Raw genomic sequence first — 144,179 nt, 5'->3', positions numbered from 1 at the left:
GTACCTAGAAGAATTGACGCTGTTTTGAAGGCAAAGGGTGGTCACACCAAATATTTATTTGATTTAGATTTTTCTTCTGTTTATTCACTTTGCATTTTGTTAATAAAAAAAAAAACTAAAAAATTGTATTAACACTTCTTTTTTTTAAAAAGCATTCTTACTTTGAAGCATTTTTCCACAACTGCCTAAAGTCAATAGAGATGTCTGCTACATGAATGCACAAATCTGCAATGATATCTAACAGAGATAACAAATCGATACGGTATTAGTCATGTTATTTAATACACAAAAACACACAAATTAAATCCTCCGTCTTCTGAAGGTGTTAAGTCTTAGCCGTGATCTGTCATCAAATTCATTGTATGAGACGCCTTCATCAAAAGACAACATAATAGCAGAGTACATAATAAAAGAGAATGTGTTATGTGGTGTGTATGAGGTAACACGGTTTATCCATTATTATTATTATAGCACTACATTTTTCTCATTGGTAAACAAGTAGAAATTAAAAGTGCGAATTGGCAAACAGCAAAGAATTTTTGGGTGCTACATTGGCATAACGGACATCAGACCACACCCAAAAGATTTGGCGTGTTGTATGGCAGCATTGATAGAGACACTTCACGCATATTATATATAATACATGTTTGTGCGGAGTCCCCCAGAGTGGGAGCCGCTCTCTCTATGCATCACATGGAAAGGAGATGTCCTGGTGTGTTATATGTTAAAGTGAATCTGTCAAATTAATATTCTGCTCTATGTAAGGGCAGCTTATTACAGAGACAGGTCTGTACTTCTATTAGCCAAAACGGCACAAAAAAAGTTTGTGCCATTTGGCTAATGGTAGTTTTAAAAGAATACACCAGACTCATAGTTATGAAACTGGCATATTTATGAGGGGGATCACTCCCCCCCCCCCCTTCAGGCCAGTAATTGACTGGCGCCTGTATATACATGTATGCACAGCAGCCTGTCAGTCAATGCAAAGAGGGGCAGGAGGGGACGGGGAGAGCTCCCTGAATACACTGGACTAATAACTAGGAGTCTGGTTTATTCTTTCAGTGCCTCTAATATCCAAAGGGCTCAACATTTTTTTGTGCCATTTTGGCTAATAGGAGTATGGACCCGAGATGTAATATGCTGCCCTTACACGGAGCAGCATATTAAGCAGACGGAGCCGCTTTAATGCTATTATATATCCTGGGTGGAAGCAACATGTCGGTCATGGGCCTCTTTCATGCGGCTCCTTGCTGCCCAATCCATTCCAAAACAGTGTCCAGGATTCAGTAAGACAGTTCTGGATTCCTGGCACGGTCCTGGATACAATATACTGTATGTGTGATGCTTCTGTCCGCCTTGTCTTCTCTAGTGCTGATCTCTGACTGTAGAGATTGGCACATGGAAATAGGACTACATTCAATGGCTATTGACTGGTTAACTGGTAATTTCCTCATAGGGGAGTAGACAGCAGTGCAGGACCATGTGAAGAAAGACGTGTGTTGTTTTATAGAGGCACTGTAGTTGGCGCATATGTACGGGCACTTTTCTGGCGAGGATATTTGTATCAATAATGCTCTGACTGGCATATCTGTAAGGGCTATTTTGTGGTAGTAATAAATCGATGGGTATTGCTATGCGACGAACTATTTTAATGACACTGCGTTGTGCCTGAAAACAATTCATTGGCAATTCTCTGCCTTTTTCGCTGCTTACCTCCACAGCTGTGTGTATGTGTGTGTGTATGTGTGTGTATAAGTAACATATAAAAACATGACCACCCACCAGCACCAGAGAAATGACCAGAGGTAAGTGCAGTAGACAGGACCGGTTTTAGACAAAGTGTGGCCCTTGGCAAAGTAAAAAGTGGGGCCTGAAATGCTGAATTATTGTATCAATAATGCAGTCCATTCAGAAGGCGGTGTGCATTGTATTACATCGCTGATTTCTAGCGCGTTCAGGAGTGTTGCAAGCCCCAAAGCTAATGTCACCCCTCACACAAAATCATACCAATATACCAGATGAAATATTACCTGCATACTGTTACTGAACACAACTCACTATTATAAGACTGATATTACCAATAATAATACAATATAAGGTCCAAATAATACCGCCACACCATAACCACATAGTGACTGAATAATACCGCCACACCATAACCATAAAGTGACTGAATAATACCCCCATACTGTTACTGAATAATACCGCCACACCATTACCACATAGTGACTGAATAATACCCCCATACTGTTACTGAATACGGCCACACCATAACTAGTGACTAAATAATACCACCACACCATAATACCCCAATACTGTTGCTGAATAATACCGCCACACCATAACCACAGTGACTGAACACCCCCATACTATTACTGAATAATACTGCCACACTATAACCACATAGTGACTGAATAATACCCCCACACTGTTACTGAATAATACCACCACACCATGACCACAGTCACCTAATAATACGGCCATACTGTTACTGAATAATACCGCCACACTATAACCACATAGTGACTGAATAATACAGCCATACTGTTACTGAATAATACCGCCACACCATAACCACATAGTGACTGACTAATACCACCATACAGTGAATGAATAATACCCCCATTCTGTTACTGAATAAAAACCACTATAAAAAGGTCAATATTACCACAATATAGTGACCATATAGTGGTAGATGCGAACTATACAAAAAGAGCTCTGCAGACCATATAAGGGATTACAGCACATTTAAATCCAGTGACTCACAGGTGATGTTTTCTTTGATTAGTCATTCACTTTCCGTTTTTTCTCCATCCGGCCCAGACCACTGTGATGACTTATTCCAGTCACAACTCATCTCTGCAGAATTTGACACACAGACATGTGGGTTTCTTGCTTTTCCATCACCCTCCCCACCTATACCCGATTCTCTAAACAAACTCGTAATCCACAGTTCCCCAGATGGAAATAATGAACCTTCAGTGCTCGACAATAAAAGTGCCCCCCAGTACCCAAGCACCCTTTGTGCCCCCACAGTAATAGAGCCACTTTTATGTAAATAGCACCACGCGACCCGCTGTAGATAGCGCCACACAGCCCTCACCCTTGTATATAGTGCCATACAGCCCCCGTAGTAGATGGTTCCACACAGCCCCCCTTTGTAGGTGCCAAACAGCCCCCATTGTATATAGTGCCACATAGCCCTCCCCCTTGTATATAGTGCCATACAGCGTCCTTAGTAGATAGTCCGACACAGCCCCTCTTAGTGGATAGAGCCACACAGCCCCCATTGTATATAGTGCCACACAGCCCCCCCTTGTATATAGTGCCACACAGGGCCCCTTGTATATAGTGCCACACAGTCCTCTCAATTGTATATAGTGCCACACAGTCCTCTCAATTGTATATAGTACCACAGCCCCCCTTGTATATACTGCCACACAGCCCCCCGTTTGTATATAGTGCCACACAGCCCCCCTCCCTTATATTACCACAGTTCACCTTTGTATATGGTGCCACACAGCCCCCCTCCATTGTATATAGTGCTACACAGCCCTCTTTGTATATAGTGCCACAGCCCACTTTTATATAGTGCCACAGCCCACTTGTATATAGTGCCACACAGCTCCCCCTCCCCTTGTATATAGGGCAACACAGCCCCTCCTATGGTGAAAGTAAACTTCTGCAGGGGTTTCTTTAAATCTGTATGCAGTTTATCTCCTTTCTATAGATTTTTTTCATGTGACGTAAGGCTCTGGTCTGTTTTTTATACTGATGACCTATATTCAGTATATGATCTTCAGTATACGATAGTGGGGGTCCGACACCTGGACCTCGCACAGATCAACTGTTTCGGGCTTCCTCCGGGCGCCGGAATCTATGCAGTGGTTGGTGCCAGAAGCAGAAGGCTACAAAGAGCTTTGATCATTCAATGTTTTTCCAAGCACATTGGCGTGTCCGTACACATTGATGGTCTATCTTAAAGAAGATTTAAAAAAAAAAAAAAAAAAGGGGAACAATCTAAAGTTGTGCTTGATCTATAACGTTAGCTGTAGTTTTGAAATAGAAAGTGTTTGCCACAGCAAATTGTCTTCTGGGCCAACACACCCATTATTAAGGATGGTTTATATATAGATCCAGTGCATACAAAAAGGACCACACCACAAAAAGCTATCGTTTGATTCATCGGGACTAATATACTTTGTAAATAAGGAAGTTTTGATTTGGTTTTACAATGTGTTGTTTTCATTGTAACTATTACATAATTGAGCAAAGGATCACTAGTGTTTTTAGGCATTATAGTTTTCTTATTGCAAGTAATCAATTTTTTTCATTAAAAAAAGATTTCCTGACAGAAATAGGTAACATAGTAAATATCAGAACGGGCCAACCATAATGCTGCCTAGTTTTGTAACCCAGGACAGGTATTGGTTTTCCCCTCCACGCCCTTTTCATTGTCCTTGGACCAATTCCCCACAACTTGTTTGTTAATAATGCAATTCCTCTAGAGAGGGGAGTCCTACAACCAACACTAAAGGTGATGAGACCAACCAGGACATGGTCCCCTCTCTAAGGGGTACCCAAAAGCACAGCCATATTTTCACCTTTGAATACGTCTCATGGCTGCTGTTTATAACAGAGACACGACTGCGATGCCGGATCAATTGTATGACGGATCGTAACAGTGACCAGTGATCTGCTGTAATGTATGAGGCAACAAGTGTTCATTTTCCCTGCAGCGCCACCCCAAGGGTAAATTTCACAGTGTCCGTTGAAAGCATTGGGTTATCTGTGTATTGAATTGATGTTCTGGGTCCTCCAGAGTGCAAGGATACTAGATGAGGGTCCTGAATTTGAGACTCCCCTCTCTAACTCAGAATTCCCTAGTAAGGTATTTGAAAATGGGTTTGGATCCCATATTAATCCAACCGAAATAAAGCACTTTGCCATCGGGCACTAATAGAGCAATACTTAGGCCTTAGGGCCGGTTCACATCAGCGCTGGCTTTTCGTTGAGGGGTTCCGTCGGAGGTTTCCATCGTGAAACCCCAAAATGGAAAGGCAAAGGGAAACCTTAACTTCCGTTTGCATCACCATTGATATCAATGGTGACGGAAACATTGCTAATGGTTTCCGTTTGTCACCATTTCGGCAGGTTTCGATTGAATCAATAGCGCAGTCGTGTTTCACGATTATGCAGCAAAATCCATAACATACAAATTTTAATGCAGATTTTAAGGCTTGCTCCGCAGCGTATTTTATATGCTGTGTGTCATATAATAAAAGATTTCGACATACACGTTTATGGTGAAGTCCAGAGGAATAGCTGTCGGCCAAATGAGTGTTTTGCAAACAGTAGAAATGTCTGACCAGCTTAAGAATGATATGACTCTACAAGACCCATTAGCATGCTCTTTCGGATCAAACATAACAAAATAAGTTCACATATAATGACACCATAGGGACAACAAATTAAAATAAACACCTTACTGCTTGGCAGTGGCAACTAAGAACATTTAGCAATCTAGCGGACACGCCAACATAATCTCTTTCACCCAGACAAAAATGCCTTCTTCCCACCTAATGACTACATCACTAACATCCACATGTGCCAGATTAATGAATAAATTTGAAATATTTTCATATTAAATAGTTTAGGCTGGAGCTATATATAAGATATATATAAACTTTTCTTGTCAATTTTACGTACAATCTAAGGGTAAGAACACACAGGACGGCAGCCGCACATGGTTGAAAATATGCCCCCGTATGTTCTTTGCCTCAGGGTTTATTTACATCCATCAAATTTCTTTTTGTGGTCTTTGTAACGACTTTTGCCATAATTTAATAGTAATAGTAATAGCATCAAAAACAAACATGGTGCAAAAAAAATGGACTCCTGTAAATATACCCTATGGATCTGTGCCTTACATCAGGTGTACCGGTATTCATAGAGCTGTCTTCTTCCAAGATCAGTATATATATATATATATATATATATATATATATATATACACATACATACATACTAGTATATGCCCAACCTGGACTGCAGATCTTTAATTCATAACAACTTTTATGCTGCCGCATTAAGGTGCAGTGCTGCCAACATGAACCCATTATTATCCTTTCACTGTTTCATCATGATAATCATATATCTTCCTGACATCTATTTATATATCATGTGTAAGTGTCTTCCTCCTCCGCCTTACGCACACTACAGACTTCCCTGCCCAGTTTCATGATCTGTCCAGAGCCATAACACATTTGATCTGCCAAGACTGTACTTGTCTGGGAATCTCTGTACCAGGTATAACTCAACTGTCAGGATTTTATCTTCCCAAGGTGAATCGTAAAATGCGGTCTTCAGCAGTCAGATATAAATTAAAGGGCTTGTCTAGGTTCTAGTAAAGAACATGTAATATAGAGCAAACAGTGATAAAAGACTGATGAACATTGTCCTCTGGATCTTCACCAATTCTTCACTCTGGGGCTACTTCTGAACGCAGTGTTGTCTGGTATCCGATAAAGATGTCAATGCCTGTCTATGGCCATAGAGGGTGGGCTGCCACCTTCTATAGATCTCTTCACCCCCTGCTCCTGGCACTGCTGCGTAAACAGAGAAAAATATGCCTTTTATTTCTCCTCTTTTTGTGCCTCCAGTCCAACATTTGGGGAAAAAAATATGCGTGAACAAAGCCTACAACATCCTTTTTTTACATGCACTCCCAGACTTTGCTAGGGTCTTTAAAAATTAGGTCACAATACCCAAAAAATACCGCTATGCCAGGAATAAATATTACCATGATGCAGTGATTAAATATTACCTCCAAACTTTTAATGAAATGAACGCATTATACAAATACTAATATTACCAATTATTCAACTATACAGGGCCCAAATAATACCGCCACATCATGACCACATACTGCTACCACAGTGACTGAATAATACCACTATTTTGTTACTGAATAAAAACCACTGTACAAAGACCAATATAACCACCATACAGTGACCGTATACTGATAGTAAAACAGGGGCTCTGTAGTGCATATAATATTGCCACCATATAGTGACCATATTGTGGTAGATACCAGTTCTACACAGACACTGTGCAGACCATATAAGTGAGTACAATTATATCTAGTGACTTACAGGTGACATCTTCTCTGATTTTAGTTGTTCACTTTTCCATCTACCACAGACGACCATAAAGACTTCTTCCAGCCACTACTTGTCTGCAGAGTTTGCTGCCCAGATATCTTTGGCTCCTCGCTCCCTACCTACCTTATCATAACCTAGACAAACTCCTCATCCTGCTGCTGGCACCAACTCTGTGCCTTTTGCTGACGTATTTGCCTCTTCTGTGTTGCATATTTCCCCCAAATAATGTACTTCAGAAATAATGATGTTATAAGTATAATTACCACCAAAAAATAATGGCACACAGACAAGACCCCTGAAAACAATATTACCACAAAGCTAGTGCTCCCAAAAATAATAGTGACAAACAGATATTGTCTCATATTATACCCCGGACAGTAGTGATGCCCCACGCAGTAAATATACCATCTTTTGTATCCCGCACAGTAATAGTGAACCCCCAGTAATAATGATCTTCTCAGTGTCCCACACAGTAGGGTACACACTTGGCTTAAATACTGAAGATTTTCCACAACGGATTTAGTTGCCGAAAATCCGCTGGATAATACAGTCCGTGTAATACAGGTGTGCGGAAGACTGCACACCTGTAATCGATAATTAAGTTATGAACTTAGATGTATGTTCACACACAGTGTTTTCAGGCGTATTTCGGGGTATTTACGCCTCGAAAAATGCCTGAAAAAACGGAAGCTGAACGCCTATAAACATCTGCCCATTGAAATTAATTGGAAAAATAGCATTTAGTTCATATGGGGCGTCTTTTTACGCCTCTGTTTTAAAAAACGGAGCGTAAAAAGACGCTCCGTAAAAAGAAGTAGCATGTCACTTGTTTAGGCGTTTTTTGGAGCTGATTTTCCATTGAGCACTGTGAAAAACGCCTCAAAAGAAGCTCCAAATTCAATTTCAGCTTCAAAAACGCCTGAAAATCAGGGACGTTTTTGAGTTTGCATGTGAACATACCTGGCTTTGCAAAATACGTCGGAAATTACCGAGCTGTTTACAGGTGAAAACAGCTCCTGAATTTCAGAAGTTTTTGCAAGTACTCGCGTTTTTCACGGCATATTTTACGGACGTTATTGGAGCTGTTTTCCAATGGAGTCAATAAAAAACGGCCCAAAAACGGCCCAAGAAGTGTCTTGCAATTCTTTGACGCGGGCGTCTTTTTACGCGCCATCTTTTGACAGCGACGCATAAAATTACACCTCGTAGGAACAGAACATCGTAAAACCCATTGCAAGCAATGGGCAGATGTTTGTAGGCGTAATGGAGCCGTTTCTTCAGGCGTAATTCGAGGCGTAAAAAGCCCGAATTACATCTGAAAACACTGCGTGTGAATATACCCTAACAGTTTGATACTGTGTGACAGAGACATGCCTGACCCGCTGACACTGAACCCATCAGTGCCGCTGACCTGAAGGATACAGGTTTCAGCGCTAGATGCAGCTGCTCTGTATATAGGAAACAAAGCAGTTGTATCTCAAAAAGTAAAAATAATTTATAAAAAAAATATATTTAAAAAGTTGCACCAAACACACTGATAGGCATTTTGATAAAATAAAAACAGCAAAAAAACGATTTCAAAAGGTATAAATAACCTTTAAGACAGCGTCTTATAAAGCAGGAGGAGATGAATAGATTGATATATAGTTTTGTAGGAAAAGATTCTGTAGAACTTCTAATTTATTGATTTAAATGTCTGCTAACACTTGGCTTAAAGGGAACCTTTCACTAGATATTAGGACATTAAACCACCAGTATGTCATCATTCTGCTGGGGTTTAGTGTCCTAAACATGACAAAACTGTCCATTTTATAATCTGGTCTAAAAATAAGTTACAGTACAGCGTGCGCTATATGTAAATTACCAGAGAAGAGTCTTGATGAGTCCACATGCTTCCTGCACATGCTCAGAGGAAGCGGAGGCCGGTACACCTGGACTCATCTCCGGACTCTTCTCTGGTCATTTATATATAGTGCACGCTGGTTTATAACTTAAAGGGGTATTCCCATGAGGGACATTTATGACATATCCACAGGATATGTCATAAATGTCAGATAGATGCAGGTCCCACCTCTGGGACCTGCACTTATCTCTAGAACGGGGTCCCCTAAACCCCGTTCTAGCTTTTTCTGCTCACGCTGACTCCCGGCCACTTCCGGATTACATGGTCGGGACATGGTCGGGAGTTACAGAAACAGGGTAGCAGAATTCTCAGTCTCTGTTTTGTCCAATAGCTGAGAAATAGGGACAAAAAAAATAATATATATATATATATATATATATATATATTTCTTTGTAGCATTATCAAATAGAAGACTTTTTATTATATTGGAACACATCAAATGGACACGTGCAAGTGTGTGCCTAGGTGTACATGGTTACTGCTTATGTGCTAGTCTGTCTGACCATGCGTACATTGTAAATAACAGTCAGGGCAAGGCCACACGGAGCGGAACTGACCAGGCCGCAATGCGGCAAACAACTACAACGGCACCATGTTTGGCGCGACTGTCAAGTAGTCTATTAATGGCAACGCCTATTAATGGCCCTTTATCTGAAAAATTGAGTGCTCATTAATTGCACACTTTATGGCCGCACAATTTTTCAGATCAAGGGCCGTTTTACAATGGGCGGCCGTTAACAGGCTATTTGACAGCACAGCCGCGCCGAAAATGGTGCCGGCGCAGTTGTTGGCCGAATCTCGGCCAGGTCAGTTCTGCTCCATGTGGCCTTGTCCTTACATAGTTAGTAGACACATGTCCATCAAATTCAATTAGGAGAAGGGAGCAAATGCGGATGAAGGAAATGGTTCAATTATAGGCAATTAAATTAGATATTATGCATATTAAATACAGGAAGGGAAATATTAACAAGCAAAGTCCTATTATGCAAATTTAAATAGCAACTAGTTGGCAAATTGTTGTGCTTAAAGCAGTGCCAGACAGTCAAGTGTTTGTTATCACAGATTTACACCAAGTGCGACACCAGAGAGAGTTATCTTTCCAGAAATCTCTTCTGCCATTATAAGCACATATGTTTAGTTGTTACTCTGTATTTAAAGGGGTTGTCCACTCCCGGACAACTGATGACCTATCCACAGTATATCATTGGTCCGACACCCAAACCCCTCTCCGATCAGCTGCTCCGGTGGCCTGTGGGCACCGGATGTTATGGCACATTATGCAATGTACGGAGACGGAAGCAGTTGGCTCCGTACAATGCATATCGGCCGTGCTGCCGAGCTGCAGTTCTGGTAGTGAACAACCCCTTGAAGAACCAATATTTAGGAAAATGGTTCTATATGTACTTCCAGTGATCCACTTAAAAACCCTCGATGCTGTGCCCGTGTGTAGATTTACATTTCTAAAAAATTAGTTTGCTATGCTGTTTATTAGCTTCATTCCCAAAATGCACACTCCATTTATTTCAATATGGGGCAGAGTAGGAGAAGAATTGAATAACTGCAGTCCTTTACTTCCTCCCTGCTTAGAGAGATATAGAAAGTGATTGCTCTGCAGCAGGCCAAACACCATATTTATCAAAGGTGTTTTCTGGCAAATATTGTTGCGTGCATTTTCCATTTGTAAGTCATTGCTACTTTACATATAGCTCAATGCTCTGGCAGTCAGATGCTCCGGTCCGCCCCGTTCCACCGTTCTCCTCCTCAGTCACATGCTTAGCTTAGTAGTCAGTCACATTGGTAGTCAGTGGTAACAACCACCTGTCCTCCACGGCTCAGTCATAGACACGCCCCGAGTGGTCGGCACATCTTAACACCATGTGACAAAATCTCCCTGCTTGCGACTCCTTTCAGTCTCCCCGTTATCGGCACATGCCCTGTTACTTGTCTGTACAGGACGGCTTCATGTAGAGAAAGGAGTTTTGGCGTCACGTTGGAGAGGAGAAGAGGAAGGGTTTCGGGCTGGGTGTGTGTTTTATGGCCTACCCATTTCAGTCTACTCAAATAGAGAACTGGCACTTAGTGGTCACGTGACTGAAGAGGACGACGGTGGAATGGGATAAAAAGGCTTACATGCACTGACTACATATTAAGGGCACCCAAACTATATTTGCCAAGAAAACCCTTTTAAGCCCCTGTGCCACTTTTTACATCTGAATGGATCAGTTAAAATGGGTGGGGCTTCAGAATCGCACACCATGTGACTCAATTATAAAAAAAATTCCGCTGAAAATGCATCCCATTGATTTCAATGGGAGGCGGAGAAGCTTTTTCCCGCGAGCGGAAAAACAGTCTCGCGGGAAAAAGAAGGGACATGCCCTATCTTCGGGCGTTTACGCCTCTGACCTCTCCTTGACATCAATGGGAGGCAGAGAAAGCGTATTTCGCTGCGTTTTTTTGCCCGCGGCGCTCAATGCCTGCGGGTGAAAACCGCAGCGAAAATCGGCGTGCAGGCAGAGCAAAATCTGCCTCAAAATTCAAAACTGAATTTTGAGGCAGATTTTCCTCCTGCAAAAATCTCTGTGTGCATTATCGGCCGTTTTTTGGCACGTTTTCCAGCGCGGTTTCCGCGTAAAAAAAACTCCTTGCGAATTAGATCTTGTGTTTGTCATACTTCATGTTGTTGAATATGGCACATGTTGCAATGGGGGAGAGACTGTCACCTCACACGATGTGCTAGTACTAATAAATCTCCCCCAATGTATTTGGAGACCAAACTGCTTGTCTGGTAGAGGCGTCATCCGGTTTGGTTTTCTGTACACACGTTTGTTGTGACTGGTGACATTTTCTTGTTCGTCACCTGTCCAGTAACTTCCACAGGTAAGTGCTGCCCCATGTCAATCCTGTCATAGTCCTCTTCTTCTGTTGATGGGCTCTATTGCTGCTGATCTAACTGCACCGTGTCTTATGCTTTTGCAATTTTATGTAAATGCCTAATTTTCCTCAATATTTGATATATTTTCCATTATTTGTTTTGACCACATAAGATCGAGGTGACATTAGTCAAAGCACTTGTGCTTTTTCGTGCCAGGTTGATCCATTCCAAATTTTGACTTCATCTCCGACTATTAGGCCTCATGCAGACGACCGTAGCCATGTGCACGGCCATGATTTTCAGGTCGGCCGGCCGCAAAGTGTCACCCGCGAGCCGCCCGCAAATTGCGGGCTGTGCACATGGCGGCGTCCATTATTTTCTATGAGTCTGGACCGCAGAACATGGCCATAATAAGACATGTCCGTTCTTTCTGCGGTCCAGGCTCCTGGGCCATGCACGAACCGTGGAAACCACGGTCGTGTGCATGGGCCCATAGAAATGAATGGGGCCGCAATTCTCCCGTGGATTTTCTGGGGAATTGCGGCCGCAAAAGCACGTTCGTGCCCATGAGGCCTTAAGGGTTTAATGTTTTTGTGTATTTGTCATAGTTTCTCTTTTGTCTCCCACGTATGTTTTGTTTCTTTTGTATGTATTGTTTCCACAAGGCATCAGAATTGTGATAACACTTAAAGTGTAGCTAAACGCTCTACAAACTTCTGACAGGTCATAGTGACATGTCAGAAGTTTGTATTGGTGGGATCCGAGCACTGAGACCCCCACCAATCGCTAGAACGAAGCAGCTGAAGCGTTCGTGTGAGAGCTCAGCTGCTTCGTGTCGGTTCGGCTTTTTCCAGAAATAAATGTATTGTGTACGGACTCAACAGAAAGTCTATAAGCCCGCACTCCGATACATTGGCTTTCCGGAAAAAGCCGAACAGAAACGTAGCAGCTGAGCGATCACACAAACGCTTCAGCTGCTTCGTTCTAGCGATTGCTGGGAGTCTTTCAACAATTGTTTACTAATTTTTACACCACATTCTGTAAGTCTATTACCCTGTGGAAATCTAGGACTTGATGTCACATGTTTAAATCCAAACTCTTCTGTGAATTTAATAAATTCTCTTCCAGTAAATTGAGGACCATTGTTAGTTCTCACTTCTGCTGGTATTCCAGATCTGTAAAAATGTCTCTTAAAGAGGATCTGTCACTAGTTTAGTAATGCCCAATCTCATAGCTACTCTAATATGCGCGTCACGCTGATAATTCTAGTGAAAATGATGTCCCAAAACGTTTATTTTTTTAAAAGTTATGAGCTTATTTATAAATATGCAAATGAGACTATACTAGACAAGTGGGTGTCAACACCAGTGATTCTCCGGAGGTGGAGCTACCTCACAGCCTACGACGCCGTCCTATCAGCATGAAGCTGCTTCACACAGTGTAAGAGACTGAGGCTGGAGGGAAGTGGGATCACTTCAAATGCCTATATCTCCGGCTGTGGACCACCTAGAACAGCGGTTCTGGTGGCATGTGAAAGATAATTTTCTACTCTTTCACATGACACCAAGATCTAGCTGTGAAACAACCAGAGATATCACCAGTTGAAAACACAGTTGGGAATGGAAGCTGTATAAGGGAAAATGCTCATAACTTTGCAAATAATAAATGCTTTTTGAAAACAAATCATACTGTAGTTATCCGTATCGTAGCGCCTATTAGATTAGTTAGGCGATAGGGCATTAATAAACTGGTGACAGATCCTCTTTAAGTACCTTGCACATCTTAAATGATGTGTCGTATTTCAGTACTTCTCAATAATTGGAATATGCATCAAGTATTGTATTGCTAGATGTTCTTTTCCACTCAAATTGAATATATCCACCCCAATTATATCCCAGGGTCCACATGGCATTTCTCTTTGTATTAAGGGCTCCTTAGGCAGTGCTGGAGCATATGTTTGACACATTGTGCAAGTCGCTACGATTTGCTCAATATCCCCATTCATAGATGGCCGAAACAGGGATTCTTTGACTCTTCTTTTGCATATTTGAATACCAAGATGGCCTCCATGTATGATGGCTAGCATGTCCTTTCATGGGGAGGAAGGTACTACAATTTGAGATCTTTTAAGCAGTATACCATCCCATACAGACAGTTCATCGCAACATTGACAATATGATTTGGGAAGATACTTTTTTGGTAAACTGCAATGTGGATATTACTACGTGTAAATGACCATCAAAGGCCATGTTTATTTGAAACTTCTTCCCCGTTTCCTCAGACAATGCTTTCCTGGTTATTATATTGTTAATGTGGATTTCCACACTTGTATCCTTTCCACTTTGAGGGGCCACATTTTCTTCATTCCATGTCCTGGAAAAGGCATCAGCAAGTTTTATGAATCGGCCTGGTATAAACTCTGTAAGTTCTGTCATTTCAGTAGCAGACGTTGAATACGTGGCGGTGCTTTCCACAGCTCCTTCTGTGTGATAGTGAGCAATGGCTTGTGATCTGTTTCAATAATACATTTTGTTCCATACAAAAAGTTGTACAAATATTCACATCCAAAAGGCGATGCCCAGAGTAGTTTTTTCTACCCGTGTCTATTTACGTTCAGTATGTGTGACTGGGCATTTAGCATATGCCACTGTCTTCCATTCTCTGCCATGCTGTTGCAGTAGAACTGCACTTATACCATCTTTGACATACAATGACCTTCAAAAATAGTATTGAAGGTGTCTTTTAGCACGTTGAACTCCTTCAACCCCTTCTAAAAGTTATATTGTTCTAAGAAAAATCGCAGAACATAATCCAAAAGGGAGACGCTTAAACTGGTATCTTAAAAATGGGGTAATAAAGGCACGTAGCTTTCTTAGTAATGGGAATTTGCTAAACCCCATTTGATGCATCTAGGATTGTAAACATATTTTTATTTGCCTTTTCACCTAGGATTTCATTTTGGGTAGGAATAGGATCATGTTCTCTCCTTATATTTTCATTTAATTCCATGTGATCCAAGCACAATCTGAGAGAACCATCCTTCTTCTCCACAATAACCAAGGAATGTACCAAAGGTGGGGGTTCAATGACATCTAATTCTGTAAGACGCTGTAGTTCCCCTTTAAAGGGGTTTTCCACTACCGGACAACCAATGACCTATCCACTGGATAAGGCATCAGAATATGATCGGTGCGGGTCCACCGGACCCAGCACCAATCGGCTGCCCCACCGGACCCAGCACCAATCGGCTGCCCCAGTGGCCTGTGGGCACTAGATGTTATTGCCCATTATGCAATGTACAGAGATGAAGCAGTTGCCTCTGTACATAGCATAGCGGCCGAGCTGCAGCTCTGCTCCTATTCACTTGAATTGTACAGCAGCTCGGCCGCTATTCTGTGTCCGGAGCCAACTGCTTCCGGCATGTACCAGGAAGCAGCCGGAGCGGTTTAACGGTACAGGGTCAGGGTGTTGGACCCCCACAGATCATGTACTGATGACCTATCCAGTGGATTGGTAATTAGTTGTCCGGTAGTGGACAACCCCTTTAAGTCTCTCTCTCAAGGCCACTGGTACATGTCTTTTAGCTTGGCTAACTGGTTTTGCATCTTCTTGCAAAGAAATATCATAAGTGACTGGTAACTTTCCCAGTCCAGTGTGTACAGCTTTAAATTCATTCAGTAGCACATCAACATCGGATAATTGTAATTCCTCTACTATAAATAATTTATTTACCAGTCCCAGGTTTTCCCATGTTTGGACACCTAAAAGAGGAGTGAAATGTCCATACACCACTGTTAATTCATGTTGGCTCGCCTTCCCCTTGTAGGTTAGAGTCGGGGTACATTTCCCCATAGATGGGATCTCAGACGCATTGTATGCCTTTAGCACAGAGGTTTTACTTTTAAGCCTTGGTTTAACCCCCAGATTTCTCCATATCTTCTCGGTGATAATATTTGTTCCTGCTCCAGTATCTATTTTATATGTAATAAGGGTCCCATTAGTGTCAATGTTAATAGTCCAGCTTTTTACAGGTGTATTTCTATTTCTGCCTGACATATTCTCATATCTTTCTATAATATTAGGTCCTGCTCCCTTAACAGTCTTTACTGGACCTCCAGATTATTGTATCCCATCACAAGTCTGTCTCTATATAATGAATTTCTTAGCTGAGCAAACTTACATGTTTTACTCTTCAGCTTGAGATCTGTTATGTTCTCCGCTACGCTTTCATATGGAGACTGTATTTTGGAGTTAAACAGAACTCTTTCATATGTCTCATTTAACTTTGGGGTACTGTATTCCTCAAATTTTCTCATCACTATTTCAAAATTGTTACTGTCCTCCTCATCTAGTTGGAATGAGTGATATATTTGTAAGGCCTCCTCCCCTGCTATAGTTAAAGGGTAACTAAACGTTCAACAAAATTCTGACATGTCATAGTGACATGTCAGAAGTTTTGATCACTGGGGGTCTGAGCACTGAGACACCCACAGATCGCTAAAACGAAGCGGCTGAGCTGCTTCGTTTCTGATCGGCTTTTTCCGGAAAGCCAATGTAGCGGTATATGGGCTCACAGACTTTCTATTGAACCTGTACACCGCTATGTTGATTTCCGGAACAAGCCGAACATAAACGAAGCGGCTTAGTGCTCCCACGAGCGCTTCTGCCTCTTCGTTTTAGCGATTGGTGGGGGGGGTCTCAGTGCTCAGACCCCCAGCGATCAAAGCTTCTGACATGTCACTATGTTTAGCAGACAAAAAATGGCGACAGCACACTGTGAACACCAATGCAAACTAAATCACTAAATATAAATAAATATGCATTACTGCTAAATCTACAGGGAGGTTCTTAGTGCACATTTCGATCAAAAAGTGTTTGCCCACCTGGCAGGACGAGGCGACATGTCACAATATTTAGTTACCTTTAATAACAGTGCTACCTTCTGTTCACTGGGTAGTGTAATAGTATTGGTAGCCTTCATGTATAATAACAGTATCTGTTTAACACCTTCCCGATGTATACTTATATCAGGTCACAGCCGGGTAGGGGAAGTATGGATCGGGCTGACGGGCTAAACACGCTCCATACAACGTGGGTGTCAGATGTATGTTATAAAGTATGGGAGCACGGTCCGTAAAAAGCAAAAGATAGAACATGTCCTATCTTTTGCGGAGGCTTTCTACAGCCCGGACACCTTCCTGCAAATATACAGGAAGGCGTCCGTGGTCAATAGAAATGAACATGTGCCGTAATTACAGACAAATTCTGCGGTGGTGTGCATAGGGCCTTAGACCCTGTGTGCCTGCCAATCTCCTAGTAATAGACTTAAAATTAACAATCATCAACACGGGCAATGCCTTCTGTTTTGTAGGTATTCTCCACTGTGTGGCATTCAGTTGTAGGAGATAGAAAGGGATGCACTTGTATTATCTTTTGACTTGGGTTAGAGGCTCCTTACATGACATATAGAGCTGAACTTTTAGGGCGCTCTCCTCATAGATGGTGAGATCTAATAGAACATTGGATAAAAAGATACAACTAGCTTCCTTATGGTAATAGAATTATCAATCAAAGGCCAAAGGTCTCTTTACGTCATAAAAATGCCATCTACGTTTTACCAGGAAATACTGCCATGACCTTCTATGCGGAGCGGAGAGTTCTGACCTGTGACCTTTCTGAATTCTGCAAGGGATTTATTGAACATATTTGCATTTAAATGAGATGACTTGGGCTCTGTTAATTAAAACTGCCACAGCTGTTCCCGCAGAGTTAACCCTTTAGATTCACCCTTTACTGTGATGGAGCAGTGCCAAGAAAGGTTTTGTATGTAGGGTGTTGTGAGGTGAAATAGGAGAAACTCACGATTAAGATGGAATTAACCGTACATAAATCTCTTTATAAACTTGTAACCAAGATATGGAATCCCAACGTCACTGGCCAACTATTCAAATACATTACTTAATGAAGGGATGTAGTGGAGGAGAATGTAGACTAAGATTTTTTTCCCCCCTGTTTTTCAGGTCTGCCTAATGAAAGATGGGCACCTCAGCATCTGCCCAACAAGAATTGGAAGCGCCCCCTATTAGCCAAAACCTGGAAATAAACGTTCCTCACACAACTCATGAAGATTCAGTATCTCTTCCTCCAGCAGATGCTACAACTTTGGCCAGTTCAGTGGTCCAGGTGGATATGCCTGCCCATAATCAGATCCAAGGTAACCATGAAGTTCACTTAGATGTCTGGAAGAAGGGAGGTCGCTTGTTGTCTGCCCTGCTGGCCATTAATGTTGGTCTGATTGCCTGTGTTCTTGTGAGCAGTGGTACCTTAGAAGAAGTCTCTGTTAAGGACACTGAAGTTCTTGCGTTCTTGGTTTTTCTGATGCTGCTCTCCACCTTCTGGATGATATTCCAATTTTATTTCTCGTGCCGGAAAAATGCAGTACTCTACAAAGACTCACATGCAGGACCGGTGTGGCTGAGAGGTAATACAGCAACAACATGCTAAAATGATTTACAGTAATTGTATAAGAGGGTTAAACAACTTTTCCCATTGTAATAGTACAACTTGAACTGCATGCTTTTTATATTTTCCAATTCCTTAGGCCTCATGCACACGACCGTAAAAACTCCCGTTATTACGGGTCGTAATCACGACCCGTAATAACGGGCTCATAGACTTCTATTGGCGACGGGTGCCTTCCCGTTTTCTCACGGGAAGGTGCCCGTGCCGTTGAAAAAGATAGAACATGTCCTATTTCAGGCCGTAATAACGGCACGGACAGTCCATAGAAGTCTATGGAGCTCTCGTAATGACGGGTGGCTACATGTGTGCACCCGTCATTACGGCAGCATTGCTAAGCGACGTCAGTAAATAGTCACTGTCCAGGGAGCTCAAAGAGTTAACTGATCGGCAGTAACTCTTTCAGCACCCTGGACAGTGACTACCGATCAGTATAAACCTGTAAAAAATAAAAATAAAAGACTTTCATACTTACCGACAACTTCCTGCTTCCTCCAGTCCGGTCTCCCGCCCGTTGCCTTGGTGACGCGTCCCTCTCGACATCCTGGATGACGTTTCAGGCCATGTGACCGCTGCAGCCAATCACAGGTCAATCACAGGCTGCAGCGGTCACATGGACTGCCGCGTCATCCAGGGATGTCGGGCTGGATGTGAAGAGAGGGACGCGTCACCAAGACAACGGCCGGGTAAGTATGAATTTCTTTAACTTTTATTACAGAAAAGGCTGTCCCTTCTCTCTATCCTGCACTGATAGAGAGAAGGGGCTGCCGATTAGTGCAGCGCTATTTTGCCGCCAAAAACGTGCCCGTAAATACGGGTGGAATACGGGTGACACCGGACCCATATTTACGGGCACGGGTTCGTAAATACTGGTGCAAAACGGGTGGAATACGTGTGACACCGGACCCGTATTTACGCCAGTATTTACGGGTGGGAAAAAATACGGTCGTGTGCATGAGGACTTACTGTGTAAAATAGGTCAATGATCAGACGTCTCAAAACGTTTCCTAAAATGTATATCAGTGAGACGTTACTAAGGAAGACTATAGGAACAAATGATTAATATAGAGGATTTCCACTTTGGACAATGGGTTAGAAGGGTCTTATCACAATGAGATGATCACAAAGTGTTCCACTGCTGGGAACCCCAGCGATCAGTTCTAATCTACGGATGAACCTGGCAGCAAGTGTTTAATTCCCCTGCAGCATCACCTATGGGGAAATTAGGCATTACACAGCGCCCATTGAAATCAGTGGGCTTCCTGTGAAATAGCCTTTCTTTGTAGGCCCTCTGCACTCGGACTAATGGATGAGGGTCCTGAATAGTGAATTCCAATGTATTAACTCAGAATTAAACATCTGTTTTCTAAACCTCTAATCAAAATTTAGATATTTGGGTTTAGAATAACAACCCAATACAAGGAAATAGACTAAAGCTGCAACAAATCACTGTAGTAGTTCTTATTATATTTGGTTTAGCTAGGAAGGAATTTTAAGGTCTACTCACTCCCACTAAAATTTGCTGCATGTTAAGTACTTGAGAGAGAAGCTAAGATTAGACAGCATTATGCTTTACCTGAAAGCAAGGCCCCACCTGAAAACAAAAAAAAGTTAATTCCGACTGTAGATTAGGCCTTCTAAGACCTCCCCAAAGTATTTTTCCGGTGCCCCCCTTTTTATATCAAGGGTGATTTGGTCCAGTCCATGGGGTAAACCATTATTACACCTCCTGCACTGTGCATCAAGAAAATACCCAGGTCAAGATTACAAATTGTTTGTTTTAATTTTTTATTTTGTTGATAATTTTTCAAGATCACACAAAAGAGGTAAATTGTCGTGTGTTTGTGTGTGTGTGGGAAGGGGGGGGGGGGGGTTAGCTTGTAAAAAGTTAAGAAAACATGAAACCAATGTGGTTTTGATCTAGAAAGAGCGCCTCTTTTGTTTATGGACAAGGTCTGGTATTGCAACTCACACCCATTCAAGTGAATGAGGCGAACCTGCAATACCCTACACAGCCCATATATAATTAACTACAACTCTGGGATGACCTTTGGAACATAGGCCTCTAGTGAATTATGCAATACTAGTGGGAGGTCACAGACCATGCCACACAACGTGAATTTTCAATTTTCTCAACACAGTGCATGTGTACATTAGAAATCTTTGATTAAACTAGAAGGCCATCCTTGTACATAGTTGTTTTACATTTGCTATAAGTGTAGTCTTAAAGGGACTATCCCAGAATAGTTAATGATCACCTGGTGATAATTGTCTGATCGCTTGGGTCCTGAACCCCTAGATATTCCTCACTGCATCCCCCGCAGTGAGGAGGACCTTGAATGGAACAGCGGTCGAGCATGTGCCGGCCCCTCCATTAAATATCTATAGGACTGACATTAACAGCAGAGCGCTGTACCCGGCTGTTTCCATCATTCCCATTGACTTTGAATGAAGTGGCAGCGTGCATGCTCGACCACCGCTTCATTAAATACCCTGCTCACTGCGGGGGATGCAGTGAGGAGGAACAGGGAGTTCGGGACTTGCGATTGGTGGGGCCCCCAGCGATCAGACAAGATAATTTGCAGAATTTCTGTGCGGAAAATTTGCTGGGGATTACAGCCCCACCCATGTAGATCAGATTTCAACAAATCTAATATACATGCTACTGAACATTTTCCGGACAGAAGTTTTTAAATATACAGCATGCTCATTCTATTCTAGATGTTGACTGCGGATTTGATCCTTTTTAATGTAGAAAGGGTTAAATCCGCAGCCTTTCCGTCCAGCCTAAGGCCTCATACGCACGACGATATTATGGATGTGTTTGATTATGGCATGTTCCCCCGCATGCCTTATTAGAGCGGTATTCTTCATTATGTGGCAGCTTAGGCGGTGTAAGTGCGGTTTTTAGATCAGGTACTTTAAGATTATTATCCATATTGTCTCTTTGTTATAATGGTTGACATAGGAAGGTTCGTTCACTGATAACAATGTGCTAAAGTTTCTATAGCGGTTTAATATAGCTAAATTAATTTGTACAATTGTTGACTCCTTTAGAGAAAATGTTAATAGATTTACTTGCTGTTCAGTAAAGGTTTGTTCCTCTTCCGGCAGGTGGCCTGGTGTTCTTTGGGATCTGCAGTCTGGTTCTGGATGTATTTAAGATTGGATATTACATTAGTTATATTGATTGTGAGTCTCCGATCAAGCTTATCCACCCCATGGTTCAGAGCGCATTCATTATCCTGCAGGTAAAAGTTCAATCTAGATGCGGATGGTACCCCCTCTATAAGGGCTCATTCAGACGAGCGTCTATCTCGTCCGTGTGACGGCCGTTAAAACAACGGCCATCACACGGACTCATGTATTTCAATGGTGCCGTTCACACAACCGTTATTTCAATGGAGCGTGTGAAGGGTCTGTGAAAAAATAGGACATGTCCTATTTTACTGCGTGTCAAGCATCCCTCCATAGGCTCTAGTCTATATGGGATCTGTGACAACGCGTTCCGCACAGGTGCACCTCGGACATGAAAAAGTGCAGTTTTTCACATCCGAGGTTGGCCACGTTCGTGTGAATGTCGCCTAACAGTTCAGGGCCTTGCCATTTTATGTTATTAATCAATAGTACTTGCTTCTACATTTCAGACATATTTTCTCTGGGTCTCCAGTAAACACTGCGTACAGATTCATACCAATGTTTCCAGGTAAGATGAATTGACAAAATGCAACAAAATGTATATTTTCTTTTTATGACTGAGGGTGTTGTTCTGAATGTTCGTATGATTTTTCTTAGAAGGCAGTTCCACCCAAAATACATAATCCATCTACTGCCTTCCTAGATTACGCCTGGCTTACCTGTATAGCCTTAGTAAACCTTTATGAGATATACCATGCCCACACAGTCTCTCTTACTTAAAATGAGACTGGGCTATTATCATGGCACTTCCTCTGGTATAAGCATCACAGAACATGCCATCTGTCTAAAAGTCTTGACGTAAGAGACAAGTATATTCTTTATTGACAGCAAGGTTTATATCATATCCTTTTTTCAAATATATGGTGGGTCCGCTATTTACTGTATCGCCGGTAATGACTTTCTCCACTAGTATATAGCATTCAAGGCGCAGCTAACCGGCTATTATGGTAAATAAATTGTCAACCCTCTAGTTATATATTTATCTAAAGAGACTCTCCAGCAGACACATGAAACCATGCTCACCACTTCTCAACCTACCCACATTTAGACCCCATGCACACAAACGTAATTTTGATCCGCAATTACGGAACGTAATTGAGGATCAAAATACTGATCCATTCATTTTTATGGCCCACAGACACCTCCTCTTATATTTACGGGAAGGTGTCCGGGCCGTAAAAATTATCCACAAAAAATAGGACATGTCCTATTTTTTTATTTTATGGACCGTGCTCCCATACTTTATAATGGGAGCACAGCCCGCACATGCAGGTGACTGTCCGCGGCCGGCTCTGCACGGACCGTGATTACAGCTACGGCCGTGTGCAGGGGGCCTACAAGTTTTCTTATATTTCTCCCTATGAAAGCTCTTACCTTTTTATTTAGAGGAGAATATAAATCTAGTTTTTGTCTGAAATCTTGATTATAAAAATTACAGTTAGTAGATGCAGAATCAATATGTCCCATGGCACCTTTCCAAGTATCCCATAGGGAGAAGTGGTCATCGTGAAGGGAGAAGTGGATCAGAAGCTACATAGAACATTCCGAATTGCAAGCAGGTCTGAGGTAGAGGAAAAGGCAGCGAAAAGGCTGCGCATGCTGCTGCGTTGTGCAGCAGCATGCTTGTCACAGGCAGAAAGCGAGAGAGATGACTGGTTGACAATAACTCAGAACATTTCAATATTATATCACATCTTCTAAAAATGCCCATCTATATTTTAATATTATGACTTTTCAGGTATGGTCTTATGTTGGTACTGATAACAAATCTCAGTATATGGATGGCTGCAGTGACTGATGAATCTGTCCATCAGACGCGAGACATGGAGGAAGATTTCAAGGAGCTGACCAGCACAACTGGCTACCATGATCACAGAGGTACAAGGCATAAGAAATGTTTGAGAAAAAGATTCAGAAAAAGTCTTGAACTTCACCTTAACTTTTATACTTTTTCTTTGTAGATGCGGGTGGAGCGCATGGCCACACTTGCCGCTGCAGTAATCACTTGTGCCACATCTTCCAGACCGGATATTATTACCTCTATCCATTTAATATAGAATATAGCCTCTTTGCTTCAGCTATGACATATGTTATGTGGAAAAACGTTGGCCGTGTGATGGATGACAACATGCCATGCCACCATCGTCTTAGCCCTTGTTTCTGCTTTCATAGTATCTTTGTTGGACTTATGCTCGGAGGAATAGTTCTTCTTGGTGGTATTGTGGCTCTTGTTACATACAAAGTACAAGTCAACATTCGAGACAAAAGCCACCAGGCCCATGTCATGTTCTATTCATTCAATGTCGTTGTCCTCAGCATTATGTCCATGGGCTCACTCACTGGCTCCATCATTTACCGGTTTGATAAGAGGGACATGGATGGTCATAAGAATCCAACTCGTACTTTAGATGTGACTTTGCTCTTGGGAGCAGCACTCGGTCAATACTGTATTTCATATTACTCCATAGTTGCAATGGTAGCTACAACTCCAGGGGAGCTGCTCAATGCTTTGAATCTCGTGTACTCATTACTCATGATTGTACAACTTACATTGCAGAACACCTTCATCATTGAAGGCCTGCATAGAGAACCTTTCAGAGATTCCCCTCTGGATCTACATAAAGAACTTGTTTACACAAATGAATCTGTTGCCCCCAACCTTCCGGAGGAACCTCCTCAAGAACCAACAGTACCTGATGGAGCAAATACAGTAAACAATCAAATGCAAATGGATCATATTTGTCCATGGAATTTAAAAAGAAGACTTGTTCAGGAGATTTCCCTTTTTCTGCTGCTTTGTAACATTATAGTAAGTACCGAGGAAGACGCCTTTAGGCTACATTCACATGAACGTGGCCAAACTCGGATGTGAAAAACTGTAGTTTTTCACGTTCGGTGGGCACCCATGCTGCACCTGTGCCGGATGCGTGATCACGCATCCCCCATACACTAGAGTCTATGGAGGGATGCGAGAAGCTCCAAAAAATAGAACATGTCCTATTTTTTCACGGACCCTTCACACGCTCCGTTGAAGGAACGGTCTTGGGAACGGTCTTGGGAACGGTCTTGGGAACGGTCTTGGGAACGGTCTTGGGAACGGTCTTGGGAACGGTCTTGGGAACGGTCTTGGGAACGGTCTTGGGAACGGTCTTGGGAACGGTCTTGGGAACGGTCTTGGGAACGGTCTTGGGAACGGTCTTGGGAACGGTCTTGGGAACGGTCTTGGGAACGGTCTTGGGAACGGTCTTCTCAGGCGTACATAGAAACGAGAAAGCTCCATATTAAAGATAAAAATGGTCCCCCGTGATGGTGCTGTTTTTGGACAACCAGGAAAGAAGGGTCACATGTTTGTTTCCCCCTTTGCACCCTTTCGATAGACAGGTTTTGTACCCCCAGCAGCAAGCGGTCTGCCTTTATAGTGCATGCATTTGCTCAGTACAATTGTCGCTTTTTTCCCCCACAATGTTGAGAGGAAAGGGATCTGGGTGGAAGACCGTTGAATGTGGCCAAACAGCATCTGGATGGCAATATCTATTAAGATACATTTTTACATAAATAAATAATATATAAATATATTATAGGTGAACGTGCTGTTTAAAGTTCTGTTAGTGCTCATACTATTGTCTAATGTCTCCAATTTTCTTTTGACAGCTTTGGTTAATGCCCGCCTTTGGGGCACGACCCCAGTTAAAGAACAACTTAGAGATGAAATTCTATGGAGCTACGGTATGGACAATAATCACCAACATCAGCCTACCGTTTGGCATTTTTTATCGTATGCATGGAGCCGCCAGCCTTTTGGAAGTGTTTCGAATGTCATAGGATGTGCTGTATAAGGAGTCTTGAAAGACAGTACAACGAGAAAAGTTATTATACAGTGGAAGACGGAACAAACCGAGACGGGGGAAACACTTATTCCCCGGATTGTGATCTAATAACGAACTGAAATAATTACAAGACTGTTTTATTTTTGTAACTATTTATAGAAAATAATGAATGAAACAATATTGTGTAGCGGTTGATATGTGTCTATGCTCTGATTTGTGACTTTATATAACTATAGGTAGGGAGCAGGGTTGCCACAAGGTGCAGACCATAATAATAGGGGACACTTGTCCAGTGTCCATAAAAAAAAAAATCTACGTGTTATTTTTTTTGTTTTTTAAGCTGGAGTGCTTGCGCAGGTTATTGGCAAAGAAAAAGCAAGCACTATAGTAAGTATAATAATATACAAATAATTCATTTCAATTTTTAAATAGAAAACAAATATTCAGATCACAATTTGTGTGCCTTATACTTTCTAACACATATGCCTCTGATTATATTATCCTACACCAGGGGTGACAGATTGCGCCCAAATCCGCAACCATTATTTTAAAAAATTCTTTCAAATGCCATAGAACCAATGATGCTCAGGGTACATGGTGACAGTAAATTTCAGGGGAACAGTTTCAAGTGATCCTAATTTTAACACGATTAGGGTGCATTCACACATGCAGGTTTTGTTCAGGTTTTTTTTATGCAGTTCTTGAAGTCAAAGCCAGGAGTGGATTCAAATAATAGGAGAAGTAGCATCTGTTCTTTATACCTTTTCAGTCTTTATGATCAACACCGGGTTTTGGCTTCAAAAACGGAATAAAAAAAACTTGACTAAAACCTGCACGTGTGAATACATCCTTGCCCATGCCATAATGATTATGTAAAGCACCTGCCGCAGGACTCCCATAACAAACACATCCACAGGATCCCTATTAACAATGACAGCCACAGACGCGTCCTCAGGAAGGGGAGCATCCTACATATGGGACTGTGTGGCACCATCTACAAAGGGGGGGGGGGTGGAACTATCTACAAGGGTGGGTGTAACAAAATCTACAGGGGTGTGTGGTACTATGTACAAGGGGGTGTGACACTATCTACACGAGGGGGGGTGTGACACTATCTACACGAGGGGGGGTGTGACACTATCTACACGAAGGGGGGGGGGTGACACTATCTAAACGAGGGGGGGGGGTGACACTATCTAAACGAGGGGGGGGTGACACTATCTACACGAGGGGGGGGGTGACACTATCTACACGAGGGGGGGGTGACACTATCTACACGAGGGGGGGGTGACACTATCCACACGAGGGGGGGGGGTGACACTATCCACACGAGGGGGGGGGGGGTGACACTATCTACACGAGGGGGGGGTGACACTATCTACACGAGGGGGGGGTGACACTATCTACACGAGGGGGGGGTGACACTCTACACGAGGGGGGGGGTGACACTCTACACGAGGGGGGGGGTGACACTCTACACGAGGGGGGGGTGACACTCTACACGAGGGGGGGGTGACACTCTACACGAGGGGGGGGGGGTGACACGCTCTACACGAGGGGGGGGGTGACACGCTCTACACGAGGGGGGGGGGGTGACACGCTCTACACGAGGGGGGGGGGGTGACACGCTCTACACGAGGGGGGGGGTGACACGCTCTACACGAGGGGGGGGGGTGACACGCTCTACACGAGGGGGGGGGTGACACGCTCTACACGAGGGGGGGGGTGACACGCTCTACACGAGGGGGGGGGGTGACACGCTCTACACGAGGGGGGGGGTGACACGCTCTACACGAGGGGGGGGGGTGACACGCTCTACACGAGGGGGGGGGTGACACGCTCTACACGAGGGGGGGGGTGACACGCTCTACACGAGGGGGGGGGTGACACGCTCTACACGAGGGGGGGGTGACACGCTCTACACGAGGGGGGGGTGACACGCTCTACACGAGGGGGGGGGGGTGACACGCTCTACACGAGGGGGGGGGGTGACACGCTCTACACGAGGGGGGGGGTGACACGCTCTACACGAGGGGGGGGGTGACACGCTCTACACGAGGGGGGTGACACGCTCTACACGAGGGGGGGGTGACACGCTCTACACGAGGGGGGGGGTGACACGCTCTACACAGGGGGGGGTGACACGCTCTACACAGGGGGGGGTGACACGCTCTACACAGGGGGGGGGTGACACGCTCTACATAGGGGGGGGTGACACGCTCTACACAGGGGGGGGGTGACACGCTCTACACAGGGGGGGGGTGACACGCTCTACACAGGGGGGGGTGACACGCTCTACACAGGGGGGGGTGACACGCTCTACACAGGGGGGGGTGACACGCTCTACACGAGGGGGGGGGGGTGACACGCTCTACACGAGGGGGGGGGGGGTGACACGCTCTACACGAGGGGGGGGGGTGACACGCTCTACACGAGGGGGGGGTGACACGCTCTACACAGGGGGGGGGTGACACGCTCTACACAGGGGGGGGGGTGACGCTCTACACAGGGGGGGGGTGACACGCTCTACACGAGGGGGGGGGTGACACGCTCTACACAGGGGGGGGTGACACGCTCTACACGAGAGGGGGGGGTGACACGCCCTACACGAGAGGGGGGGGTGACACGCCCTACACGAGAGGGGGGGGTGACACGCCCTACACGAGAGGGGGGGGTGACACGCCCTACACGAGAGGGGGGGGTGACACGCCCTACACGAGAGGGGGGGGTGACACGCCCTACACGAGAGGGGGGGGTGACACGCCCTACACGAGAGGGGGGGGTGACACGCCCTACACGAGAGGGGGGGGTGACACGCCCTACACGAGAGGGGGGGGTGACACGCCCTACACGAGAGGGGGGGGTGACACGCCCTACACGAGAGGGGGGGGTGACACGCCCTACACGAGAGGGGGGGGTGACACGCCCTACACGAGAGGGGGGGGTGACACGCCCTACACGAGAGGGGGGGGTGACACGCCCTACACGAGAGGGGGGGGTGACACGCCCTACACGAGAGGGGGGGGGTGACACGCCCTACACGAGAGGGGGGGGTGACACGCCCTACACGAGAGGGGGGGTGACACGCCCTACACGAGAGGGGGGGGTGACACGCCCTACACGAGAGGGGGGGGGTGACACGCCCTACACGAGAGGGGGGGGGTGACACGCCCTACACGAGAGGGGGGGGTGACACGCCCTACACGAGAGGGGGGGGTGACACGCCCTACACGAGAGGGGGGGTGACACGCCCTACACGAGAGGGGGGGGTGACACGCCCTACACGAGAGGGGGGGTGACACGCCCTACACGAGAGGGGGGGTGACACGCCCTACACGAGAGGGGGGGTGACACGCCCTACACGAGAGGGGGGGTGACACGCCCTACACGAGAGGGGGGGTGACACGCCCTACACGAGAGGGGGGGTGACACGCCCTACACGAGAGGGGGGGTGACACGCCCTACACGAGAGGGGGGGGTGACACGCCCTACACGAGAGGGGGGGGTGACACGCCCTACACGAGAGGGGGGGGTGACACGCCCTACACGAGAGGGGGGGGGTGACACGCCCTACACGAGAGGGGGGGGGGGTGACACGCCCTACACGAGAGGGGGGGGGTGACACGCCCTACACGAGAGGGGGGGGGGGTGACACGCCCTACACGAGAGGGGGGGGGGTGACACGCCCTACACGAGAGGGGGGGTGACACGCCCTACACGAGAGGGGGGGTGACACGCCCTACACGAGAGGGGGGGTGACACGCCCTACACGAGAGGGGGGGTGACACGCCCTACACGAGAGGGGGGGTGACACGCCCTACACGAGAGGGGGGGGTGACACGCCCTACACGAGAGGGGGGGGTGACACGCTCTACACGAGAGGGGGGGGTGACACGCTCTACACGAGAGGGGGGGGTGACACGCTCTACACGAGAGGGGGGGGTGACACGCTCTACACGAGAGGGGGGGGTGACACGCTCTACACGAGAGGGGGGGGTGACACGCTCTACACGAGAGGGGGGGGTGACACGCTCTACACGAGAGGGGGGGGTGACACGCTCTACACGAGAGGGGGGGGTGACACGCTCTACACGAGAGGGGGGGGTGACACGCTCTACACGAGAGGGGGGGGTGACACGCTCTACACGAGAGGGGGGGGGTGACACGCTCTACACGAGAGGGGGGGGTGACACGCTCTACACGAGAGGGGGGGGTGACACGCTCTACACGAGAGGGGGGGGTGACACGCTCTACACGAGAGGGGGGGGTGACACGCTCTACACGAGAGGGGGGGGTGACACGCTCTACACGAGAGGGGGGGGTGACACGCTCTACACGAGAGGGGGGGGTGACACGCTCTACACGAGAGGGGGGGGTGACACGCTCTACACGAGAGGGGGGGGTGACACGCTCTACACGAGAGGGGGGGGTGACACGCTCTACACGAGAGGGGGGGGTGACACGCTCTACACGAGAGGGGGGGGTGACACGCTCTACACGAGAGGGGGGGGTGACACGCTCTACACGAGAGGGGGGGGTGACACGCTCTACACGAGAGGGGGGGGTGACACGCTCTACACGAGAGGGGGGGGTGACACGCTCTACACGAGAGGGGGGGGTGACACGCTCTACACGAGAGGGGGGGGTGACACGCTCTACACGAGGGGGGGGTGACACGCTCTACACGAGAGGGGGGGGGTGACACGCTCTACACGAGAGGGGGGGGTGACACGCTCTACACGAGAGGGGGGGGTGACACGCTCTACACGAGAGGGGGGGGTGACACGCTCTACACGAGAGGGGGGGGTGACACGCTCTACACGAGAGGGGGGGGTGACACGCTCTACACGAGAGGGGGGGGTGACACGCTCTACACGAGAGGGGGGGGTGACACGCTCTACACGAGAGGGGGGGGTGACACGCTCTACACGAGAGGGGGGGGTGACACGCTCTACACGAGAGGGGGGGGTGACACGCTCTACACGAGAGGGGGGGGTGACACGCTCTACACGAGAGGGGGGGGTGACGCTCTACACGAGAGGGGGGGGTGACACGCTCTACACGAGAGGGGGGGGTGACACGCTCTACACGAGAGGGGGGGGTGACACGCTCTACACGAGAGGGGGGGGTGACACGCTCTACACGAGAGGGGGGGGTGACACGCTCTACACGAGAGGGGGGGTGACACGCTCTACACGAGAGGGGGGGGTGACACGCTCTACACGAGAGGGGGGGTGACACGCTCTACACGAGAGGGGGGGGTGACACGCTCTACACGAGAGGGGGGGGTGACACGCTCTACACGAGAGGGGGGGTGACACGCTCTACACGAGAGGGGGGGTGACACGCTCTACACGAGAGGGGGGGGTGACACGCTCTACACGAGAGGGGGGGGTGACACGCTCTACACGAGAGGGGGGGGTGACACGCTCTACACGAGAGGGGGGGGTGACACGCTCTACACGAGAGGGGGTGACACGCTCTACACGAGAGGGGGTGACACGCTCTACACGAGAGGGGGTGACACGCTCTACACGAGAGGGGGTGACACGCTCTACACGAGAGGGGGTGACACGCTCTACACGAGAGGGGGTGACACGCTCTACACGAGAGGGGGTGACACGCTCTACACGAGAGGGGGTGACACGCTCTACACGAGAGGGGGTGACACGCTCTCCACGAGAGGGGGTGACACGCTCTCCACGAGAGGGGGTGACACGCTCTCCACGAGAGGGGGTGACACGCTCTCCACGAGAGGGGGTGACACGCTCTCCACGAGAGGGGGTGACACGCTCTCCACGAGAGGGGGTGACACGCTCTCCACGAGAGGGGGTGACACGCTCTCCACGAGAGGGGGTGACACTCTCTCCACGAGAGGGGGTGACTCTCTCCACGAGAGGGGGTGACTCTCTCCACGAGAGGGGTGTGTGGTACTCTCTACAAAGGGGGTAGGGCACTATACAAGCGGGTGGCACTATGAGGGGAGTGTGTGGCGCTATACAAGGAACGTGTATGGCACTATCAAGTGGGGTGTGGTACTTTTTTCCAAGGGGAGCTATGTGTGGAAATTTTTAACGAGGGGACTGTGTGGCACGATCTACAGGGGGCTGTGTGTGGCACTATCTGCAAGGGGGACTGTGTGGCACTATCTAAAAGGGGCACTGTGTGTGGCACTATCCAGAGGGGGCACTGTGTGTGGCACTATGCAGGAGACACTGTGTGTAACACTTTATACAGCGGGCACTGTGTGTGGCACTATACAGTAGACGGTGTGACACTATCTACAGGGGGACTGGATGTCAACATACAGGGGTGTGACACTATATACAGAGGACATTGTGTGGGTCACTCTATACAGATGTCTTTGATTAGAGCCCGAGACATAACTTTGCTTGGCACCCCAGAAATGCAAAATTTGCCACCGAGTGTAAAAACAATGACACTTACTGCTGGGGCCCTGTCTCTAAGGGTATGTTCACACGGCCAAATTTCAGACGTATACGAGGCGTATTATGCCTCGTTTTACGTCTGAAAATATGGCTACAATACGTCGGCAAACATCTGCCCATTCATTTGAATGGGTTTGCTGACGTACTGTGCAGACGACCTGTTATTTACGCGTCGTCGTTTGACAGCTGTCAAACGACGACTCGTAAAAATACAGCCTCGTCAAAAGAAGTGCAGGACACTTCTTTCAGACGTTTTTGGAGCTGTTTTCTCATAGACTCCAATGAAAACAGCTCCAAAAACGAGTTGGTAAAAAAATGAGTTGGTAAAAATGCGAGTTGGTAAAAAACGTCTGAAAAGCAGGGTCTGTTTTCCCTTGAAAACAGCTCTGGATTTTCAGACGTTTTGGTTGACTACGTGTGAACATACCCTAAGGCTATCATATGTGATACTGTCTGCTGGGGCCATGTATTTAAGCCTATCATGTATGATACCTACTGCTAAGACCCTGTATCTAAGCCTATCATGTGTGTTACTGGCTCCTGGGGCCCTGTATCGAAGCCTATCATGTGTGATACTGTCTGCTAGGGCCCTGTATCTAAGCCTATAATGTGCGACACTGTCTGCTGAGCCGATGTATCTAATCCTATCATGTGTGATACTATTTATTGAGAGAATGTATCCAATTCTATCCAGTGGTGTAGCTATAGGGGTCGTAGCATATATATATATATATATATATATATATATATATATATATATATACTGTCCCCGATATATAAATATATGTTATTTTTGGGGGGGCAGGGGGTAAACATGTGCCCCATATCTTTTAAGACCCTAGCAATGCCCCCGTTTGGCATGGTGTCTAAAAGCTCATGAAATATTCTCACCCACCTGTATCCTATACACCATTCCTTCTATTCCGATAATAATGTATGGCACAAGTCATATACTGTGAAGTCAACGTGAACTCATCAATTGCCGTAAATTGCAGTCTTTTGCTTGGCATCTACTAGTTAGCTACCCGTGTGTGAATGTGTGTGTGTTATTTTGGTATTTGTTTGTGAGTCTGTACATAGCTGTATAGTCAATGATGAATCACTGAACGCACATTTATCCATAAGAATGATAGTGTATACTGTAGATAAATAATTCAGTTTTGTATATATTTAGAGCTATATGAGCACATATACACATGTATAATTATGTGTGCATAGTAAAACATTTGATCTGACTTCCTCTGGTCTGAGGCTGGCATTTTACAATAAAGCTTAAAATAGCACTCATGCACTTTTCAATATTAAAAGTAAAGCTCTTTATTTATGTCTGCCTGGTTCATTGAGTAAGACTGTGTTGTTAGAGCTGAAATCTCTATTCAGGAGCACAGAGGAGCCGAATTCGATGCTGCTACAATGGATGACGCTTTAGGGTATGTTCACACGTAGTCAACCAAAACGTCTGAAAATCCAGAGCTGTTTTCAAGGGAAAACAGACCCTGCTTTTCAGACTTTTTTTTACCAACTCGCATTTTTCGCGGCGTTTTTTACGTTCGTTTTTGGAGCTGTTTTCATTGGAGTCTATGAGAAAACAGCTCCAAAAACGTCCAAAGAAGTGTCCTGCACTTCTTTTGACGAGGCTGTATTTTTACGAGTCGTCGTTTGACAGCTGTCAAACGACGACGCGTAAATAACAGGTCGTCTGCACAGTACGTCGGCAAACCCATTCAAATGAATGGGCAGATGTTTGCCGACGTATTGTAGCCCTATTTTCAGACGTAAAACGAGGCATAATACGCCTCGTATACGTCTGAAATTTGGCCGTGTGAACATACCCTCAGCTGTAAGACTGTGTTCACACGTCATAATAAATGTGTTTTTTTGCCGTAATTTTTGCAAAAAAAAAATAAAGACTGCAGTTTTGCAAAAATCCCTGCAAAAAAAATGTGATTTGACCGTGAGCTGGGACAAAAGGTAAAGCATAATGCAAAGTGAATAAGCCATTTTAAGTTTTCTTCCCATATGTCTTCATAAAGAGGATCTGTCACCAATTTCCCAATACGAACTGCATACATTATTAAATAGATCTTTTAGACCTGATGAACCTCCTTATAAGTCTAGCTGGACTCATAAAATGCAAATTTTAATATCAGGTGGGAAAACTTTCAAAAGGGTTTATACAGCCATTCTGGCATGGATTTTCAAAGTAAGTACACCAGCTTCATTAGGCCTAAGAGATCTATTTAATAATGTATGCAGTTTGTATTGTGAAATTATATTTGTATTTGGCGACAGATCCGCTTTAAAGTAACCTTTCGTCTTCTATATACATCTCTTCTCAATAGGGTTTTTAAAGGGGTTTTCCACCACCGGACAACGGAGTATGTGATCGGTGCATGTCCGACACCTGGACCCCGCACCGATTAGCTGCTTCGGCTGCCTGCGGGCACAGGATGTCATTGCACACTAAGCAATGTATGGAGCCGGAAGCAGTTGGCTCCGTACGTTGCATAGCGGCCGTGCTGCAGAGCTACAGCTCTGCTCTTATTCACACTATTCCGTGACCGGAGCCAACTGCTTCCGGTAAAGACGTCCGTTGACCGGAGACAGCCAGAGCAGCTGACCACAGTGCAGGCTCCAGGTGTTGGACCCCCACCGATCATATACTGATGACCTAAAGGGGTTTTCCACTACCAGGCAACTGATGACCACCGCATAGGTCATCAGTTGTCTGGTAATGGAAAACCTCTTAAAGGCTGGGGTCAGTGAGGTGAGAAGGTGCGCTGTTAATGGCAACCTTTCCAAATTATTACTTCCATTAGAGTGCAAACCACCATTAATATCTGACAATTACTTTGGTGGCAGTATTATTTTGGCACTCTATGTTGGACTTATTTGAGCTCTATAGGTCAGTATTCTATGGGACCTGTATGGTAATATTATTTGGGCACTGTATGGCTAATTACCATATCAGGACTGGCATGGCCTTTTCTTTATTTAACCTGAACTTTTAGAGCTCTTTTATATACGGGTGATTACATTGGTTGAGAAACAGCAAGAAAACATCTACAAATATTATTTGAATTACTAAAAATGAAATGTGCACTAAAAAAACTACACATCTAAGGCTCTGTTCACATCTGCGTTGGGGTCCTGTTCTGACGTTCCGTCTGAGCTTTCCGTCAGAACTGGACCCTGAGCAGACACAAACTGACACAGACGGAAACCATAATGATTTCAATGGTGACAGATCCGGTGCCCGTGGTTTCCGTTTGTCCCTTCTGTGCACCGGATCCATCGTTTTGCCGGAACCAATAGCGTAGTCGACTACGCTATTGGTTCCGGCAAAATATGACGGATCCGGTGCACAAAAGAGACAAAAGTTGTCACGTATCTGTGCCATTATGATGTCATTGTGGATCAGCATTATGTCCTAATATAAAATCAATCAGAGAGGAAAACATAAACTGTACTGGAGTGACGGGCAAGATCTTCAAACAAATGTATCCAACTATGTGGCAAACTCGAGGTTGTTCACAAGATAGAAGATCACCTGTAGAGCTGTCATGACAAGCGATTATTTTTTTCAGTGACTGGTTGTACAACGTCTCTTTAGCTCAATCAATCCCTATATGAGGGACAAACGTGCCAAGTGACGCGGTACACCATAACAGGCCCCTGCCCGGCAAGGTAGGAACCGCTATGTGCACAAAACAACCAATCGGTTAAAGTATATATAAAGGGGCAATGTCCAAAACCATCTATAGGAACAGTAAAGAATCACTAATCCCCAAAATGATGTCAGTATTTGTAGAAGAATTGTCAGGTGTACTACGTCCAGTAAGAACCCGAACAAAAATGTAACAAAGCCCATGGCGTATTGATAAGGAACAGCTCGATTATTAGAGATCCTCCCCAAAAAAAAAATGCCCATATCACGGTACATAAATAGGAATGTAACAGCCGTATCTGACAAAATAAAGCCTGTTAGTGACCGCCGTAAAAATGCCTATGGGTGGTCACTAATGGGTTAAAGGTAGGGCAGGCCATCCTCTTACCGTGCGTTTCTAAACAATTCCGTCAGTTGTTATGTCACGGGACCGCACTGTCTGCTGTGTGGACCGGAAGTCTCAAGCACTATGCGAGTCTCATCGGATTGCATGGTGAAAGAATCTTCCGGTCCACACAGCAGACGCGGTAGGAATCGGCTGGCCACAGTGCGGTCACGTGACATAACGACAGTCGGGATAGTTTGGAAACTAAACGCACGGTAAGAGGATGAACACCTACCTTTAACCAAGTGTACTTTCCGAGCGGGTGCCACAATAAAATACTTCACCGGAGTGATTCTTTTAACTTGATTTCCTTGTAAATATTTTAATCAAGTTGGGATTTTTATCTCTGTTGTCTCTCATGATCATTTGCCAACAGTGTAAATCAAGGTCGATCCGGACACAAACATGCAATAATGTACAGTATGTATAAATGTTTATTTCTCCGTAAAAAGACCATTTAATCAGCGGGGTAATCTATTGATCCGCTGGAAAACCTTTACTGGAAATAGTGACGATGGCAAAGCCGGACTGTGGTATAAGTTACATTGCTGGCGAGAGATTTCAGCACCATGGCCGCTTCCTTCTTAGGCTGGGTTCACACCAGCGTTCGGCATTTCGTTGTTGTGCTCCGTCAGAGGAGCAGAACAAGAAACGGAAGCGATGGACACCACTGGCGGTCGACAGAACACATTGACTTTAATGGGTCCGTCAAGTTTCCATGGGGATGTCTGTGGTTTTACCAGAAACTATAGTGTAGCATTCTGCCTTATTGTTTCCAGTATCCCCGACCAGATCTTCGACGGAGGCAACTGACGTTCTCAATGCTGGGAGACGGTGACATCTCCTCTGAAAAACGCAGCAATTCAGTCCCCTTTCCGCAGAAGGAATAGACGTGCAGCGGTCCGAAAAATACGCAGCGCAAGTCAATTTCTGGTCAGAATATTTACACAGCGCGTGGATGAGATTTGTTAAATATTACCGTATTCTGCTGCATAATTCTATCCGCAATTCCAAACGGAAAATACACAGCAATTCTGCTACGTGCACAAGTCCTTAGTGCGGTGGAAAACGCACCAAAACACGCAGCATGAAAACGCGCAGAGAAACGCATCAAAACGTAAAAGCCACAGCGAAAAACACATGGAAAAACCCACGATTAGATGCGGTTTTTACCTGCGAATTTCCTGCGTATTGCTCCGGTTTTGGTGCGTAGCCTTCTGGTACAGAACACGCTTTTCTGGTGGTGTCAGCAGATGTGGACTTTCTACAATTACTGCGCCCTTTTTATATACAGTATGCAAAAACCTGGGTATACCTACATTCTGGCTGGCAAATTGATGTAACTCTGACTCATAGAAGGGCAGAAGAAGAGCGGTCGATAAGATCGCCACAAAGGTGGTGCCGTTACTCATATAGTCTATAAACATTTAGGACATATTAGTCAAGGAAACGCACAAGATCATGGCCCAATTACACCAATGAATTAATAAATCCACACAATAACAGTTTCAACACACACAGGATAATATACAATATAAATACTATAGCCGGTGATCATTTTGTTTACTATGCGGAAATTGGCAACAATGTCTATCATGAGCAATAGCGACTCCAGCTGGCAATAGAGGGAAATGTAGAAGAATTAGGACTATTTATTCCGATAGTTTTCAGAATTATTATAATGATAGGCAAATATTGCCACATTTGTTATGTTCCCCGATCGCTAGAACGAAGCAGCTGAAGCGCTCGTGTGATCGCTCAGCCGCTTCGTTTCTGCTCGGCTTTTTCCAGAAATTAATGTAGCGGTGAGCGGGCTCTATAGAAAGTCTATGAGCGCACACTCCGATACATCGGCTTTTCGGAAAAAGCTGAACAGACACGAAGCAGCTGAGCGCTCACATGGCCACTTATGCAGCCTCATTTTAGCGATTGGTGGGGGTCTCAGTGCTCGGACCCCCACCAAAACTACTGACATGTCAGAAGTTTGTTGAACGTTTATCATTTAGTGAGAAACTAGACATGGATCGCACCTCCACTATATACTTTGATCTATCGCGGCTAGGCAAAATGTCTAAACATGAACATGAGGTTCTTTGTTAACATTTTGATCAGATTGTATGCAAGCCCACTTGCCACTTCACGGCGACCGCTTTAAAGTGTGTCCCTACTCTAGCGGTTGCAGCCCTGCATGGCGGTCACCGTCACTGCAGCACCGCTCCTGCAGAGGGAGCAACCCAGATGCCCAAAAGCACCCATGCCATCAGGCCATGCCAAGCCTCCTTGGCTCTGGACCACGTCCCCCCACAAGTGCAGCACCACAGCAACAGAAGCCACCATACAGCACCACAACATGTGAACAGATGGAATAAGCTCACCTTACCATGCGCCCAAAGTGGACAACTGAGAGCGCAAGCAAGAGCAGAAACACTTAGGCTGGGTTCACACAGAGTTTTTTGCAGGCGGAAAATCTGCCTCAAAATTCCGTTTGGAAGTTTGAGGCAGATTTTCCTCTGCCTGCACGTCGATTTTCGTGGCGTCTTTTGCCGGCGGCCATTGAACGCCGCAGGCATAAAACGCAGTGAAATATGCTTTCTCTGCCTCCCATTGACGTCAATAGGAGGTCAGGGGCGTAACCGCGCGAAGATAGGGCATGTCCCTTCCTTCTTTCTCCCGCGAGCCGGTTTTACCGCTCACGGGAGAAAACCGCCTCCGCCTCCCTTTGAAATCAATGGGAGGCATTTTCGGGCGGTTTTTGAGGAGCGGTTTCCGCGTAAAAAAAACTGTGTGAACTCAGCCTTATGAGGTCATTCCTAAATTAAAATCAGCTGGCCTAAACGTGCTGGTGCCAAGTAAAACAGAAAACGTTTAGTTACACTTTAAGGCCTTATTCACACGGACGTGTCCGTTTTGCACGCACAAAAACTCCGTGTGGCATCAGCATATGGTGTGTGGCTGTGTGATTTTCGCGCGGCCGGCATCATGATGACACTCTGGTTTTATGTTTACAAACAGAAAAACACGAGGTGCTTTTCTGTTTTCATTCATAGTTTTTTACTACTGTAGCGCGCATCACGAGCGTGACTTCAATGGGTGCGTGCAGCGCGAAACACAGGCAAGTATAGGACATGTCATGAGTTTCACGCAGCGGACATACGCTGCGTGAAATTCGCTGATAGTCCGAACGGCCCATTTCACTAACATAGGTCCGTGCGACGCGCGTGAAAATCACGCGCGTAGCACGGACGTTTAACACTTTCGTGTGAATAAGGCCTTAGGCTCATGGGCCCCGGCGCAAAAGTTCTTATTGCCCCCCCCCCAAATTCTCATGGCCGTTGGCCCGTGAGAGGTGTGTGTGTGTATCTATAGCACTACGATTGGATATAGGGCGCGGCTCGGTGACATTGCGGTTCCAGCGCTGGATCAAAGAAAGGTAAGAATAATAATTGTTTTGCTTCTTTATCTTTTACTAATTATTTTTTTGTTTGTGTTTTTTTTACAGGTTCGGTTGTTGGACTTCGGATTCGAGGACGACTTCAATGACAGCGGTTTTTTTATTCACAATAAAATGGTTAATGAGGGTTGTGTGTGTTTTTTTTATTTCAATAAAATATTTTTTATATGTCCTTTTATTTTTTTAAACTTTATTATTATCGCCTTAGTAATGGCCGCCGGCTGATTGACAACGTCCATTACTAAGGAGGGGCTTAATGTTACCAGGTGCAGAGGCCAACACTAACCCCCATTATTACCCCGATACCCACCGCCACCAGGGGTGCTGGGAAGAGCCGGGTACGATCCAGTACCCGACCATCTGTAGTGATGGGCGGCACCGGGGCGGCCGCAGGCTGGTAGTATTAGGCTGGGGAAGGCCAAAAACAGTGATCCTTCCACCATGGTAATGCTAAGCTGCTGCTGTGTTGTATCTGGCTGGTTATGAAAATTGGGGGGGGGGTCCCCCCCATTTTTCATAACCAGCCAGATACAGTAAAGCAGCAGCAGGCTAGCATTACAGGGGGGGGGCGCTGTTTCTGGCCTTTCCCAGCCTGATAATACCAGCCTGCGGCCGGCCCATTACCCGACCATCACTACAGATGTTCAAGTACTGGATCGTACCCGACTCTTCCCTGCACCCCTGGTGGCGGTGGGTACCGGGGTAATAATGGGGGTTAGTGTTAGCCTCTGCACCGGCTATCACTAAGCCCCGCCTTAGTAATAGACGCTGTCAATCAGCCGGCGGCCATTACTAAGGCGGTAGTAATATAGTTTAAAAAAATAAAAAATAAAAAAAAAAAGAAGGACATAGGAAAAATATTTTATTGAAATAAAAAAAACAAACAAAAACACACAACCCTCATTAAGCATTTTATTGATCATAAAAAAAAGCCGTCATCGAAATAGTCCTGGAATCCGACATAGTCCAACGAACAAACCTGTAAAAAAAACACAAACACACAAAAACGAATAGCAACACATGTGGTAGGCTTAGCTACAAGGCCCATGTGTGATACTGTCTGCTGGAGCCTTGTATCTAACTAAGCCTACCATGTGGTAGGCTTAGATACAGGGTCCAACAGACAGTTTCACATATGGGCCCTATAGCTAAGCTTACCATGTGGTTATGGTAAGATGCTTAGATACAGGGCCCCAGCAGACAGTACTCTTATACAATATAAGATTACTGTATGCTGGGGCCCTGTATCCAAACCTACCGTGTGGTAGGCTTATATACAGGGCCCATCAGACAGGATCACACATGGGCCCTCTATCTAAGCCTTCCATGTGATTGGCTTAGATACCGGACCCAGCAGACAGCATCACACAATCTGTGATCCTGTCTCATGGGCCCTCTAAGCCTGCCACGTAGGCTTAAAGGGGTTCCAGTCCCTAAACATTGATGGCCTATCCTCAGGACAGGCCATCAATAGCGGATAGGTCGGGGTGTAACGGCTTCCGCTAATAATCACTGACACCACTTGAAGTTGTTTCTAATGTGTTTACTTAGGTGATCATGGTACAACGAGTATAACTTCAACTCTTCTGCATCACTGGATATCTACACAACAAGGCTTCTATACTACGGTAGCAGACGAACCTCCGGCGTTGGGGTTCTCTGTAGGGTCTTTCTCCTAGTGGCTGCGCCTCAACACTCCCTATACACCCGGTACAGCAGGTTACAAGGCCACCTCCGCAGGTCATGGTGGGGCTACACACTAGCCTTCGCGGACTCCCCAAGACTGGAGGCTATGCCCCGTCACCCTTGGCTGCGGCGGGAGGTTGATATTTGGTTCGCTCTGCGCCTTAGCGGGTCGACGTGGGTGCTACCCACTACCCTGCGAAATGACCACTATAAGGGGAATGCGGTACTCACTGTTGGTCCATTGCTGGGGTCTGGTTCTTGCTTCCGGGGTCTGTCCTTGTTTCACGGGTCACTGTTCCCGGACACACCACTTTCCTTTTGACACAGTCTTCAATAGCAATTCACTGCTGATAATGTAACATGTGCCACACATGCAAGTGATCTTCTGGTGGGAGCGACTCCGCAGGCAGCACAGGGTTAATACTACTCCCAGGCTGTTCCAAGCCCAGTGACAACTTATCTCCTGCTCTTTGCCTCACAAGCAGCAGTCCAATCACAGCTCCCTCCTTGGCTTCAGATCACACTAGTCAAGAGTCATCAGCTCACACTGTCCTCTGCAGTGATTCTCAGCAGTATCAGATCCCACACAGACGCCATTAACAGTGTGAGCATTAGGTTACACAGGGCACTTATCTCAGGTGCTGACCAGCTCCAAGGCTTATAACTCTCTTGGCACCTCCTCTGCTGTCCCCTCATCTCTCCACCTCCAATGCTGGCTCCCTCCTCTCTCTCTCCTCCCTTCTCTCTGCATCCTCTCTCTTTCTCCACCATGTCACATGGCAACCACTGACTTCCACTTCCTGCCAGAAAGCTCTGTCTCTTCAGTCACTGGTCCTGCAGTGACACCTTGTGGCTGCTAATAACATGGCAGGCATACACAGGATAACACATATAGTAGGTGCAGATTTAAACCCCTTCCCGTCGTAAACAACTTTCAGATTTTCATTTTCGTTTTTTCCTCCCCACATTGCAGAAGCCATAACGTCTTTATTTTTCCGTCGATATAGTACTATGAGGGCTTGATTTTTGCGGGACGAGTTGTAGTTTTTCACTGTGTAATTAAAACAACTTGTTAACTTTATTCTGTGGGTCAATATGATTACGGCGATACCAAACATGTGTAGTTTTTTCTATATTTTACAAGTAAAAACCTAAGTGTAAAAAAGAAAATTTATTTTGTGTCGGCAAATTCCGAGAGTCATAACTTTTTTATTTTTCCGTCGATTAAGTGGTATGAGGTCTTATTTTTTGCGGGATAAGCTGTAGTTTTGAATAATACCATTTTTATGTACATGCGACGGTTTGATCACTTTTTAGTTCATTTTATGTGGGAGATTAGGTGACCAAAAAATAGAGATTCTGGCGTTTACAATTTTTTTTTTTTTACGGCGTTCACCGTGCGGGTTAAATGATGATATATTGTGATAGTTCAGACTTTTACGGATGCGGCGATACCAATTATGTTTATTTATTTATTTTTTACTATGCTCTAGGGGGGAAATGGGAAAAGGGGGGTTTTTTGAACTTTTAATATATATATATATATATATATATATATATCTTTTTTTTTTTAACTCATTTTTACTTTTTTTATTAGTCCCCCTAGGGGACTTCAACCAGCGATTGTTAGCACGATATACTGCAATACTAATGTATTGCAGTATATCGTGATTCTGACAGGCCAGAGGCAAGGCTTAATAGGTGTACAAAGATGGCAGACCTGGGGGTCTTCATTAGTCCCCCAGGCAGCCATAGCAACCATCACCCCCCCCCCCCCCGCGATTGCGTTGTGGGGGGCGCGATGAGCTGTTAGAGGGGGTCACCCCCTCTTTCTCACGATTTAAATGCTGCGGTCGGTATTGACTGCGGCATTTCACTAGTTGAACTAGCGGGATCGTGCTCGAGCGTGATGCCACTAGTTACTCTGAAGTGTCGGCTGTAACATACAGCCGACACTGGCATCGTATGGAGCGAGTTCACTGCGTGAGCCCGCTCCATACTTCACCTTCGTGGGTATGACGTAACTGTATGTCATATGTCGGGAAGGGGTTAAAACACAAGCAGTCAACACTCCAGACAAGAAGGAACACAGAATTTAGGACGAGGGACGACTAGGCCCGAGGAAGCATAAGGTGGGCCAGGGCGTCCCTGATGAGGGTGGTTATAGGAAGCAAGGGATATAAAATGGTGCTGGCCACATGGCCAATGGCACCAGCATGGCTGGAGGGGGAGGGTGAACTCATTGTTCACTGTGAGATAAGTGGAGAAAGGGGAGTGATAGTGGAAAGAACTATAGGAGCGCATAAGTAATGAGGATAGGGGAGGGGGAGCAGGATAAGGGTTTATAAGTACAGAAAGCAGAGAGGTAAGACATTACTTACCAGGAGAAGAAAAGACACAGAAGAAGATTTTAATACCAGGAGAAGAAAAGACACAGAAGAAGAAAGGAAGCAATACACTAACTATTTACAAGGAGAAGGAAAGAGGAGAGACGCTCACTACTTACCGGGAGCACGAAGTACCAACTACTTACCAGGAGAAGGAAATAGGATGGAATTGTCCCAGGAGAAGTCGGGTGGTGAGGTCGTCGCTGGAATGGAACTTGGGTCGGATGCTGGAACGAGGCCAAGGAGGAAGATCGTGGTGCCCAGGCGTCTTCGGGACGCCAGTAATCCGGGTAAGTCGGTTCCCTACCGAAAAAGGGTCTCCCAGGTGCCCCAGTCCCACTCCAGGCCTGTGGGTCCGCCTAGCCCCCCTCCCGCATCCGTCCACCATCCCCCCCTCCAGCCTCGTACTGTTCCGTCCTCCTCCGCCCGTTCCCGACTTGCTCGGGTTCCCCTACCTGCCGCAAGCCGCTGCCCCTCTTCCAACGCTGGTACACACTCTCCCCGTGCGCCCGTACCGCGTGGCCGGAAGTCCTCATCAGCGTCACTTCCGGCGGCGCCGGAAGTGAGCGGTTTGGCTGGAGCCGCTACGCTATCTGCCCTCAGCGTTTCCCCAACACAGTATAACCCCCCCAGCACATCTCTCCCGTCCTCCGCCACCTCCGGTCCCCCCCCTTCCTCAGGTACGGCCAGGTGGGTGGGGGCCCCCGCCCCTGTATGTTCTCAACCACCCGCCCCTTACCCTAATTGGGCTCCCCCTCCAGCCCTATTTTACCCAGCTAACCCTGCCCTTAACAGTTTGTACACATCCCACCCCCCCGCCCCACGTATTTTCCCGGGCACCTCACAACAGGGTTTTTACCCGTTCAATGGGACACATGTTCAAGGGGAGGGCAATTTTCAAGGTGCCCCGACGGGCATGCTAAACGCTCACCAGGTTAATAACCCACCCATTCCCCCCTTATGGCCCCCTCCCAACCCTTGGTGGGGCCAAAGCTCCAACCTTGAGTATAGTTCCCAACAACAGGGGCAAACCGGGGCTAATATGGGCCCATGGGGTGATAGAAATGTATCAGGCAACATATACTCGCACAGTGTTTGTCATTGCAGAGAACAGAGCAGCGATCGACCACAACAAGCAGCTGACGGAGGTCGGACGAAGATAACGGGCAGCAGCAACGTAGAAGGCGGTCATGGTGAGAGGGGAGCCCTGGAGGTCCAGCAGCTTGGTGAGTCTGATTCCGATTCATCTGAAGGGGACTTGTGGTCAGAGGGGGAGGATACCAGCAGCGAGGGCAGGATGCTTAAAGTTTTAAGAAAATGTTTGAAGGCAGCAAAAAGTAAAGGTAACTCAGGAGAAGGAAGGGCAGGGGGTCAGGCTATGAATAGGTCATTAGTGGAAAAAGTGTTAGCGGCGGGCGGTCAGGATACTTACGCATGCTCATTGTCCCCAACATATGCACATTTGCCACAGAAAGTCTTGAAACGTATTAGGGAAGGGAAGTACATAGATATTTTTGATTTATCAAGGGAAGCGGTAGCGGCAAAGGAGGAGAGAAGTGGTCAGTCAGATAGGAAACAGTGGAGGACCATTGTGGAGTGGATCAAGGGTTTCCTAGTTTACGCCAGTGTATGGGTAGAATCCAGACCTGAGCAATGCATCAACATCTTAAAGTACATGGACTTGGTGGTTGATGCGCATGCGTTTTACGGGGGTCAGGGTTGGTTGGAGTACGACAGGGCCTTTAGGAAAAAGATGGTAGGAAGTAAGATTTTGAGTTTTGGCCAGAAGGATTTGGATTTATGGTCCAGATTGATGGGGAGAGAGAGGACTCAGGTGGGAACAGGGGCCAAGGGGCCCAACGAAGTCAGCAAGGGCAGAATGGTTTGTTGGGCATATAACGAAAGGAACTGTAATCGGGGGTTTGCATGTAGATTTAGACACGCGTGCTCAAAATATGGGGCAGGGCATCCCCAGGTGGAGTGCGGGGGGAAAAAATTTGAAGGTAAACCCAGTAATTCCTTTCGCGGGTTTGCAAAAGGCGCAGTCACCAGTGAACATAAACAGGCTAAGTGAGTGGCTAAAGCTTTATCCCGATAGGGAAAAAGCAGGATTTTTGGAGGAGGGGTTTAAGTTTGGTTTTAAATTACCTGTTGAGGGGGAGGTGCAAGGGTCCAAAAAATTTAGAAACTTGAGATCGGCTGATGTATTACCAGGAGTGTTGGAGGAGAAGTTGTGGAAGGAGGTAGGTTTAGGGAGAATAGAGGGGCCTTTTGATGCTCCACCGGTCGAGGGCATGGTGGTATCACCGTTGGGAGTGGTCCCCAAGAAAGTAGAGGGTAAGTACAGGATTATTCAGCACCTGTCTTACCCAAGAGGGGGGTCAGTTAACGATGCAATAGGGAAGGAAGTAAGCGAGGTACATTATCAGTCATTTGAGTCAGCGGTAGAAAAAGTAAGAGGATGTGGAAAGGGGGCATTGATGTCCAAAGTAGATATTGAATCCGCTTTTAGATTGTTACCATTGCATCCGAAGAGTTTTAAATACACCGGGTGTTGTTTCAAGGGAAAGTTTTTTGTAGAAAAATGTTTACCCATGGGTTGCGCCATTTCATGCGCGTATTTTGAAGCATTCAGTTCGTTTTTGCATTGGTGTTTGCAGCAGGTGTGCGGGAGGGAGACAATTGCCCACTACCTGGATGATTTTTTGTTAGTAGGACCAGCAGGGTCAGAAATTTGCCAGGTAATGTTACAGAAGTTTATAGCTCTACTGCAGGATTTGGGGGTCCCCATAGCACAAGAAAAGACAGTGGAGCCAGTAACAAAGTTGTCATATCTAGGCATAGAAATAGACTCATTGGGAGGCCAATGTAGGTTACCTGTCGAGAAGGTAAAAGCATTGTTGGACGAGGTAAAGGAGGTAAAAACCAGCGGGAAGGTGACATTAAGAAAGATGCAGTCGCTGCTGGGTTCCCTTAATTTTGCATGTAGGGTGATTCCTATGGGCAAAGTATTTTCCAGGCGTTTACAGTTAAGCACGGCAGGAGTGAAGGCAGGACAACATAAAATTAGAATAACAAGGGCATTAAGAGACGATCTGCAGGTTTGGGAGAGTTTCTTGGTGAAATTTAATGGAGTGCGGGTTTGGCTACGGGAACCATGCTCCAATCAGAAGTTGAGATTGTTCTCAGACGCTTCAGGGTCAGTTGGCTTTGGATCCTTTTTTGACGGAAAGTGGTGTGCAGGGGTGTGGCCAGACGGGTGGGCAGAAAAGGGGTGGTTGAGGAACATGACATTGCTGGAACTATTCCCAATAGTGGTAGCAGTGGAACTATGGAAGAAACAGTTGAGGAACAGGTGGGTAATTTTTTGGACAGACAATATGAGTGTGGTGTCGGCCGTGAACAATCTATCCAGTAGCTCCCCCCCTGTGTTGGCACTGTTAAGGCATTTGGTAGGGAAGTGCATGGAGTGGAATCAGGGGCGTAACTAGGAAAGACTGGGCCCCATAGCAAACTTTTGACTGGGGCCCCCCTCCCCTGGGTGTCACACAACCCCCCCCCCCCTTGTAGATAGTGCCTTTTTTACAGCCCCCCCCTGTAGATAACGCCATACAGCCCCCCCTCTGTAGATAGCGCCATACATCCCCCTGTAGGGAACGCCATACAGCGTCCCCCCTCCCAAAAAAATGCGACCTACAGTGTGTCCTACAAAATACATGTATCCCCTATCCACAGGATAGGGGATACATGAGTGATCGCTGGCAGCGATAGGGAGAACGGGGGACTGAAAGTCCCCTGAACTTCTCCATGACAAACCTCTGACTATCCCCTATACATGTCCTGTGGAGATCCTGTGGAGAGGGGATACATGTCCTGTGGAGATCCTGTGGAGAGGGGATACATGTCCTGTGGAGAGGGGGGGGGGGGAATACATGTATTTTGCTCTATTTTGCGCCTTCAGGACCAGACACCGTTTAGCCATTTTTAGCACGTGTTAGTTAAATGGCTATAACTTTTTTATTTGTTGGGCTAACGACGTGATTTTTGCGACGTTTTTTCCGTAGACAATGCAGGTTTCATTTTTTATCGTTTTTATACACACCTTTTTTGCTATTTTAGAATTTTTATTCATAAAGTTTGAAAATAATAGTAAAAAAGTAAGCTTTTTTACATTTCAGCTATTTTTTTGGGGGTAATAACATAGTTTTACACTAAAATAGACCTTTTATTTGTGATAGTCATTGTCTACCGTAAATTTTTATATATTACATGTCTATATTAGGGTAATTGGGTCAGCGCTAGCGTTACAACAATGATTGGCGGGGGGGAACGTTTTTTTTTTGGCGTGGGTATTTTATGTGTATTTATTATTTACATTTTTTTTGCACTTTACTTTATTCTTTTTTTATTACTGTGGTCTGTCCCCCAAAGGTCAAAGAAGACCTTTGGGGAACTTTATATATTTTTTTTCTTTATTTTACACCATCTTTTCCACTGTAACTGGAGCTGCACAGCAGCCCCAGTTACAGGGGAAATCAGCCCTCTCATAGTGACGATTGTCACTAATAGGGCTGTGCTGGGTCTAGTAAGACCGAGCATCAGTCTGCCACTAACGGCACCCGGCGATCATGTGACTAGTCACATGATCACCGGGAGGAATAGAGACAGCGCCGCTGCTGCTGTCTCTATTCCTGTACACAGCGCGCATTCAGCGCTGTGTACAAGTGATCAGAGAAGACAGAAGCAGCGAAAGCTGCTTCTATCCTCTCCTCAGGGTCCCCGGCAGTCACTGACAGCCGGAGACCCGACATTCAGCTGCCCGATCGCGCGGGCAGCAAGTTAAAACCCGAGCCGTAGAAAGTCTATGGCTCGGGTTTTAAGGACCCGTCCCTGACCGCTGGCCGTAAAAATACAGCCAGCGGTCGGGAACCAGTTAATGGCAGAGCGGGGAGATACCTCCCTGCTCTGCCGTAGTGTTCAGTGGCGTCCCGCTGTAGCAGCCATAGCGGCTGCTAGCGGAGCCTCCGGACATGGTGGGGGCCCGTGCCGGCGGGCGACACGGGCCCCCTCATGCCGCGGCCCCCGTAGCAGCCGCTACTGCTGCTACGGCGGTAGTTACGCCACTGAGTGGAATATCAACTTCAGAGCTGAACATGTCCCAGGGGTCAATAACTCGATTGCCGATGCTTTGTCAAGGGGGAAGTGGGAGTTATTTTTCCAATTAGTACCAAATGCGGAGCGAACAGGATATGTGTGCCCTAACAATATTTGGCAGGTGCTGACCCAAGTCTAGAAAAACTGGTGGAAAAATCGTTGGCGCCAAACACATGGAAGACATACATGAAAGAATGGAAGAAGTGGGAGGTTTTCAGGAGGAACGAAGGCGGGAGTCCGGTGCAGTGTTTATGGAAGCTGCTGGGTAACATGTGGAGGGATGGCGCAGCAAAAGGTAGGGCCGCCACCTTGGTGGCGGCAGTATCATTTATTACAAAGTTAAGAGGGGAGGAGGATCCTACAAAGGTTTTTGCAATTAGACGGGTGTTGAAGGGTTGGTCAAGGGCACAGCCGCGAGGAGTAGACAAGAGGGAGCCATTGGACTCAGGCAGAGTAAAGAGGCTGGTGGCAGCATTGGGGGCCATATGTAGAGACAGGCACGAAGTGCTGCTATTTAAAGCTGCATTCACATTGGCTTTTGCAGGTGCTTTCAGGTTAGGGGAATTGGTGTCCACTTCAAAGAAGGGTAAAGATGGGTTACAGCTCGAAGACACAAAATGGGATGACGCAACTGTTAAGTGCCTTATCAGAAAGTCCAAGACTGATCAAAACGGGAAAGGGGCATGGGTGACTATGCTAAGAAAAGGGGGGCCAATTTGTCCAGTGGGGGCAGTAAAGGATTATTTGGTCTCACGAGGAGCAGAGGTAGGAGCTTTCCTTAAGCACAGGGATGGTAGTGCCCTGTCCAGGTTCCAGTTTTGTCAGATACTTAAGAGGACAGCGTCGGCAGCGGGGCTAGGAAAAGACAGAATTGGTTCACATTCTTTCAGAATTGGGGCGGCATCAGAAGCAGCAGCGGCGGGATCAGATGAGGGGACCATTAAGCGTTTGGGGAGATGGAAATCCAATGCCTTCCGCACTTATATTCGTCCATTGCCATATTAATGTTTGTATGTTGTCTCTCCCACAGAGGAAAAAAGCGTATGGGTGATTGGACACTCCTTCGTGTACTGGGCCGGGGAGAGGGCAAGGATGAGACCGTATGGATTACAACTAGGCCTGCCGAGCGACAGTGTCAAGGTAAAGTGGTTCAGGAGACATGGTCTTCGATGGCTCCAGATGAGAAAGCTGGTGGAGGAAGCGGCAGAAGGGGGGTGCCCGCAGGTGATCGTGATACATACCGGGGGGAACGACTTGACTAGTACCAAAGCTTGGGTACTAGTTAACAAGATGAAGGTGTATGTTGCTGTATGGAAAGAAAGGTGGCCGGGGGTAAAGTTTTTGTGGTCAGAAATTATCCAAAGGCGGAGTTGGATGGGGGCAACATCAACAGTGGCCATTGAAAAGGTGAGAAAGAAGGTCAACAAGGCCATGAAGGACTTTATGGTGGAGACGGAAGGAGTTTTTATTCAGCACAAGGACATTGATTTTGGGTGCCAAGGAATGTACAGGAATGATGGCGTACACTTATCTGATGTGGGACTGGACATATTTAACAACAATCTGCAGGAAGGACTGGAGGACTGGTGGAAAGGAGTTTTTATGGGGTAAAAAAGGTAAGATCGGCAGAGGAGCCTACCTTTTTTGGTGGCGGATCGTGGCACTGCACTCCTCCTAAGAGCGGTTTCGGTGGTGGACCACGGCGAGTTACCACTAGTTATACGGCGGGGTGAACTCGCACGTGGGGGGACACTAGTTATACGGCAGGTCCCCAGGATGTTTTGGGCCTGGGCAGTCACGAAAGCCGGAAGACGGTCCGACGGCTGCCTGGGGGGACAGCCGTGGCAGGGGGCACGGCTGTCCTTGTTTACAGGATGCGAGCTGGGGGCAGGCGGGCCCCAGCTCAGGGAGTGCCGTGTCGCGATTGAAGTCAGGCTCCTCTTGCGCTGTATTGCCTATGGTTAATGTGTTTTTAATAAATCGTGGCGCATGCCACAATTTACTTGCCAATTTAAGAATGATGTGTTTTTAATGTTTAAAGTTGTTACTAAGGGTTTAGCACGTGCACACCTTATTTAGGACGAGGGACGACTAGGCCCGAGGAAGCATAAGGTGGGCCAGGGCGTCCCTGATGAGGGTGGTTATAGGAAGCAAGGGATATAAAATGGTGCTGGCCACATGGCCAATGGCACCAGCATGGCTGGAGGGGGAGGGTGAACTCATTGTTCACTGTGAGATAAGTGGAGAAAGGGGAGTGATAGTGGAAAGAACTATAGGAGCGCATAAGTAATGAGGATAGGGGAGGGGGAGCAGGATAAGGGTTTATAAGTACAGAAAGCAGAGAGGTAAGACATTACTTACCAGGAGAAGAAAAGACCCACCCAACCCTCCCTTGTTAGAAATAATGTTATGTTATGTTAGGTTATGCTACGTTACGGTAGGCTAGGGTATGTTATGCTATGTTATGCTATGTGATGCGATGTGATGTAAAGCCAGGGCGGATCGTGGCACTGCACTCCTCCTAAGAGCGGTTTCGGTGGTGGACCAGGGCGAGTTACCACTAGTTATACGGCGGGGTGAACTCGCACGTGGGGGGACACTAGTTATACGGCAGGTCCCCAGGATGTTTTGGGCCTGGGCAGTCACGAAAGCCGGACGACGGTCCGACGGCTGCCTGGGGGGACAGCCGTGGCAGGGGGCACGGCTGTCCTTGTTTACAGGATGCGAGCTGGGGGCAGGCGGGCCCCAGCTCAGGGAGTGCCGTGTCGCGATTGAAGTCAGGCTCCTCTTGCGCTGTATTGCCTATGGTTAATGTGTTTTTAATAAATCGTGGCGCATGCCACAATTTACTTGCCAATTTAAGAATGATGTGTTTTTAATGTTTAAAGTTGTTACTAAGGGTTTAGCACGTGCACACCTTATTTAGGACAAGGGACGACTAGGCCCGAGGAAGCATAAGGTGGGCCAGGGCGTCCCTGATGAGGGTGGTTATAGGAAGCAAGGGATATAAAATGGTGCTGGCCACATGGCCAATGGCACCAGCATGGCTGGAGGGGGAGGGTGAACTCATTGTTCACTGTGAGATAAGTGGAGAAAGGGGAGTGATAGTGGAAAGAACTATAGGAGCGCATAAGTAATGAGGATAGGGGAGGGGGAGCAGGATAAGGGTTTATAAGTACAGAAAGCAGAGAGGTAAGACATTACTTACCAGGAGAAGAAAAGACCCACCCAACCCTCCCTTGTTAGAAATAATGTTATGTTATGTTAGGTTATGCTACGTTACGGTAGGCTAGGGTATGTTATGCTATGTTATGCTATGTAATGCGATGTGATGTAAAGCCAGGGCGGATCGTGGCACTGCACTCCTCCTAAGAGCGGTTTCGGTGGTGGACCAGGGCGAGTTACCACTAGTTATACGGCGGGGTGAACTCGCACGTGGGGGGACACTAGTTATACGGCAGGTCCCCAGGATGTTTTGGGCCTGGGCAGTCACGAAAGCCGGACGACGGTCCGACGGCTGCCTGGGGGGACAGCCGTGGCAGGGGGCACGGCTGTCCTTGTTTACAGGATGCGAGCTGGGGGCAGGCGGGCCCCAGCTCAGGGAGTGCCGTGTCGCGATTGAAGTCAGGCTCCTCTTGCGCTGTATTGCCTATGGTTAATGTGTTTTTAATAAATCGTGGCGCATGCCACAATTTACTTGCCAATTTAAGAATGATGTGTTTTTAATGTTTAAAGTTGTTACTAAGGGTTTAGCACGTGCACACCTTATAAAAGTACCACTAAACATGAAAGATGCACAGGGAAGACAGTTCAATTTAAAAGGGCAGTATCACCCCCTTACAGGGGTCCGTCTCCCGGGACCCCCACCAATCAGCTGTTTTGAAGGGGCCGCAACGCTCGTACGAGAGCAGCTTCCCCTTCATTTCCCCTACTCGCTCACTATATGAATCGCCGACACGGATTCACAGTGTGAGCAAGTGATCGGAATGAAGGGGAAGCAGCTCTCGTACGAGCGCTGTGGCCCCTTCAAAACAGCTGATTGGTGGGGGTCCCGGGAGACGGACCCCGCCACTCAGCTTCAGCAGACAGGGATATTAAACTTACCCTCCTCTACTCTGTCCAGGATCAGGATGTTGTGCGCGGCGCACAGTGCTGTGACGTCAGGACATCCGCTGCGCTTCGGAAGCAGGAAGGTAAGTACTGTAGTTACTATAGTAACAGGGGCCCACGGCCCCAGTTACTATAGTAACTTTTTGTTGATGTGGTGTGGGGGGCCTCAGGCCCCCTGGCTTCGGGGCCCAGTCGCAATTGTGACTGCTGCGACCCCTATAGCTACGCCACTTCCTGTCACCAGCATTTCACCTATTAAACCAGCAATTCCTGGTGGAAGATGGTGAAAAATCATTTATATGTAACCTATAATTATCTTGTAAGTAGCTCCGTACCTTTAGTATTACGTTTTTAGTGTTCCCGCACCGTATGCTAATGAGCATAAAAAAAAGTCATATCTTCATTCCTCAAGACTTTCCGCGTTAACCCCGCCTGATTACTTTTGATTGACAGCTCCTCGCTGCCCCCAGCACACACGAAATCCCACGCTTGCGCATTGTTGTTCTGTTGTGGTGCGTGCGCACAACGGGACATCATAGTGGCGCATGCGCAGTAACTAGATTGGAGGCCCAGACAAAGCAGGGAAGGGTGCTGGACCATACATGACGAGCGCATTTGCGCTATCTCAGACAAGATTTCAGCATTCAGGGCGGGCCAGTTTTCGGCGGTGGGCAGGCATAAGAAGTGGAATGAACGAGACTGCCAGATTATTACTATAAAAGGCGCAAAAAGTTTGCAGACCGTTATTTACGATCGGAGGAGGAGTTTAGGAGAGAAGATAGCGGCAACAAACTTTTGACAGCAGCGGCCGGCGAGGGGTGAGGAGAGTTGAGTTGGTGAAATGCTGCTGACAGTTTTCCCTTTAAGAAAACCTCACACTCCTTACACACTGATTATAGCAGAGCACTAAATAATTAGGGTATGTTCACACGGCTTATTTACGGACGTAATTTGGGCGTTTTACGTCCGAAAATACGGCTTGAAAGCGTTGACAAACATTTGCCCATTGAAAGCAATAGGCTGACGTTTGTCTGTTCACACGAGGCGTATATTTACGCATCGCTGTCAAAAGACGGCGCGTAAATAGACGCCCGAGCCAAAGAAGTGTCATGTCACTTCTTCAGACGTAAATGGAGCCGACTCCATGGAAAACCAGCTCCAGTTACGTCCGTAATGGACGCGGCGTTCAAGCGCCTGCACATGCCGTTACGGCTGAAATGATGGGGCTGTTTTCTCCTGCCGTGTGAACATACCCTTAACGTCACTCAAAGGTACTGACGTGAAGGGGTGATCAAGGATTGGATTGAATCCGTAGCCTATTCTTAGGAAAGGCCATCAATGTAAGATGATAGGAAGCAAATCCCAGGATCGGGAAAACGTAGGGGCAGCGCACTTACTGAAGCACCGTGGCCCCACTGCAGTACCTGATACAGCTATATCCAAACAAAAGTAACTATGTCTGATACTGCAGCTCAGCCTCATTCACTTGATGGGCTGAGCTGCAGTACCAAGAACAGCCGAACATTTAGGGTATGTTCACACGGCAGCGTCCATTACGGCTGAAATTACGGTGCAGCTCCTTAATTTCAGACGTAATGTCATGTGCAGGCGTTTTTCGCAGCGTCCATTACGGACGTAATTGGAGCTGTTTTTCCATGGAGTCAATGGAAAACGGCTCCATTTACGTCTGAAGAAGTGGCAGGCACTTCTTTGACGCGGGCGTCATTTTTACGCGCGCCTTTTGACAGCGGGGCGTAAAAAAAATGACCGTTGGCGCAGAACATCGTAAAACCCATTCAGATGAATGGGCAGATGTGTGCCGACGCTTTGGAGCCGTATTTTCGGACGTAATTCGAGGCTAAAACGCCCGAATTACGTCTGTAAATAGGGTGTGTGAACCCAGCCTTAGGGTATGTTCACATGCGGAGTCAAAAACGTCTGAAAATACAGAGCTGTTTTCAAGGGAAAACAGCTCCTGAATTTCAGACGTTTTTTAAGCCACTCGCGATTTTCACGGCCATTTTTGGAGCTGTTTTCTAGAAAGTCAATGAAAAATGGCTCCAAAAACGTCCCAAGAAGTGACCTGCAGTTCTTTTCTTTTTGAAAAACGGCCGCGCAAAAAAACGGCCCGTCGGAACAGAACGCCGTTTTTCCCATTGAAATCAATGGGCAGATGTTTGGAGGCATTCTGCTTCCAATTTTTCGGCCATTTTTCGGGTGTTTACGGCCCAAAAAACGGCCGAAAATAGGCCGTGTGAACATACCCTTATGGACATAGCCGTCTTGGGTACTGCAGGGAAGAGGTTGCAGGGCTTTAGTGGGCGCTGCTGCTCCGTCTCTCTTTCTGTGGTGCCACTTGTCTGAAGATCTTGGTCATAAAACTTAGATACTAGATAAAAGTCGGCATCAGTACCCGGAAAGATAAAGATCATTATTAAATATCATCCACTATGTTTAAGCTTCAGTGTTCCAAATCATGAAACATTTTTATTACAAAATCCTACCCAATAACAATCTCAGTATCAGGATCATTTAAGAAATCTGATAAGAAATTAGATCAAGCCTTTAGTTGTTAGCAGTCAAAAAATTTATTAAAGGTGTTTTCCCACGAGGGACATTTATGATATATCCACAGGATCATTTTTTTTTTTTAAATATCATTGTTTATTTGAAAAATATCACATACATTGTACAAAATACCAAACAAAAAAACTATTAATGAATAACTTCCCCCAACCCAAAAACAGCATTTCTGCCTTTTGTTTCTGAGTTTGGTTTTTACGGCGTTTACTTTGCAGTATAAATGAAATAATAACTTTTTTTATTTTTCTGTCGACAGAGCTTGATTTTTTTATCACTTTTTATTCATTTTTTTATGATGCGGGAAGAACAAATAAGGGTATGTGCACACACACTAATTACGTCCGTAATTGACGGACGTATTTCGGCCGCAAGTCCCGGACCGAACACAGTGCAGGGAGCCGGGCTCCTAGCATCATACTTATGTACGATGCTAGGAGTCCCTGCCTCTCCGTGGAACTACTGTCCCGTACTGAAAACATGATTACAGTACGGGACAGTTGTCCTGCAGAGAGGCAGGGACTCCTAGCATCGTACATAACTATGATGCTAGGAGCCCGGCCCCCTGCAGTGTGTTCGGTCCGGTACTTGCGGCCGAAATACGTCCGTCAATTACGGACGTAATTAGTGTGTGTGCACATACCCTAACAGAAACTCTGGCATTGTTTTTAATGTGATAATTTTATAGTTCGGGTCGTTATGTACGTAGTGATATCAATTATGTGTACTTTTTCTAGATAGTTATTTGCAAAATAAGGCCTCATGCACACGAACGTGCTTTTGCAGCCGCAATTCCCCCGAAAATCCACGGGAGAATTGCGGCCCCATTCATTCCTATGGGGCCATGCACATGACTGTGGTTTTCACTGTCCGTGCATGGAAGAGGAGCCCGGACCGCAGAAAGAACGGAAATGTCTTATTACGGCCGTGTTCAGCGGTCCAGACTCATAGAAAATAATGGACGCGGCCATGTGCACGGCCCGCGATTTGCGGGCGGCTCGCGGCTGTCACTTCGTGGCCGGCAGACCCGAAAATCATGGCCGTGCACATGGCTACGGTCGTGTGCATGAGGCCTAAAGCATTTTTTTTATCAGGCAAAAAAGGAGTTTTTCGCTTTATTCTTTTTATTAATATTTTTAAGCATTTAATTTCTCTATTAGGCTTTCTCGTAGGGCCTAATAGGTGAGCCAGGACAGCAGATCTGGGGGCTATTCTTAGGTCCCCGGCTGCTATAACAGCCCATCGGCCCCCTGCGATTGCATCACAGGGGGCTGACAGAGTGAGTACCCTCCCTCTGTAAAAATTGACTGTGGAATCAAAGGGTTTAAATGGCCGGGATCAGAGTTATAGCAAGATATTGGCTGTATAATACAACCGCAAGGGATCACACGTAAATGTACATTACGTCATAGGGGGAGAAGGTGTTAAAAACAAAAAACACCCCCTTCATTGGGCCCTGTAAACTATGCATTACTATGTATCTACTATATCCATGACGTCAAAGGTTTAAAGGCATATTAGTTTTGTTCCAGAAATGGCATTATCCAAAAGCCTTATTATTTAGAACATGATTTTCTCACATTTCTTAGTTCTTCTATGGAAGGTACAGCATGAATTACCACCCATGGTAGCCATGAAATGTCAAAATAAGATCAATTCCATGAGAAGACGTGGCTGGTGGCCTTCGAGCGTGTTTGAATTAAGGACTGTAAAGTTATGGACTCCTGTCATTACCAATAAAAGTGAATTGAGATGTTTTCCTGTGTTTAGGGTAAACCGCGATCTTATTTGAATATAAGGTACAGGGTAAAGAACCCAATATTTAAGACAAGGGTATAAAACGTAGTAAATCTATGTCAGTACTGCTACATATGGGGCATGCTCAGGTTTATGCAGAATGACCCAATTACCAACTACCATGTGGTTGTTTGCCCACATTGTGCGAATGGTGTTTTATAAAATGACATCACAATATTCAAACCGCAGCGCAACCGGCACATTTGAAATTGACCTTAGTGTTTCCCTCTAACCATAAGTGTACAGAAGGGAAGGATTATAGGGTCACGCCCATCCTCCATTGGTAACAGGGATTGTGCTCTGGATCCCAGGCTGTATACCCCAAACTCTGACACCAGCCTGGAGATACACCGTACCCTGAAAGTTGTCAAAACTACCATTGGATAAAGCAGGGACCAGATTTGTCCTTTGCCTCTGATCGGTAGGGCATGTGGATACTTATATACAGCGGTGGCAGCATGCGAGGGTAGAGTTGTGTAACTAGACTTCAGACAAAGAGGGAGTAATGTATGTGTGTAACTCTTTCTTCATAAGACCATGCATACTGTCTGTTATGTTGCATCTTCTGGCTTCTCTGAGTCCCAGGCTTTACGCTTCTGTAGAATTGGCCTCATCACAACTTCATTTTGCTTACGAACACCTGATCTTTCTTCACTGTGAGGTCTTCTCATGGCCAGGAGGGTTTTGTTACACAAACCAGCAGGGCATACCGGTAAACCTCCACTTTCTGGAGTTACCCTTTGAAACATCCGGTAGTTATCTGACATAGGTCCCTTGTACTTTAGACGAGCTAGAGCAGACTCTGAAAAAGTGCTGTAGGCGCGTGGCAGGTAAAGTTGTTTAGGACTATCTCGGGCCGACACATTTTCTTTTTGGGGAACCTTGTAAGATTGTTGCATTGTTTGCCAAAGTTTCAACTTTTGCTCCAACACACACACTTCTCCGAGGACAGCGGTTACTTTATCCATCCTGTCCAGTAGATCAGTTACTGCTGCGGGAAGTTGATCAACTGCTAGACCAGGTGAAAATAAAGGTCTAGGACTGGTTGGTGATACCATATCTTGTTGCTGGAAAGAAGAGATGTGATTTGACAGGACAGTCATGGACTGACCAAGGAATGGTGCAGTGGAAGATCTCTTGGAACCAGAATCCAAACCTTTAAATCTCACAGAGTGACGATACTAAAGAGAAAGAATAAATAACATAACTTGGACAGAAGTATAAATGATGATTTTGAGTTGTATAATTTATAAATTATTATTAATCTTAATCATGATATCAATATGGGAAAGAATTCTTTACAGTTAGAGCAGTCAAACTTTGGAATGATTCACCTAAAGAGGTAGCTATGCTAAATGAATTCAAATAATGAGGCAGCAGAAAGATGTTTAATTGTTAGCCTACGTCTCTTAGCTTCTTCTTCTGCTTGTCATTACTATTGGTTACCAAACCCAAAATTGTCTGACCAGTCGCATGCCTTATTTTATCTGCACCAGAAGCTCTTCTCCAGGCATTTGACCCTTGGCCTGTCCGTGACATTTCTTATTCCATTTCCTCTGGTTTTGTCGCTCTGTGGACTGATACCTTGTAAGGACTACTTTCTGGCTTCTGTTCACATCGGTTTGCTCTTCATGCTCAAACTGCCAGTGGACAACTGCTCTGGGATGGCAAATTGAGAGAAAGGCTCAGAGAGTACATTGGGGGGAACTTATCAACCTTTCTGCGCCCAAAAGGACACTAATTTCGACTTTTGGTCTTTTTACGCCGCCCTAGCCACTTTTGTGGAAATAGTAATAGCTTCAAAAAAGAGGGCGAGAACACAGAGGCCCAACAAATGTATTATAATTTAGTGGAAATCCATGCCAGCTCATAGTTGGTGTAGATTTCACTCTGTGGTGCGTAAAAGGTAGAGACCAGTGCTCCCCCCCATTAATCACCCCTTTTGGACACTTCAATTAATAAAGTAAAAAATTAAGCTCATCTCACCGCTACTCTTCTCCCCTCTGAATCCCCTCAGAATGACGCGGCTGATACAACATACCAACGGCGGGCAGCATTATGATGTTATATGTGACACAACACTGATGACATTGAGGGTTGCGTTGCATATAAGACCCTGATGATGTTCGGCGATATGTATGAGCTGGAGCATGCAAAGGGTCCGATTGGGGGGGGGGGGGGTTTAGCAATGGATGCCGCATGGCCACGGTTGTTGCACCACAACTATCATGGTTGGTTATGGCCAGCGTAAAGATGCGACAAATTTATTAAAAAGGGTGCGCCTCTTAATCTTTTCCTTAGCGAATCAGATAGCTAAAACGCCAGTCTTGGTAAATTTGCCACATTATGTGGCAAGAGAAGACAAAAATGTGGTTCTGGCAGATAACTTGTTTCTTTGATTACACTTGATCTTCATAAAATAATATAAGCATCACTTTATATTTTAGATTATTAATAAAACACTATGTGTAAAACACAACAACACAGAAATATTACCAATACTAATGGATCTGTATTCTAGAGGACAACTAAGGTAAGTTCACTTCTGCTGTTATGTCATCAAATCCACATGGGCGTTACATGATATGGTAATGATATCATAAGTAAGATCCTTACCTCTTTTACTTTGCTGACTCCCAACCACAGTTTAAACCTTTTGACAAGAAAATCGATCATCTCATGATCTTGAGCTTCCAAGGTTGGGCGGTAGTTTTCGGCTCGAATACTGCGATGAACACTAAGTAATAAACCACATAAAATCCCTCTGCACATCACAAACAGAAATAATGCAAGGCATAATTGAGCCAAGGGGAGGCACTTTAGCATAAACTGAAGGCCAAAACCATGCCGAAGGTTATGAAGAAAGACTGTGGGCCCTTTCACATAAGATACCTAAATGGAGACAATAACAAAGACAAATGTAATGTTACGTAGGTTCATCAGGGGTAAAAGGACACATCCAACAAGTTTACCCATTCTCAGACCATGTTATTTCATCCTAAAAAAATTACCTTAATTTTGTAAAAAAAAAAAAAGTTTTCTAAAACATTTTTAACTTAATATATGTAAGTAAACTTGGGTTGTCCGAAATATCCCAAAAACGTAATGGATCCTCCAAAAAGTCATTACTTGTTTCTCCCCGGGGAATGAAGCAAGACTTACTGTCTCAGCGCTCGCTGAAAAACTACAAATCACTTATTTGCTCTCCTACCTTTTTCTGCTCATCCCGATGCGGCCTGCTGTTTTCCGCTTGCGCTAATATCTACTCTGCCTTACAATTGTAGGGAGATGTGACGCACGCAGAAAAAGGCTGGCTTAGGTATTGTAATCGTTCAAAGGGACAGCCCAAAACAGTCGCTTGTATTGTGACATGTCAACACAAGTGTTAGGAAAACGCCTGTTCCCTTAAGATCACCATGACTACTGTTCTAGCTTCTGGGCGGTTATGTTTTACTTTGAGCCGATCTCTTTTCTCTGTCCTTCTGCCTATTAGGTGTAGGGTTGTATTTATACCTGGCTTCCTCCACCTGTGCTTTGCTTGTGAATTTCCTGTCTGCAGGCGTTTTGATCAAGCTACTTATCTATACCCTTCACCTTTGACTTCTAGACTTCTTGGACATTGACCTCGGCGTGTATTTGGATAACCCGTGGTTAACGATTCTGATTATCTGAACACGGCTGGTTTTGACCTCTGCTATACCTGGTAACCACTTGCTTACTGTTTTGGACGTTCTGTTTACCCTCTGGCTGTCTGGTTATCCTGTTCAGGTTTGCCTGCAGTGCACCTCTTATCCAACAATGAACTCTGCGTAGCCAACCTGCGTTCTATGCAGCAAAGACCATCCCACCTTGCGGTCGGCTCTGGCGAAAATCTTAGAGTAGCCTTAGATTCTGTCAATCAGAGTTGAGACGAATTTGAGGTTGCAGATTTGCACGCTCCCTCCCGGCAGTCTCCAGCCGCCTTAGGGGAATCGCTCAACTTGCAATTCCATAACAACAAGCAGGAGGAGGAGGCAGCTATCAGTGACGTGCGGCTGGGACGCTACATCAACAAATCGGAAGAAACTACACTGCATCCTGGACCACGTGACTCCTCATTAAAGGAGTCTCATTATTGGAGAATGTGTTAAGTTTGGAAAAATAGAAGTATATTAGTAAATGAATTAATTTTACACTTCACAAACAATGCTTAATAATTTTAGGTCTCTGGAGAACCCTTTGGGGTTTGTCTCATGGAAACAACTACTTTTTAAATAAAAGCCGGCCCAGTGATAAACTGATCACCATGGAGCCAGCTTCACCAACCCCCGCATGCAGGGCCTGATGCCTGATGGGGCTGCATAAAAAGAGACCAGTATTATAAATGACCCATAGTAGGTTGGCCTAGTTACAGATTTTGCACTGGGAGCCCAGGAACTTTAAATTACACCTCTACAAACAGTTGTTATTTCTGTAGAAATCGCATCTGGTTGTTTCCTCTGCTGGGAAAATGTAGCATTACATTCTAGCCATTTAAATTAATATATGTAATGTGGTGGGTCCGCCAGAGTGGTAGGCGCTCTTACATTGCGGCTCTCCATTCTGGCTCATAGAGTAAGATCTCAAGCAGGGGACCCCCCCTCTATGACATCTATATGCCGTAATAGGGTTTCTGAACAAGGGATGTCCCTGAATTTATAACATAAATTACACTTACCACACTCACACAATGAATAAGTGCAAGGAATACAATTGTGATAAAAAACACGCATCCCAATAGATCCCACTTTAACTTTTGAAACGTCTTTCCGAAAATTGACCATCTCCGTACAAACCGCAATTGTTGAGAAACCTTGAAAACAAGAAATGAATATGTATCTGCCATTTTGGCTATTTGTAGTACTTCGGTGAACTAATATCACAGTTGGGCGCCTCACCTTTAGCATGATAAGAAACAACAGAGAGGCAGACAGTGCTACTTGTACACGTGATAGCATTGCTACATCATATAGGCTGATAAAGGCCCAAGGTTCTGCTTGATATTGGTCTATCACATACTTTGTCAGCCAGGTTCTGCCGAAATGTATAAATGCGGTGGCTGCAGATGTCAAGCCTATAATAACTTGTGTCCAATCTGGAGAGAGAGACGACTTCCCAGTAAGAACATCTTTTAGGGCAGCTAGCTCCAGATATAAGAAGCATATGGCAGCCAGCAGAAAAGATAACTGGTGAAAAATGGAAATAGGTTGGTCAACCACACTGGTAACACGTAATAATCAGTTAGCATCTAAGTTGAGATACTCACAGCCAGTACCATGGGCAGATTCATACGATATCTCAGCTCCGAGAGGTGGAATGGAAGGATAGTCAGTCTCGAAGTTCCAGTGCCATGAGGTAAGAGATTGAGTTGGAGAATAGTGGAGATGTGAAGGCGAACATCCTTATGATACTGGGTTATCTCTACTTCCAACACACTGGAGAAAAATGACAATTAACTACAGTGCTACTTGACCTCCATCATAGAGTTTAACCACTATTGTTTTACCACCCAAATTTGAGTAAGGCCAGGTTCATATTGGACAGTTTCCCGCAGTTTTCTGATGTTTGTATCCAAGAGTGAATCCTAAAAGTAGTTGGATCACAAAGACAACCCCCTGTCCATATGCTCTAATAAGGTATATATTAGGCCACATAAATATCATATAGTTCCACATATTGGGAATTCCTTCTTTGAGCCAAACGGTGAGAGCCCTTGGTCTCATGGACTCAAGCAGTCTATAGATTATTTATGGCCATTGTTATATACAATGTGTAGTCAACCGAAATCCCCAGTGTCAAAATTAGTTGTTTTGTACCCCTTTAAAGAATAAAAGGTATAACAGATACATGATATCACCCCTTCTAGCCTTAGCATTATTTTCAATAGTATTAAAATCAGCCATTGACAGAATCTAATCTACTTTTCTAACTTAAAGGGAACCTGTCACCAGCATTTCACCTATTGAACTTTACTTATCCCTCACTGGCCGCTGCTATCAAAAGTTCATTGCCGTTACCCCCTCTCCTAAACACCTCCTCCAACTGTAAATAACGGTCTGCAAACATTTCGCGCCTTTTATCGTAATAATCCGGCGTCCCTTTGTTCGCACACACCAGAAGAGGACATCAGTTTACAAGCGCAGGATTTTGTGTGCTGGGGAAGGCGAGGAGCTGTCAATCAAAAGTAAGGAGGCGGGGAAACGCGGAAAGACTTGAGGAATGAAGATTTGCCTCTTTTCTGCTCATTAGCATACAGTGCGGGAACACTAAATAACTGAATACTAAAGCTACAGAGCCGACTTAGAAGACAATTATAGGTTATATAGAAATGATTTTTCACCCTCTACCACCAGGTATTGCTGGTTTAATAGGTGAAATGCTGGTGACAGGTGCCCTTTAACCCCTCTCCATTACAGACACTGTCAGCTGTTGGCATATGTTACCTTATAAATAGTCTCTTGTATGGGACTACTTTTTGAGCATTGCTTTAAACATAATTGAAAAGACATATTGCTAAATATGTAGGTGGGGACTACTGTGTGTAACAAGATTGTGTAGTAAATTTGTTACAAATTGTTATATGTCATTATAAGGTCAGATACAAGGATCAATCTAATTTTTTCAAAATCCAAGACCTGCTACCGACCACAGCTCCTGGACCTAAAGACTAAAGGAATTGTACTTATTAAGTGATTGTAGTAGTGTTCACTTAGCCGATTGCCCTGCTGGGCTAAATAATATACAATAGTGGCAGGACGTGACCCTTCCCCAGGCCCTGGACGTGACCCAGGCCCTGTTCACACGGAGTATTTTGACAAGTTTTTTGGCGCGAAAACCGCTCCGCAAAACTCGTCAAAAAATGCCTCCTATCTTCCCGCGGTTACGCCTCTGACCTCCCATTAATGTCAATGGGAGGCAGAGAAAGCGTATCTCGCAGAGTTTTTTGCCCGTAGAACTCAATGGGCGCGAGCGAAAAACGCAGCGGAAATCGGGGCAAACGGCGTGCAGGAAGGACAAAATCTGCCTCAAAATCCCAAACGGAATTTTGAGGCAGAATTTTCCTCCTGCAAAAAACTCTGTGTGAACACAGCCTAAATCTAAAAAGTAACCTTTATTGGATTTGTTTAAAAAGATATAAGAAAATTAAACACTTTCACACCAGAGTGTTTAAATACAATTCTGCCCAGAGTTGGAGTCTCAGGACTGTATCCACTAGTGTCACTTTCTGTTTGTGTGCACTAGGGACCGACTAACATCTATACAATTCCCACACTAGCCTGGACCCTGATCACAAGTCCTCTTGTTTGTGTGGGAGTTGTAGTCCTTTCCTCTGTGTATGTTGGAGGCTGCTGGTTTGCTCTGACAAGAGCGGCCTCCAGACTCCCAGAGCTTCTATACTATTCTGGTGGATCGTCCCTATATTCATTTCACTGCTCCAACATGTTTCACCAGCCTCTTTTACTGGCTCTTCAGGGAGCAAACTGGCAGCATAACAGGACAGGTGTGATAATGGCAACCAGAATACAGGATTGCTGCTGCTATATACTCATAGCCACGCCCCCTCCCTGTTCACACCCCCCTGAATCCAATCAAGAGCACGGCAGGCGCGGCTAGAGAGCTCAGCGCCACCTATTCTCTTATGTAAGAGGGGCAGGAGCTGGGCGTGTGAGATAGAGTAACCATGGGGACCAAATATGGCTTCCCTACAGCTCAGTAACCATAAAGGAGCGATCAGATCTCCTGATCAGGAGACATTACAGCAGAGAAATCTCACAAACCATTTATCCAGTGAGCGCATGAGCGGACGCGGCATCATATAGATAGTAATAAACCAGTCTCCGAGAACTCACACATTATCGGGACATGTTAGATGGATATATGTGACACCCTGTGATGCTTCACTTGTGTGGGTGACACGATCAGGTAGAATTGAATGCCGGTCTGTGGTCACCACACAATAGAGGGGCTGCATTATGCCAATGATGGAGAGGTCTGGACTCCTATTATACTTCTACACTTCACAAAAAGCAGCCAAAACTGACATTCTCATTAACTCCTGCCGGACTAACCGATTCCATCCTGTGGATCCATCTGCATTCTACCTGAAGAATCCTTTTATCCCAGTTTCCTCTCTACACTTTTTGGGAACACCCTGGATTCCCACAAATTTCATGGAAGCAGGATTACCCCGAAGACTAAGGCCTCATGCACACTTCCATCACAATTTTCACTGATGTTTTTCATGGATCAGTTTGTCCGTGATTGGAACCGTGTGCTTCCCGTGTGTACTCTGTGTACACTTCCGTGTTTCCGTTTCCGAGAGGAAACTGAAACCCGTTTACACTATGTGCACGATATTGTGAGTGCCGCACATGCTATTCCCTGTCCAGCGGTACTCACTGTCCAGGGTGCTGAAAGAGTTACTGCCGATCATTGCAGCCCTTTAACTCTTTCAGCATCCTGGAGAGAGACTACCGCTGGACAGTGAGTACCATGTGCGGCGCTCACAATAAAGATTAATGGTTCATTTTAAAAAAAAAAAACAAAAAAAAAAAAAAAGTTACCACTTACCCAGAACTCCCTGCTTGCCTGCTTCTTCCTCAAGTCCGGCCTCCTGAGATGACGTTTCAGACCATGCGACCGCTGCAGCCAATCACAGGCTGCAGCGGTCACATGGACTGTCGCGTCATCTAGGGAGGTCGGACTAAATGTCAGAAGAGGGACGCGTCACCAAGACAACGGCCAGGGTACGTGTGAACTTATTTTTCTTAATATTGCTGCGTTCCAGCACTAATCAGCAGCCTCTTCTCTCTATCAGTGCTGACAGAGAGAAGGGGCTGCCGATTAGTGCAGTGCAGTATCTGTCTGTATGTGTACCTCTGCCCGCCCGGCCGTTACTAGGCAACGGCTCCATCACACACGGACGGCACACGGATGCCTTCCGTGTGCCTTCAGTTTTTTTGACGGCCCCATTGACTTTCATTGGCCTCATGGTCACGGAATCTCGGACCAAAGTAGGGCATGCTCTATTTTGTCGGAACGGAGCAACGGGACCGTCAAAAAAACTGAAGTGTGCATGGCCCCATTGAAATGAATCGGTCAGGGGGCTAGCCGTCTGAAAAATGGCTAGCACCCTGAAGAAAAGACTGAAGTGGGCATGAAGCCTTAAGGACATGAAAAGAATGGAGGCCATGTATACTGATTACAATGGGCACCATGGAATGCCTTATTGTATTTTCAGTGATGGTTCCCCAGACAAAAACAAGCAAGATCAACTTCTGCTAGGGGTACGTGTCATATGACAAGTGATTGCCCAAACCAAAAACATCTTCGTGTTTCAATTAAGAACATACCTTTTATCAATCCAGTTTATATTCTTCAGAGTTTGGATGATTTCTTTTGTCTTTTTTTTCGTGTTTCCAAGTAACTGACATGGCTTTGCTAGGCACCTACAGGTTATATAGTACAGAAATAGAATATTGTACATGGATGGGCAGATCCATTATCAGAAGAGTGAGAAGCCATATATATATATATATATATATATATATATATATATATATATATATATATATATATATATATATATGTGAGAATGCTTTCAAAAATAGAAGTGTTCGTTTTTTTAATCAATTCACAAAATACAAGGTCAATGAACAAAAGAGAAATTAAATCACATCAATATTTGGTGTGACCACCCTTTGCCTTCAAAACCCCATGACTGAAGAGCTCCCTGCCACTGCATGTGCAGAGAAGTGGAACACAACTCCATTCATTCTGGGGATTTGTGGGAGTCCCAGCAGGAAGTGATAGCATTTTTTTTTAAACCATATTATTCCCCTTATTCCCCACCTTCTGCCGACTCCAGCACTGTAAAAAAAAATCATTGCCCCCTCCCGTATCCCGCTAAGGCTCCCACTCCGTTTGACGTCTAATATGATAATTTTGAGTAAAGGTACAGAGAGAAGGAGACCTCATCTCTCCTCAGTAGGTGTTGCCTCCTGCATCTGTAATCAGAGCGGGCACCCTCACAGCGATGCAGAAGACCTGCTGATTTTGTGAGATTTAGTGCAAGTTTTCTTCATCACTGTGAGGCTGTCCGCTCTGACTGGACAGCCTCACAGTGATGCACAAGGCAACGCCTACTGAGGAGAGATGAGGTTACCTTTACTCAAAATTAGCATATTGGGCACCAAACGGAGCTGGGGCCATAGCAGGACACAAGGAGGGCAATAAAATATATTTTTTTTACAGCGCTAAATTCAGGAGGAGGCGGGGAATAAGGGGAGGAATGTGGTTTAAAATAACAAAACATGACAGGTCCTCTTTAAATATACAAAATGCATAGATAAATGGAGAATTCCATACCAGAAAATCATTAAAATTACGGTAGGTTTGTTTTCAAATCATAGCAGGTGCATCTAGTTGCAGTTATAATAAGGACCTGAAATGGGAAAATGTATTCATAGAATTTTTTATCATACCGTCAACTGAATATAGTGCCATAATGTGACAGCACAAAGCACAGTATAAGGCCTCATTCATATTTTGGTCAGCATTTTGCTTTTTGGAGCATTTTAGAGCCGAAACAGAGGAAAAGTATGGCATGGGCTTCCACAGATACAGTACTTATATCTTTGTGCACAAATACTTTCAGTACTAGAAAGCAGAGGTGCTTTCCAATTTTCCCTTCAGTTTGCCTACATAGTGCCTTATATTACTGGATTACCATAACTATTACTTAGTATTAGCTATTAATTATCATTGGGTGGTGCTTGTCGGGATTTCATTAAAGCTATAGGGAGGATATCTCATAGATAACGAGCAGGTTAGTGTATGGTGGAGTAGCCATGACATAAATACAGGGTGGGCCACGAAAAACAGAAGCCTGTTTCCCATGTGTGGTTTGTACATGATAATGCTTATCTGGATTCATTCATCAAAACGGTCTACAGTAAAATGGTCTTTATTGTTCATATCAACCAATCAGAGCTCAGCTTTCAATTTACCGGAGCAGTTTAAGAAATGAAAGAGGCCCATCGTCTCCTTCCCTGACAGTTGAGTGGCACTATTTGCGTTGGGCAATAGCGTTATGTGTGAGTGTGTCCAATATTCGATTCAACTAAGAATTGCGATAGCGGAGGACGATGTACGCACAGGCTCGTTCAAAGAAACACAGCACCAACAGCCGCTTCATGATCCAGAAATCGGCGTTAGGTGCGCGATTATGGCTACCCAGATTGTGGGTCCAATATTCTTTGATGAAAATGTGAACACAGTCGTGTATATTAACATCTTTGAGCAATTCTATGCACAGAAAACCAATCACAAGCATAAGTACTGTTTCTGTCAGCAAGACAGCGCAACTTACCATACGTTGCACGTGTCCTGGTGCCGAGTTCATGCGGCATTCACAGGAGAATATATGGTAAGCAAAGAGTTGGGGCCTCCATGGTCATTAGACTCAATGGTGTGCGACTTTTATCTGTGGGGTTAAGGTTTATGAATCCCCAGACAGTGCCCGGACTGAAATAGCAAATTGAAATTCATGTCTGGAATATAGAACGTGTGGTGTTGCAGAAGGTGTTCCTGAACTAAGACGGGCACAACTTTGCATAGGGGTTGGCGGAAACCCCTTCCAGCACCTCCTGAAACTTGTAAGTACGTCATTCTACTATTAGCCTATACAAACCAAGCAACGGAAACAGGGTTCTATTTTATATGACTCACCCTCTATAAAGACTTAACTTACCTTAAAAAGTCATGTGGGATGTTTAACCCTAAAGTAAGGTTGGTGCAGAGTTCTGTATATTCCCAGTGGTTAGGAGGATATTTGATTGGGGACACCTTTAGAGGCTGAGGCTGTAAGGTGGGAAACAAACCTGTAAGATTATAAGAAAAGTAATATCAGAATTAACATTAAAGAAGTTTTGATTGGTGGGTGTCCGAGCACTGAGACCCCAAGCAATCGCTAAAACAAAGCAGCAGAAGGCCCGCTTAGTTTTTGTTCGGATTTTTCCGGAAATCAGTAGAAAGTCTATGAGCCAGTACCCCGTTTCCGGAAAAAGCAGAACAGAAACTAAGCGGCTGAGCACTCACACGAGCACTTATGCTGCTTCGTTTGAGCGATTGGTGGGGGTCTCAGCGCTCGGACCCCCACCAATCAAAACTTCTGACTATGTCACTATGGCATGTCAGAAGTGTGTCGAACGTTTAGTTACCCTTTAAGCATAAAAATAAAGTAATATTTCCATTGACAAATATCAGCAGTGGTTATTTATTGGCAAAATGTAACAAGGTCTCACCAGAATTATACTGGCATAGACGTGGAGATCCTAACAAGGTCAATCGAGGATCATTGTAAAGATGAGCAGGTAACGTACCTTCTAGCCAATGCCATAGATCAGAAACACTGCAAATACAATTAATGTAGTGAGATTTTATCTCTACTCCTTGTAAAATTCTCCTTCATAGTTGAGCGGTCCTACCTTTGTAATGTAGTAAAGCTGAGCTCAGATCCACTCGTCTTGTTAACAGATCTTTTTATGGCGGAGTGGAGTAGTCGGATGTTGTTGTCATGAAAAGTACTTTGAAAATTCATCATTAGCACCAGAAGCAGGAAAATCATGTAACCTGTACAAGTCTGAACATGAAACAAGCCTTTATTACCTATTGGCTGCAGTTTATAGGTAATCAACTATCATAAAACACATAAAAATGACAGTAGAAGCATACTCAAGGCACTGAGTATACACCGTTCAGCCGTAATATTAAAATTAGTGATAGAAAATAACATTTATTAACTCGTGACAAAGCCACCTGTCAAGGGGTGCGATATGTTAGGCAGCAAGTGAAAAGTTTTTGAGGTTGATGTGTTTAGAAGCTGGAAAAATGGGCAAGCGCAAGGATTTGAACGATGACAAGAGGCAAATAGCGACGGCTAGACAACTGGGTTGGAGTATCTCCAAAACGGCAGGTCTTGTGTGGTGTTCCTGGTATGCAGGGGTGAGTACCTACCAAAAGTGGTGCAAGAAAGGACAACCGGTGAACCATCGATAGGATCAGGGGCCCAAGGCTCATTAATGAGCATGGGGAGCAAAGGATGACCCGTCTGGTTCAAACCCACAGAAGAGCTACTGTAGCACTAATTCCTGAAAAAGCGAATGCTGGATATGATAGAAACGTGTCAGTACACACATTGTATTGCAGATTTCTGTGTTTGGGGCTGTGTAGCTAAAGACCGATCAAAGTGTCTCCCCAACCAACGCCAAATGTGCCAACATTGGGCATGCGAGCATCAAACTTGACCATGGAGCAATGAATGAAGGTTGCTTGGTCTGACACATCGCATGGACGGCTGGGTGCATGTGCGTCGCTTACCTAGGGAAGAGAGGGCACCAGGCTTCGCTATTAGATGAAGGCAAGTTGGCAGAGACAGTGTGACGCTCTGGGCAGCGTTCTGCTGGGAAACATTGGGTCCCGGCATTCATGTAGATCTTAATTTGACTACCTAAACATTGTTGCAGATCAAGTACACCCCATCATTGAAGCCATATATCCTAATAGCAGTGGCCTCTTTCAGTAGGCCCCACCTCACAACTTACAGGACCTAACTCGGTTGTCCAGGAAAACACTGCCACACCTGTCCATGGGTTGTGTGTGGTATTGCAGCTCAGCCCCAATAACGTCAATAGAGCTGAGACGCAATACTGAACACATCCCATGGACATGGGTGGTGCTGTTTCTGGAAGGAAGCAGCCATGGTTTCTAATCATGGACAACATCTTTAAAAGGATCTGTACTAACGTCTTGGTGCCAGATACCAGAGGACATGTATAGAGGTCTTGTGGAGTCCATGGGTCAGATTTCTTCAGATTTCCGTTTGATACGCCAGTCTTAATATAAAGATAGCTGAAGTAAAATGCACCTAATTTATTAAGAGGCACAGGCCTTTTAATAAATTAGGCTTATTTGTGGCTGTCCGTGCGCCTGAAATGAAAATCTATGCCAGGTACGAGCCGGCGTAGATTTCCACTATAATTTATGTCAATATCTGGCGTAAATTATAGTTAATTGGTCGGACCGTGAAGGCCATGCCCCCTTCATTAAGGCTTGACAACTTTGAAGAAAAGAGGCGGGGCAGCGCAAAAGGACAAAAGTCGCAAAATTTTTGCCCAAAAAACTCAGTTTTTGCGCAAATTGTGACTTTTCTATGCCAGTGTTTACTAAATCTGCCCCCAAGTCTGGACAAATTAGAGCTATTTTGGCGGCATAAGGGGGACTTACACAATATTAGGCAGGTGGTTTTAATGTTATGGCATAGGTTTTAGTGTAGTGCCTTGGGCAAAACATCATGGGCTCTGAATGGCTTTCCTAACATTTATTGCATCAAGCCACTAAAGACAATTTATTTGTTTTGTATCGTCTTTTAGTAACTTTATCATGTGACCAAGGTCAGACTGGTCTACCAGAGGAATCATCCGGTGAGCCCAAATTGTGATGTGATAATAAGGCCTGGCCTCTCTCAGTAGTTCATTCGGAGAATAGGGGCCCCACACTGATCGCAGTGGGGAAGATTTTCAATGGAGCTGCGGTCGCACATGTGGGGATCACAATCTAAAGTCCCTTTATGAATGTTTTGGAGTGTGGGAGGAAATTGGAGTGCACGGAAGAAGCCCACGCAACTGCGGAGACAATAAACTCCAGATAATGCCCTTGGTGGTCAGATTTGTACCCAGAACTCCAGCGCTTCTAGGCAACATTATTATGTACTACCCCTCTTTCCAACCTTGTGGGAATCCCTTTTGCCCGTAAGTGATTCAGGTAATAGATATCGACATATTATGGAATCCCATAAGGTGGAACTTTATTTAAACTTGTTACAGCTGAGCCCAGGTACTATGCAGTCACATGCATGGACATGACATCTTGAGAACACGCTTTAGCGATGGCCATCCTGTCTACATACTGCCAGTTTGGACATTGGTGACCTGGGGTATAATTTAAAACGCGATCGCAATATTAGTGTCTAACATTTTCAGAAAATTAAAAAAAAAAATCCACAAAAAAAAAAGAAACAAAATAAGTACTGGAAAAACATTTTGAATTCAGTTTAAAATCTAAATTTTGTTTAAGGAATATATTTACAGGAGATCTGTCAGGTTTTCCATGCAGCATAGAATAGAGGAGGTAATACGAGCTCTTACATATAAAGTCTTCTATGATACTTTTAAGGCAAAAAGATTTTAAAGCGTACCTGCTCCATTTAAAGAACAAAAACTATTATAGTACAGGAATTTGCAATATAATTGTTTTTCTAAATCATTGTATTAGGGTATATTGTTGTTAAACCACAGCACGGGCTGGCCGCGGCCCATGCTGCACCAAACTAGACAGTAGGAGACAGAGCGCCATGCGCTGGCTCCTAGTCTACCGTCTCCAGTACAGGAGCCAGCGCTCTAGTCTCCTATGTCTAGTTAGGTCCAACCCTATAATCTTTTTTGTTTTATTACTGGAGGTATGCTTTAAATGTTGGACTCATTGAGAAGGAGTCCTGCTTCTCTCACCCACATAGTGTGATGGAAAGTTTTTCCTGTTTGAGTTTCAGTGAATTTTGAGTTTCTATACTGCTCTCAGATAGGGCAGCACAGAGACGGTTTTAAAGGGTAGCCAAATGTTCAACAAACTTCTGACATGTCATAGTGACATTAAAGAAGTTTTGATTGGTCAGAGTCAGAGTACCGAGACCCCTACCAATCGCTAAAACAAAGCGGCAGGAGTGCTCAACCGCTTCGTTTCTGTTTGGCTTTTTCCGGAAAGCCGATGTAGCGGAGTACGGGCTCATAGACTTTCTATTTAGCCTGTACTTCGATACATTGATTTCCGGAAAAAGCCGAACAGAAACGAAGCGACTAAGCACTCACACAAGCGATTCTGCCGCTTAGTGTTTGCGATTGGTAGGGATCTCGGTGCTCGGACCCCCAACAATCAAAACTTCTGACATATCACTATGACCTGTCAGAAGTTTGTTGAGCGTTTAGTTACCCTTTAAGAATTTTCTTAATTATGGTCTGTGATTCTCACCCTGATCATGGCCTTTAGTGCCCGCAATCTCCTTGCTTCCTCTTTTGCCTGGAGAAGGCTGAAACCTCCTGGAGCTCGAACGTTATTAGATTGATCTATCTTCTTAACAAGTGGATCCTCCACTAACCCCAGTGCTTCACTGAGAATTGGGGGGCAATGTAGAGCACAGTAAAGTGACAGCAGCAGGACCTATAAGGTGCAAACACATGCGATTATAGAACAAATTAATACAAAAGGGACACAACCAAAATTTGGGGATGGACAGGAACTTTGGGCAAGCCAAATGCGTAATGCAACATGCACAAAAGTAGAAGCAAATTGAAAAATTGGGCAATGTGACTGCTGTGAGTTAAATTATATTGGAGGTCACCTCTTGGGTCATTATTCTGTCGCACACCGAGGTTACGGTCAACTTCAACACTGGCGCGACTTCATGTAAAAAATTGAATTTCCAGAAAAACAATGGTAATATGAGTATGATGCCAGTGGATCTGCAGTAATATGAGATTATTTTTTTTAATACAAAATCCTACCTGATAAGGATTGATACAAACAAATACTGTTCAGCCATAACAGGGTGCTGTACACATAGCGATTGTGAACTGCATAAGGCACATAAAAGAACTGGGACAGAATCTCTTTTGACATTGAACAGACCATGGAAAAAAATATGTTAAAGGGGTTTTCCCACTAGGAACATATATGACATATCCACAGGATATGTCATAAATGTCAGATAGATGCGTGTCCCGCCTCTGGGACCCGCTCCTATCACTGGAACGGGGCCCCCTAAACCCTGTCTACCTTCTGCTCCCGCTGCCTCCCGGCCACTTCCTGACTTTATGGTCAGGAGTTACGAAAACAGCGTAGCTCGCTGAGCTACGCTTTTTCTGTAAGTCCCATAGTAGTGAATGGCAGTTACGGAAGCAGCGTAGCATGCGATCTACGCTTTTTCCGTAACTATCACTCTGTTCTATGGGACATGGAAACAGCGTAGCTCAGCAAGCTAAGCTGTTTCCTTCTTCATGGTCAGAATTCACCTGCTTCAGCCGCAACACAGGGCAGTAGAGTGGGGTTTAGGGGCCCCGTTCTAGAGATAAGTGCAGGTCCCAGATGTGGGAACCACATCTATCTGACATTTATGACATATCCGGTCTATAGGTCATAAATGTCCCTCATGGGAAAACCCCTTTAATTATGGGGAAATGTAAAATATCTATGAAGTGATTTCCATCCAAGTGTAATTCCTATTAGATAGTATAGTCTACTCACTCTAAGAGGTTCCAGTAGTATTGCAGATGTAAGCACTGCACATGTGCAAGAAATAAGCCATAATAAGAATCCATGCTCAGAAAGTGATGACATGTATAGGACTGTGACCACAACACAGCCAACTATTATCTTGAATGACACTGCGTAAACCACCCAGAGCATCCCGGAAGGGAAGAGCCATCCAAGAGGCTTCCAGCGAACACCTGAGGACACAGAGATCTAAACCTTATACATCTAGCAAAAGAAATAACAAAAATCTGCATCCCATCTTATGAATTATCAAGAAACGTTACTAAACAATACACTTACCAATGCGGGTGCTAAAAGGGGAGGGGGGTGCAGACGTGATGTCCCAGCAATCTTGGAGCTCAGAATCATTACTGGTCCCATGAGAAACGGAAGAGGATGAAAATGATGCTCTCCGGGGGACATACTCATCATTCTCCGACCAACATCCAGTCACATAGGTCTGTGTAATCTCAGACATACGGCTATAACCACTTTCAGTACTTCAAAGACAAACCGGGAACCATGATGAGGAAAAAATATTTGGGACATTTTTATAATAAATTTGGGGAGATAGTTATAATAACTATAATAACTCTTAGAATTTGGAACAGTGTCATAACAGAAAAGCCCTTTAAAATAAGTCACCGTAAGCTCCTGAGACCCCTGGCAAACAGATGATGGTTCAGCCAGCTGTAGATTTCCACCGCAGCAGTTACTGCAGATGACTGGCTGTCCTGTCCATGTAATACATGGATGGTCCAAGTCAGTCAGAGCGGTAGCCGCTGCTTGTTAGCGACTCCCTATTGTGGCTCATAGAGAAGGGTCCTGATGGGAAAACTCGTTTAAAAAAATAGGGTTTTTATGCCGCTATATATCACAAGAAACTGAACTTTAAATGGGAATTACACCCAAAAGTAATCTTCTGGCATATCATTGACACATTAGGGTGGTGGAGTCTAAGGCTATGTACACACACACACACACACACACACACACACACACACACACACACAAGTATAAATGGCTGAAAATTACGTAGCTGTTTTCAAGGGAAAACAGCCTCTGATTTTCAGCCATTTTTGAATCAGAAAAAGTTTTTTGAGGCTTTCATTAAAGGCGTTTTTGGAGCTGTTTTTCAATTCACCCTATTAAAAAAAACTCTCCAAAAACAGTTTAAGAAGTGACATGCTCCTTTTTTCTGAGCATTTTATTACGCGCTGTTTTTTAAAACAGCGGCGTAAAAAAAATGCCGTCTGAACTAAATGACCTTTTTTCCATTGATTTCAATAGGAAGGTGTTTGTCGGCGCATCATTAGCGTTTTTCAAGGCGTATTTTGAGGCATTTATGCCCCGAAATACGCCTGAAAGCACTGCATGTGAACACACCCTTAGGGTATGTTCACACGGCTTATTTTCAACCGTTTTTCTGGGCATAAACGGCTCAAAAAATGCCTGAAAATACAGAACCTGAACACCTCCAAACATCTGCCCATTGATTTCAATGGGAAAAACTGCATTTCATTCCGACGGGGCATTTTTGTGCGTGACCATTTAAAAACCGGCACGTAAAAATACGCCTCGTAAAAAGAAGTGCATGTTGTTTTTGGAGCCGTCAATAGAAAACCAGGTCCAAAAACAGCTCCAAAAAAACGCATCCCAAAACGCTTGATGCCTTAAAGACGTCTGAAAATTAGAGGCTGTTTTCCCTTGAAAACAGCTCCCTATTTTACAGCCGTTTTTACTGAAGAGTGTGAACATAGCCTTAGAGTTCAGATCTCCATAAATTTTGTTTTATAGGCTTAAATGCTTGTATTCTTCATAACATAACATTGCTGGAGCAAATTTTCTTTTAACTGCATCATGCCGTTCCTCTGTAAAATCTTCTGGAAATGTATGAATAAATTTACATCTGGGGATTACCATTTAGCTTGTCAATGGGGTGCGTCTCTGTATAGTCTGACACTGTCAGTACTGACTACATAATGTCAGTGTATAGCGACACACTTGCCAAGGGGAATGGTAACATCCAGCTGTCAATGTAGTAATACATTTCCTTGAGGAATACCAGAGGAAAAGCACAATACAGAAAACAGGTCCTCTTAAAGCATGTCTAAACCCGTATAATTTAGTTATATTACCTAGGTGATCTTAGTCCAGGACGGGGTGAAAACCGGCCGCTGTCTGACTCGCTTGACTTCCACTCTTGAGTGTCACCAATAATGGACTGGAGAAAATTCTCTTCTGAAAAATTTGGGCAGAAAGACATTGATGCTTTACACAAAGTTGAGACTCTCATTCAGCCTTTTGGGGACTAGATATCCAGTATAGATAACTAGTACGCTAGAACAGAAATTATTTACCAAGTTAACCATCACAACTTCCTATGGGTTCCATAGTCACACTGCTCTTACAGTAAAGAATCCTCATCTATGCTGATGGTGAAAAGGTCTTACCTCTTAACATAGAAAATGCCTTGTTGAGATGTTCGTTGTGGCCTCCCTCTAACCTGGTAAATAGATGAGGTCCTGAACAGGGGACCCCAATCTATTAACTCAGAATTCGCCAATAGAGTATTTGGCAGATAGGGACCTTGGCGATTTAAAACACCACCAGATAAATACAGCAGAAAGATACACAGTGCCACACAGCGTCCAGATAAATAGTCTTATACAATGTCCAGAAAAATAGTTTAATGAAGTGCTCAGAAAAATATTACATACACTATTCAAATATTCAAGGTAACCTATAGAATTTCTGGACCCTTGATGTAGTGTTTTCATGAAATTCAGGAACTCAGAAATGACATCAAACAGCTACTTCCACATTCCTCTTTCTCTTCTTTCTTCATTCAAGCTCACTTCAAGCTCTCTTCCTAATTTTTTGTGGCCAGTGTGCTTTCTCCTTAAAGAGGTTCTGTCACCACATTATAAGTGCCCTGTCTCTTACATAAGGAGGTGGGCGCTATAATGTAGGTGACAGCAGTGCTTTTTATTTAGAAAAACGATCTATTTTTACCACTTTATTAGCGTTTTTAGATTTATGCTAATGAGTTTCTTAATGCCCAACTGGACGTGTTTTACTTTAGACCAAGTGGGCGTTGTGGAGAGAATTGTATGACGCTGACCAATCAGTGACCAATCAGCGTCATACACTTTTCTCCATTCATTTACACAGCACTAGCGATATAGCTATATCGCTATGTGCAGCCACATACACAAAGACTAACGTTACTGCAGTGCCCTGATAATGAATATACATTACCTCCAGCCCGGACGTGATGTCTATTCAGAATACTGACACTTGTGAATCTTTTCTGTGAGATTTCTAGCAAGGCAAAAGTAATCTCGTTTGAAATGACAGGTTACATTGTAATCTCGCGAGATTACGCTTGCCTTGCTGGAAATCTCACAGAAAAGATTCAGAAGTGGTCAGGATTGTGAATAGACATCCCGTCCTGGCTGGTAGTGATGTATATTCATTATCAGGACACTGCAGTAATGTTAGTGTTTGTGTATGTGGCTGCACATAGCGATATAGCTATATCGCTATCTGCAGAGTAAATGAATGGAGAGAAGTGTATGATGCTGATTGGCCACTGACTGGTCAGCGTCATACACTCCTCTGCACAACGCCCACTTGGTCTAAAGTAAAAACACGCCCACTTGTCCATTAAGATACGAATTAGCATAAAGCTAAAAATCGCTCATGAAGTGGTAAAAATATATCGTTTTTCTAAATAAAAAACATTACTGTCACCTACATTATAGTGCCCATCTCCTTATATAGGAGATAGGGCACTTATAATGTGGTGACAGAGCCTCTTTAAAGGCGGAGGAATTTCTCACTGTATGGTACAAGGCAAAATGTTGCCCCCCTTGGTGGTCTATGGGTGTGAAGTAGTGATGGTATTATCCGTAGTGGTCTAGGGTAAAGGGGTTAATGATAACAATCCTGGTGGTCTAGAATTGTAAATCGGTCATTCCCTTCATCTTCAGCAAACATCCCCAGTGAGGGAATAAGGAAGTGGAGGCCCCTTTGGCAATTGCCCCTTTTGCCCTACCTATAATATGGCCTGCATAGAAATAATAAGGATTTTTTTCTAATATTAACCTTCACATATTACTCTTATGCCAGTTGCACTCGACTGATGTGCCACTTGGGACGTTTTAACGGCATCTGAGTGGCACCCGATAGTCTTCATGGACCCATTCACTTTAGCGGGTGAATTGGGTCCTTGAAAACAGACCCAATTCTCTGATCCGTGGAAACATAGGACATGTCCACGGATCACGGACGGGACTCGGCCGGCACACACTGTCGTGTGTATTAGGCATTAATGTATCATGTCAGGAGACAACTGTTCATTTGTGCATGGAGTTTTGTAAGTTTAGCAAAAAGGAGAATGAAAATATTATATCTGTATTTTCACTCTGCAGAACTAGCGGATTATTAATGACTAAAATTACCTGTAAAGGTGAAGTGCGGACTGCAGTCAGACCCCTCTGACAGGGATAATGGGTCATCGCCAGAGCTGTAGGAGGACTGTATGCCAGACTGCCCATTCCGTTTCTCTTTACACAAGGGTTGGGTGAAGCTAAATCCTGACTCTAATGGAATATCATATCGGACATCATACAAACTATCACAAGAGGACATCCAGAAGGACGCTAAACTGTTGAAAGAAAGGGAAACACTTTTTTTTAATAATGCCTAAGAAGTAAGTAAGGAGGAAGTGAGTTTTTCGGAGGTCATAAATACTTGAGCTGCACAAGGCATAACTTAAATCGACCCTCCGGCCTCCGGACAAAATTATAAATGTGATGGGGTATATAGAGTAATATTACCTGGTGCGCTCCAGTTGCCCCCCTATTTTGTGAATACGCCATTTTAGGGTCTCCTATGCGTTGTCTTAAAATGGCCACAGCGCTTCTCAGACTGAGTCTAAAACACTCCCTCTGTTCACGGATTGGACAGAACTGCTTACATGAGCAGCTCTGGCTAATCCGAGAACAGTGGAAGACTCGTAGTCTAAAAAGCACAGCAGCCATTTTGGGACAGCACAGAGGAGACCCTAAAACAGCGGATCCATGGCAGAGGGGCACAACTGGTAATATTACTCCATATATTCCATCATATTAAAAATGTTGTCCCAGGACAGGAGGGTCGCTTTAATGGCAAAAGACCATACTTACCTTTTAATCACCACTCCAGTGTTGCGGTCTATGGTCCCCCGAGGATCTTATTTACATAGGTTGAAGCTGTGGCCTGCCGTACCAGCATATGATCGTTCCAGCCAGTCACTGGCCACAGGGTTGATGTTAGTAAGTACGGCATGTGACATCTGCGGCCTGTGATTGGCTGGAGTGGTCAAGTGCTAGTACAGCATGTCACATGTTTAGCCAATGTAAACAGAAACGGTGGGGGGACCATGGACTGGGTAACCAGGGCAGCGAGGGATTTAATAGGTAAGTATGGGATATTTTTTATTATTTAAGTAATGTTAATTAAAATTACATTTTTACAGCCGAATATCCCCTTTAATGATTAGTGCAAAATAGTAATACAAAAAGAGTAGATACTCCTGTAACGCCGGCGGTGGGTAATGCTCCTGCCGGCAATTCCTGCTGCAGGATTTCGTACCTCCTCCGGCGGCCTTCTTGCCCAGGCCGCCGGCATCTGTTGATGTCTATCCTTCGCAGCCACAATGTCCTTGGGGCGCGCGTGCAATCCAGCCACCTCTTAAAGGGCTAGGACACGCGAAATTCCAAATTCACTCATTCAATCCCTGTTGCCCCCAGGACTATTTAAGGCATCTCCACTATCCACCTGGTGCCTGAGCAACATTGTAACAACCTAGTTTATATCCTACAAAGGTTCCTGTGTGCATCTGATTCCAGTCCGCTATTGCTATCAGCCTGTATCCAGTTATCCGCTACCAGCCTGTATCCAGTCCGCTTCTGCTATACTGTTGTCAACCTGTATCCAGTTGTACTACCAGCCTGTAACCAGTCCGCTATTGCGGTCTGTTGTCAGCCTGTATCCACTTATCCATCCAGTCCGTTATTCTTGTCTGTTGTCAGCTAGTATCCAGTTATCTGATGTCTGCCAGTGTCCATCTACCTGCCTGTGTCCAGCTGTCCGTTATCTGCCTGTGTCCAGTCATCTGCTATCCACCAGAGCCCAGAGATCCGCTATGAACTTTCATCTAGCTGCCCGCTGTCAGTCTGCCTCCTACTGTCAGTGTCAAGCCTGAAGCTTCTATCTATTATGGTACCATTTGCCAGTGCCTGTTTCTGGTCCGCTTGGCCAGCAGCTACTCCGCCGGGACCACCTCAAGACGAAGTAACCTGGTGGGCTCCTTGCAGCGAAGCCCAGATCCCTGTATAGGGGTTAAAGGCTAAAGATTGGGGAGGCTACTTAGATAACCTCTTAGAGGTGGCCCTAAGCCAAACCAGTGGAGTATCCCAGTCATAACAACTGCTGGTCATAACAACTCCTTTGTAACCATTTTATATTGCTCCAACGCATTTAAAATCTACTTATTAACAAATATTCGATAGGTTAGACAGATGGAAGGGTCAGACTGCAGGATCAGACTTTACAGTTTTTTTCTAGTCTGTAACCATGGAGACACATAGGCCTGCAGAGTAACTGTAGACAAAAAATGGTAGGATATTTTTAAATCAAGACTATTTGCTAAATTATAAAAAAAATTGTACATTAGATGCATCGGAAAAATTTATAAAATAGGTTGTAAAAGTGAACATTGTCTTTAAATGGGTTGTCTCATAATGGGAACCCCTGTCCACATGGCCCCTCTTTGAATCAGAAGGAGAGCTGTATTGTAAGAGTGGCGCCGGCTCTGGTGAACACGGCCCGTCCATGCATTACATAATTAGCCGTACATTTAAATGGTTGGCATGTAACGCTGAATTTTCCCTGCAGTGGCCATTGCCAGAGCTGACTTCCCTGGCAATAATAGCTGATCACTGGGGTCAGAAAACTCGGATCAGTCGATCACCTGGCCAGCTTCTACTTAAAAATGAATTTGCCAACAGAGGAAAAAATTGCCGTATTGTTTGGCGATAATAGTTTTCTAGCAAATTACTTAGAGTTAATTGTGTATTTCTTAAAGAATATTATCTCTTGTGCATATAGATAAAAAACATAACCAACCTCTAAACGGGCTCACCTCTCTAAATGCAAGAATTCATCCTTACCAAGGTCAAAGGTAAATTTGCTGCTTGTTACAGACCTCTAAATGGAAAAGTGTATAAAGTTAATTAGATCGATTCTCTATTCATTATATGTAATAAGTGTGCTGTCTCTTGTGTATTGCTGTCACCCACACAGTTGAGGGAACTGATGTCTGCTATAGAACCAGCTCTTCCAGGAATGGATAAAATTGATGATGAATCCTCATGCATTTCCTCTTCTGTACCTGAAGCGGAGTTAACCGAATCATCTACAAATACCTTTAAAAAAAACAAAAAAACATTTACACATTATAACAAATCCTGTGTAAATATATTATCATGTGTATTGTGTGTTTGATGCAAGAGTTGTTCTTACCAAACTACGTGTTTCTCTGAAAAGGAACGAGAAAAGAAGCTGCACTGGAAGAACCATAACAGACGTAAGGATCCCAACACATACACTTTGCCAAGTAATGAGAGACTGCAATCCTAGAGGCAGGCTGAAACACAGTCAAATATGTCAAACTCTGTAGATAAAACTTAAAGGGGTTAGGCTTCGTTTACATCTGCGTCAGGGACCCCGTGGGTTCCCTTGGCCCTTCCCGACAGCGGAACCCATGAACGGAATCCAAACTGAAACAAACTGAGCTATTCATTCCGTCAAAATAACGGAACGCTTACACAACGGGGACAAATGGAAACCATTTGCACTGGATCCATCACCATTGAAATCAATGGTAAAATAGATTGCTACTTGTATAGTATTGTATTTCGTTCACTGAATTGGTAAGTTTACTGCCTGATTAGAACGATTTAAAAATTTATTTTAATAGTATAGTATAAAATTGGCTCATATGGCCCAAAAGTACATATGTTCAGGCTCAGACAAGTGGTCAGGGATAGGAGACGGTCTATTAAAAAGCCTGTTTGCAGACCAAAATCTCCTCTTATAGTATAACAACCCAAGGGTTGTAATTCAATTACTCAGCATTGGGTCTCAGAGTTTGAAACAATATCGGTCTGCTAACAGGACTGTTGATATACCCTCTCTCTGTGACCACATGCTGTGAGCCTGTTGGGCTGGAACAATCATTTTTTCAGCGAGTGGTTGTCAGGGTGTTATACTATAAGAGGAGATTTTGGTCTGCAAACAGACTTTTTAATAGACCGTCTCCTATCCCTGACCACTTATCTGAGCCTGAACATATGTACTTTTGGGCCATATGAGCCAATTTTATACTATACTATTAAAATCAATTTTGAAATCGTTCTAATCAGGCAGTAAACTTGAAATCAATGGTGATGAAAACGGAAACCCATGGTTTGTTTCAGTTTGGATTTCGTTCATGGAAAGGTCCAACGGAACCCATGAACGGAGTCCCGACGCAGATGTGAACGAAGCCTTAATTGAGATTACAAAAAAGTATTTATATTTTCAGGCTGTAAATACCAGACACAGTCCGTGAAGAAGAGTGGTGCTGTTTCTATCACATACAAGCCATTTAAAACCTTACATGTATATAAAAATGTCCTCTCAATAACCACAATAGAGGAATGTAACTAAGTAAAAGTATGTATGACATTGGTTTAACATGCACCTTGCTCCTTGAACACCAGCGGCTCCATACCACAGGGAACAAGCGGTCATGTAAAGATGAAATGTCAGCGCACAGCAGGTTACCCTCTGAATACGTGTGAAGCGGCTGTGTGCAGGTCTCCACCACACGGACAGCCAGAGGTGCCAGTCTGTCAAGCCAAGAGCTAATTGGGCTGGAAACACTTGTGAAAAACTGGAGAGCTCCTGAGGACCTGAGACAAAGACAAGACGTGATAAGCTGAGCGCAGTTCTGAAGAAGTTATTTTTCTTGTTCTGTAATATCTACTATATAAAACAGCAGAAAAATTGAAGTGGACAACCTGCCAAAATTACTCATCCGGTAAATAGTGGGTGTAGCTATGGGGGTGCAGAGGTAGCAGTCGCATCCAGGCTCTGGTACCTGAGAGGGCACAAAAAGGCTTTTCTGCCACATAAGAAGTCTGCAGGATTATAAATGGCACATGGTTTCTTGGGGGCTTTGTTACAGATTCATCATTGGGGCCCAGGAATTTCAGGTAACACCTTTGAGACCTTTGGTCTCGAAGAAAAGCGGACCTCTTCATTCTCAGCTAATGTCCATGTTCGCAACTCCTCAATGGACAACACAATATGTCTGACATAAATCAAATACAGCATTTCATTCACAGTGAGAACCATAACCATCCTAAATAAAAAAAAGTCTACATCTGTGTGAATAGGGAGGAACATCATTTAAGTTTTGAACTGAGCCAGTCCTAACAGAGGTGTTGTCACTGGACCTAAAATGAGCCGTTATTGGCATCTGGTTTTTATATGGTATCTGAATATAAAGCTTTATCCCAAAGTTTCACTTAAAGGAGTTACCAGGATTTTAAAATTGATGGGCACTTCCGCCAATCATGTGTTTGAAGGGGCTGAGAAAGTCATACGTGCGCTGCAGCCTCTTCATTGTTTACATTGATTTCATTTTTGTTCATACTTGCAGACACCATTACATCGTCGCGGCTGTGAAAGGTATTGTAGCACTGTCCTATTCAAGTGAATGTACAAGTATGAAATCAAAGTAAACAATGAAGAGGCTGCAGGGCTCGGGTTCTTCAAATTGTTGATCAATAGGCATGCTGAGAGTGGGGCCCCCACCGATCTTATATTAATGGCCTACCATTATAACTTGTAGGCCCCACCTGGATACTGAGAGTGTCATCAGGTATTAAGCAACGGTTGTCCTGACCCACTCGGCAATCTGTACAAGAAACAACTCTAAGCTGAGGGTTTCTTCCTTTAAAGATTCCCGGGTGAATCATGACAACCATTGCCCTGGAGCGGAGTGCGCTAATAGGCTGCCGGAGCAGCACCGTAAGTAGAATCCCACGGCTCTCCAGATCATCGGGGAAAGGAAAAGTAATAGGTAGGGTGAAGGCCACCAGTTTGTGCCCAGAGTGTAACGCAAAGAAGAGTCAGATAACAATCCACAACTGTGATATGAATACTGATAACAAAAACAAGAAGTGATAATAGAAAAAAAACTTAGGAGAGATGCCATTTTGCTTTCCAACATAGAAATTATTATCTTTGTGTATAATTGAAAACACATTTTGCACAACAAGTAAAACTTTAGTTTATAGAAATAACTTGTGCAATGACTAAATCATTAAGACTGTATATGAACCCCTAAAAAATTGGAACCACCAGATGAACTGAGTAAAATGCCGAAAGAGTAGAACTTACAAGTGGCTAAAATCTCTTTTTCCACTCTTCCCCCATCCTGTTCATTGTCTACAGACAGCCAGTCATCCACCACGAAGAAGTAAAGAAAATCGGTCTGCTTGTCCCATACAGCCACATACTGTAGGAACCACGAAGGATCCAAACCTAAGAAAACAGCAACATTGTGTATATGTAGCTTTATTTTGCACTTTGCAGATTGATACACATGCTTCATATAGTGTAAGGGCTCATGAACACGGCCGTATGAGAGCTCTGTTTTGTATGGAGTCTTAGGGCTGCCATAGAGGGCCTCTAGAGGTTTGTCCTGTCGGATTTGTATGAAATAATGAATGTGGCATGTTCCATCGAACTACTAAGTACGGAGATATTCTTCCTTAAAAGCATTGTTTCAATGGTAGAACATTTCCTTATATGCGGCACCTGACAGGGCCTGTATACAGCAGCACAGAGAAACAATGCTACTTCATACTGAGGAGCCGTACAGCCTATGTGCACCGCTTTACAGGGTCTCTGCCCATGTGCATAAGGTGTGCACGTGCTAAACCCTTAGTAACATACTTTAAACATTAAAAACACATCAGTCTTAAATTGGCAAGTAAATTGTGGCATGCGCCACGATTTATTAAAAACATTAACCATAGGCAATACAGCGCAGGAGGAGCCTGACCTCAATCGCGACACGGCACTCCCTGAGCTGGGGCCCGCCTGCCCCCAGCTCGCATCCTGTAAACCAGGACAACCGTGCCCTCTGCCATGGCTGTCCCCACAGGCAGCCGCCGGACCGCCGTCCGGCTTTCGTAACTGCCCAGGCCAAAAACATCCTGGGGACCTGCCGTATAACTAGTGTCCCTCCACGTGCGAGTTCACCCCGCTGTATAGCTAGTGTAAACTCGCCGAGGTCCACCACCGAAACCGATCTTAGCAGGAGTGCAGTGCCACGATTCGCTCCGGCTTTACATCACATCGCATAGCAGAACATAACATAACATTCCGTCATTTCAGCCGTAATGGACGCTGTCGTGGGATCATACCCTTACGAAGTGCAGGGATTGTGAATAGAAATCCCGTGGAATGTCTATTCACTGTCTAAACACTTCAGTATTGTTAACGTGTTAGTATAAGACAGCACATAAGGATCTAACAGGATCCCTATGTGCTGACTAAATGAATGGAGAGGAGTGCAGGACGCTGATTGGTCACAGATTGGTCAGCGTCATACACTCCTCTGTACAACGCCCACTTGGTCAATAGTAAAACACGCCCAGTTGTCCATTGAGAATCTAATTAGCATAAATCTAAAATCGCTAATAAAGTGGTGAAAATAGATTGTTTTTTTAAAATAAAAAGCACTGCTGTCACCTACATTATAGCGCCCATCTCCTTATGTAGGAGATAGGGCACTTATAATGTGGTGACAGAGCCTCTTTAAGTGAAAAATAAAAACTTCACAGTTCTCTTGGATCCTCATGTACAGTTTCTTTGTGAAGCATTTCCCTTGAAAGATCAGCCATTTGTGCTGCAGACCTCTCCTACTTTCTAATTCACTAACAGGAAGTTATTATTGTCTGCCATGTTACAGATACAGTAAAGCTGCAGTCCAGTCTCGGTCCCTGTTTCTACAAGCTCACATTACACTTTAGTTCAAAGGAGAGAGAGGGGAGTCTGCAGAGTGACACAAGAAGGTCCCAACATCAGCTACAACATCTGCAGGAAAGGTAAGTAAATGTGTGTATAAATACTGTATATATGTGTGTAATGTGTATACACGTGGAATGTCTATATGGGTGTGTGTAATGTGTAATATGTGTGGAATGTGTATATGTGCGTGAAATGCGTAAATGTATATATATATATATATATATATATATATATATATATATATATATATATATATATATATATATGCATATTTTTTTATATAATGGTACTATTTAAGTGTATTGGTAGTGGCCCTACTTATGTGTACAGGTTAAACTCTGTTCACATCACGATAAGAGTCCTACGTTGAATACCTCTAATGGAAGGCTGTGATGTATTGCACTGTTTAGGCATACAGTAATATATGTCACTAATAGGCATCTATTTTACAAAAATGTATACTGCATGGTATCATTTTTTGTTACTGTATACTTTTGTATGGAATGGTGCTATTCCAAACCACAAAAAAATTAGGTATACCAAGGTATACCGGCCAAACAGGGGACACTCTTTTAGCCTCCTTCAGGTAAATCTAACCCTATGGATTATCAATTTATTATTGTATTATGTGTGTGTATAATATATATGACACTGAATGTTTGGTACTGTTATTTGCATTTTTTTTAAGTACTAGAATAAGCAGACTACATGACGCTTTAATTTTTGCATTGTATGACCTAATATTGTTTTGCACTATTGTATTATCTTCAGGGGTTCCCATTCTCTCCGTGCTGTCCATATATTCAGAACCAGTAATCAGACAGTTCCCTTGTAAGAGCCGTAATTACATTCTGCTCTCATTTAGGAGTTCTGCAGGATTTACTGATTTATGAAATATCCGAGCAACTAAGAAGGAAAATGGGGCTTCAGGGAGCATCTAGAACGCAGTTTAGACATTGATAATTCAAAATGAAACATTGGTTATTTTGTTTAGATGGAGGGTGGGCCCTCAGAATCCATTCTCCTGGTGGGCCCAATGTACCCCAGTCTGACATTGTCTAAATGCTCCCACTATAGGGAGTGATTCGGACAACACTGTATTAGTGAGTTGTTATTATTGCATTCTCTAATATTTTTTTCATATGTTCACCTATATTAGACGGACACTTTTAGGCAAGGTTCACACAGTCATGCCAAAGCCAGTAGTGAATTCCAAAAAGAGGAAACATATAAGGGAAGAACTTTTTTTTCTTTCTTGGATCTAATCCTGGTTTTGGCAAAATATTAAATATTAAATTTGAATTAATAAAGACTGCACTGTCAAGCCTTAGACTTAAAGGGGATGCTTCATGTAAAAAAAAAATACTTCTCTAGTCTCCTGAAAAAGGGCATATATTTACGCTGCAGCTGCCAGCGCAGGAAAAATGGTATCACATATCGGCCCTTGAAATGAATAACTGACCATGTAATACATGGAGGGACTAAATATGCCACAGAGGGAGCTGCTCTTGCTTAGCTTAGTGGTCCCAAAAGTGGGACCTATGTCTATGATGTCCAAGTGCCGTAATAGGACAAATAGACTGAATTTATCTTGATAACCCCTTGAGAACCCCTTTAAAGCAAAGCTGAGAAACATTTAAAGCGTAATATTATCATACCAGTATTGTCATGCCACACTCGTATCTTCCAAATTTCCCCCAAATTACAATCAGTTTCAACCTGAAACATGTTCAGATTCCCAGTGGTCATGCCTCCTCTGCTATGCAGGTGGCGAGCTCCACTTTTATTCAGTCCATATAAAGAGATCCCAACATGGGCTGTGGTACCTAAGCAAAAATTAAAAAAATATCAGCAGAATGAAAAAATAAATAAAACACCAACATACAAGATGGATTAGCATAAATACATTTTATTGCATTAGTAAGATCTATGACGCGGAATAGAGAAGAGCAACCATTATCTCACACCCGCTGTGCGCAACAAATCAGCCAGATTTTCTCAAGAAAAGTCAGCTCGAGAACACCTATGACTTTTGGCTTTTTCTGCATTTACTAGATGGACCGCCATGCACTACATGGACCACCATATAATACAAAATTTCCCCTGCATCAGATTCCTGGCTAAATCCTACCCCAACAACATCAGCTGCCACGGTTGACAGATTAAAGGGGATGTCTATGATGAGACAACCCCTTTAATAAAAGAGTATTCGTTGGTACTGATGCAATGTAGATGATTAAAATACATATATTCATAGCATCTATAGAAATAAAAACATACCTGCCCCCCTTCTCCAGCCTGTCTTTACCAGCAGCCAATATTTGTATTGACCCGCTGGTCCACACAATGGAATGGTTCCTACTCGTGATACATCCAGATGGTCCAACTTGTGAGAAATAAGGACCAGCAGCAGATACAAAGAAAGTAGCACTGAGCAACACACCAGTACAAGGGTCCACTGTCGAGGAGCCTAGGAGAGGGAGCAAACAGACAGCAATAAGACCTGATCTAACAATACTTGCCTATGTGTAACAAAAAGCATGAAAATACTGTATTAAAGCACCGGATCATGGGGCGCACACGCTTTAGTCTTCACAGAAAGCTTCTTTATGATGACGTGGAACAAAACACAAAGAAAAAATTAAATTGCATATTATTCATCACATGAGACTGGATTTATCAATTGTTTAGACTTTCAGAGAACTACTGTAGATGATAAACTTCACCTTTGGATTATACCGTTAATCCGGCACCCGGATAAACTAGTAATCTGGCACAGAACTGCAATATAACACAATAGAACGTGACAAGGAGTAGAATTGAAGAAATAAAAGTTACAGTAACATATTTAGTGCTAGCACTTTATTTAGGGTTTCATATACTTTTCTTTCACCATTACAATTATCTGGAATATTTGATAATCCAGCACCTATCAGGTTCCATTGATGACAGATCAAAAGCCGATTTTGGACAGTGCAGCGAGCGCAGATCGACGAGACTACTCATTGTTCAGCGCTCGTTTTTCTCCTGTGACACGGAGCTATGGATGGTAATGAGGGGTTGTTACTCCGATCGCTCGTCCCCATACGTTATTATCATGTCTGTAGCGAGTCTTCCTGTTTACACAGGGAGATCTGCTGCCGACAACGATAATATTTTACTTTTTTAAAACGATATGATCAGCAGATGAACGAGCAGCGTTCTCTATAAACTATTGTTTGCCCGATAAATGGGATTTGACCGCACTGTGTAAATAGATTAAGGCTTTATTCAGACGGCTGTGTTCGGTCCATGATATACGGAACATGTATTGGCCATATTTCCCGGACTGACCACAGTTCAGGGAGTCGGGCTTCTAGCATCATAATTATCTATGATGCTAGGAGTCCCTACCTCTCCGCGGTAATACTGTCCCGTACTGTAATCATGTTTTCAGTACGAGACCAGAGACAGTATTCCTCATGTGAATGGGGTTTCCATAACCACATGCAGCAGAAAAAAATCTGCATGGAATTTAGGACATGCTGCTAATTTTTAAATCAGCAGCATGCCTATTATGTTGCAGAATTGTAACGTATTTCACCCTTTACAAAGCAAAGGGACACCCGAGAATGGAATATTCACCCACTTCCACCAGGTATTGCTGGTTTAATAGGTGAAATGCTGGTGACAGGTTCCCTTTAAGTGTAGCTTGCAACATGGTGTCAATGTCCCCTTTTTTGTTGCGACCAGCAGGTTTGTGGACCCATTGGGCTACCCCATCGGTTTGGCTTAGGGCCACTTCTAAGGGCATTATCTAAGCAGCCTCCCCGGTCTTCACCCTTAAACTCCTATACAGGGATCTAGTCTTTTATTTAGAGAAAAAGCGGAGTATAGAAGACGTATATATAAAAATATAACAAATTTTATTCATCACAGAAATAAGACAAACATTATTTAAAAAGGTACAAAATGGATAAGAAGACTCTATAGTGTTTATAACATGAAAAACAGACTTTCCATATCTTTACAGCCATAAACTGTATATTTATATCCTCATAATAGAGATCTTTAGAATGGGTGGTAAGTTACTCGACAATGGCTAACTCCTCATGAAATACCCATCAAGTGTGGACACAATGGTCATAGATAGAATTCAGGGAAAAAAAACTAATTGTCAGGAAAAAGTCAAAAGAACCTTACCCATATTAGCACTCATGGAAGTCTTGATACCATGTATAGATCCCCAACGCGCGTTTCGCGGTGTGTGTGCTTCCTCAGGGGGTGCATGACAGGTTCCCTATAAGTGTAGCTTGCAACATGGTGTCAATATCCCCTTTTTTGTTGCGACCAGCAGGTTTGTGGACCCATTGGGCTACTCCACTGGTTTGGCTTAGGACCACCTCTAAGGGCATTATCTAAGTAGCCTCCCCGGTCTTCACCATTTAACCCCTATACAGGGATTTAGTCTTTGCCTCAGGGCGGTTACCAGGTCGCTACCTCTTGAGGTAGTCCCGGTGGAGTAGTTGCTGGCCAAACAGACACAAGCAGATGGTATCTTGACAGATGGACGCTTGACTGTGGATCACAGGTGCATAGCGGATAGCTGGACACAGGCAGGTAGCAAATACCTGGTCACAAGCAGGTAGCAGAACATAGGCAGATAGTAGGCAGCTGGACAGCGGCAGATAACATAGCAACAGCGAACTGGATACAGACTGGTAACGGCTGACCACAGTTTGCAACAGCTGACTGGGCACAGGCTGGTAATGGATAACCGGATACAGGCTGACCATAGACAGCAACAGCGGACAGGGTACAGGCTGGTAATGGATAACCGGATACAGGCTGACCATAGACAGCAACAGCGGACAGGGTACAGGCTGGTTATCGACAACCAGATGCAGGCTGGTCGTAGATAGCAATAGGATACAGGCTGGTAACGGACAACTGGATACAGGCTTATAACTGGTAGAAACAGTAAGACAGGATCAGGTGCATACAGGAACCTTTGATGGATAACACTAGGTTGTTCCAATATTGCTCATGCACCTGGTGGATAGTGAAGGTGCCTTAAATAGTCCTGGCGGCAGCAGACATTGGTAGGACACTTGAATTTCGCATGCGCTGACCCTTTGAGAGGCACTAGGAACATTGTGGGCACGGACCAGGAACACAGTCAGATGACGGCGGCCTGAAGGAGGGACAGGCCACCAGACAAGGTATGAGACCCGACAGCGTGGACTGCTAGGAGGCGCAGGACCTGCTGCCGGCATTACACCTTTTTTTAGACATTTTAAGTTGAGGGAGTCTTGATAAATACTGAACATCAATTACACTGATAAGATTGAAGCTGATTACTGAAATGCTGTAGAATATCAAAATAGAAATGAAGAAAAAAGAAAGAAAAATGAAATATACTTACAGGAGGAAGCAAAATAAGTTGATGCGGAGGCACAAACACACTGGCTCCAAATAGTGTAAGGTGGTTAGTTTGGCAAACAGCCTCATGCGGTAGACTAGTACTACTAGGAGTCACTCCATCTGTCCTCCATGTCTGGCTAGCCATATGGAAGTACTGACAGAGGCTTGAGAAGAGGCTGACTGACACTGTGACTGGGCTGATAGAAAGCAGGCTAGTGACATTTACTTGGTACTCGGGCAATGATGTTGGCCTGCTGAAAGACAGAAAATGCAAGTTATAATATTACGTAGAAGCAGGGGCGTAGCTAAAGGCTCATGGGCCCCGATGCAAAAATTCTTACTGGGCCCCCCCCCGCAAACTTCTCATGGCCGACGGTCCGCCGCTTTCAGCTGCATTGCTGGGTCTCCTAAGTGACCCAACAATGCAGCACTAGCAGCCGGGGGCGTCACTAAGGCTGGGTTCACACACCCTATTTACGGACGTAATTCGGGCGTTTTAGCATTGAATTACGTCCGAAAATGCGGCTCAAAAGCGTTGGCAAACATCTGCCCATTACGATGTTCTGTGCCGACGGTCATTTTTTTTATGCGCCGCTGTCAAAAGGCGGCGCATAAAAAAGACGCCCGCGTCAAAGAAGTGCCTGTCACTTCTTCAGACGTAAATGGAGGCGTTTTCCATGGACTCCATAGAAAAACAGCTCCAATTACGTCCGTAATGGACGCAGCGAAAGACGCCTGCACATGCCATTACGGCTGAAATTACGGTGCTGTATTCTCCTGAATACAGCTCCGTAATTTCAGCCGTAACGGACGCTGCCGTGTGAACATACCCTCAGGGCTTAAAATGTCATGGAAATAGCCCCTATACATATGTGTCCGCCCCAAAAAAAATGTGTATAGGAGACAGCATAGCATATCTATAGCACTACGACCCTATAAACTATGGATAGGATTAGATACAGTGGCTCAGCAGACAGTATCACACATGATAGGATTAGATACAGTGGCTCAGCAGACAGTATCACACATGATCGGATTAGATACAGTGGCTCAGCAGACAGTATCACACATGATCGGATTAGATACAGTGGCCCAGCAGACAGGATCACACATGATTGGATTAGATACACAGCTCAGCAGACAGTATCACACATGATTGGATTAGATACACAGCTCAGCAGACAGTATCATACATGATTGGATTAGATACAGTGGCTGAGCAGACAGTATCACACATGATTGGATTCGATACAGGGCCCAGCTCGCTGACATTGCGGCTCCAGCGCTGGACCCAGGATAGGTAAGAATAATAATTTTGCTTCTTTATGTGTTACTGATTATTTTTGTGTGTTTGTGGTTTTTTTAGGTTCGGTTGTTGGACTTCGGATTCGAGGACTTCAATGACGGCGTTTTTTTTATTCTCAATAAAATGGTTAATGAGGGTTGTGTTTTTTTATTTCAATAAAATATTTTTTCTACGTGCTTGTATCTTTTTAAACTTTATTATCACCGCCTTAGTAATGGCCGCTGGCTGATTGACAACCTCCATTACTAAGGCGAGGCTTAATGTTAGCCGGTGCAGAGGCTACACTAACCCCCATTATTACCCCGGTACCCACCGCCACCAGGGGTACTGGGAAGAGCCGGGTACGAACCAGTACCCGACCATCTGTAGTGACGGGCAGGCACCGGGGTGGCCGCAAGCTGGTATTATTAGGCTGGGGAAGGCCAGAAACAGTGGCCCTTTCCACTCTGGTAATGCTGCCTGCTGCTGCTGTGTTGTATCTGGCTGGTTATGAAAATTGGGGGGGACCCCACATCGTTTTTTTCCAATTGTTTTTTTTTTTAAATGACGTGGGGTCCCCCCCATTTTTCATAACCAGCCAGATACAATAAAGCAGCAGCAGCCTAGCATCACCAGGGTGGGAAGGGCCACTGTATCTGGCCTTTCCCCTCCTGATAATACCAGCCTGCGGCCACCCCAGTGGCCGACCATCACTACAGATGGTCAGGTACTGGATGGTACCCGGCTCTTCCCAGTACCCCTGGTGGCGGTGGGTACCGGGGTAATAATGGGGGTTAGTGTTAGCCTCTGCACCGGCTAACACTAAGCCCCGCCTTAGCAATGGATGCTGTCAATCAGCCGGCGGCCATTACTAAGGCGGTAGTAATATAGTTTTAAAAAAAAACACAAAGACATAGAAAAAATATTTTATTGAAATAAAAAAAACTCCCACAACCCTCATTAACCATTTTATTGATAATAAAGAAAAAGCCGTCATCGAAGTAGCCCTGGAATCCGACGTAGTCCAACGACCGAACCTGTAAGAAAACACACAAAAAATACAATTAGTACCACATGTGTTAGGCTTAGATACAGGGCCCATGTGTGATACTGTCTGTGGGACCCTGTATCTAAGCCTACCACAACGTAGGCTTTAGATACAGGGTCCAGCAGACAGTAATCTTATACAGTATAAGATTAGTGTGTGCTGGGGCCCTGTATCTAAACCTACAGTGTGGTAGGCTTAGATACAGGGCCCAGCAGACAGGATCACGCATGGGCCATGTATCTAAGCCTACCATGTGATTGGCTTAGATACAGGGCCCAGCAGACAGCATCACACAATCTGTGATCCTGTCTCATGGGCCCCCTAAGCCTGATACATCGTAGGCTTAGGGGTTGTGCAGTCCCTAAACATTGATGGCCTATCCACAGGATAGACCATCAATAGCTGATGTGTCGCCCGGGACCCGCAAATCAGCTGTTTTGAAGGGGCCGCAGCACTCGTACGAGAGCTGCTTCCCCTTCATTTCACTACTCGCTCACACTGTGAATCGCCGACACGGATTCACAGTGTGACCGGAATGAAGTGACAGGAATGAAGGGGAGCAGCTCTCTTACGAACACTGCGGCCCCTTCAAAACAGCTGATTGGTGGGTCCCGGGAGTCGGACCCCGCCAGTCAGGGCTGAGTGCTGACCTTACCTTCCTCTTCGGCCACGGCGGGAGTTCTGTCATCCCGATGCTGTGCGCGGCGCATAGCGCTGTGACGTCATGCGCTGCGCACAGCGCTTGACGTCAGGACCTCCGCTGCCATCCGGAACCAGGAAGGTAAGTAAAGTATGTTACTATAGTAACAGGGGCCCGCGGCCCGAGTTACTATAGTAACTCTTTATTGATGTGGTGCGGGGGGCCGTGGGCCCCCCTGGCTTCAGGGCCCGGTCGCAATTGCGACCGCTGCGACCCCTATAGCTACGCCAGTGCGTAGAAGTATTTGTAAGTTTGTATATATATCCTGAGTCACAACTAGTCTTTCCTTTACCTGGGGCAAAGATTCAGTTTGCCGCTCTAGCCCTGTATCTAAATACACTGGCCGAGACTGGCTTATTGACACCCTACTGGCATATAGCACCTGGAGCAAATGTCCCGCCAGTCCCCCTAGCTACGTCCCTGTGTATATCACAAATATAAAGAGACAAAAATTATAAAAATTTGTTGACAAATAACACACAGTGGGTAATGATAGAGCTCATACATATACCTCCATGCACTTGGGAGCAAAAGACTAAGATTTTGTTTCACCTCTCGTCCAAAAGTCCATTCAAATGTGTGACTTTTCTGTCTGTCAGATTCATTAGAAGAATAAATAGGTCTATATGAAATTAGCAACTCTGGAGACTCTTCATGAAACCAATCTGACCCTAAACAACAAAAACATTTGTAAAAGCAATGCAATCCTTGATGGAGAAGTATACGGTTCTTCACTTTCTTTTAGGGCTATGAAGGTACCAACACCAGCACCAGGCCTGGTTAGCAGACATTGGGAAACATTCTAAGGTCTCTTGCACACGACTGCTGTGCCACTCGGGCCGTTTTTGATGGCACCCGACAGTCTTCACGGACCTATTCACTTTAGCGGTTGAATCAGGTCTGTAAAAAATGGTCCGAGTCTCCGATCCGAGGAAAGATAGAACATGTTCTATCTTTCCTCGGATCACTGACGGGACTCTGACAGTTGTGTGCATTAGACGTAAATGGCAATCATTTCAAAGCTGTACCATACAAAATTAAAGCCTCCTGCACATGGGACGGAAATGCTGCAGCATTTCTGTCCAGAATTTCCGTGTGGAAATTTAGCAACGCGTTTCATTAGCAGCAAAGTGGAGGAGATATGAACAAATCGAATCCAAAAAAACTGCAGAAAACACCTGCGGAAATTGACCTGCTGTGTGGATTCTTAATCTGCAGCATGTCAATTCCGGATGGATATTCCGCAGCATTTCTGTCCCGTGTGCAGGAGGCCTTACAAAAAACATGGGTTTCATTGAAGAGTTCAATGCAAGTGGATCATAATTATTACAGTCATGCCTTTTGTATGTTATTGGCTTAAAGGGCGGTCAGTCACTTTACTGTTTTTGAGAATATTCCAAGAACACGCAAGACACATTTGTATATTTGCATAGAATAACGGGTCTTTCACACTCAACAGACATGGCCATCAGCCCCTCCCCCCTCTAAACATTCTACTGGGCTTTACAATGAGGTTTCACTCAGCTATACTGTGCCTGGGACTGTACTAGGGAAGAAGCTAGTAAGGACAAGGGCTACTTCTGGTGAGCCCGATCAAAGTAGCAGCACTTATTGAAGGTTTTTGACACTGACAATACCATTGCTCCCTACGTGGGACCCTCGGCTTTTGGCCTAAGCAGAAAGCTGCAACGTGGTTCTCCTTTGGAGCACCGGTCTGGTCCATAAATGGCCCATCGATTTCAGATATTTGCTTTCATTGAGAAAGGAAGTTTTAGAATTTATTTTTTCCCCATTATAGGCTGACTAAGGTATAGCAATATTTTTACCATTGTATATGCCACTCACCATTCATTTTGTAGACCATAATATACAGATGCAGTCCTGCAGATCTAGGTGTCCTCCCATCTATAGTTACTGTAAAGTTGGCAGAACTTTTTGGTGGTAAGAAGACTGAAATTGGGCTCAGAACAACTTCTTTTTTCATGGGCATCCTTAACTGAATTGTAGCATCTGGTGACAAGTCTTTTACTTGTACAGAGTCTCCTCTTAGTGATGTGAATTCCATAGCCACCAACTGGGATATCATAGGAATATTTGGAAAAAGTCCACCAGGAAAAGGGTTATTATCCAGCTCGATAAATAGTTGTATAAGTTCATGGTGGTCCAGCAAAGTATTTGGCAGAGTTTGGAGCTTAGATATTTGGCACAAGGAGGAAGAAGAAGAGCACAGAAGTTGCTCAGGGTGAACTTTTTTTGCTTGTATTTTAACTCCAGGAACATAAATTGATAAAGGTTCTTCCCCAACCATGTGTGATTTCCCAAGAGTTATTGTTAAATCTCGGGTCAGGTTAAATGCATAAAGAGAAAGAGCATCAGAATATGGGGCAGTCATAACACCACCTGAAATATAATCAGGAAGAACTATGTTTTAGATGGCAACACATCCTACTAATGTCAACAGGATAACATGCATCTACTGTCAGTCAGTTGATAATATACTACCGCACTACTGTTAGAGAACCAATACATACATTAAGTATATTCACAAGACCGAGTGCCAACAACCTCCAGCTTTATAGTCTATCATATGTGAATAGCCCCATTGAATCGCAAGGGTCAGTGTTCTGTCTGTTGTTAAACATCACACTGACCCAATATTCAACCAATGATTCAAAAGGGCTATTTACACATCTTTTTATTTTCACGGAGTGTGTGTCCGTATTTGCGGACCAGACTAGACCATTAAGGTCTATTGGTGCATGAAAAAAACTGACATCACATAGACTAGAAGAAAAGTGAAACCAGAAAAGTGCTTGCAGAGGAGAAGAACAGACAAGAAAAACGAATAACACACGGACGCAACATGAACATTCATAAGGATGAAAAACGTTCATTTTTTTGTAAATTGGAAACACTCGTGTGACTAAGGCCTTATGGATACTGATATTAAAGGGGTTGTCCACTACTGGACAACTGATGACCTATCCACCGGATCTGTACATGATCTGTGGGAGTCCTGGCACCTGGTCCCCGCACCTTTAAGCCACTCCGGCTGCCTCCATGCACCGGACGTACATTCCGGAAGCAGTTGGCTCCGGCCACTGAATAGCGGCCGAGCTACAGTACTGCAGTATTCAAGTGAATAGGAGCAGAGCTGCAGTTCTGCAGCACGCCCGCTACGCTATGTATGGAGCCAACTGCTTGCGGCTCCGTGCATAATGGGCCATAACATCCAGTGTACGGAGATAGCCGGAGCAGCTTAACGGCGCGGGGGCTGGGTGTCAGACCCGCACCGATGACATACTGATGACCTATCCGGTAGATACGTCATCAGTAGTTCAGTAGTGGACAACCCCTTTAAGCACATAATTGTGTACTGTAATTGCATATATCATTGCTTTACATTGATCTATTCCTTTGCTCATCCAATATTCCTATTATATTTAATAACCATAAGGCATTTCAATAAAACATTGCTGGGTTCTCAATAAATAACCCTGAGTTCCTCCTACCTAGCACAGTGAGAATATTTTCTTGAATGTCATTTTCAACTCTTAGGCCCTTATTGCTTTTTATATTCAGCACATGGATCATTTTCTCTATAAAATTCAGAACCTTCAGGAGCACTGCTGTATCCAACTCTGGTTGACGGTCCTTGGGGTGATATGAGAAGCAATAATGTTATAAGGGATACATGAATACAGGACGTTATATCACAGATACCCCAGCCGTAGACATACCACACACTGCGATAAAGCTGCACTGAAAGCTGCTACTTCCCACACGCTGGAGACATTTTGGGAGGACAATACATCTGTCACTTTGTTACGTATATAGTCGTGATACTTGTGCTCCTCTTTCGTCAGGTTATTGTCCTATGTAGAGGTACATTAAACAAAAATCATGACCGGTTCCACCCGCTTGTAGTATTTCCATAAAGAATAGAACTTGTTTCTCACCAGTTTCATAGCCAAGACCATTTCCAGAGCAAGCTGGAGCAATAATGGGGTGTCTCCCACTACCTGCATCTGCTCTAACATGGATTCACTGTGATTCCTCAACCACTGGGTCATTGAGACTCCACGGGACACGAGGGGAGCAGTAATTGACAGAGTGCTGTAGAGATGGGAGAAAAGGAAAAATAAGGATATGCGGAGCCAAACTCTGAATAATGTATATAACGCATGAAGACTAAAACATTCGAACAAATTGCGCAGCTATGTTAGGCTATGTTCACATCTGCGTCAGGGCTCCGTTCCGACGGAGCTTTCCGACGGAACGGTGCCCTGACTGACACAAATGGAAACCATAGGTTTCCGTTTGCATCCCCATTGATTTCGACTACGGTATTCATCCCGTTAAAACGATGGAACCCTTGCACAACGGAGACAAACTGAAACCATTGGCACCGGATACGTCACTATTGAAATCAATGGTGATGGAAACGGATACCTATGGTTTCCGTTTGTGTCTGTCAGGGCTCCGTTCCGACGGAAAGCTCCGTCGGAACGGAGCCCAGACGCAGATGTGAATGAAGCCTGAGCAGTTTTTTTATGCTCAATGTAAACAAGCATGTTTCCATTCCTCAACAGCAAGCATACAGCTTTAAAATAGAAAGGAATTGAAACACAATCACTACATTTTATTGACATTGGACTGACGCAGATTTATTTCATTTTGCGGGAACTGTACCGTTCCCGTGACGTAAATGTACGTCATAGGGCGGGAAGGGGTTAAATGTAACTATTAATTTGTGGTGCTTTCAGCTTATTTTTTCAGTTTTCATGAGATGTGAGACAATAAATTATTATCTATAAATAAAACCATGCTGTACATTACACTGTATGTAAGGTAAATCCTGAATATTATGTATCCTGATATTTGAGTACATAATTGAATACTGTATATCTTTGCTCTATTCCACAGCTCAAAGCGGTGGTCCCACGATTAATATTACGTTTGTCTGTTAAATCATGCAAAACAAAAGAATTGTTCGAATGTCCTCTCAGAACGTTCACCTAATATGTCCATAGTTGGTGAGTAGAAGTAGATTATAGTGCTCTGCACAGCTGCCCCAATAGAGCCTGACAAAAATAATAATATATATATATATATATACTCACCTAACCCCGTTCCAATGATGAGTGGAGGAGATCCCTCTGCTCCTCTGGCCTGTACGGCACGCCGCAGACAGGCGTGATGATGTCACTGCCAGCGATAGATAGCGAATGGTAGAGCAGGAACTTTACGGTCCCCTGCTCTACTATTGGCTTCAACCATACCTGCGTCGTCAAGATGTAAGTGATTGGGCATCCACTTGGCAAATGAAGTTTAATGTAGATAAATGTAAAGTTATGCATCTGGGTACCAACAACCTGCAGGCATCATATGTCCTAGGGGGCGCTACACTGGGGGAGTCACTTGTTGAGAAGGATCTGGGTGTACTTGTAAATCATAAACTAAATAACAGTATGCAGTGTCAATCAGCTGCTTCAAAGGCCAGCAAGATATTGTCGTATATTAAAAGAGGCATGGACTCGCGGGACAGGGATGTAATATTACCACTTTACAAAGCATTAGTGAGGCCTCATCTAGAATATGCAGTTCAGTTCTGGGCTCCAGTTCATAGAAAGGATGCCCTGGAGTTGGAAAAAATACATAGAAGAGCAACGAAACTAATAAGGGGCATGGAGAATCTAAGTTATGAGGAAAAAGTAAAAGAATTAAAACTATTTAGCCTTGAAAAAAGACGACTAAGGGGGGGGGGGGGACATGATTCATTTATCTAAATATATGAATGGCACATACAAAAAATATGGTGAAAACCTGTTCCATGTAAAACTCCTCAAAAAACAAGGGGGCACTCCCTCCATCTGGAGAAAAAAAGGTTCAACCTGCAGAGACGACAAGTCTTCTTTACTGTGAGAACTGTGAATCTATGGAATAGTCACCGCAGGAGCCGTCACAGCAGGGACAGTAGGTGCTGCAAAAAAGGCTTAGATAATTTCCTAGAACAAAAAACTATTAGCTCCTATGTCAATGTGTAGACATTTTCATGGAGGGAATGAAAGTAACACAATGGGGCGCCATAACAACTATGTAACAGCGATATCTAGACCCAGAAGCATTTGTTTAATTATTCCAATCGAAAAATGATAACGTTTTGCCTGATCTAACAGAGACCGTTAATACGAACATTTCATCGTAGGAAAAGCATCACACCTCTTTTATCAGTCCTATTGGTTCACATTTGAACTGTCCGATCTCCTTTCTATAGTTTGGTTTCCTCACAACATGATATGTAAAGAGGCAATGTTATAGCTAAATTACATTTACCGTATTTTTCCGACTATAAGTAGCAGTTTTTAGCAAGAAAAAATCTTGCTAAAAAGTCCCTGCGTCTTATGGTCCTAAGCAAGGGACCCAGCTGCGCCGGGCCCCCTGACCACTTCATTACTTAACCCCTTCCCAACCCATGACATGTCGACACTCCATGGAGTGGGTGGATGATGTATGGAGGTGTCAGCTGTATTTTACAGCTAACACGCTGCTCTAACAGCCAGGAACTAGTGGACAAAGTGGATTTGACAGTAAATGGTTAACGCCTTCAATCTTACCGGTTTAATGCCAATGTCCGATCTCCCTGCATGTCTTCCACTTCTATATGTATTTGAATATTTCCAACCTCAACAGCTGCCAGAAGATGAACACTGTGTGAGCTCTTCAATCCTCGATACAAGTACAGTTTCCGACAACTCATGAATGAGCAGATTTGGACTGACATAAGGTAAAATAGCTGTATGCCCATATCTGGATCCTTCCATCCTGGCAAAAAAAATAGTCAGAATTACATAGTCAGGACAAATGTCCCTGTTGCGTGGTAATGCGATGGAAGTAAGAATGTAGATACCGAAGGCCTGGCTATGCTCCAAAGTGGTTTAGCAAAATGGCATCTTGGTTCCTTTAAGCCCTTCTCCCTCTAACCCTGCTACTTATTTGGTATGTTAATATGATCTGGTGACAGTGACTACTGACCTGTGCAGTTATATTCTAGAGGGGTCCTCTCCCACAATATACTTCTCTGGAGAAGGAGTGAGCATTGGCCTCCAGTAGGTGGATGATTTGGGGTTAGAATAATTCTGCCTTCACCCCAACCATGTCCCATCTGCTGAATAACGTGAAGGATAAATGTATAGTCTAGATTATCCTGTAAAACCCCTTTCCGAATTATAAGTTCACGCTGTAAAGAGCCAGTGGTAGTTGTATGATTGTCCAGGGTCAGAGGATTCCCGTGAGAGTCCACAGCGCTCCACCTAAACTGTAAGAAATATGAAATGATGACAAAATGTCATAAAACGTAATAGTTATGAGTTACTGTACACTTTTATTATTTAGACACACAGATTTCTCGGATATAAATGCTAGGTGTAATAGGCCATGAGTAATACATCTGAAACTCGTAGGCTAACTGTTTTGCAATCTCCCCTATTTACAGTTAGAATTTTTAAAGGAATGAAATAAAGTTGGAAGACTTCTTCTATTTTATTATCAAGCGCTGGTTCCAGACCCGCTTCTTTTTCCTTCAATTACAACATGTGCCACCAAGAGGATACGTGCGCATTCGATATTGATTCGACTGGATCGGTGAGCTGGAGGATTCCTCCTTCCCCACTTCCCCCTACCTCTCTACACAGATTTCTTATAGACTTTATATGTGACATTTTTGTATAATCGTACACATGGTAAGTAAAATTTATTCAAGCGAGTGCTGAATTACCTCTTTTATTATATTGTAAACCATTGTGGACAGAGATTTTTCTACTAAATGGAAAAAATGTGTACAGATCAGCTTGGGAATATTTATACAGTACAGTTTGCAACATTCTCAATGGAAGCGAGATAAGTTATAGAAATGATAATGTCAAGAATCTCTCACCAATATATCACTATGACAGTGGCCACATTCTCCATACAGAATCATAGGATTCCTAACGCTGATATGAGTGCCAGATGATAAATCACAGGAGATGCACCGGATATAAACCGGGAACACAGAACTCTTATGAATGAAAACCTGGGACGAAAGAAAATAGGTTAAATACAGCTATACAATAGTGTAAGTGAAATGAAGAGTAAAGTGGAGACCATTAGACTTACTGTCTGTCTGGCTCTTGTTGGGGCTCTTCCATGTTTCAGAACGGTCAATGAAAAGCTGTATGAGATATTGCCACATAGTTCAGACCAAGTAATTGTAATTGTCGGAAGACTGGGCAAAGCATTCAGAAAGCAGGATCGATCCTGATGGGTATAGACAAGGAACACAGATAGTTATGATATTAATGTTGTACCGTTAAGTCCCTCATGTTTACTATTCCTATGCATCATCATCGTTACCACCAACGAAGAATTGTTGTTTCTTGTTTTAGCAGAAACATATAGAAATATTGGCCACTTTATGTTTTCACGACGCCGTCTGTTAATCGAATACTGTTTATTCCTCACCCACCTTTTCCAAAATTGTTTTTATTAACATTTTACAATAAAGGGTACAAAAAGAAAAGAGGGGATGGGGTATGAGAAGCATAAAAGATAATGATAAAGATAAAAGAAAAGAATAAAAAACATCACAAAAGTAAAAATGTACAAAAATGTAGTTGGGGGGGGTGAAAGGAGAAAAAAAATGTAAATAAAAATCAACAAATTAAAGCAAAAAACATAACATAGTCATACCTATAACTATTTAGCTCGCTATATCAATAGACTAAATAGGTCAGGTGAGGGGATATACATATTAAATGAATGACAGGCTCTCCTTTCTTCCCTCGCATGGTCCTCAGCACCAATGAGAATGAAAGCATGGGTAGGGAACCTCCTCACCCCCCTTTTATTCTGCTGCTAGGCATAGCCACCCCTCTTACCTCAGTGTCCACAGGTTCTGAGCTCCATTTATACTCCATATCTGAGTCATCTTGATCAGGATCATAGGATTTTGAGCCGTCCAGAGTCAAATCAGTTTTCGCTGGCCAGATTAGTTTTGAGCCTCCATATATCTGGGCCACTAGCAAACTACGAGTTACTTCAAATATCTGAGTAATGTTATTTGATAGTGGGGTCCCTTGAAGAGTGACTGTGAAAAGAAGACAGTACATTCCAATGTCCAGTGAATTTCCAGGGATGGTCAAATGAGTGTTGGATGTGTCAATGTCCAGAAGGGATATTGCTTGTTGATCTGATCTCCTGTACATCTGCCACTGGTATATCACTTTGTATTTATAGCAGCCTCTTAGATTCACACTGGCCTCAAAGTTACCTTCATCAGCCCGGTATATAACTGATGGCGATTCCACCAACCGGGCAAGTGGTTGTTCACAATCTACTGGCCTTACACTTACTCTTTTATATGCATGAACCACGCTCACCAGGTTAAACACAGACACATTAGTCACAAAGTCGCCCATGTCATTGTAGCAATACTCTACTGAACTTTCTACACCTGTTATATTCGTTTCTACAAATGTCCAGTGAAAATGTAAGTCTGAGCCATCAGATACAGTTGCCATAAATATGACACATTGATGTAAGAAAACCTCTTCAGTACTAATCTCTAGAAAAACACTAGTTACTGGAGCCTGTACAATAACCAGAGATCGCATTACGGAGAAACAAACATGGTCGCTGACATTAAGGACAATATGAAGTGCTCCCAGTTCCAGTGGAGTGAATGCTACCCTTTGCCCTGTCTGTATACGAGTAGGTAGACCTTCTTCTTGGAAATTCCATTGAAAATTGGGAAGGTAACCAGGTTCCAACTTTGCAAGTAAGTTCATGGTCCTCTTAACTGGCCAAGCAGAGGAAAGACCAAAGACCTTCAGACCTTTAATGTTCTCCAAGACATTTATGTGAAGTGTATAATTGGCAAGGCTGACCTTGTTATATGCAGATGACAGAACTTCATAAATGCCAGGAAAAGGGAAGATCAATTGACCACATATTTTAAAGAGAACCTGAGACAAATTGAGTTGAGGAAAAGCCAATATGAAGGTCACATTTGTGCCATACTGAATACTCGGACAAAACGTAACCTCTTGCCCAGTACAGACACTATTCCTTTCTGTATTGACATGGAAACCAGTAATTGTATCCTGCACAAGCAGTGTATGAGAAATAGTGGCATTACTCACTGAGTTGTAGACTTTCAGTGAAACCTCATACTCACCAGGTTCCTTAAACAAATGTGACACATTCTGTGTGATATACATAACATTTTCATTCGAACCGGACAACCTCCATTCCCACATTAGCTCTGTGCCACGTTCTACTGAACCACACAATAAAACCATTTTACGTGATGGTACTACTTTAAAGTTATGTAAACCATTGACGGCAAAACTAATATTTGACAAGGGTTCTTGTACCATCAACTTTGTTGATACAGTGGCAGAACTCAACGCATTTGACACTGTAACTGCAATGAGCTTCAAGCCTTGTGTGAGGTAACTTAAAGTCATGGACCTATTTTGGCCAGTATGCCAATATGCGCCTTCCCCAAGTTCCCATGAATAATGCAAGTCAGTGCCAGATTGAACATGAATAGTCAAATTTAAAGGTGACCCAATGGCCACACTGCCAGTTGGTTTTTGTATAGCTATGCCACTTATTCTCTCTATAACGTACATCTGAGTTTGTGCAAACATTTTTCCTAATCCATTCTCTACCCAAACCTCTGCACAATATTCCCCCAGTACTAATGGAGTCAAAGTGATGGAGGAGTTATGACTTTCCAATAGTCTGGGCATCAATACCCAATTAAAGGAAAGGTTGGATCCTTTGATCACATGAGCCGTGAGAGTGAGAGGTTCACCAATGCCAGCATACCCATAAACTTGTGCATTCTCTTGGCATATCCTTACACCTTGCACTTGTTCTTGAACATTTAATCTAACAGAAGCTTGAGCAGAGCTTAGAGTATTTATAGCCTGTACTCTAACCATATAGCTACCGGGATAAAAAAATATGTGAGATATGTTTGATGTTATGTGAGATATGTTTGATGTTCTGTCTAAAAATGGACAGGACTCACACATTGCCCAGAAATAGTGCACATCATCACCACTAGACAACGTAGTATAGAAATGGACGGTTTGGTTAGACTCTGCCAACACAACATCAGATCTCAGTGAAAGGTTTTTGATAGGGGCTTGCACATAAAATGAATAAGAGGCTTCATGGTAGCTCACATTATTTTTTGCATAGACACTAACAGTTAGGTTGCCAGACACCTGGAAAGTGTGTGTAACATTTTGTCCAAAGCAAAGACGAGAAGAATCGCCAAATTCCCAGGTAAACTGAGCTGCCACCTCTGGTCTAACCCGAGCAAAGAAGATCTTCTCAACACCACGTGGAATTATAGCTCCACCATTGTGTTCTATATACACGGAAACAATTGGTTGCTGCACATTGACAAAACAGCATGCTTGAAGTTGGCTTACTTGGTTCCAGACTGTGACGGTTACGTTGTAGTGACCGTCAAACATATATGACCAGGTGACCTCTGAGGATGACTTTTTTGTAGGCAGGATTCCCAGACCAAGATCCCACTGATACCAATAATCATGCTTTTGGTCGGGCAGAGGATGCACCAATGCATGGAAGGAAATAAGCTGGGATACATTTGCAGCTGTGGGTGATGTATTAATAGTTACATTGGTAATTTTATCTTCAACTTTTATCACTTTTCTGTAAAAATCACCCTCAGTATCTCCAGATATTACCAGTTGAATTGTGTAATTGCCAGCAGAATGGTAAGTGTGCCATACATCAGCCTTGCCTTCAGTGATGGTGGATGGACTGCCATCTCCAAAGTCCCAATGAAATATTTGTAATTTGGATGGCATGGAGAGGTAGGCCGTCATCTGTGTAGATATTAGGCTAGCGGCAACTTCAGGAAGAACATTGGTGACTTGTATTCTGTAAATATGTACAGTGAGTGATTTACAGGCAGAGCTCAGACCATTTCTAGCCGTTACCGCAACAGTAAAATTACCCCACCGGTTGTATCTATGGTTTACTGATGCTTCTGACTGGTTAATGTAGGATTTACCATCTTTCATATCAAAAGTCCAAATAATATTTGTGCCCTGTGTTACTGAACAGAATACTGTGATTTCCGTACCCAGCTCAATAGGGCTATTGCTCTCTACACACAAGCCTTCGATCTGTTGCTCAATGGTAACCATCAATGTTTCGTTAATTTGGCTGAGCTCATTGCTTGCAATGACCGTTATCTTATAGGTACCAACTGATTTGTAGACGTGTTTTATTTGACGATCGCTGCTTTGTACAGCTCCATACTCATCACCAAAATTCCAAGTGAAGATCACATCAAGTGATGAAGGCAGACATAATGCAGAAAACAGTGCGGCTGTATGCAGTCCTAGAGAGGCAGGGTCTACTTCAAGGATTAAGGATGTCAGGGGAGAAACAACCCGTAACTGCGCTGTGCATGTGGTTTCTGATCCACCTTGATACGCCGTCACTTTGACTTGATAATACCCTGTGAAAATGGAACATAGGATTACATAGCATTTGTAGAGAATACATCTAGACACCACAGACCATTACACTTTTTCTTACCAGGCTGGCTATACATATGTCTTTCTGTTGTGTTCAAAGTGACCAATGACTCTTTAAGGTTTTGTAGGTGCCGGAGATCATATGGAGGAGAAAAGCTTCTGTTTAGTAGTGGGCTGCCATCTCCAAACTCCCAGCTGTAGAAAAGCAGAACTTCCCACTAACTAGGCATAAATACAGATGAAAGTCTATAGACAATGGGGTGGGGGGTGTAGAAGACAAAGCATACGGAATATCACAAATATATTCAAAGGCGCAAAAAATCTGCACCAATTCTGCAGGATGTGAAACTAACCTATAACGTAATACTTCCCTGCAGACGTGTCTGCTAGTAATGTTAATATAGGGTAAGGCTTCAAAGCTAAGGCAACCCTCTCATGATTCTGGAAAGAATGGTAGTGATAAGAAGGTTAAAACTAAATATACTGTATGGCTGAAAAAGAAGATGGATGGATAGATGGATGGATGGATAGATGGATAAATGGATGGATAAATGGATGGATAGATGGATAAATGGATGGATAAATGGATGGATAAATGGATGGATAGATGGATGGATAAATGGATGGATAAATGGATGGATAAATGGATGGATAAATTGATAGATAAATGGATAGAGAGATAGATAGATAGATAGATAGATAGATAGATAGATAGATAGATAGATAGAGAAAAAGTTAAAGAGCAAGTAAGAAGTCTGAGTTCTCTGTTTGTCTCTGCTTAATGGGGTTGTCTCACTACCAGCAACCCCTTTCGTATGGGGGCCACCTCCCCTAGGGAAGCCCCGGCCATGCATCTCTGTAATACATGGATGACTCAAGTCCAACAGAGTGGTTTTCCAATCTGACTCATAGAAGGGGTACTGAGTGGTGATATATGGACAGGGGTTGTCTTCATGGCACATGGTGCTTTCTTGACACATAAGGAAGCTGCAGTAGATTACTTAAAGGATAATTACTGTACACTTCCAAATCCATTTTTTTAATGCTCCTATGCATTTAAAATAAAAAATGAAGCAACTTTTGCAAATAATTTTTATTAACAAACTACAAAATAAAACCCTGTGTGATCTTATTCTGCAGTTATACTCCCTTACAGATGTCCGCTAGTTATTGCTAACCTACTGTACGTACATTAGCAGGAAATAGAAAGAAACAAGACGGGTCTACGATTGCAGGATCAGACTACACAGAGTTGCTTTACCATGGAGAAACATAGGTCTACATTGAAGTTGGAGACACCAAACAGTAGAATATGTTTAATTATCATTAAAGTTACTTCATTTTTTATTTTAGATACATTGGACCAAGAAAAAAAATTTGGTTGCGAAGGTGGACATACCCTTTAAATGATGTTGCTGTAGCCACCCAAAATTAACTATGGATTGTCTTATGACCGTTGTAAATAGTGGTCTGCAGTTTGTGAACGTGAACCCACCTGCACGTCTAGGTTTTCAGCGAAGGTGTGTGATTCTAATACTTTTTTAGGGTATGTTCACACGCAAAATCAAAAATGGCTGAAAATGACGGAGCTGTTTTCAGAGAACTCAGCCACTGAATTTCAGCCATTTTTTAAGCTGAAAATGTTTTTTTCTAGACATTTTTGGAGCTGTTTTTCTACTGACACAATGAAAAAACAGCTCCAAAAAGGGCTCAAAAAGTGACATGCTCCTTTTTACGCGCTGTTTTTTAAAACACCGGCGTAAAAAAATGCCCCGTCTGAACAAAACGCAGTTTTTGCCATTAATTTCAATAATCAGATGTTTGTAGGCATTCAGCTATCGTTTTTTCAGGCGTACTTCGAGGCGTTTACGCCCCGAAATATGCCTGAAAACTCTGCGTGTGAACATACCCTTAAGGAACTTTTGCCCTTCCAATTGTCTAGTGACTTCTGCAATGTACGTTACAGGTTGTACTAGTTAAAAGAGGTAAAAATCAAACATAAAACCAGTACCTTATGGTCACATTAGATGAGTTTTCCAGCTGTATCTTTAAAGAGATTTCATGTGTCTTAGCCACAAGTGCAGAAAACACAAAGAGCTCAGCATTCAGCGAAGGAAGAATCCCATCTACATAAAGCATCATGTCTAACTCCTTAGAACTGACTGGGTTCTCAGCAACAACCTGAGATAACAGACAACACAAAAAACAAATTAGAGGGTTAAAAAAAAAGCAATAATGATATGTAAAGCAACAAACAAAATAAGCAACACACCTGGAAAATATTACCAAAAGTAGAGGCAAATTATCTGGTGCCTTAGGCCTGATTCACACAAGCGTATTTTACGTCGGGGTGACGGCCGTTAAAACAACGGCCTTCACATGGACGCATGTAATTCAATGGGCCCGTTCACACAGCCATTGTTTCAACGGACCATGTGTAAAGGGTCCGTTGAAAAATAGAACATGTCCTGTTTTCTTCCGTTTTCACGGATCCCTTAATAGACTCAAGTCTATGGGGATCCGTGAAAATGGAACCCGCACGGGGGCACCTCGGACATGAAAAACTTCACGTCCGAGTTTCCCCATGTTCGTGTGAATCTAGCCTTACTAAGAGCCCTCGAATATTCATAACACGGTAGTCCCATCCTCTGCAAGAAGAATATGGTCTGCTGCAAAATATAAGGAAAAAGTTACCTTCAAATGATAAATTCCTGGGGTTCTGAATGTCACAGTGTAGCTTGGACCCTTGTATGAGAACACTTTATTATTATCCATAGTCCATATGAATGTAACAGATGAGCCATGAGACAGCTCAGCTGTGAAAATCTGTAGAGTAGAAACAGATAAGCTACATGATTACATTTATTTAGGCCTCATACACACTACAGATCCATGTGCATGTAGCCTGTACATATGGTGGCTCCGTATTACAGAAAATCGAATATCGAAATATGTCTATTATTTCGGCATCCAATGGAGAATATAACAGGTTTTTTTGTATATGGAATCCCGGCAACAAAACTTTTGCATGAAAACAGAGGCATACGGAGGTACAGTATGGCTGCATAGAAGTCTATAAGCAACATACTATAGTTCCATACAAATCGTAGATTGTGTGGGGTCGCCGGTAGTGAGACACCATAATATGGTAGTGTGCATAAGGCCTAAGGTAAATAGACAGGAAATTCAGGTTTCAGATGTAGAAGGGTGACATAAGTCCATATTAATGGATTACCACACGCAATAGATGTAGGCATACTTACTTACCCTAGTTTGGTTTAATTGAATGCGATTAGATCCATCAGTGCGAATTTGAAGCCCCTGGATGACATCATGAGCCTTGACTTGCATGGTTAAACTTTTGACACTGACTTCACTGGTCAACTCAATGGAAAGTAGAGTACTTTCTGGACTGTTAAAATGCAACCGCATCCAAGAAAACCACAAATCTATAGATCGATAAGTGCAAATCGGCAAAGAAGATGCAATATCCGAAGGACATTCTTGCTGCATAATGGACTCTTCATTCTGCAGTGGTGTCAACCAATGAACATGAATTACATTTGTACTACGGGCACTGATAATAACCAGATTCACCTCCTGAGTTCGCAAATGCAAAGAGTCATTGTAAGGTGTAGGGTGAATAATTTGTACATCAGTAATAGGACTTAGAATATTCACTTCACAAGTGGCTGTAGTTGAACTAACTGCATTGGTCAGGACAGCACTGATTATATACGTTCCAGCTTTCTGAATACCCCATAACAATGGCGAGACCACAAGGCTGTGTGCTTCTGACCCATACATCACATGAAGGTCACAAACCGCATCATCAACCCAGCTGAAAGACTCTATAAGAGCGGACTCTTTCTGCCATCCTTGATGTGTCATGGTAATATAACTTTGGCGCCAGAGAGAATCAGAATTAGAGGTGCAGTGAAGGAACGACCCGTCGACGCCGGTGTGCTGTATAGAAATGATGTCATCAGGGTGCACAGAATAAGACAGATGAGATAGCAAGACCTGCAAGAGAATTAGGTTTGAAGTTTATATAATGGTATCATTTTTTGCAGCATATATATTACATAAATTTTGTACCATCCTTTAGTACTATCCTTTTGGGCTACTTCACAAAGTATTCATCTAATAATATTTTAGTTGTTTAGGATGGGTAGAAAAATGTAAGTCTTACATAGGCACTGTAAAAGAGCAATAGAAGCTCAGATATTCTCCATATGTCTTATAATCATGATATCTCTAACAACTTCACTGCAGCGCCAGCACAGAGAAAATTACGCCGTGCACAGTTTTTATACTGTAAACATGCCTACATGTCCATGGTGACTGTAATTTTACTTAAAGGGGTTGTCCCGTTTGGGGGCTGTTTTTTTTTTTTCTCTGATGACCTATCTGACACCCGGACCCCACGTGATCAGCAGTCCTGGCTCCTTACGGGCGCCGGAAGCTATGCAGAGTCAGTGCCGTAAGCAAAAGGCTTCAATCACTGTATAGCGGTCGTGTTGGGTTAGAGGAGTTCTGCTCCTATTCACTAGAGTAGAGCTGCAGTACTGCAGCACGGCCGCTATACAGTGGACGAAGCCTTCTGCTTTCGGCAACGAACCCTGCATAGCTTCCGGCGCTTGGAGGCAGCCGGATCAGCTGATCGGTGCGGGGTCCGGATGTAGGATCCCCATCGATCATATACTGATGACCTATCCTATGGATAGGTCATCAGCAAAAAAAACAGACCCCAAACTAGACAACCCCTTAAATAATAACAATAAAAATGATGTTAATGTTCTTTGTAGCTGCTGGACCTCCCCTCTATTAATTCAGGAGTGCCTATTAGGGTATTTGCAATTGAGTTTTTTAAACTAGACAACCTCTTTAAAATAGACTGTGAAATTCTAAAATATTAAACATATATATAATAATCTCTATAAAGTTTACAGTTCAAATCAGTTTTCTGCGGTAGGTCCGAAATCTATCAATTCTTTCCATATATTAATAATTAACACATTATCTATTCTTACTTGAATGTTTCGCCTCTTCCTGCTGGGTGAGAATAGCAGGGGGATGTCAGCAACGGGTGAGTATAGTGGTGGGGTTCCAACATACCGAGGTTGGTATAAGTAGCTCTCAGAGGTATAAGTACTGCAGGGCTGGTCGGGACTCAAACAGCTTTCAGTAAGCGAGCACCACTGTTTGCTATTGGGACAGACCCCGGTAGTGTTACATAGAGGATGCGGGTGACAGATCGCAAAAGGAGACTGCTGAAATACACAACCTTCAGAAACATACAAAAAAAACACAGGTTACTATTGGAACAAACATCTTATGAAATAATGGTATTTTTTAAGAAGTATTATGATTTTTTACTACACTTCAAAGACGACAGCTAATAAATCAGCATACAGTACAAACCACCTACTTTATTTGATGTATCAAATGTCCCCGTAAGTTCTATCTATTTACATTAAGGTCAGTTTTAGATGGCTACTATAAGACTGCATTTTAGCATCCATATTACAGTTGCAATACCCAGACCTCCCTTGGTTCTAGTCAGGGCCGGACTGGCCACCTGGAAGTTTTGGCAAATGCCAGATGGGCTGGTGCACAGTGGGCTGGTTTGGCTGCCACCCACATAGTTCTTTTAGCTACGGACTGAAGCCTATTCACACTGGGTGTCTGATCAAGCTTCTCTACAAGCGGTCACTGATCAGACACAAAGGGGAGTTTGGCTACCTCTGTATAATCCAGCAACAATAAAGTGGCAACACTGCTCCCTCTCACCAGAAGGACAGAGCAGCCCAGCATTAGTTAATTCACTGTTTGGCCCGTGGGAGCGTGGTACCACACTTACAGATTTCACAGACCTCACTAAATAAGAGAAATAGAGAAGACACTGCCGAGCGGCTGCTGTATTCTGAGCCAATAAGCAGCCACTGGACCTGGCATACAGTAGCTGCTCAGTAGTGCTGCTCTCTCTGTTACTGTCTACAGTAAACCAACAACCCCATTAGCTGCAGAGAAGTTCTGTTTTCATCTGCGTCAAAGACTCTGTCGCAGTTTCCATCAATTTTGACTGAAAAAATAGTAATACATGCTGCGCTATTTTTGTTGTCAAAATGACGAACAATACGCCCTTACCCGATGAACCCCATTGTAGGTGTCCTAGGTCTGAGTGGTGCACGTGCGGCATGTGTTCTAGGTGTGAGTTGTGCACGTGCGGCATGTCTCCCAGGTTATTCATATGTACAGTATATATGGCAGCATTATTCATGTGTATTGTGTAAATAGCATTATTCATGTGTATAGTATATAGTGCTTTTATAGTATATCGAGTTTTTGATGGGTACAGTGTATATGATGTTATTATTCATGTGCTTAGTATATAAATATATGTACACTACCGTTCAAAAGTTTAGGGTCACTTAGAAATTTCCTTATTTTTGCAAGAAAAGCACAGTTTTTTTTCAATGAAGATAACATTAAATTAATCAGAAATACACTCTATACATTGTTAATGTGGTAAATGACTATTCTAGCTGCAAACATCTGGTTTTTAATGCAATATCTACATAGGTGTATAGAGGCCCATTTCCAGCAACCATCACTCCAGTGTTCTAATGGTACATTGTGTTTGCTAACTGTGTTAGAAGGCTAATGGATGATTAGAAAACACTTGAAAACCCTTGTGCAATTATGTTAGGACCACTGTAAACAATTTTGCTGTTTAGAGGAGCTATAAAACTGACCTTCCTTTGAGCTAGTTGAGAATCTGGAGCATTACATTTGTGGGTTCAATTAAACTCTTAAAATGGCTAGAAAAAGAGAGCTTTCATGTGAAACTCGACAGTCTATTCTTGTTCTTAGAAATGAAGGCTATTCCATGCGAGAAATTGCCAAGAAACTGAAGATTTCCTACAACGGTGTGTACTACTCCCTTCAGAGGACAGCACACACAGGCTCTAACCAGAGTAGAAAGAGAAGTGGGAGGCCCGCTGCACAACTGAGCAACAAGACAAGTACATTAGAGTCTCTAGTTTGAGAAATAGACGCCTCAGAGGTCCTCAACTGGCAGCTTCATTAAATATACCCGCAAAACGCCAGTGTCAACGTCTACAGTGAAGAGGCGGCTCCAGGATGCTGGCCTTCAGGGCAGAGTGGCAAAGAAAAAGCCATATCTGAAACTGGCTAATAAAAGGAAAAGATTAATGTGGGCAAAAGCACACAGACATTGGACAGAGGAAGATTGGAAAAAAGTGTTATGGACAGACGAATCGAAGTTTGAGGTGTTTGGATCACACAGAAGAACATTTGTGAGACGCAGAACAACTGAAAAGATGCTGGAAGAGTGACTGACGCCATCTGTCAAGCATGGTGGAGGTAATGTGATGGTCTGGGGTTGCTTTGGTGCTGGTAAAGTGGGAGATTTGTACAAAGTAAAAGGGATTTTGAATAAGGAAGGCTATCACTCCATTTTGCAACGCCATGCCATACACTGTTGACAGCGCTTGATTGGAGCCAATTTCATACTACAACAGGACAATGACCCAAAGCACACCTCCAAATTATGCAAGAACTATTTAGGGAAGAAGCAGGCAGCTGGTATTCTATCTGTAATGGAGTGGCCAGCGCAGTCACCAGATCTCAACCCCATAGAGCTGTTGTGGGAGCAGCTTGACCGTATGGTACGCAAGAAGTGCCCATCAAGCCAATCCAACTTGTGGGAGTGCCTTCTGGAAGCATGGGGTGAAATTTCTCCCGATTACCTCAGCAAATTAACAGCTAGAATGCCAAAGGTCTGCAATGCTGGAATTGCTGCAAATGGAGCATTCCAAGACGAAAGCAAAGTTTGAAGGAGAAAATTATTATTTCAAATAAAAATCATTACTTCTAACCTTGTCAAATGTCTTGACTATAATTTCTAGTCATTTTGCAACTCATTTGATAAACATAAGTGCGAGTTTTCATGGAAAACACAAAATTGTCTGGGTGACCCCAAACTTTTGAACGGTAGTGTATGTATATATATATATATATATATATATATATATATATATATATATATATATATAGCGAGAGAGAGCATTATTTATGTGTACAGTTTATATTGGTGTTTTTATTATTACTCATTTGTAGAATATACTGTATATGATGGCATTGTTAGTATACACAGTTTATGTCGTATGGACTCGTATATCCTGATGGTGTATGATGTATTATATTTATTGCACACATATATTCTTAGTATTTCTGCAATATATTATTTATTACTATAACTTGAAATATGATTGGGGAGAGTCCATCTCAGGGTATTGTCACCATCTCCGGTAGGTCTCCTTTCCTGCTGTCTCACTTCTGTGCTGCTCAAGCATTTAATAACGGATAACAGACACCGTTCCTGTATGAGAGTGGTGACCGGTGTATACTGTACATTCACATGCTGCCCACATTTACCGGTTTTGTGGCATTTATAAAATATCTGAGTAGCACAACAGGAAGGCAGCATTTTGAGGAGCATCAGAAAGGATGTACAATTCTCATATAATGCTGGAGGGTGGGCCCACAACTGGGCAAACATATTGCATGGACAGCAGGTGGGCTTGTGGGCTTTAAAATGCCAGGGTTGATTCTAATTGCCTTGGTTCTAGTGAACCAGACTTAGATCAGCATTCTATGAACGCTTGTCTGCCCGATAATTGCCCAGTGTAAAACCCCCTTAACAGACAGACAGATGACAGAGAGACAGGCAATGACAGACAGACAAACAAAGACAAACAGACAATGACAGACAGACAATGACAGACAAAGACAGACAGATAATGACAGAGAGACAGGCAGTGACAGACAGACAAAGACAGAGACATCGACAAACAGATAAACGGACAATGATAGACAGACAATTTAATTGTCTGTCTGTCTATCATTTGTCTATCTGTCTGTCTTTTTATGTCATTGACTGTCTGGCTGTCATTGGCTGGCTGTGTGGCTGTCATTGGCTGTCTGTCTGTCATTGGCTGTCTGTCTTTCATTGGCTGTCTGTCTTTCATTGGCTGGCTGTGTGCCTGCCTGTCTGTTTGTCTATACCTATCTATCTTGCTGTCTGTCTGGCACCCCCTAACTCTTTGTAACAATATTGTGATTTTCTTTTTATGTGTTGGTCATCATTTCTATCCCTGTGTTATTGAAAGTTAACACAAGTGTAGAATTTTTTTGTTGAAACTGATTCTAGTTTGGGGTAAAATTGACAATTTATCACTTAGTCAATATTACAAAACATACCAGGGGAAAGCAAATGTTGTTCTGGACTACAAAATGGCCTCAGGATCTGGACTCGAGCCTGGTATTCATGTTGAAGAGGTTCGATTCCCAATTCAAGCGACAAAGGAAACCCAGAATGGCTGAACCAAAGACCAGGAAAAAGCATCACCTGCAGCAAACGTGGATTAACAGAGGGACGGAAATTTAACATACTGTTTGTCTGTTAATCTCAGGGAAAGCAAACATCCTTTAGGGGTCCTTTTGCACCGGTCAATTTGGGCCATAAAAACGAGCACCCATCAACTCGTTGATCGGCCCTCGTTTGCTCCTTTCACAATGAGCTGTAATCAGTAATGTATGGGGACAAGTAATCGTTACTATGATCGCTCGTCCCCATACATTGTTATCATGTCGGCAGCACATCTCCTTGTTTACACAACAATAAGATTTTGTGCTGCATAAACGATACGATCAGCCAATGAACGAGCGTTTCCTCGTTCATCGGCCGATCATTGCCCTGTTTAAACAGGGCAATGATCGGGAATGAGCGTTCATATGAAGGCTTGCTTGCCCTACCATTGGCCCGAGTAAAAGGACCTTTAGGAAAAAAGCCAAGATGACTTAAAGGCAATGTAAACCTTTGCAGGGCATTTTTTACCTGTCAGGTACGCGGGACTGACGGGTTCAGTGACAGCGGGTTCTGTGTGTCTCTGACACGCAGGAGCCACATGTAATATATCACATGTAAATTATAAACTTAGATGTGATAGATTACAGGTAGAGACACACAGGACCCGTTAACACTGAACCCGTCAGGTCTCCGGGGCTGACGGATTCAGGTAATAGCGAACGACACAGCTGCTCTGTATAGAGAATACAGAACAGCTGTATCCCGAAAAGTAAAACGAATTTTTAATAAAATCTATCTATAAAGTTACACCAAACACACAGACTAACCTATTTAATTACAAAAATGCCCTGCAAAGGTTTACATAGCCTTTAAGAGACTTACCTTAATGTCACTATCAAGGTCTTTATGTAAAAAAAATAAGGTTGCATTCTCTGTGTCAGCCTCTTCGAAAGCAGGAACGCCTACCAGGTAAACAGGGGCATCAGGGAGGTGGACTGAAAAATAAAATATGAATAAGAGAACATAAAGAATGCATGTGCCGGAATGTACAGCTTATAGATGACTTGAATGTTGTTAAAAATTTCTTGATAGAAAAAACAAAACACAAAAGTTTCAACGGCACATTCCAACAAAATGAAACAAAACGTGTATACAGGTGCAAGAACGCCCGTGAATGCAAATTTATACAACACACAAGAAAATGGCCAACACACACTGCAAACATCCATGTTTACTGTAAATTTGCAGTCACAGGCGTTCTTGCACCTGTATACACGTTTTGTTTCATTTTGTTGGAATGTGCCGTTCAAAGTTTTGTGTCTTTTATGTATTGCATATATGTGGGGTTAGTGACTGCCTCCATTTTTTGATCTTGCACTCCTCCCATTTTGCCCTGGGTAATTTTAATTAGTTTAATGCTGGTTCCTACCATCCCCAGATATATGTAGGCTTAGTCCCAGTTCTGGGTGTATGAGCAGCATTAGGGACCCACCTTATATAGGTCACTTTGTCGTGGCGGGTGGGCTCCCACAATTTGATCAAAATGCGCGCTAAGAACCTCTCTATTTATTTATATTTGGTGGTTTAGGTGGCATTAGTGTTTGCAGTGTGCCGTCACGGTTTTCTTGTATGCTGTATAAATTTGCAGTCACAGGCGTTCTTGCACCTGTATACACGTGTTGTTTCATTTAGTTGGAATGCGCTGTACAAACTTTTGTGTTTCTTAGTAGCAACATTGCGTTGCACTGTGACGTTACAACACTGCTACAGCAGTGCCCGTACAAATGCAATAGACACAATGTCCAATGCACTGCACCAACAGCAGCATAGATCCAAGCATCCAAGCAGAATCCACTGAAATGTAACTATCTTTCCCAGCGCCAATCTCTACAGTCAGAGGTCAGTTTTTGTTATTTGAGCTTTTTTTACTTGATTTTTAAGCATGGCATTAGAAAACATGTACCACGATCACAGTTTATCTCAGTTCCACAGAACGGCTGCTTAAAATAAAAGAGAACTGGCCAATATTTGTTACAAAACAGCAGAAATGTCTTTGTGTCGAGGGTGTATTTACAGGGAACTGGTGGGGCATGTGCCATGGATGCTGCGTGCCAGAGAAGGCCATCAAGTCACTCTGCCTTGGCCAGGGTATTTACAGTAGGCACAGCGCAGCAAACTGAACCTATGCCCCAGATGAAGGAAAGCCTGACCATGGCTCTGTCATGTGCAGCATGACTGCCAGTTTGGGGGTGCAGTGCTATATGAGAAATTACATTATCAACAATTACCTTTCAGGGAGCTGCAGTATGAGGTATAAGAATTGGATACTGACCTCCGGCTCTGCAATGACACAAAGATGGGGCTTTTTCCAAGCATGAGCTAAACTGATATATTTTCCCAGGTATTAATGGCAAACGTGTACACTCCTGTATTTTCTGGTCACGTAAAGTAGGTACAGCCAAGAGAAACCTGCCATCTTTTTTCAGAGACTGTGAGATGTTTACCCAAACTGGAAGGTGCCTACAAGAGAGATATATCTACGTCATGATGTATATATGAGATGCTGACATAGACAACAGTTTAGCGCCACAATTTGACATGATTGTATATGAATATGTACAATATATTTGACATTGTATTTATAATATCTAGTGAACAAGGTGCTAAAAGAAAAGGGAAACACTTGGTCTATATTTTCGATTCAGTTTCATTAAGTCCCATTGTCACAGGTGTATAAAATCCAGCACCTAGCCATGCAGTCGCCTTTACAAACATTTGGGAAATGATGGGTCATTTTAAAGAGCTCACTGAATTCCAGTGTGGTGCTGTAATAGGATGCCATCATTGCCACAAGTCAGTTCGTAAAATTTCTTTCCTCCTAGATCATTCCACGATCAACTGTGAGTGGTATTAATGCAAGTGGAAGCGTTTAGAAACCACAGCAACTCGTCAGACCACGTAAAATTACAGGGCATCGTCGCCAAGTGCTGAGGCGCATAGTAGATAAAAATCGCCAACGCTCTGCTGACTCAATAACTGCAGTTCCAAACCTCGTCTGGTATTAATATCCGCACAAAAACTGCATTAGGAGCTTCATGGCACGAGTTTCCATGACCGAGTAGCCGCGTGCAAGCCTTACATCACCAAGCACAATGCCAATCGTCGGATGGAGTGGTGTAAAGCACTCCGACACTGGACTCTGGAGCAGTGGAAACGTGTTCTGTGGCGTGACGAATTACGCTTTTCTATCTGGCAGTCTAATAGATGAGACTGGGTTTAGCGAATGCCAGGAGAACATTACCTGCCTGACTGCTTTGTACCAATTGTAAAGTTTGTTGAAGGAGGGATAAGGCTATGGGGTTTTTTTTTTCAGGGTTTGACCTAGGCCCCTTAGCTCCAGTATGGGGAAATCTTAATGCTTTAGGGGAAGGCAGTTTCTGTCCCAGCATGTCTGTGCCCCAGTGCACAAAGCAAGGTCCATAAAGGCATGGGGCATGGTTGGGGTTAATTTGGTGTGGAAGAATTTGACTAAGCCCTGACCTCAAACCCATCAAACACATTTAGGATGAACTAGAACGGAGATTGTGAGACAGGCCCTCTTGTCCAACATTAGTGTCTGACCTCACAAATGCTGTTATGGATAAATGGACAAAAATTCTCAAAGACACACTCCAAAATCTTGTAGAAAGCCTTCCCAGAAGAACGGAAGCTGTTTTAGCTGCAAAGGGGGGACCAACGCCATATTAATGCCTATTGTTCTAGAATGGGGTGTCACAAAAGCTACTGTAATATGTACATGGCCTAATACTTTTGTCCATATAGTGTAGACACATGGGTGTAATAATGTTATGCTTGCATCTTCCCGTACAATACAGTGCAGAACTGACCAACTGCAACAATGAGGATAACCCAAATAAAATCCTACTGCTCAACCCTATTTATATGTAAGGCATTGAGCACATCTGCGTCAGTGTTACCATTGTTCAGAATAACAAAAATATCCTTAAATGCCGATTCTGTTGCATGACGGACACCATTGGCGTCAGTCGGAACCCATTGTCTTTAATGTGTTTTGTTGAGTTTCCACCATAATGTCCTTTGCTTTACCAAAAACAATATTGCTTCCGGAATGTTTGGCCAGAACTGTGATGGAGTTTCCTAATGGAGCCTTCAACGCAGATGTGAACAAGGCCTAAGGAGGGCCTTGTAGTCCTATCAATGTATCTCACTATGTTATATGAGGGTTCTAAGTTAGAATGCTGTAGGAAATGAAGGGTTTTTTGTTTTTTTAAAGGGGGCATCCAAATTCTTTGTGGCCGAATTTTCACTGTATCTATATGATTGGAGATCTGAGAAGAGAAAACAAAATGAGAGGAACAATTTAAATGTGGGAAATCGATCCAATGTTGGGCATTCCTTAGGCTTCTTACCCAGAAAAAGATTCTTGAATGAAAGTTAGTTGATCCAGTGAGGTTATGTATGCAAGATCCCCTCCAGGAACTGAAGAACAACGACTGCGAGCAGAAACCAGCGACTCCTTTACGTGACTCAGCCAAAAGCAGCGCAGGTCACCTTGGAAAATTCTTCCTCCGCGGGGACAAGATGATTCATCTGCAAGATGGTATGGAAAATAGCCATGGAGGTTTACTAAGAATGAACACATTGTTGTAAGTGGAAGGTAAGACTACGAACTGCATACACCGTTCAACCATAACATTAAAACCACTTGCTTAATATTGTTTAGGCTCCCTTCATGCAACCATAACAGCTCTGACCCATTGAAACATGGACTCCACAAGACCTCTGAAGGTGTCCTGTGGCATCTGGCACCAACGTGTTAGCAGCAGATCCTTTAGGTCCTGTAAGTTGCAAGTTGGGACATCCATGGATCAGACTTGTTTTTCTAGCATTTCTCACAGATGCTCAATTGGATTGAGATCTGGGGAATTCAGAGGCCAAGTCATCATCTTGAAATCTTTGTCATGTTCCTAAATAATTTTTACGGTGTGGAAGGGCGCATTATCCTGCTGAAAGAGGTCATTGCCATTGGGGAATACCCATAAAGGGGTGTCCATTGCCTTCAACAATGTTAAGGTACATGGTACATGTCAAAGTAACATCCACATGAATGCCAGAACCCAAGGTGTCCCAGCAGGACATTGCCCAGAGCATCACACTGCCTCCGCCGTCTTGCCTTCTTCCCATTGTGCATCCTGGTGCCATCTCTTCCCCAGGCAAGTGACACACACGCACCAGGCCATCCACATGATGTAAAAGAAAACATACTTCATCGACCAGGCCAACTTCTACCATTGCTTCATGGTCCAGTTCTGATGTTCACATGCCCATTGCATGCCATGTCGGCGATAGACACCTCTTTACAGATGCCATTGTAACGAGATAATCAGGAAAATATGTTATCAAGCCATTTGAATAGATGAATATTATGGTTAAACGGTGAAATAACTAAAAAAGATTTCTCTGTTGTGTTACATTCATTGGAAATGTGGAGAGAAGCATAAAATAAACTGATTTATGACAGGATATGTCATAAATATCAGTTAGATGCGGGTCCCACCTCTGGGACCCGCACCTATCTCTAGAACGGGGCCCCTTAACCCCATTCAGCCGCTCTCTGTTGCGGCTGAATGAGGTGTTTTCCGACCATGAAATACGTTATATGGTCGTTAGTTACACAAACAGCGTAACTCACGGAGCTACGCTGTTTGCATACGTCTAATAGAATTTAATGGTACTTACGGAAACAGCGTAGCTTGCATGCTACGCTGCTTCTGTAATTGCCATTCACTACTATTGGAGTTACGAAAACAGCGTAGCTCAGCGAGTTACGCTGTTTACGTAACTCACGACCATATAACGTATTTCATGGTCGGAAAACACCTCATTCAGCCACAACACACAGCGGCTGAACAGGGTTCAGGGGACCCCATTCTGGAGATAGGTGCGGGTCCCAGAGGTGGGACCCGCATCTTTCTGACATTTATGGCATCGTCGGTTGGTGGGATATTTCAAAATCTGCTTTAAAGAGGTTGTTCGCTTTGAACAATCCCTTTGTATTAGATTAGTCCCCCGATGATAAACTGCTCACAAAGTGTCCTTCTGTGAGGACCTCCCTAGCCATCATCTATAGTCTTGAGGGGAACAAGGTAGCACGTGATGAATTCCCCTGCAGCAACACCGCAGAGTAAATGGGGAGTTAAGCGAAGTTCACACTTCGTATACGTTTACCTCTCTTTCGTCAGTGGAAGAGAGGATCAAAAGATTAAACGGAAAGCAACAGTTCCGTTAGAATTGCCATTGATTTCAATGGTAATTCTTTTGTTTCAGTTGCTTTCCATTTGTCTCCGTTCCCTAGGTTTCCGTTTTTTGACGGTAGCAAAAGTGCAGTCTGCAGAACTTTTGTTTGCGTGAAAAGAAACGGAAACCTAGCGAACGGAGACAAACGGAAAGCAAATGAAACAAAATAATTACCATTGAAATCAATGGTAATTCTAGCGGAACCGCTGCTTTAGATTAAATGTTTCGATTCTCTCTTCCTCTGACGGAAAAGAGGTAAACGTATATTAACGGTAGTGTGAACTTAGCCTTACAAAGTTATCATTGTTATGAATGAGTCATCTTTGTAATGTACGGACTTGGCGAGTCCTCCTGAGAAATTCTTAGTTGCTCTATTTACTCTGGATAATATGTTTAATAATTGACACTCTACAATAATATTCAATAAATATTAGATACCCGTCTATTAATAGAGTGTTCTAATGGAGCATTTAAAAATAGGTTTTCTGAACCAAACAATCCCTTTAAGGATTGTTTAGTAAAGTGAAAATAAAGTGACATGCCACAATTGTAGGTACATAGGCTGATACCTGACTAAGGTGTAATCCACCAGGGATCGTTGAATCCAAAAGAAAATGGTGGCAATAGGTATTTGCTGCGATAGGAAACTGTCTCAGTTTGGAATATTTAATAAATTCTGAAACTACCAATATGAAAAATCTTGTCTTACGCAATTTATTGTATTAATCCTTGACGTGGGAAGAGAAATTTACAATAGTTGTCAGAAATAAGTTAAAATGGAATAACTTTTTGTTTGTTTGGCAAAAGTTAAAAAGGACTTTCTAGCAATTTTGATAAGCTAACTAATTCATTCTGATGCCGCTATATGGTGCCTCAGCATGTCACCAAATTTTGGAGATATTCTCACCTAGAAGCAATGCTTTTTGGGAAGAATTGCTCTGTAATACGGCATCTGATCGCTATCTTTTGAATTCAACAGAAAAGAATATCTTTATGTCTCACACAACTCTGCTGCTACTGTATTAGGGCTTGACCACACGTAACGGAATTGCTGCGTATTTTCCTTCCGGAATTGTTGACGGAAAATACGCAGCAGAATACAGTAGCAGCAAAGTGTGGGAGATTTAACAAATCTCATCCACACGCTGCGTAATATTTCCGACCAGAAATTGACCGGTGGTGCGTATATTTCATACCGCAGCATGTCAATCCCCGCTGAGAAAAGTGTACTGAATTGCTGCGTTTTTCAGAGGAGATGTCACCATCCCCCAACATTGAGAAAAACGCATCAAAATCTGCACCATTTTCTGCAGGAAAAAACACAGTAAATGGTTCTGTTTTTCCGCAGCGGAATTTCTGCTAGTTTCTGCGGCATTGCTGCAGAAATTTTCTGCAGCAATTACAATACGTGTGGACAAGCCCTTATGGTGCGGACTTTCCACAACAAAATCCATTGGTAAAATCTGCAGCATTTAAACTACGAGTGAAATAAATACAACAGCTATAGCGTTCTGCACTCACACGCACATATATATATATATATATATATATATATATACATACACACTACCGTTCAAAAGTTTGGGGTCACTTAGAAATTTCCTTATTTTTGAAAGAAAAGCACAGATTTTTTTAATGAAGATAACATTAAATTAATCAGAAATACACTCTATACATTGTTAATGTGCTAAATGACTATTCTAGCTGCAAACGTCTGGTTTTTAATGCAATATCTACATAGGTGTATAGAGGCCCATTTCCAGCAACCATCACTCCAGTGTTCTAATGGTACATTGTGTTTGCTAACTGTGTTAGAAGGCTAATGGATGATTAGAAAACACTTGAAAACCCTTGTGCAATTATGTTAGCACCGCTGTAAACAGTTTTGCTGTTTAGAGGAGCTATAAAACTGACCTTCCTTTGAGCTAGTTGAGAATCTGGAGCATTACATTTGTGGGTTCGATTAAACTCTCAAAATGGCTAGAAAAAGAGAGCTTTCATGTGAAACTCGACAGTCTATTCTTGTTCTTAGAAATGAAGGCTGTCCCATGCGAGAAATTGCCAAGAAACGGAAGATTTCCTACAACGGTGTGTACTACTCCTTTCAGAGGACAGCACACACAGGCTCTAACCAGAGTAGAAAGAGAAGTGGGAGGCCCGCTGCACAACTGAGCAACAAGACAAGTACATTAGAGTCTCTAGTTTGAGAAATAAACGCCTCACAGGTCCTCAACTGGCAGCTTCATTAAATAGTACCCGCAAAACGCCAGTGTTAACGTCTACAGTGAAGAGGCGACTCCGGGATGCTGGCCTTCAGGGCAGAGTGGCAAAGAAAAAGCCATATCTGAGACTGGCTAATAAAAGGAAAAGATTAATATGGGCAAAAGCACACAGACATTGGACAGAGGAAGATTGGAAAAAAGTGTTATGGACAGACAAATCGAAGTTTGAGGTGTTTGGATCACACAGAAGAACATTTGTGAGACGCAGAACAACTGAAAAGATGCTGGAAGAGTGCCTGACGCCATCTGTCAAGCATGGTGGAGGTAATGTGATGGTCTGGGGTTGCTTTGGTGCTGGTAAAGTGGGAGATTTGTACAAGGTAAAAGGGATTTTGAATAAGGAAGGCTAACACTCCATTTTGCAACGCCATGCCATACCCTGTGGACAGCGCTTGATTGGAGCCAATTTCATCCTACAACAGGACAATGACCCAAAGCACACCTCCAAATTATGCAAGAACTATTTAGGGAAGAAGCAGGCAGCTGGTATTCTATCTGTAATGGAGTGGCCAGCGCAGTCACCAGATCTCAACCCCATAGAGCTGTTGTGGGAGCAGCTTGACCGTATGGTACGCAAGAAGTGCCCATCAAGCCAATCCAACTTGTGGGAGGGGCTTCTGGAAGCATGGGGTGAAATTTCTCCCGATTACCTCAGCAAATTAACAGCTAGAATGCCAAAGGTCTGCAATGCTGTAATTGCTGCAAATGGAGCATTCCAAGACGAAAGCAAAGTTTGAAGGAGAAAATTCTTATTTCAAATAAAAATCATTATTTCTAACCTTGTCAATGTCTTGACTATATTTTCTAGTCATTTTGCAAATCATTTGATAAATATAAGTGTGAATTTTCATGGAAAACACAAAATTGTCTGGGTGACCCCAAACTTTTGAACGGTAGTATATATATATATATATTCAAACAGAGAAAGCAGCAGCACTCAATCTCAGTAAGAGAAAGCTTAGATATGTGAACGGGTGCCAGCAAGCAGTCCAGATCCTACAGATCCTAGGACTGTATCAATATTCAGGAGAAATAAATCTCGCAGCACTCCAACAGGATGGATGAAAAAAACTGATTTATTCAAGCCAACATACAGAGGTGCGACGTTTCAGTCCAACATTAGGACTTTTTTCAAGCACACACACTTTATATGCACATGTACACATCATAAACACACATTGTAAACACACATGCACATACTTTTTATGTAGGATATTTATGAAGGGAGTTCAGCAGGGTGATGGGGTGAGATTCTTCACTCCAGCACTTCTCCTGCTCACAGCCTGACACAGTGCCGCCGACAGTCTCCCCTCCCCCTCCCTCATGTCCCGACTGGTAACAGCAGCAGGAGGGGAGGTTGTGTGAAGAGTAGGGAAGGGGGGCTGGAGGGGGAGATTTTAAAGTAGCACAGGGAGTTTTAGTAATAGCAGCACAGACCACGGCTGCTATTACAGCCGGACAGCAGTTCTTAGCTGCTGTGCCGAACCCTTAGAAATGCTGTACCCTGCCGTCTGAGACACTGATCGTTTCGGCAGGCCAGCAGGCGGCCCACTGTTCACCGGCCCATCTGGCACTTGCCAGAACTGCCAGATGGCCAGTCCGGCCCTGTCCGCGGGACTAACGGATTCAGTGTAAAACTAGGCTGTTCTATATAGTGCATGCAGAACAGCTGTATCTCCAAAGGTAAAACCATTTTTTTAATCAAAACTATTTAGAAAGCTACACTAAACACACTGACTAAGAAAAAAGTACCCTAAAAAGGTGTACATAGCCTTTAACATGCATGGGACAAAGACAACTTTTTTGAGAACTTCTAACTTAACAAAAAAATTTATTAAAACAACTTCACTATTTTCAGGTCACTTCCAAAGTTAAACTGCTATTTTTGCAGTTCCCTAATAATTTCTGTAAAGGGTTCTTGCATTAAAGATGTGACAATAATGTGTCACATCTGTAGATGGCACTGAAGCTCCTACTATTGAATGTATCCTTTATCATTTTCTAATGAAAACCATGACTATTAATATATTTACTGCAGCATTCACTATGAAAAATGTGCGCTATAAAACATGAGGTATGTCCTACTACTGGAAATTGGTTTCTATAATAAGTTTTACATAACTTTACAAATTACAGTAATAGATATTGTAACCCGTAAGTAATATTACAATGTAGGGTTTGCCTTTAATGAGATTTTAAATGGTAGCTAAAAGAAAATAATGTGTTAACATTCAATCTCCCGATAATATTTGATTCCAAGATCATTGTTTGGTTGGTCTTGTCCCTGCAGGTAAGTCCTATTATTGGTGGGCAGAGCTAACCAGGCTGAATGCCCCGTCGCACCTTTTGCAGTACTGTTCTGTGCATAGCAATGTAAAGTGTGGGGGATAAATTCCCAACTTAAAGGGAAATTAGCTCTACATGTTTAATTGTAAATGTTATGAAAGTATAAGCTTTGTCCGCTGCTATCTGCTGGTTTTGTGTCTTCTCTTCTCCCCACTAAGTGGAGTCCAGTCAGTGGTCTGTGCAGCCACTGTATATATTGCACTGTGTATAGTGTTGTGCTGATGACACATTGTTTTGACTCTGTTCCCTTGCAGGCCTGGCCATGGTTGGTTTGCAGGCTCTATGTAAATTGTAGGGTCCTGGATCAAGCACTTGGCGCAATTTTGTGGGCAGCGTTTAGCGCTAAGGGCAGATGTCATGCTGGGGGCGGAGCTTAGTGTAGAAGACGTCAGTGAGTCCACTAAACGGTGTTCAGAGCTTGGGCTAGTGTCCATAAAGTAACAAGTCTGTGCAGGAGGGATTGAGGAGCTGTGATAAACTGCATTGGATGGAAAAGAGCGGCAAGGATAGCACTAGAATCTATCGTTGGGCCTGCAATAGTCAGTGTAGTGGAGCGGTCAGAGTCCAGACACTAGTGGGAGACTAGTGAAACAGGAAGTCAGTCATATTAAGGCCCACTAGGCAGCTACCATATTGAGGCCCAGTAGGCCTGAATTGCCAGACCAACCCCTGTACTAGGGAAGGGCTCCCTTGACCCCATCTGTAACATATCTACAGCGAGCCAGCCATCATCTGCCTGCCTGAACCATTGCGTAAGACTGTGCCTCTCAGTGGCTACTGAGAAGAATTGTTGTAATTCTTTACCACCGGTCTGTGTTTTTTGCCCTCATACCTGTCTTTATGCAATCTGTTCCACTACACAACCTGCACCGGGACCTATACCATCCAGGGCCCCAACCTTACAGCAATATAATTTCTCTGCAGACAATTACATTATCATCAGAGCAGGGCCGAATGAGACATGATTATGGGTTTGTCGACTAGGTCTTATATCCCCCCTCCTTCAAAATCTCAAAAATGGGGAACCCTGAATCCTTTGGAAAGGATTTTAGTGGAAGGCAGTTGCAGAACATTTCTATTGACTTTGGCAAATAAGTTTTAATTCTCTCTAAATATACCGGCTTTGAAGGTATAGTATCAAATCTCCTAGTTATATTAAGGAAAATTTAGGGAAGAAGTCGTGACTTAATGGTTGAGCCTGTTCCTATGGTTCCTTTATAATAACTGATGTTGGTACCAATGTTCATTAGTGCATCTCACATATGGACCTCAATGCTGTATGTCAGGTGCAGAAACAAGTCTAGCTTGATACAAGCGATAGGATGAGCTCTGGGAGAACTCTGTGGCTTTAATGGGAACATACTGGAACATTGGGGGTCATCTGTGGTTGGCACTTTGGGGGGTATCTGTTGCAGGCACTCTGGAAATGATCTGCCATCAAGTAGCTACAATACTGGATTTATTCAGGTTAACATATGGATGTAGGACAGTCTTACATTGATCATCAACATGGCATTATAGAGGTCTAAAATTAACATTTAGCCAAGGACAAGACGTGGGCATACAGAAACATATAGGGCTCTAAAAGATAGATTAGATAGACAGACAGATATAATATATGGATTAATTTACCTGTTAGACGATGGCCGTCTTCTTGGTGAACCCCATAAACGGCTCGGAGGTATGTGCCCTGCTTGACATTCAGCCACACGTCCAGGCTTTGCCCTGTTTGGGCCACCATTGGGCATTGCAGCTCTGCTATGTCTATTGGCACTGTCATGGTGACCAGGAGTTCTGCTGCAGGTTCCTGCCCTTCTGCTTTAACTTGTAAACTATATTTTCCAGGCAGACTATACTTGTGGCTGACAACTCCACCGGCAGTTGTGACAGGTTTACTTCCATCTTTGAAGTCCCACAAGAAATGCTGGACAGGAGCAGAAGCCTCTACATAAAACCCGGAAGTTTGAAACACAGAGTAGTGAGACAAGCCTGTTACAGAGACTGCCACCTGAAGAAAAATATGACATTGTCGAAATATTGTCATCGATAAAAAACTAAAACATAACAAAATTCTATATTTCAAATCTTACATTTTGTATTTACTTTGAATCATTTCAAAAAAATTGCTGTAATTCCGAGTCTCCTACACAGAGCTTTGGGGCATACTATTGATTTCAATGACTGTCACCCATAACGTCAGGTAGGTAAATTGGGAAAATGTAATCTAGTAGTTTTGTATTCTGGGTTTATTACTTTTTCTCACAACATACACTATAACAAAAGATCACGTGATAACATAAAACAAGGATAAAAACCGACAGCAACAATAACAAAACAAAAAATAAATACTCATGATGCAAACCAATATATCAAACTTCAGAGTTTAACAATGATACAACAATAATCCCCAGCAAATTTACTTATGGATTATTGTGTGTTTTGCGAAGGAGGGAAAGGGTGATGGTGCCATGTACTTTTTGCAGTGTGCACTTATATGATCTCTGCTTCAGGAACTTTACCTAATCATATGTGTTTTTGGTAAAGCCTGACTCTACTTTGCGAAGGGTAAATTTACACATGCCTGTTTTGTGGCATTTTTTTACCTCAGTAATTTTGCTACATTTTTGCAATACTGCTGCGTACCGACCTATGCTCTGGCTGGGGATTCCGCTCCTACAGGGAGTCCGAATGGCGCTATCTACAGGGGTGGTGGCGCTATCTTCCAGGGCGGATGGCGGTTAAATCTTCAATGGGGGTGGCACTATCAACATGTACACTGTGGCACTATATAGGGGCACTATCTACATGGGCACTTACATGGGGGGGCTGTATGGCGTTCCCTGCAGGGGGGGCTGTATGGCGTTCCCTGCAGGGGGGCTGTATGGCGTTCCCTGCAGGGGGGGCTGTATGGCGTTCCCTGCAGGGGGGGCTGTATGGCGTTCCCTGCAGGGGGGGCTGTATGGCGTTCCCTTCAGGGTGGGGCGCTGTATGGCGTTCCCTGCCGGGGGGGGCGCTGTATGGCGTTCCCTACAGGGGGGGCTGTATGGCGTTCCCTACAGGGGGGGCTGTATGGCGTTCCCTACAGGGGGGGCTGTATGGCGTTCCCTACAGGGGGGGCTGTATGGCGTTCCCTACAGGGGGGGCTGTATGGCGTTCCCTACAGGGGGGGTTGTATGGCGTTCCCTACAGGGGGGGCTGTATGGCGTTCCCTACAGGGGGGGGCTGTATGGCGTTCCCTACAGGGGGGACTGTATGGCGTTCCCTACAGGGGGGCTGTATGGCGTTCCCTACAGGGGGGGGCTGTATGGCGTTCTCTACAGTGGGGGCTGTATGGCGTTCTCTACAGTGGGGGCTGTATGGCGTTCTCTACAGTGGGGGCTGTATGGCGTTAGCGCCATACAGCCCCCTCTGTAGATAACGCCATACAGTTCCCCTGTAGATAACGCCATACAGCCCCCCCTGTAGATAACGCCACACAGCCCCCCCTGTAGATAACGCCACACAGCCCCCCCTGTAGATAACGCCATACAGCCCCCCCTGTAGATAATGCCATACAGCCCCCCCTGTAGATAACACCATACAGCCCCCCCTGTAGATAACGCCATACAGCCCCCCCTGTAGATAACGCCACACAGCCCCCCTGTAGATAACGCCACACAGCCCCCCTGTAGATAACGCCACACAGCCCCCCCTGTAGGGAATGCCACACAGCCCCCCCTGTAGGGAACGCCACACAGCCCCCCCTGTAGGGAACGCCATACAGTCCCCCCTGTAGATAACGCCATACAGACCCCCCCTGTAGATAACGCCATACAGTCCCCCCTGTAGATAACGCCATACAGACCCCCCTGTAGATAACGCCATACAGCCCCCTCTGTAGAGAACGCCATACAGCCCCCCTGTAGATAACGCCATACAGTCCCCTCTGTAGATAACGCCATACAGCCCCCTCTGTAGATAACGCCATACAGCCCCCTCTGTAGATAATGCCATACAGCCCCCTCTGTAGATAACGCCATACAGCCCCCTCTGTAGATAACGCCATACAAACCCCCTGTAGATAACGCCATACTGTCCCCCTCTGTAGATAACGCCATACAGTCTACAGGGGGGGCTGTATGGCGTTATCTACAGGGGGCGCTGTATGGCGTTATCTACAGGGGGGACTGTATGGCGTTATCTACAGGGGGGACTGTATGGCGTTATCTACAGGGGGGGCTGTAAAAAAGGCACTATCTACAAGGGGGGGGGGTTGTGTGACACCCAGGGGAGGGGGGGCCCCAGTCAAAAGTTTGCTATGGGGCCCAGTCTTTCCTAGTTACGCCCCTGTGTGTGGGGGCAGCTATTTGACATTATACTGTGTGGGAGGCACTATGGGAGCATGATACTGTGTGGGCTGAACTGGGTGTGTATAGGCGTGGTTTGGGGGGGATTAGAGGCGTGGCTTAAATGGAAAAAAATTGACGCAGCATTAGTTGTCCATCTTTGTTATACTTGAGAGTTGGGAGGTATGATGTAATGCGGTCTGCCAGCTGCTGATGAAAATAAACATCTACCATGTAATGTTCACCTTTGACCAGTTGATGGCAGACAGCATTACATTTAAACCGGAGAGTCGTGGGACGAGCTAGGGGAAGTGGGGGAACAAAGGGAGGTTTTAACCCCATAACCGCCCTTGTGTACGCTCCTAGTCCTCTGTGCAGCACAGAATACCTACTTGTGACCACCACAACTACTTTGTCTTTAACGTATGTAGGCTACGTCACAGATACAGGTAGTTATTGAAAACTAGGGAGGCATCAGAGAAGGGGATCTGGGCTGTGAAGGTACACATTCCCATAATTACAGTCAAAGTGTCTCCAATAGCAGTAGCAGAGTAGTGCTTCCCTTCACACAGTCCTACAATTCTGTATGGCCGCAGCCACCACAACGGGAAACTCACTATATTAATTTTTATACAGCTCACATTGAAGTCAATTGGATCAGTATAAAAACATATGCTGCTAGCTTCCCCTTGTAAAATCCCAGTTAAAGGGTAATTTTTACCTTAGACATTCATAGCATATCCACAGGATAAGACATAAACGTCTGATAGATGTGGGTCCCAGCTCTGGGACCCGCACCTATCTCAAGAACGGGAGACTTCCGACCCCCACCCTGCATGATGAGGCGGCCTCTGATGGCGCATCTGGGTGGAGAATGAAGGGAGAGCTGGCCGCAACCGAGACATAACTCCCATAGCAATCAAAGAAGAGAGCCGTGTGGGCACCTTTCCATTCATTTTCTGCCTTTATGCAGTATGGGTATGCCATAAATGTCTAAGGTGGGAGTAACCCTTTATCCTGTGGATATGCCATAAATGTCTAAGGTGGGAGTAACCCTTTATCCTGTGGATATGCCATAAATGTCTAAGGTGGGAGTAACCCTTTATCCTGTGGATATGCCATAAATGTCTAAGGTGGGAGTAACCCTTTACCCCGTGGATATGCCATAAATGTCTAAGGTGGGAGGAACCCTTTACCCCGTGGATATGCCATAAATGTCTACGGTGGGAGTAACCCTTTATCCCGTGGATATGCCATAAATGTCTAAGGTGGAAGTAACCCTATATCTCGTGGATATGCCATAAATATCTAAGGTGGCAATAACCCTTTGAAGAGTGATAAAATTTTCCGATTGATACTTTCTGTATTAATTCCTTAAGGTTTTCAAGTTCTCTGCTTGCAGTCATTCAATAGGAACATTTATTTCTTACTTGCAGTGGATAAAACCCTGTCCTGGTCATGTGAAGGATACAAGTTCTCATTAGAAGACTCAGCTCTGAAACACATACTGTCACTGTAACGAGCCGTGCACCTGTTTGATCATCACATGAATGGGACAGGTTTTTATCCACTGGAAGTAAACAATAAAGGTTCCCATTGAAATACAGCAAGCAGAGATATTCAATTAATACGTATATTGGAAAATTGTATCACTTTCCATTATACAATACACAACCCTTTGACCCTTTGACATATTTCTTCATGGTCTGGATTGATTTAAAAAAATACATATTCACAGTAGTATTCCTATACATTGATAATGGGAATTTTCCTAGAATTAAGCCTATTGTTCCATTGAGCTCTAAAACGCCTTGTTCTATCAATGCACATACATAGAACCATAAACACCCTAGACGTAAAAAGAAATACATACTCACCTGAACGGAATTAAGGTTTTGGATGATAGTTTTGTTACATGCGTCGCTATCCCCACTTCTTGAACATATTCCCTCACAGGAGCTCTCGACTTGTGATAGGACAGAGCCACAAAGGCATCGCTGTATACCATCTGTACCATAATAAGAGTAACCATGATGAAAGCAAAGAGCAAGGCAGACCTCACTGGAGAAAGGAATTGGGGTCACAAGAGAATAATGTAGGGTAGAGTCGGGGGGTCCTTGCAAACATGAGACATATTCATCCGCTGGAAAAAAAAACAAGTACTATCTTACATCGAAGCAATAAAAATATGATGAATAGAAAAATGTATTTCATCGACTACTCCATATTGGTCGAAAGACTCCAGCAGGCCCTGTAGACTAACCAGTAAGAGTCAGTCTAGGGCAGAATGGGCTGCTGGATGTTTTTGACATAGCTACCCTAATATGATGGTCAACTAAAGTGTATGTCTGTGGTGGGGTGTGGTATTGGTGGGATTCTACACATCTATATAAGCCTGAATTTAAGTTTGTGTAAAAGAGTTTGAGTTTATGATACAAGATGGCACCAATAGCAGAGGCACATTGGCTGGTGAAGGGTGAGAGAGTGTAACTTAAAGGGCGTATAATAAATGATCACCTATTCACAGGGTAGGTGATAGCTTTCTGATCACTGGGACCCCTACCGATTTTGAAAACAGGGGTCCCGAACATCCACATCCTTCTCACTGCACCCACGGAAGTCGAACATGCACCCGTTGCTCTATTCAATTTCTAAGACAATGACGGAAACAGCCAAGTGCTGTACTCAGCTGTTTCCTTCATTCCCATAGACTTTGAATAAAGCGGCAGCACGCATGGTCGACCATTCGATTCAATGTCCTTTTAACTGCAGTAGGGTAGTGAGGACGATCCGGGGGCTCAGGATTCCAGTTTTCAAAATTAGTAGGGTTCCCAGCGATGGGGCCACCAGTGATCAGAAAACTGCCACCTATCCTGTGAATATTCTGGGAAAACCTCTTTAATATTAGGAGATGCATAAACGAATAATTAATTATGGTATTTACATGGTTTCAATTCCTTTCATATTTATTTAATGAAAAAAAAGAAACATTGGTAACAAAGTTTTCCCACATCTCCATGCTATGCCGGACAAAGTGAAAACAGCATTTTACAAACTGGAGATAATGCAAACTTGCGGTTCTGGTTTATTTTTATTGATCCAATGGGATTTAACCAGGCTATTTGAAGAGTCCTTTTTCTCCAGAAGGGGTAACTTGAAGCTCGTGTGTCCCAATGCAAAATGCGTAACAGGACCTCCCAACTATCACATGTGATTTATAGTACTGGTCTCCTCCTTTGGACAGAGGGTCCTTTTAGGTCACCTCAGAATCCAGTGCCCAGTGACAAGCCCCAGTAACAATAAACCCTTGTATCGGAGACTTCTGTCAAGTTGTTAAAAGTTTTATAAGTAGTTTTTGCCACATCTGTTTCTGGGAAAGACCGGTGACAACGATACGGATGCCATTATAGATCCCATCTGGATTGTCACCGAGCTTTCCCGAGTCCTGCCTAGTTATACAGTCATTAGAACTGGTACTTATCTTGGTACCATAATGGTACTTTATTTGTATCTTACCACAAGGAAGCAAATGTAAACTGGAGTCATTTATACAAGTTTCTGCCTCTGGATCCATGACTAATTTCATTCCTGCTGCCAAATTGGATATTAAATGGTGCAGGGGGCAACCACATGGCAGACGATTGCCAGAAAGATCCCTGTAACATAGTAATAGAAGTGTGGTTGTAATTACGGTTAGGAATAGAGACAAAAAGAAGTAGAAAGTGACCAAAAGTCGTTTTACTTAAAGGGGTATTCCGGTTACAACAAGTATACGAATAGAGGGTTACTTGTTGTAACCGGAATACCCCTTTAAAGTAAATAAATAGCCGTTCGTTCTGGAGCTCTGAGACCCAATGAACCATTATTCTGGGAACATAAAATTAATCTCGGAAGAATAAATTGTTTCCCAGATGGGTAACATGATGGTCTTGGGCCCATAGGCAATATATGAAATCGGCTTCCATACCATCATGATTTATAGCAGTTCTATCGTCCGAAGTGTCAGAGCTTCCTTGGGCTCCCTCAGGCACCAGGGCCACATGCGACTGCTGCATATGCACCTCTATAGTTTCACCGCTGTTTCTCCCTTACCCTGCAGGTTCATATAGGGTGTGATATGGGCATATGGCTATACAACTTACTTATATTATAATGTGGATAATGCCAGGTTAGACCCTTTACTTTGCCCCTAATTATATTCAGAGGGCCTCAATTCATAGTTTTCACCTCCAAAAAACAACAGAGTCAGGAGAGTGTTCTAATAACTGTATGCCCGAATACACAATAGTGCCAGCTGTGTGCCACCGATAGAAAATAGTGCCAGAGTATAGTGGTATTATTTGAGTTTTTATAGGGCAGTAAGGGGGTTAATAAGTAGATATATGAGGCGTTTGCTAAATATTATAGTGAGTTATATAACCTCAAAGATGACAACGCTCTACCAGAGATAACCAAAGACAATATTGATGCCTTTCTTGCACACATTAAACTCCCTTCTCTGACCACCACAGATAAATGCCCCATCACATCCGATGAGGTCCATAAAACAATTCTTCAGTCCAAACAAAATAAATCTCCCGGTCCCGACGGCTTGCCGAATTAATACTACAGAAACTTTCAGATACTTTAGTACCCCATTTACAAAATATCTTCCTGGGCATAGAGACTAATTTTAAGCCTCCCCCTGAATTGTTGCAAGCCACCATTGTCACCCTCCCTAAACCGGGAACGGTACCAGACTCACCAGCCAACTTTCGTCCAATATCCCTTCTAAATTGCGAAATAAAGCTCTATGCTAAACTCTTAGCTACCAGAATAAATGACTGTCCCCCATCCTTAATTGCTTTCGATCAAGTAGGCTTTGTTAAAGTCCTTCAGGCCAGGGATGGTGCTCGCAGAATTTTGGACCTTAACCAAATTGCCAGAAATTTTATGAATCCAACTATCTTTATATCAGTCCATGCTGAGCAAGCATGTGATAGGGTTAACTGGCAGTATTTGGAGGGTATATTGGACAAATTTGGGTTTAATTCCTTTATAAAAACCGCAATTCTATACCTTTATACATCTCCATCGGCTCTGATTCTTTCTTCCGATTTTATGTCAAAACCTATATCTATCTCTAATGGTACTCGTCATTGTCCACCCTAATATCTACCTTATGCATGGAACCCCTAGCAGAAATGATCTGTATCTCTTAAAAAGTGTCAGGTCATACGGTGGGAAAGACAGAACACAAGATAGGCCTCTATGCAGATCATGTTATTTTGTCCTGCACTTATCTTCCCTGACTGAGGTCCTACATATCATATCACAGTTCTCTAACATCTCATAATATAAACTAAACATCTCCAAATCTTTGATGCTACCGATTAATATTGACACAGTACTTAGATCTAACTTATCTGCATTCCACCTGGCCTGGGCTAATTCGGGACTCCCCTACTTAGGTATAAAGCTCTTTTCCACTCCTTCCCATGAAATATTGGATAATTACTTGGAACTTCTATCTTCTTTGAGGATTGAACGCGAAACACTAGATTCTCCCTTTGGCAGACATAGGGTTCCTCTCAGAATTTTATATTAATGGTGCTATCCAATCCTTTGGAAACCTAACAAGCAAATATGATCTATCACATGTTTTATTTTTTCATTATTTTCAACTTAGGCATTTACAGCAGTCTCTGTCCTTTCCATCAAAACCGAGTAACCTTTCATCTTTTCACAAATTTCTATTTAAGTGGCAAGGCTTCTCCAAAGGACTCTCTTGTATTTATGTTCATTTGTTAAATATAGGCCTGTCTGGTAAAACCTCATATATGTTGAGTTGGGAACGGGAGAACACACTCATTGTATTAATCACTTAGAACTTATGCGCAAGATTCATCTCAGATGGTACTCAACCCCTTCGAGAGTCTCCCACTTCTTTGATGGGAACTCTAATGCCTGCTGGAGGGGATGTGGGCACATTGGTACTGTTCTACATATGTGTTACTCTTGCTCCACAGTCACACCTTTATGGAAAGAAGTGTTCATGCTAGTTCAGAACTAGCGATCCTAGACATAGGGTTGGAGAGCGTTCCCTCGATATTCAAAGTCATAACACATCATATTCTCATAGCAACAAGACTGTCAATTGCCAAATCGTGGAAGTCTCCCATCTCTCCTTCCATATCCGAAGTTATTAGAAGAGTAAATAGTAAGGGTATGTTCACACGAGTCAAAAACGTCTCAAAATACGGACCTATTTTCAAGAGAAAACAGCTCCTGATTTTCAGATGTTTTTTGTGCCACTCGCGATTTTCGCTGCTTTTTTTACGGCCGTTTTTGGAGCTTTTTTCAATAGAGTCTACGGAAAACGGCTCCAAAAACGTCCCAAGAAGTGTCCTCCACTTCTTTTTCGCGGCTGTTTTTTTACGCGTAAAAAAAAACGCTCCGTCGGAACAGAACGCTGTTTTCCCATTGAAATCAATGGGCAGATGTTTGGAGGCATTCTGCTTCCGATTTTTTGTCAGTTTTTCAGGCGTTTAAGGCCCGAAAATAGGCCATGTGAACATTCCCTAATTGTCATCATGCGACTATGCTTTCTCAGAATATTACTGCACATCATCGTGCTTTAGGCATCATTTAGACGAGCATAATATACGCGTGTGCAACGCGCGTGCTTTTCACGCGTGTCGTACGCACCTATATTAGGCTATGGGGCAGTGCAGACAGTCCGTGAGTTTTGCGCAGCGTGAGTCCGCTGCGTAAAACTCACGACATGTTCTATATTTCTGCGTTTTTGCGCATCACGCACCCATTGAAGTCAATGGGTGCGTGAAAACCACGCAAGTCACACGGAAGCACTTCCGTGCGAACTGCGTGGTTCGCGCAACAGCTGTCATTCTCTGAATGTAAACAGAAAAGCACCACGTGCTTTTCTGTTTGCAAACATCCAAACGGAGTGTCAAAATGATGGCGGCTGCGAGAAAATCTCGCAGCCGCGCATCATACACTGATGACACACGCAGCTGTTAAGTGCCTTTTGCGCACGCAAAACGCCGCATTTTTTGCGTGCACAAAGTGCACACGCTCGTGTAAATCAGGCCTTAAAGGCCTGGCAACCCTGGATGAACTCACAGTACTATTTGTGATACATTCCTTTTCTACTTCCTGACTGTTTAAATTTCTTCTCTCCTTAAAGGGGTTGTCCACTACTGAACAACTGATGATCTATCCACCGGATAGGTCATCAGTATATCATCGGTGCGGGTCCGACACCCGGAACCCGCACCGTTAAGCTGCTCCGGCTGCCTCTGGGCATCGGATGTTATGGTCCGTTATGCTGTGTACAGAGCCGGAAGCAGTTGGATCTAACTGCTTCTGGCATGTACGTCCGGTGCTCGGAGGCAGCCAGAGCGGCTTAATGGTGCGGGATCCGGGTGGCGGACCCACACAAGTCATATACGGTGGTTAGGTCATCAGTTGTTCAGTAGTGGACAACCCCTTTAATTATGGCACAGTATGTCTGTATTTCCCCATGTTTTTGGTGGTCTCGAAATGTTTAGAGTTCATCAGACTGTTATCCTCTTTGTATGTTAATTGTCTGAAATATTTATTTTTCAAAACCCAATAAAAATTTTAGTGATTATAATAAGTAGATATAATTTTGTTTCATTTATTTAATTAGGTCCACAATTCTGTGCGGATTCATTTTATAATATATCTTTGTAGGGAGGGTAGAAATGTTTTTCTGTTAACCCTTTAATGACCAACCCAGATTTTTAAAATCTGGTATGTCTGAATTTATCAGAGAATAACTATGTCAAAGTTTTGCATATCCAAGTAATTCTGACATTGTGTTTTCATCACATGTTGTACTGTATTAAGGTGGTAAAAGTAAACTGATGCTATTTGCATAAATTCATTGAAAAACACAAAAATGGATGACATTTTGTAAACATCGTCTTTTTTTCCCGATTTTGCACTGCAGTGTGTCACATATGTATATACACACTATACACACTTTTTTTTGTAAATATATATATATTTCCATATCTTTACTTTTTATTTTCTGTTGCAGTGAATAATTTGATTTCACAGGTTTTGCAGGAATTAAGAAACGCACCTTAAAATGTATCACCATGTTTCTCCTGTGTTAATATCCCATTCGACTGCGCTTTTGATTCCGTCAAAAAAACGAAACTTTCATGGAACGGTGACAATCGGAAACCATTTGCAAAGTTTCCGTCAACATTGAGATCAATGGTGATGCAAACGGAAGCTACGGTTTCCGTTTGCCTTTCCGTTGAGGGGTTCCCCCGACGGAAAGCTCAGATGGAATTCCTCAACGGAAACACAACGCGGATGTGAACAAGCCCTAAGAATGTTTGGGAAATGGGAACAGTCAATGATTTACATGAAAAATACTCACAATGTCTGCAGCACAGGTAGGAAGCCTTTCCATAATTCATCAATTATCCAAATTTGGTTGTGACTTAGATTTCTGCAGAGAAGAGAGAGGTGAATAGAAGAGCTACACATGTGATACATACACAGGAGCATTAACCATCCTGAGCTCTCTGCTTTTCCCATTAATTGTGTACTCACAGGTTCCTTATGTTGTGGAGTCCAATAAAGTCTCTTGAGTAAAGCAAAGTCAGCTGATTTCCCGAGAGGTCCCTGGATGAATAGAAAATATTTAGGGTTAAAAAAATAATATACACTACCGTTCAAAAGTTTGGGGTCACCCAGACAATTTTGTGTTTTCCATGAAAACTCACACTTAGGGCGGATTCACACGAACGTGATTTGCGTCCGTGCAGTTTTCACGCGGGTCGCACAGACCTATGCAAGTCTATGGGGCAGTGCAGACAATCCATGAGTTTTGCGCAGCGTGAGTCCGCTGCGTAAAACTCACGACATGTTCTATATTTAGGCATTTTTCGCGCATCACGCACCCAATTAAGTCAATGGGTGCGTGAAAATCACGCGCACCCCAAGGAAGCCCTTCCGTGGAACGAGCGTTATTCGTGCAACAACAGTAAAAGAATGACTGTAAACAGAAAAGCACCACGTGCTTTTCTGTTTACAAACATCCAAACGGAGTGTCATAAAGATGGCGGCTGCGCGAAAAGCACGCAGTCGCGCACCATATGAACAGGACACATGAAGCTGTCATGCTGCTGCCACGTGCACAAAACGCATGCGTTTTGTCCGCGCGCAAAACCCTCACGTTCGTCTGAATCCGCCTTTATATTTATCAAATGAGTTGCAAAATGACTAGAAAATATAGTCACGACATTGACAAGGTTAGAAATAATGATTTTTATTTGAAATAATAATTTTCTCCTTCAAACTTTGCTTTCGTCAAAGAATGCTCCATTTTCAGCAATTACAGCATTGCAGACCTTTGGCATTCTAGCTGTTAATTTGCTGAGGTAATCGGGAGAAATTTCACCCCATGCTTCCAGAAGCCCCTCCCACAAGTTGGATTGGCTTGATGGGCACTTCTTGCGTACCATACGGTCAAGCTGCTCCCACAACAGCTCTATGGGGTTGAGATCCGGTGACTGCGCTGGCCACTCCATTACAGATAGAATACCAGCTGCCTGCTTCTTCCCTAAATAGTTCTTGTATAATTTGGAGGTGTGCTTTGGGTCATTGTCCTGTTGTAGGATGAAATTGGCTGCAATCAAGCGCTGTCCACAGGGTATGGCATGGCGTTGCAAAATGGAGTGATAGCCTTCCTTATTCAAAATCCCTTTTACCTTGTACAAATCTCACACTTTACCAGCACCAAAGCAACCCCAGACCATCACATTACCTCCTTTTCCTTTTATTAGCCAGTCTCAGATATGGCTTTTTCTTTGCCACTCTGTCCTGAAGGCCAGCATCCCGGAGTTGCCTCTTCACTGTAGACGTTGACACTGGCGTTTTGCGGGTACTATTTAATGAAGCTGCCAATTGAGGACCTGTGAGGCGTCTATTTCTCAAACTAGAGACTCTAATGTACTTGTCTTGTTGCTCAGTTGTGCAGCGGGGCCTCCCACTTCTCTTTCTACTCTGGTTAGAGCCTGTTTGTGCTGTCCTCTGAAGGGAGTAGTACACACCGTTGTAGGAAATCTTCAGTTTCTTGGCAATTTCTCGCATGGAATAGCCTTAATTTCTAAGAACAAGAATAGACTGTCGAGTTTCACATGAAAGCTCTCTTTTTCTAGCCATTTTGAGAGTTTAATTGAACCCACAAATGTAATGCTCCAGATTCTCAACTAGCTCAAAGGAAGGTCAGTTATATAGCTCCTCTAAACAGCAAAACTGTTTACAGCGGTGCTAACATAATTGCACAAGTGTTTTCAAGTGTTTTCTAATTATCCATTAGCCTTCTAACACAGTTAGTAAACACAATGTACCATTAGAACACTGGAGTGATGGTTGCTGGAAATGGGCCTCTATACACCTATGTAGATATTGCATTAAAAACCAGACGTTTGCAGCTAGAATAGTCATTTAGCACATTAACAATCTATAGAGTGTATTTCTGATTAATTTTATGTTATCTTCATTGAAAAAAACTGTGCTTTTCTTTCAAAAATAAGGAAATTTCTAAGTGACCCCAAACTTTTGAACAGTATATATATATAAAATAAAAAACTGTAATATATTCAGATAGATCCTAATATATCCAGATCCACGGATTCAGCACTTTAGTTGCCACGTTTGATACTGAAAGTCTAAAAAGACTAAAAAGAGTGGTCAACATAAAGGGCTCTATTTGAGGTCTATAGATTTTTTTTTAGTTGTGAACTTATTTCCATCTAAACTTAAGAAGATATTCCAGTTTTATGTAAATAATCTGCTAATCACATCTCCTGCGCCAGCAGGGAGGTACGGTTGTCTTGGCTCTGTAGGAGCAGATTTGGGCGTCATATGGTTTACTAGGTATCTCCACCATTAAAACGTCCGTTCAGACCTAACGCCATTGTGGCAGACTTGATGCAGATTTTCAAGTACCCCATCCACATGTAGAGGAAAAATCCTTGTGGATTATAGAACATGTTTCAGATTTTCAAATCCACAGCATGCCCATTATGTTGTGGAATTGTCACAGATTTTCACAGTGGATTTCATCAATTACAATACAAAATATGGAACGAATTTTCAGTCCCAAAAATTTCTGCAACATAATTTGCCGCATGTGGCTGCACCCTTACAGTCATATCTCATGTTGGAACACTATTGGAAAGGGTTAAATCGACAGCAAATCTGAAAGAAATCTGCGCAGGATAGAGCATGCCACAGATTTGAAAATCCACAGCATACCGTGACTTCCGCATAGATCTTTTTATTTATATTTAGTTTGATTTATTGAGCCCTATATAAGTTAAAGGGGTTTTTCAGTTAGAAGAAATTGATCCTCAGGATAGGCCATCAGTATCTGATCGGTGTGGGTCCGACTCTCGCCTCCCCCTGACAATCAGCTGTTTTGAAGGGGCCGCAACACTCATGCGAGCGCTGCTGCCCCTTCATTCATGTTACTACTTGTACTGTAAATCGCGGACACACTTGTAGCGGCGGTTCACAGTATTACAGTATACACTTGAATGGTAGAAGGCTGTAATAATGTGAACTGCCGCTACAAACGCGTCGGCGATTCACAGTATAGAGCAGGTTAGGAATGAAGAGGAAGCAGCGCTCTCATGAGCACCGTAGCCTCTTCAAAACAGCTGATCTGCGTGGTGCCAAGAGTTGGACCCCCTTTGATCAGATATTGATGGCTTATTCTGAGGATAGGCCATCAATTTATTCTAACTGCAAAACCCCTTTAATAATGCAGCTCACCAGCCTTGCTTA

At 44.0% G+C, this 144,179-nt stretch overlaps 3 protein-coding genes across 3 annotated transcripts; 2 read left to right on the top strand and 1 right to left on the bottom strand.

Annotated features, from left to right (window-relative positions):
• Positions 1–17,974: 17,974 nt before the first annotated feature.
• LOC142665878 (proton channel OTOP2-like) lies at positions 17,975–25,590 on the top strand. The gene is made up of 6 exons (XM_075845668.1): positions 17,975–18,419; positions 21,572–21,708; positions 22,105–22,163; positions 23,394–23,533; positions 23,617–24,464; positions 25,307–25,590. The coding sequence occupies exons 1-6, from the start codon at positions 17,975–17,977 to the stop codon at positions 25,475–25,477; spliced, it is 1,800 nt and encodes a 599-aa protein (XP_075701783.1). The 3' UTR covers positions 25,478–25,590.
• A 20,211-nt stretch (positions 25,591–45,801) lies between these two features.
• LOC142665534 (integrase/recombinase xerD homolog) lies at positions 45,802–49,666 on the top strand. The gene is made up of 2 exons (XM_075845242.1): positions 45,802–45,844; positions 48,783–49,666. Exons 1-2 carry the CDS (start codon positions 45,802–45,804, stop codon positions 49,664–49,666), a joined length of 927 nt encoding a protein of 308 aa, XP_075701357.1.
• A 6,323-nt stretch (positions 49,667–55,989) lies between these two features.
• On the bottom strand, positions 55,990–143,545 carry LOC142665533 (polycystin-1-like). The gene is given in 46 exon segments (XM_075845241.1): positions 55,990–58,329; positions 59,765–60,040; positions 61,845–61,979; positions 62,065–62,352; positions 62,433–62,601; positions 66,520–66,615; positions 68,910–69,048; positions 69,472–69,578; positions 69,655–69,809; positions 73,250–73,438; positions 74,522–74,724; positions 74,831–75,030; positions 76,669–76,771; positions 78,997–79,202; positions 81,723–81,787; positions 81,880–82,005; positions 82,103–82,226; positions 83,325–83,535; positions 85,031–85,174; positions 88,327–88,494; positions 88,949–89,138; positions 92,073–92,325; positions 95,616–95,775; positions 96,950–97,504; positions 98,617–98,758; positions 98,845–98,979; positions 99,064–99,220; positions 101,722–101,929; positions 102,140–102,422; positions 103,041–103,178; positions 103,262–103,402; positions 104,023–107,657; positions 107,738–107,871; positions 109,688–109,857; positions 110,371–110,502; positions 110,944–111,699; positions 112,710–112,963; positions 116,965–117,112; positions 117,956–118,068; positions 119,406–119,593; positions 121,504–121,684; positions 129,652–130,027; positions 134,222–134,487; positions 135,861–136,000; positions 140,761–141,008; positions 143,540–143,545. Coding segments are annotated over 46 exon segments (12,843 nt in total). The 3' UTR covers positions 55,990–57,699.
• Between the last annotated feature and the right edge of the window lie 634 nt (positions 143,546–144,179).

This window comes from Rhinoderma darwinii, chromosome 13, assembly GCF_050947455.1.
Source record: "Rhinoderma darwinii isolate aRhiDar2 chromosome 13, aRhiDar2.hap1, whole genome shotgun sequence".
Taxonomy (NCBI): Eukaryota; Metazoa; Chordata; class Amphibia; order Anura; family Rhinodermatidae; genus Rhinoderma; species Rhinoderma darwinii.
The sequence above is the reverse complement of the archived record's forward strand: the minus strand, read 5'-3'. Positions and strand labels throughout refer to the sequence as shown.

Excerpts from the sequence above, each read along its gene's own strand:
- LOC142665878 (XM_075845668.1), top strand. The coding sequence starts at position 17,975 with ATGGGCACCTCAGCATCTGCCCAACAAGAATTGGAAGCGCCCCCTATT. Across the intron at positions 18,420-21,571 it reads AGGACCGGTGTGGCTGAGAG|GTGGCCTGGTGTTCTTTGGG; the intron begins GTAATACAGCAA and ends CTCTTCCGGCAG. Across the intron at positions 23,534-23,616 it reads TGGCTACCATGATCACAGAG|ATGCGGGTGGAGCGCATGGC; the intron begins GTACAAGGCATA and ends TTTTCTTTGTAG.
- LOC142665534 (XM_075845242.1), top strand. The coding sequence starts at position 45,802 with ATGGTGGTATCACCGTTGGGAGTGGTCCCCAAGAAAGTAGAGG. Across the intron at positions 45,845-48,782 it reads GGTCCCCAAGAAAGTAGAGG|GTGCTGACCCAAGTCTAGAA; the intron begins GTAAGTACAGGA and ends AATATTTGGCAG.